The sequence below is a fragment of the Mobula birostris genome, chromosome 13, assembly GCF_030028105.1.
Source record: "Mobula birostris isolate sMobBir1 chromosome 13, sMobBir1.hap1, whole genome shotgun sequence".
In the NCBI taxonomy this organism is placed as follows: Eukaryota; Metazoa; Chordata; class Chondrichthyes; order Myliobatiformes; family Myliobatidae; genus Mobula; species Mobula birostris.
In genome coordinates, this window is record NC_092382.1 from 643,988 (window position 1) to 788,166 (window position 144,179).

Below are 144,179 nucleotides of genomic sequence, written 5' to 3' on the forward strand. Positions count from 1 at the left end.
GCTTCTCCCAAAACCAGTGTCTCATGCAATTTACTATCTTATCTTGTATGCTGAGTGACCGAACCTTCTTGACCCACTTCCCATATGAGACTTTGTCAAGTGCCTTGCTAAAGTCCATGTAGACAACATCCACTGCCTTGCCTTCATCCACTTTCCAGATAACTTCCTCGAGAGACTCTATTAGATTGGTTAGACATGACCTACCATGCACAAAGCCGTGCTGCCTATCCTTAATCTATCTATCCAAATACTTATATATCTGGTTTCTGCACGTAAGTTCCAATGACTTTCCCACTACTGATGTCAACCTCACTGATGTACAACTTCCTAGTTTATTTTTAGAGCCTTTCTTGAACAGCGGAACAACATTGGCTGTCCTCCAATCCTCCAGTACCACACCAGTCACTAAGGATTATTTAAATATCTGTGCTTGGGCCCCAAGAATTTCCGCACTTGTCTTCCGCAGGATCCTTGGGAACAATTTGTCAGGCCCTGGGGATTTATTCATGCTAATTTGCCTTCAGACAGCAAACACCTCCACCTCTGCAATCTGGACAGGGTCCATGAAGTTGATACCATTTTGCCTCACTTCTATCAACTCTGTGTCCATCTCCTGAGTAAACATGGATGCACAAATAATATTTAAAATCTCCCCCGTATATTTTGTCTCCGCATACAGATTACCATTCTGATCGTCCAGAGTGGGCATGTTTCTGTACTGAACTGGCCAAACGTGACTGGGAGGGGAAGCTGGTAGGAATGATGATGGAGCAGCAATGGCTGGAGTTTCTGGGAGCAATTTGGGAGCTGAGTGATCGATACATCCCAAAGAAGTGGAAGCATTAGAAAGGCAGGGGGACACAACCGTGGATGAAATGAGAAGCCAAAGCCAACATAAAAAGCAAAGAGAGGGCAAACAAAAGAGCAAAATCTATTGGGAAGCTTTTAGAAAGCAACAGAAGATGACTAAAAAAGATGTCAGATGAGTTCAGGGTGTGGAATTATGATATTGTAGTCACTAATGAGTCTTTGTAGCACCCAACAGTCTGAGGCATTTGGAGGAACAAAATATCTGGGGCCTCAATATCTCTTGAAAACCGAGGTTCCCTGCACCAGTTACCTTTCAACTTTTATTTTGGCAGGCACATACAAACTAGACACCCTCAAAATTTCACTTCTGAAGGCCTCCCACTTACCAAGTACTCCTTTGTCAGAAAACGCCTGCCCAAACCACACTTGCCAGATCCTGTTTGATACCATCAAAATTGACCTTTCTCCAATTTAGAATCTCAACCCGTGGTTCAGACCATTCTTTTTCCATATTTACTTTGAATCTCATGGCATTATGATCACTAATTTCTGTCACCAGCCCTGGATCATTTCCTAACAGCTTATTGCACACTTCTATGTTGGGAATTCTACGAACTGATTAAGGACACATTTGACAAATTCTACCCCATCTAGTCCTTTTACAGTATGGGAGTCCTAATCAATATATGGAAAGTTAAAATCATTCACCGAATCAACCTTTGTTTCTTGGCATGGTCTGCAATCTCTCTACAAATTTGTTCCTCTAAATCCCTCAGACTGTTGGGTGCAACCAAGTCCCAATAATGGCTACTATATCATAATTCCCTGTCCTGAGCTCATCTGACTATCCTACGATGCTCCTTGCATTGTGATATACACAGCTCAGCACATTCATCGCACCATGCTCAACCATTTGATTGCTGACTCTATCTGAGATCCGAACAACATCTGACTGGTGTCAAGAAAACAACCTCTCGCTCATTGTCACAAAGACAAAGGAGCTGATTGTGGATGACAGGAGGAATGGAGACAGGCTAACCCCTATTGACAACGGATCTGGGGTTGAGAGGGTGAACAGCTTTAAGTTTCTTGGCATAAACATCACCAAGGATCTCACATGGTCTGTACATACCGGCTGTGTTGTGAAAAAAGCACATCAGCATCCCTTTCACCTCAGATGGTTGAAGAAGTTTGGGATGGGGCGCCAAATCTTAAGAACTTTCTACAGGGACACAATTGAGAGCATCCTGACTGGCTGCATCACTGCCTGGTATGGGAACTGTACTTCCCTTAATCGCAGGAACCTGCAGAGAGTGGTGCAGACAGCCCAGCACATCTGTAGATGTGAACTTCCCACTATTCAGGACATTTACAGAGACAGGAGTGTAAAAAGGGCCCAAAGGATATTGGGGATGCAATTCACCACAACCACAAACTGTTCCTGCTGCTACCATCCAGGAAACGGTACCACAGCAAAAAGACCAACAGGCTCCGGGACATCATCTTCTATCTGGCCATCAGACTGATTAATTCATGCTGATACAATTGCATAACTATGTTATATTGACTGTCCTATGTACAAACTATTTATTATAATTTACTATAAATTACACATTGCACATTTAGATGGAGATGTAATGTAAAGATTTCTACTCCTCATGTATATGAAGGATGTATGTCATTAAGTCAATTCAATTCAATTCAGCCTCTCCACTATCTGTTCTGTCATTCTGGCTCCCATTCCCCCTACAACTTATTTTAACCACATCACCCCACTCCCCCAACTCTAGCACTAGCGAGCCTTATCACTAGGATATTGGTTCCCTCTTGTTCTGTTCCTCTAACTAACGAATCCCCTATCACCCGTTTGACTTTCCTCTGCCAGGTAATTCCTCCAAAATGTTTCTAAAGTGGTTCCACCTGTTGTTGTGTGGGATGGACAGAAGAGTACTCTGCGATGGCTATTTAACCTCATTCCCCTTCCTGACTCTCACCCAGTTTGCTGTGTCCTGCACCTTGGGTGTAACTCACCTCTCTTCATGTCATATCTATCACCCCCTTCAACTCCCAGCTGATCCAAAATTCATCCATTTCAAGTTCCAACTCCTTAAACTGCAGGGTTACAAGCTGCAGCTGGATGTACATCTTGTAGGTGAGGGCATCAGGGACACTGGAGGTCTCCCCACCTTCTCACCAATGTCCCCTCTAATTTGTAATGATGGGTGTGCACATAAATCTTGTACTGTACATTTTTTTACCCAGTGACAACATGTGCACTGTGAATTTTATATAGAGAGGTATTCCTTTCAACAGCTAGCAAATCACTGTCAGTAAGAACTTTGATCTCCTCTGGGTTTGATTGAGTTCATCTGCACTCTCTCACAACCTGTATAGTAGGCCTGTAGCAGGTAATGAAGGATTTTCTCTCCACAACTGTTCCACATTGTCCATATGTGTTTCTCTTGCTAAATGACGCTTAAAAAGGTCAGATTTCCAACTATCACTCCACTTCTTCCCACTTGCAAATTCTCCAGCAACTTTTGCATCACCACAATACACACAGGTAACACCAGTTTCTGTATTGTACATAAATATTTCCCCTGAACCCTCCCCCAGGTGACTGACGGTGGTGAACTCAGTGATGGCAATGCCAATGAATATGAAGGGAAGGGCAGTAGTCTGTCTCATTGGAGTCTGGCACATTTGTGATGTGAAAGCTACTTGTTGCCCTGGACAAAGGTGTTTGATATCATTATGTACCCAGAGAGAGTGGGACAAAACATGTTCTCACGGGTAGAAAGTCCAGAACAAGAGGGGGTAGAACAAGCAACAGACACAAAATGCTGGGGGAACTCAGCAGGCCAGGCAGCATCTATGGAAAAGAGTACTAATGCTGAGTTCCTCCAGCAATTTGTGTGTGTTGCTCGGATTTCCAGCATCTGCAGATTTTCTCTTGTTTGTGACTGGAGGCAGAACAAAGGTGATTTTCACAACAGCTGATGTAAAAGATTTTGTTCCCTTTCTCCGAGTTCCCGATCCTTGCATTTAGACAGCTGGAGCTCAGCTCTGTCTGAGAGACCCATCGGTTCCCATTCCCTCATCAGCCGGAAGCTCCCCGGGGCCCGTGTACGGATGGTGGGGCTGAGAGAGAGGGAAGAGAGCAGGACTGTCCCGGGATTGCGGGTCACGGAGTCCGGAGTCACAGCAACTACCCGAAGTCGGTGTTGGAAACGCCGCCCGGTGAGACCCCCAACCCGGAGATCCCTTCTCACCTCAACCGATCATCCGGGGCCTTTTGTGCCCCGCGCGCTGGTGAGCTCGAGCTTGGTCGGTTTAACGGCTGGGCTACTGATCACGTGACCAGCCCCTCCCCCACCGCTGTCAACAGAGGAGTCACGCGCTGTGCTATTCCCATTGGTACGAAGCGATATCAATCACTGCTTCCAACCAATAGCGGAGGCGGACCAGCCGAGAGGGCGTTACCCCCGCTGACACCGTCTCCCGAACTTTCCGTCACGGCGGGACAACCGTCAAAGTAAATGTCCGCTTTCTGATTTATTTCCATTTCCCTCCGAGGGAAGTTGGGGCGTTTGTGAAGCGTCTCCTGCGGCCGGAGTCTGATGTGTCGCTGAGAGGTAGGAGGAGACCGCTCGGCCCGTCGGTTTGATGCCGGTTCCCCGGGGAGGGAGAGGATGAAGACGGTGAGAGAGGGGGCGGACAGGATGTTTGTCCCGGTGGGGACAGGAGGGGCTCATCTGTGGAAATGTCTGAGCCCACGGTGGTGGCGATTCACCACATTGGGGGGCAAACACCGGCAGACTGTTGCCCTGCAAGCGGGGCCGATGGTCCGGGCAAAGTGACAATTATTTGTGTTTTGTTGAGACTGTACCGGGAATATGGTGTAAAATCCCGCTCCCCACACTAACACGGGTCACACAGACCAAAGAACAAACTGCCGGAGGAACTCAGTGGGTCGGGCAGCATCTGTGGAGGGAAATGGACCGTCAACATTTCGGGCCGAGACCCTCCCTCTGGACTGAGAGTGGACGGGAAATAGTCCGAGAAAAGAGGTGAGGGGTGGGGATGGGGCAAGAGCTGGGGAGTGAGAGGTGGATCCAGGTGAGGGGGAGGTGGGAAGGTGGAAATAGTGACGGGGGTGGGAGGTGAGTGGTTGGGGCAACACGGGGCTGCAGAAGATGGAAATTAATTCCATAGAGGATTAACAAAGAGGTTAGAGAGTATTTGTTATAGAGAGTGCAATGAAGATTCACCAGACTGATCCCTGGAGTGGTGGGGTCATCATATGAAGAAAGATCAAATGTGATAACCCTTTCATTCAGAGAATCGAGGACTGAGAGGTGAACACATTGAAATGCACAATATCATTACCGGCTGAACCAGGGTTCCCAGTCTCTGAAAAAGGGGGTGGACTGTCCGGGACTGAGATGAGGGGAAATGTCTCCACTCCGAGGGTGGTGAATGTCTATAAATCCCCACCACAGAGGCCGGTGAAGACTCGGTGATCGGAGGAATGTGAATAGAAACTAGTGTTAATAAACATAGAACTCTGTGACCCGGGGGGGGTGGAGAGGAAGCGACAGGGAAGATATGGAGGGAAAAATTAAAAATGTTGCTGAAATAATACGGGAAATAATGAAATAAAGTGGGAAACGCGTCGGGCAGCGTGTGAGGGGCGAGGAGACGTCACCGGGTCACGTGGGAGACCCTTCTCCCGTCACGTGATCCCGTTTTGCCGCAGAGATGCGGCAGCTGCAAACACGAGGAAATCTGCAGATGCTGGAAATTCAAGCAACACACATCACAGTCGCTGGTGAACACAGCAGGCCAGGCAGCATCTTTAGGAAGAGGTACAGTCGACGTTTCAGGCCGAGACCCTTCATCAGGACTAACTGAAAGAAGAGCTAATAAGAGATTTGAGAGGGAGAGGGAGAGGGAGAGGGAGAGGGAGAGGGAGAGGGAGGGGGGAGGGGGGAGATCCAAAATGATAGGAGAAGACAGGAGGGGGAGGGATGGAGCCAAGAGCTGGACGGGTGATAGGCAAAAGGGATATGAGAGGATCATGGGACAGGAGTCCCAGGGAGAAAGACGGGGGCGGGGGGACCCAGAGGATGGGCAAGGGGTATATTCAGAGGGACAGAGGGAGAAAAAGGAGAGTGAGAGAAAGAATGTGTATATAAATAAATAACGGATGGGGTACGAGGGGGAGGTGGGGCCTAGCGGAAGTTAGAGAAGTCGATGTTCATGCCATCAGGTTGGAGGCTGCCCAGACGGAATATTAGGTGTTGTTCCTAAGTGTGGCTTCGTCTTTACACTGGAGGAGGCGGTGGATAGACATGTCAGAATGGGATGTGGAAGTAAAATGTTTGGTCACTGGGAGATCCTACTTTCTCTGGCGGAGAGAGCCGCAGGTTTGGTTCCGAGGCCCCGCCCACCGCGCTGATGACGCGCAGACGACATCGCGCATGCTCAGTACGGGCAGGGCGGTGTTGTTTTCCGTCCTTTGTTGAAGTGAGTCGGCGGTGGGATCGGGATCCGGGTTCGGGATCCGGGAACGGATTATTCTCTGCGGGGCAACACCGACAATTTCCATTCGGTGAGTATTGAAGCCGGTCCCGAGCAGGGAGGTCTGATGTTGGGCAGTGAGACCCTTTAACTTTCCCGAACTCAAACAAGAGGAAAATCGGCAGATGCTGGCAATGCGAGCAACTTCCGCAAACTGCTGGAGGAACTCAGCAGGCCCGGCAGCACCCAGGAAAAGAGTACAGTCGCGTTACCGGCCGAAACCCTTCGGCAGGACAGGAGAATAAAAGGTGGGGGTGGGAAAGGGAGAGAGAAACACAAGGTGATCGGTGAAACCTGAAGCGGGAGGGGATGAACTTTCCCAAACTGGCGGCCTCGCCTCGCTTCCTTGACAGAATCTGCCGGGGTCGGTCCGGGTTGTGAGACCTTCACACCGAACCGTCTGAGATGAGCCGCCGTCCAGTCCCTGTTGTTCTGGTCCTGTTAGCATGGTGACGTAAAATATATTTCTATATTGTTACTGACAGAGAATCGTATAATTTGTTTTCCGTGTGTTATCAGAATGTGCTTACCTGTGATGTTCCCGTACTTGTGCACTTGTCAAATTCAACAGGACCTGAGAAAACTCAGTGAGATTTGATTAGTGACGATCATCCTGACAGCTCGGTTGGCCAAATGTAAAGAGACAGGACACTGTTAAATGCAAGATGCTGAACAGTGATGATAATCAGAGGGATCTTAGAGTCCACATTCATCTCTCCCTGAAAATGACTGCACAGATTGATCGAGTGGTTAAGAAGCCAAATGGCATGGTTGTCTTTATTAGTCGAGACATTTGAGTTCAAAAGTCTGGAAGTTGTGTTGCAGCTTTATAAAAACCTGAGGGTGGCCTCATCTTGGCACGGGAGGAGGCGATGGGTTGACACGTCGAAACAGGTAAAAAAGAGGGCATCTCCCTCGGTCCTGGAATGAAAAACCTCATCCTGAGAGCAGATGCGGCGGAGACAGAGGAATTGCGAGAAGGGGATGGCATTTTTGCAAGAGACAGGGTGAGAAGAGGAATAGTCCAGGTAGCTGTGAGAGTCCGGAGGCTGATAGTTGACATCAGTAGATAAGCTGTCTCCAGAGATAAGACAGAAAGATCAAGAAAGGGGAGGGTAGTGTCGGAAATGGACCATGTAAACTTGAGGTTAGGGTGAAAGTTGGAGGCAAAGTTAATGAAGTCAACAAGCTCAGCATGCGTGCAGGAAGCAGCGCCAATGCAGTCGTCAATGCAGCGAAGGACAAGTCGGGGACGGATACCAGTATAGGTTTGGAACATGGATTGTTCCACAAAGCCAACAAAAAGGCAGGCATAGCTGGGACCCATATGGGTGCCCATAGCTACACCTTTAGTTTGGAGCAAGTGGGAGGAGCCAAAGGAGAAATTATTAAGATTAAGGACTAATTCCGCTAGACAGAGCAGAGTGGCGGTAGAGGGGAACTGGTTGGGTCTGGAATACAAGCAGAAGCGGAGAGCTTTGAGACCTTCCTGGTGGGGGATGGAGGTATACAGGGACTGGACATCCATGGTGAAAATAAAGTGATGGGGGCCAGGGAACTTAAAATCATCAAAAAATTTCAGAATGTGAGAAGTGTCATGATCATAGGGAGCGATTGAACAAGGGAGGGATAAAACCGTATTGAGGTATGCAGAAATGAGTTCGGTGAGGCAGGAGCAAGCTGAGACAATGGGTCTACCTGGACAGGCAGGTTTGTGGATCTCGGGTAGGAGGTAGAAATGGGAAGTGCAGGGTGTAGGAACCATCACCAACTTTATCTGCTCAAGGGATCTCCCATCCACTGCTACCAACCTTATAGTTCCCACACTCCGCACTTCCCGTTTCTACCTCCCACCCAAGATCCTCAAACCTGCTTGTTCTTTTTTAAAGAAAGGGGCTTCACCTCCTCCACCATCAACTCTACTCTCAAATCAGCAATCCAGGCTGCCTTATATTTCCACACAACTACAGTGGAGAATCGGTTAATTACGCTTTAATTTAAATTTTGCACTCTTATTTAATTTAATACACACACACACACACACACACACACACACACACACACACACATCTATAAATTTACTTTTTTCGGCTATGATGAATTACATTATACTGCTGCCGTAAAGATCACACGTTCCAGGACATTGCCGGTGATATTAAACCAGATTCTGAAATTGTCAGGGGAGACCCTCCCACCGGTCACGTGATCACACATTACCGCAGATGTGCAGCAGTTGCGGGTGTGACGGGCCTGCGGTTTCTCACTGTGGACTGTCACTTTAAGAGCGCCTGAGTGAGGCGGGACTATGACGTCAGTCACAAGTTTTCGCAGTTTGTGCAGATTAAAATAGAGACAGAGAGAGAGAGAGAGAGAGAGAAAAAGAAAGAAAGAAAGAACAGGTACTTTCGCAGTCTGAGTAAGAGTTGGAACTAAGAACTGCCGGGGCAGGTTTGCTCCAGATGTGCGTGTCTCAAACTTCGTATAATCCATCGGAGTGGGTTCGGGGATGTCCTGTGGGACCACTCAAAGTTAACCCTTGCCTGGGTATATGATGTGGTCACCACTTGAAGACGACATTCCTGTGACAGGTCACTTTGGTGAGATATTTGAGTGGACTTTGGATCGATTCAACGGATAAGATCTTCGACGACGGCTCTTCCGTTTATCTGTGAAATTCGACGTGATCGCCTACTCTCTGCATTTGCCTGGGATTACAGATATCTCTCTCTCTCCCATTATTCACTTCGTGGACAACCGAACTTGCATATTTCACCCTCGTAAGACTCTAGCTTTGTTTCCAAGTTTGTTACCTTGGAAGCCACACACATATGTGCCTACGTAACACTGTTAACTTTTGTTTATCCTGCTTAAGTTAAGATATTATAAGTAGTTACTAATAAAGATAGTGGTTTTAACATCAAAACCAGACTCCATTTGTAATCTATTGCTGCTGGTTCGTCACACCGCTTTTTTTCCCAAGTCCCGCCCTCCGCTCTGCTTTACTGAGCCGAGGGAGGGATCGCTGACTGCGGGGTGAAGATATCAAGTTCACATCGGTGCGTATCGAGGCTGGTCCCAAGCGGGGAGGCCTGATGTTGGGCAGTCAGTGCCGTTAACTTCTCCGAATTGGCGGCCTCGCCCCGCTTCCTGGAGCAGAACCTGCCGGCGTCGGTCCGGGTTGTGAGACCTTCACAGCGAACCGTCCGAAATGAGCCTCCGCTCAGTCCCTGTTGTTCTCGTCCTGACGGGCGGGGGAGGAATGAGGCGGTGATGCAGGGACTAGACCCATCTTTCATCTTTCATTTTTCGCCCGTTCAGACAAGGCGGTGGCGTCCAGATTAGTCACCTCCTCCCACTGTGGGTGGGCATTTGTTTTTCAGCCCATTTTACCGTTATGACCTGCTGAAGTGCAGCCACTGTTTCCCGATGTATGACCCTATTTAAGGGAGATTTGAACCTCTTGCATTCATCTGTGCTTCTCAAAAAATTGTACACACACACACACACACACACACACACACACGTCCTTATTGTGGTTCACAGTTTTTCTCTGTTATTATGTATTACTTAGTATTGCTGCCGTAAAGACAACACATTTTTATGACACATGCCGGAGATATTGAACCTGATTCTAATATTGACATGAGAGACTCGCCAATCCCTTTTACCGCGGAGCTGCAGCATCTGCAGGTTTGTGTCCGCTCCCCCACCACCGCTCTCCGCCCACCACAGCGCTGGAGACGCGGAGCTCATACTGCGCATGCTCAGTCTCGATAGTCGGTGGTTTCCTTTCCGTTCAGCATTGATGCGGATCGTCGGCGGGGAGCCGGGGGAAGATTTACTGTCTGCGGGGGAAGCTCCCATCGGTGAGTATTGAGGCCGGTCCCGAGCGGGAAATCTGACGATGGGTAGTGAGTATCGTTAAGTCACACGGACAGGCGGTTTCGGTCCGGGTTGCTGGCCAAAACTTGCCGGGGTCGATCCTGATTGTGGGACCTTCACACCGAGCCGCCGGAGATGAGCCTCCGCTCAGCCCCTGTTGCTCTAGTCCTGGGAGCGGGATGAGGCGGGATGCTGGAACTACTCCCATCTGTGGAGTTGTACCCGGGGATCTTTATGTCCATCACCCGGCCCGGTAGCGGATCTAAACTTCACCTGCAGCGATGCCTGGGGTCGACAATTGTTTTACATAGTGTCAGTACACGGGAAGCGGCCATTCGGCCTGTCGTGCTTTTGCAGACAGAGAAGATTAATGGCAGTAACTCCACGTTCGAGGCATTTCCCCACGTGTATGAGCAGTTTTATCTTTCACCCATTGAGACCAGTAGTGAGATCCAGATCAGTGACGTCATCTCTTTCTGTCTGGGCATTTTGTTCTTGATTCCATTCCCCTGTTACGACTTGCCGATATTTCCGGGTATGTGACCATATTAATGTGAGAATTAAGCGTATTCCATTTATGTGTGTGTGTGTGTATATATATATTATCTGAATGGTGGCTGATTAGCAAAAGGAGAGGTGCAACGAGACCTGGGTGTCATTATACACCAGTCATTGAAAGTGGGCATGCAGGTACAGCAGGCGGTGAAAAAGGTGAATGGTGTACTGGCCTTTATAGCGAGAGGATTCGAATAGTGGGGCAGGGAGGTACTACTGCAGTTGTACAAGGCCTTGGTGAGACCACACCTGGAGTATTGTGTGCAGTTTTGGTCCCCTACTCTGAGGAAAGACTTCCTTGCCATAGAGGGAGTACAAAGAAGGTTCACCAGATTGATTCCTGGTATGACAGGACTTTCATATGATGAAAGACTGGTTCGCCTAGTCTTATAGTCGTTGGAATTTAGAAGATTGAGGGGGCATCTTATTGAAACGTATAAAATCCTACAGGGATTGGACAGGCGAGATGCAGGAAGATTGTTCCCGATGTTGGGGAAGTCCAGAACGAGGGGACACAGTTTGAGGATAAAGGGGAAGCCTTTTAGGACCGAGATTAGGAAAAACTTCTTCACACAGAGAGTGGTGAATCTGTGGAATTCTCTGCCACAGGAAACAGTTGAGGCCAGTTCATTGGCTATATTTAAGAGGGAGTTAGATGTGGCCCTTGTGGCTACGGGGATCAGGGGGTATGGAGGGAAGGCTGGTGCAGGGTTCTGAGTTGGATGATCAGCCATGATCGTACTGAATGGCGGTGCAGGCTCGAAGGGCCAAATGGCCTACTCCTGCACTTATTTTCTATGTTTCTATATTTCTATGTGGGTTCCTCAATAGTGTGTACACTTTAGTGAAAACTCTCTACAGATGTTCCAGAGGAAAAGCTCATTCTCTCTGATGTGTCCACACAATTAAAGTGGGGAATCGTTTATTATTGTCATGTACCGAGGTATAGTGAAAACCTGTCTTGTGAACCATCCATAGTAATCAATACATTACAACAGTGCATTGAGGTGATGGAAGGTAAAATAATAACTGAATGTAACAAATCATTATGGTTACAGAGAAAGTGCGGTGCAGGTAGACATATGGTCCAAGGTCACATGGAGTTAGATAGTGAGGTCGACAGTCCATCTTATTAAGCTGTGTCCTATCATACTGGGAACATTCAATTTGATATCACAGCAAAATGGAGGCCATCCTTCAGCCCAGTGGTATGTTTCTGTTTTCTTTTAATCTTCCACCGGATGGGTGGGGAGAGGTGAGAATGTCCAGGTTTGTGGAGAACTTTGATTATGTTTCCTGTTTTGCTGAGGCAACGGGGAATATAGAGACAGTTCATGGGGGGTGGGGGCGGCCTGTTTCTATGCTGTGCTCAGCTGTGTCCACAGTTCTCTGATGTTTCAACTTCTCATGGGCAGAGCAGCAGCCGTAGGAAGGTGGGAAGTATCCAGATCGGATACTTTCCGTGACTCATTGATAAAGTTTGGTCAAGGGCAAACGGTATATGCCAAATTTCTTATTGTTTGTTCTAGCTGTGTCATTTTAGGATACCTCACTGATCAGTATCAGCAAACTTTCTTCTGACCTATGTCATCGTTGTAAAGTGCTCTCTTTCACCTTTTACTTCATTTAATTTTCCAGGATTCGTTGTTGTTTTATTATTTTTTTCTTTTTTTGTGTGTTTTTGTTGTTGTTTTTTTTTCCTTTGTTAACAAGAACTACCAGAGGTCTAATTGAATACAGCACGAGGCAGGGTAAAAGCAGGCATTACAATTTTAGTTTCCCCGTTACAAAATGGCTGCAGTGTTAATCTTTGTAATAATGAAACTCACAGCATCTGATGTTGAGTTTGTTGTTTCCTTTTTCGGTTATTTTCGGTGAGCCACTTCCTCCGTTTCCAGGGTAACGGCCCGTCAGAGCTGCAGCAAGTGTTGTACTTTTTATCGCTCTGTGGTCACCGGCTCTCAGCGTAGAGACAGTGGCCTCAGGAGCAAATGTAACAGAGTGACAGTGGGAGGAAAGGATGCTGTGAGCATTGACTGTATGGGATGTATTACACCAGGGTCAGAATGAACTGAGAACTAACAAATGGTTTGGGGTGGGGTGGCATTTACTGTTTAGGGTGTTGTTGATATTTTACAATCAGTTACTATCTGTGCATTAAAACGAGGAGGGAGAGAATACTACAGTTGCAGGAAATTCAAAGTAAGGAGGAGAAAATACTGGAAACTCTCAGCAGATAGGCAGCATCTCGAACAGTCTCAGTTCTGAAACTGGGTCTTCCACCATTTGTCCTTTCAGAGATGTAGTCTGATGAACTGAGTTCCCAGCATTTTCTACTTTATAATTTTACATTTTGTTTCTGCTACACTGCAGGAAACATGGCAGCCAGCTGTACTGGGCGAGATCCCACGCAGCAAGAAGATTGAACTGGGATTAGCTGAGACACTGCCGCATATTACCGGCAGCAAAGAGCCCTGGGAGAGTTGGTGCTTGAGATACAATCTTGGGATGGGGGCTCTAGGAATATGGAACTGGTAGTGTTTGGGCTTCGGTCTACGTTGGTGCTTTTACAGATGTGGCTGGATGTTCCTCCTTCCGCAGTGAAGCAGACGTCTCCAGGGGCTGGATATTGGTAGCGTGAGTCTGTCAGTGTGAGATGTGGAAACACCCAATGTGATATGTGGAAAAGATGTGTGAGGCTCTCGGTGTGGGCTGTGACCCTCTGAGGTTGGATCCTGGAATACCACACGTTTTCACCCAGATAAAATGAATCAGGGGATCAGGTTGTCCGGGTTTATGAGATGTTGAGCGAGTATTTCTGTTCTGTGCTCAGATGTTTGGTTCTGAGGTTCTGAAGTTCTGAAGCAAAGCAGAGAATGAGTTCCCATTCCATCCCTCGCAGGGAGAGGCTGTGATTAATACGCTATTTTGTGTTTGCCCCAGTAGAAATAGACCGGGGTTTCAGAATTCAATTCACTTTTGGAAATTCCCCCTCACTGTCAACTGTCTATCTGCCAGTGGGAGTCAAAGGGAAACTCAAGATGCTGAAGATAGAACAGAACATGGAACAGTACATCACAGGAACAGGTGCATCGGCCACAATGGTGTGCCAAACCAGATAAAAAGTAAATCAAACCCCCCCCAAAAAAAATAATGACGCCTACGTACACAATGTCCATATCCTCTCAATCTTCCTCACACCCATGTGCCTACCTAAACATTTCTTAATAGCTTCCAATGTGTTGGCTTCCACCACCATAACAGACAATGCATTCCAGGCATCCACACCTCTCTGAGTAGAAAAACTTACCCTAACATTTCCTTTGCAACTACTCCCTCACACCTTCATTGCATGTCCTCTGGTATTAGACATTTCTAAACAGTGAAACAATACTCCCCATCTACTCTATCTATGTCTTTCATAATCTTATAAACCTCCATCCGATCTTCCCTCAGTCCCTACCACTCCATGGAGAACAACCCAAGATTTTCCACTAAAAACTGGATGATGTTTGAATCCATTCTGATGAAAGGTTAGGAAACCGAATTGCTAACTTTTTTCCTCTCCCCACAGCTGTTCCTTACCTGCTGAGCATTTCTAGTGATTCCAGTTTATCTGTATTACATTCACCCTGGAACATTTTGTGAGAGTTGACAGAAGAGTAAAGAAGGCACAGCTTTTCCCAGTACATTATCCTGGTACCAATTGTCCTGTTTTCCCCGGAAATGTATTCAGTACAGCTGTTGATAACAAGGTTCACAAGAATAATCTGAGGAATAAGCATTATGCATGTGGAGCATTTGATGGACCTGGGCCTGTGTTCAGTGGAGTTCAGAGGGATGGTGGTTGGGGTTTGGTGGTGGTGGGGGGGGTGGAAGTTAGGGCGGGGGTGATTATTTACACCAACTGAATAACAGCAAGTCTGGATGCAGTGGGAATGGAGAGGGTGTCTTGATTAGACGGAGAGTCTGGGATCTGAGAGTGCTGCCTCAGAATAAAGAAGCTTCACTTTAAAACTGAGGTGAGAGCAATTACTTCAGCCAAATGTTGGTTCATCTGTGGAATTTGATGTCACAGAGGGTGGTGGAGGCTATCGTTGGGTATATTCATGTTCTGGATTGCTAAATGGGTTGAGTATTATAGCAGGGAAGCAACAATACAGTGTTGGAAAAATAATCCTTCATGATTGATTATGGAGCAGACTAGAATGACCATTTTACCTAATTCTGCTATGTATTATGACTTGTACCATGACTGAATGATGACCTATCAAAAAAAAAGAGAAAATCTGCAGTTTCTGGAAATCCGAGTAATGGATGGCATGTTATCACCATTACACAGACCTGACTGTTACAAGGGCAGGATTGGTGTTTGATGCTCCAGGTTTTAGTTGTTTCATAATACATATGGGGGTGGGGGGTGAATGGGGGGGAATTCTCTGTACTAATTAGGGATGGTATCACAGCGACATACACAGAGGACATCAATGTGGGTGAAAGTCAGAAACGGAAAGGGGGCTATCATTCTGGGAGTATTCTATAGGCCTCCCCCAAAGCCACAGGGATAATGAGAGCAGATAACTTGGCAGCGTTGGGAAAGGTGCAAAAGCAACAAGGTTGTTATCATTGTTGACCTCAACTTTCCTGATGTTGATTCCACCTCCTTGCTCCAAAATGTGTCAATGAGGCAGAATGTGTTGTGTGTCCAGGAAGTATTCTTGACCTAGTATGTGTATGGGCTAACTCGAGGAGTTGCCACACTGTATCTAGTATGAGGCAATGATGCAGGTCAGATGACAGATGTCACGATGGGTGGCCCTTTTGAGATAGTAACCACAACACCCCAACTTTTATCATGGTCATGGACAAGGATAGTAGCAGACCCTACGAGACAGTATTTAATTAGTGGATGGATAGTTACAATGGTATTCGGAGCAACTTTGGGGTGTAAATTGGGAAAACATTTTCAAGGGGAAATACACAATGGAAATGTGAAGGTTGTTTTAGGAACACTTATATACGGTTCCACCCACAGTGAAAGAATGTTTATATAAACAAACTGTGGTCACAAGAGATGAGAACATTTAAGCAAGAGGGAAAAGGAAGCATTATTTAGGTTTAGGAAGCAACATCCAAGCAAGCCTCTAGGAAATTATAAGGTAGCCTGGAAGGAGCTTAAGTAATGACTTAGAGGTCGAAGGAACTTGAGGTGTCCTTGAGAAGCAGGATGAAGGAAAGCCCAAGGCGTTCTACATGTGGGAAAAGAAGAGGAGGATGAATAGATTGAGGGTAGGACTACACAGGAGCAAGGGAGGAAATGTGCCTGGAGGATGCGGTGATGCGGTGCTTAATGAATGCTTTGCTTCAGAGTTACCAATGAGATAGACAGTGATTGTGACGATAGCAGTTGGGATGTGTAGATGGAGTGAAGAGGCCAAGAGTGAAATGGGCCCGACACAGGAAATTGGGACCATCTCTGTGGGCACTGTGGTCAGCATTGTCTCATTGTGCTGAAGGGTCTGTGTCTGTGCTCTGTTGCTCTCTGACTCTGTCAATAGGATTCGCCAGATATCACTGGACTGACGTACAGACATGGTGTGGGAGTTGATGTTAACAGGGAATGTTTGTTCCCTAAGCAAACTGCTGCTCTGATACACAGGGTGGCGATACGGTCACATTTTGCAAAGAATCGTACTCTTTCTGACTCACTGTCTGCTTGTTGTATGTAATTCAGGGCATCACCAGCAGCTGGAACTGTCCTGAACCGCGACCAAAGTGTAAACAAGACGACGACAATCGTCAGTCAGAATCAGAATGGCTACAGGTACGTTCACTGGGATCTTTATCATTAAACTTCTGTCCTGTAGCTGCACTTCGAAGGTTCAATCGTTAGGCATTAATATCGAAATAGTAAAATGGATTCAGCAGTGGCTGGATGGGAGATGCCAGAGAGTGGTGGTGGATAACTGTGTGTCAGATTGGAGGACGGTGTGTAGCGGTGTGCCTCAGGGATTGGTAGTGGGTCAAGTGTTGTTTGTCATATATATTAATGGTCTAGATGATGGGGTGGTAAATTGGATTAGTAAGTATGCAAATAATACTAAGATAGGTGGCATTGTGGATAATGAAGTAGATTTTCAAAGCTTGCAGAGAGACTTAGGCCAGTTATAAGACTGGGCTGAAAGATGGCAGATGGAGTTTAATCCTGAAAAATGTGAGGTGCTACATTTTGGTAGGACTAATCAAAATAGGACATACATGGTAAATGGTAGGGCATTGCAGAATACAGTAGAACAGAGTGATCTAGGAATAATAGTGCATAGTTCCCTGAAGGTGGAATCTCATGTGGATAGGGTGGTGAAGAAAGCTTTTGGTTTGCTGGCCTTTATTAATCAGAGCATTGAGTATAGGAGTTTGGATGTAACGTTGAAATTGTATAAGGCATTGGTAAGGCCAAGTTTGGAGTATCGTGCACAGTTCTGGTCACCAAATTATAGGAAAGATGTCAATAAAGTTCAGAGAGTATAGAGGAGATTTACTAAAATGTTGCCTGGGTTTCATCTCCTAAGTTACAGAGAAAGGTTGAACAAGTTAGGTCTTTAGTCTTTGGAGCATAGGAGGTTGAGGGAGGACTTGATAGAGGTGTTTACAATTATGAGGGGGATTTATAGAGTTGATGTGGATAGGCTTTTTCCATTGAGAATGGAGGAGATTCAAACAAGAGGACATGAGTTGAGAGTTAAAGGGCAAAAGTTTAGGGGTAACATGAGGGGGAACTTCTTTACTCAGAGTGTGGTAGCTGTGTGGAACGAGCTTCCAGCAGAAGTGGTTGAGGTAGGTTCGATGTTGTCGTTTAAAACAAATTGGATAGATATACGGACAGGAAAGGAATGGAGGGTTATGGGCTGAGTGCAGGTTGGTGGGACTAGGTGAGAGTAAGAGTTCGGCATGGACTAGAAGGGCCGAGATGGCCTGTTTCCGTGCTGTAATTGTTACATGGTTACTAGTTCAGATGAAGAAACTTACACAGGTGCTAACAGGGCAGAGAAAAGTGTCATTGATCCCACTGGTAAAGTGGCTTTGTGTAATTGATCAGTCCAACAGTCCCAGTGCAGGGACCTGACACCAGTAATGGTCGAATGACTTCGTTCACCAGGCAAAGCTCCACCTGAGTGAAAGGAGCCGGAGACCCTGAATCAGTAGGTTGAGAGTGAAACACAAACAGGAATGTGACGGCGGTGTTGTTTGTTACGTAAAAGTCCAGGCTCAGGGCTTGTTGCACATCGGCCTGTTTAGAGGTGAAAGACATCTCCAACTTTTATTTATAAAATTCAGATGAGGGAAATTTTCCAAACTCTGAGGGAAAGTAGATGAGGGAAATTTTCCGAACTCTGTTTTCTGTAACCGAGCCGAGAACATTGCCAGCCTTGGAAATGGCTGAGGATCAGGAGACACTTCATTTTAGATAAACTTGTGGTCTGGTTTGGTGTATCACTGTCTGGTATGGAGGGGCTACTGCACAGGACCGAAAGAAGCTGCAGGAAGTTGTAAATCTGGTCAGCTCCACCTTGGGTATGAATCTACAAAGTACCCAGGACATCTTCAGGGAGCAGTGTCTTAGAAAGGCAGCGTCCATTATGCAGGACCTTCAGCACCCAGGGCATGCCATTTTCTCACCGTTACCATCAGAAAGCAGGTACAGAAGCTTGAAGGCACACACTCAGCGATTCAGGAACAGCTTCTTCCCCTCTACCATCCGATTCCTAAATGGACATTAAATCTCTGGACACTACCTTAGATTTTTTTAATATACAGTCTTTCTGTTTTTGCAAGTTTTTAAAAAATCTATTTAATATTCGTAATTGGTTTACTTGTTTATTTTTTTTTATTCAGTATTATTTTTTTCCCTGCTAGATTATGTATTGCATTGAGCTGCTGCTGCTAAATTAACAAATTTCACGTCACATGCCGGTCATAATAAACCTGATTCTGATTTTGTTTTAATATCCCAATCCATGTCTGGTCTGTGGCCAAATGGTGAAAGTGAGTTCTCAATATTTCCCTCTTGAGATGATCTGCTACCTGAATTTAAATTCCCAGTGCCTCTGATGGGAGACCCGGTATAACCAATGACCAACTGTCACTGTCTCCGGTGGGCATTGTGATTGTGCTCAACTCTGTGATTCCAGGTGGAATAAAACAGAGATTACAGCCTGGAAACGAATCCTTTTATTTGTGTTTACAGCCTCCTCTGACTGCGTGCAATTTATACTCATCACCCGCCACGTGAAAAAATGCCCCTTCAGTCCCTTTTAAATTTCTGCCCTCGAGTCTCAGACTCCCCTAACCTGGGAAACATATTATGACTATCCACCCTCTCTGCACCCCTGATTACTTTATGTACGTGTGTAAGGTCACCCTTCAAGCTCCCCTGATCCAGGGCAAACTGTCCCAGCCGAAACATATAACACAAAAACCAAGCAGCTCCATCCAGTAACATACTTGTCAATCTCCTCGACAGTCTTTCCAGCTGAATCACATCCATCCTATAGATCAGCAACCGCAAATGAACGCAAAGCTCTCTCGGTGAGACTTTAAGTTTAGCTACGAGAACTGCACGCCAAGACGCTCCCTTTGCCAATGACTTGTATAGTTGTTACATGACAATCATCCTCCAGGTGACGGGATGGGACCCAGGGGACCAGGCATCAAGGCAATGGTCAGTCTGTGACCCAGGGGACAAGACAATGTAAGACAAAGCAAACGGAGAACGTGTGATCTAGAGGATCGGACCATGAGTAATCCAGTGGATTGTTTGTGAGTGACACAGGTGACTGGACAGTTTGTGACCCAGGGAGATTTATGTTTATGAAAGATAATCCCAGTGATAATTCCCCGTATCACCTGATGCTGTTCCATTAATAACCGCTGGTTATCAGTGTGTTCAACTAATGCGTAGTCGGTGATCAGTATTACTGTGTCTATCCAGTTTTTTCCTGGGAGTGGATGTGTCCAGACACCGGCTTATCGGGACGGTCACCTAGCAGGAAGTGTGGTTCTCATTCACTAGCACAGTCCCACTCCAAATCTGGTCAGCCGGAGTCTCGGCTCCATTGCAGGCACCCATTGTGAATCCTTGCTCGAGTATAAATCACTCTAAACCTGCTATTCATCATTTACTTCAGGTGGGAAATTAAATCGGGTACGGAAAGTACTCCAGAGGTTTTTACCAGGCAACTCATTGAGGGAAGATGATCGGGACATGGGAAGCAAGGTACCAAAGCAGGGTCAGATTGAGAGCGACGTCCCAATGGAATGCGGTCCGGCCGCAGCGGAAGTGGAGCAAATTCAGCCCAGAGAGAGTGACGTCAGAGACACTGAGCAGAACCCTGGAACTGGTACAAGTGAGGCGACTGTCTGTCAGCCCAGAGACAGTGACGTCAGAGACACTGAGCAGGACCCTGGAACCGGTACAAGTGAGGTGACTGTCTGTCAGCCCAGAGACAGTGACGTCAGAGACACTGATCAGGACCCTGGAACTGGTACAAGTGAGGCGACTGTCTGTCAGCCCAGAAGCTCATTAAACACGGAATTGTCAAGTCCCCAACAGGGAGTGGGTGAGTGAAATATGAGGGTAATGTTTTCGCAGAATGTGGCAGGGAGGAGGGTAAATGTGATTCCTTGTTGGAGGGTTGGTCAGAGAGGGGAAATGTGTGGATGTGGTACATGTGGTGTAGGGGGGCACCCGTTACCGCACTACAGGAAATGTACTACCTGTTCTGATGATATCCAGGATGTGTATCGGAGGAAACGCAGCTATCCGGATAAGAGAGTATTTCCAGGATAACAGTTGTGGGAAACGTATTCACCAGGATGGAGAGAGTATCTCTGGGAAGCGACTATCATTGGCAGTCCCAACATTTATTGCCCATCTTAAACTGCGATGGGTGAGTGGGTGGGACGGTGGGAGAAACAGGTTTCTAGTAAATGTGGTCCTTCTGGTAACGTCATGTCTAGCGCATTGATGGTTCGGTTTTAGTCCAGTGTCAGAGATTAGGATAAAATCCATGTTTCCAGATGAAGGCAGGTGAACACTGAGGTTGTTGACATGACTGGTTTGTTGGGTTGGGTGAGAGCAGTGGAGACAGGTGATATTTGAGTTTGTGACTACATTCACTTTTTATATTTGCAGAGCCAGAGTTTACAATCTCTGACCTCCTGGCACAGGGGGAGGAATATCGACTGTACCAGCTGACAAAGTTCTACAGAGACAGACTTAAACAAGCGATTGAAGAAAAGGTTGAGAGACTCGGTTGGATGTTGACAAAGGAGGGACATTTCAGTAGAGAAGAAAATGAGGTGAGTGTGTTTAGTCTATTGTCACCGAACTGCTGGTATCAGAGGGAATATTGATTAATATTCATCTCCTGCACGTTCTAGGAGTTCTACGTGGCAATGGAGATGTTGATCTCTGATGGTCTCCAGCAGATCTGGTTTCAGCTGTTAAGGTGGGGAGCACTGGGAACTACAGGTTCAGTGTCACCTTTTCCTCTCACACCTGCTGTATTTATCAGTGTGATACACGAGCAGTGGCTGCATATCTGGGCTGTTGAACAGACATTCAGTCTAAAACTAATTTCACGTCTTATCGGGACCGTCAGTCAAATTCACCTCAGCTCATTAATCCAGGATGAATATTAAACTGTCAGATTGTAAATTGGGCCAACTGACTTCACTGTGGTACTTGAGGGAGGGAAACCTACTAACCACAGCTGGTCTAGTCTCCGTCTGAGTTCCTGAACAATGAGTGGCTGACATGTCATCGTCATAGGAAAGTACAGCACAGAAACAGGCTCTTTGGCCCATCTATTCCATGCTGGTCTACTGAAACTGCCTATTGTCACGTACCCCATGACAGGGATAAAGAAACCAACAGAAATGGAAACCACTTTGGAGTCTCGTATTGCTATACACTAATAATATTTATTAGTTACTACGCAATACAGTAATATCAAAGTAAATAAATCACACAGGTTAGCAATGATTATATATTAAAGTAAGTGTGGAATATATATGTATGAAAAACCAAGTTTCTTTAAGTCTAGGGGTAAAAAGATACGGTCTTACGATGTTGAGTAAAGTTCAGTTCAGTTCAGTTCGTGGTATTTAGTTGAGTAGTGATGGGGAGAGAGAGAGAGAGACAGAGTTGAGTCTTCAGGTGAGCTGATGCAGTCGATCTTCTCGTCGTCGTCCGAAATGCTTCACAAGTCACCGACTGTGACTTTAACCAGGGGGACCGGTCTTCTGTGGTGGAGCTATCACCCAGGCGAGGGTGGACACAGAGACAGCTCCCCACCAGTCAACCCCTTTTCCTTCAAACTGGAATAGCAATTTGGATCAATCCGCCTGATCGATCCTCCAAATCCCACTTTCTCTGCGGGCACAGCAATGCTCATTCAGTGTCCAGATCATGTGTCTGAGGTCTGTATCATCTGACCTCCCATTTATTTCACCAGGCTGAGCATCACCTGTCATTCAAAGAGTCCCCACCCTCCTCTGCAGTGCCTTGTCAAATGCTGGGCTAAAGTCCATTCAGACAACACCCACTTCCTTCCATTCATCAACTTTCCCGGTAACTTCCTGGTTCAACATTCAGATTGGTTAGACAGGAACCACCACGCACAAAGCTGATATCGCATGACACCAAAAATCAATAGGTTGTCCTGAAAGGGCATATATTTGGTAAGCTATTTTACATTATTAGCTAGCCTACCTTCATATTTCATATTCTCTCTACTTACGGCTTTTCGTTGCTTTCTGCTGGTTAGTAAAAGCCTCCCAGTCCTTCTGTTTTCCATTATGTTTTGCTATACTCTATACCCTCTCCTTTGCTTTTCTGCTGCATTGACTTCCTCGTCAGCCACGGTTGATCATCCTGCCTTTGGAATAATTCTTCATATTTGGGATTATCTACCTCTACCTGTGCCTTCTGAATCACTCCCAGAATCTTCATCTATTCCTAGTCATAGTCATAGTCATACTTTATTCCTGCTTGGTTGTTGCCTCTTCCAATTTATTTTTGCCCAGCTCCTCTCTCATTTCTCTGTAATTCATTTATTCCAGTGTAAAACTGATACATCTAACTTTTACCTTCTCCCTCTCAAACTGCAGTGTCAGTTCTGCTATTTTATGATCACTGCCTCTTAGGGGTTTATTTACCTTAAGCTTCCCAATCAAATCTGGTGCAATACACAACACTGAATCCAGATTTGCCTTTCCTATAGTGGACTCAACCATAGGCTTCTCTCAAAAGCCATCTCATAGGCATTCTATAAATTCCCTCACTTGGGATTCAACACCGACCTGATTTTCCAAAGCTACCTGCATATTGAAATTCCCCATGACTATTTTAACATTGAAATCTTTACATGCCTCTTCTCTCTCCCACTGGAATGTGTATCCCACATCCTGGTTACTGTTCCATCAGGGTCATTTTCTTTCCTACACAGTATCTTAACAACTACACCGTCCAATCTGCTATCACTTCTTTAGAAGCACATTTCATTTTTTATGACAACAGAGTCAACCCAACCCTTTCACCCACCTGCCTCTCCTTTCGATTAAATATTTATCCTTGGATGTGAGCACCCAAATATGATCTTTCAGCCACGATTCAGTGATGCCCACCATCCATTTTTTGCTCCCTCGCTCTCCCTCTCTTCCGTTCTTGTTGTCACATCTTTTTGATGTAATGTTACACATTGATGGATAAGTAAATTAATCACGTTGAATATACTGCAGGGTGTCAGTAGATCCTTATTCTTTCACAATATTGATTTAGAAGTTCCCTCAGCTAGAGTTTCTTTGTTAACGACTGAACCCAGGGAGGATCAGGCAACAGCCCAGTGACTGCATCATTTCTGAAGCTACTGGGACCATGAACAGATATTTTCCTGCACATTCTCCATGTCTGTCTGTATGTCTGCTTCACAGTAAATTTATTACTTTCCTTTTCTAGAAAGTCACTGAACTGACAGAGAAGGGAAACCGGACAGAGAGTTCCAGACTCTTCCTCAGTTTGGTGATGGGTAAAGGCTCCCGGGCCCGGAGGGCGATGTGGGAATCCTTTGTGACATGGAGGACTGAGTTACCGAAGTTGGACAGAATACTGAGGGAAATACAGGAGCTCGGTACGTTAAAAACATGCACTGAGCACAAAGGCACATTGAAATAAACATTTTAGTTATTTTAATTATTTTAGCTCTGTTTCCATGGATTCTTTTTATATTTAAACAGGTCCTGATCCACAGGAATACATGAACATCGCCCAAGGGTTATCTGAATTACCCACTCAACTGATAGGTGAGTGATGAAATGCTCAGTTCAAACCACATCTCAAGTGTTAGTCTGTGACTTGGCAAAACCTGGGAATCAAAATTCACCATTAGCCATTCGCTGATCTCTGGATTGAAGTAACAATTCAAAGTATTTCTCTTTGCAGCCTGAATATTCTACATTTTATTTTTCCATTAATCCATCTGTTGGTTCTGCTGAAGCCTTCACTCCAGGTCCTAACGCTCTGGGAATGCCCACACACCCCAGGCAGGCTCCTGATACACTATACGACCCAGTCCAGGTGACTCTTCTATCTTCAGACCTTTCATCTTCCAAGCCCCTTTTCCTTTGTAATAGCACAACACACAATTCTGTTCACTGGTGTTCATTACTTTTTGTAATTCCGCTAGTGACTTCTATAGAGTTTGTCTGGTATTTCCTTTTCACCCGTTACTGCAGCTACAACATCATTTTTCAGCGGTCCAATATCGAACCTCTCCTGTTTTTTTACTCTTTATATATCTGGGAAAGTTTAAAAAAAATACTTTGGTATCCTTTCTTATATTATTGACCATATGCTTGCATTTGCTGTACATTCATGTATATCTAACATAGTTGCCTTCAACATGACTCAGGTAGTAAATTCCAGGTACCAGAACTCTATGAAAAAAAAAACACTCACAATTGCTGTAAATTTCCCACATCTCATCTTAACCAAATGCCCTCTGATATTAGACACCAGTCTTATGTAAAAAAATAACAAACAAAATACAGGCTGTCGACCCAAATCTTATCTCTCAAACTTGTGTACCTCTGTCAGATCTCTATTCTAACTCCAGAGTAAACAAACCAAGTTTATCAAACCTCCACTTGTAGCACATGCCACCGAATCCAGGCAACACCCTGATAAACCTGTTCTGCACCCTCTCCAATCCTTCTAAAAGCTGGACAATCAGAAGTGAATACAATACTCCAGATGCACCCTAAAATCATAAGACTTAGGAGCAGAATTAAGCCAATCGGCTCAGTGATTTTGCTACGCAAATCCTCTCAACCCCATTATCCCGCCTTCTGTAAATGTTGACGCTCTTCCTAATCAGGAACATATCAACCTGCATTTTAACTATATCCAATGACGTGTCTTCCTCAGCAGTCTATGACAATAATTTCACAGATTCACCGCCCGCCAGCTAAGATGTTTCTCCCAGTGTGCATCCCCGCCAGCGAGGATAATTCCCCACAGTTCCCAAGCATATTAATTTTCTGTATGAGCCTCCCATGTGGGACCTTGTCAAAGACTCTACCAATATACAAGTAGACCTGTGACTACTGGTGTGCCACAGGGATCAGTGCTGGGTCCATTGTTATTTGTCATCTCTATCAATGATCTGGATGATAATGTCGTAAATTGGATCAGCAAATTTGCTGATGATACAAATATTGGAGGTGTAGTGGACAGTGAGAAAGGTTTTCAAGGCTTGCAGAGGGACTTGGACCAGCTGGAAAAATGGGCTGAAAAATGGCAGATGGAGTTTAATACAGACAAGTGTGAGGTATTGCACTTTGGAAGGACAAACCAAGATAGAACATACAGGGTAAATGGTAAGGCACTGAGGAGTGCAGTAGAACAGGTATCTGGGAATACAGATACAAAATTCTCTAAAAGTGGCGTCACAGGTAGATAGGGTCGTACAGAGAGCTTTTGGTATATTGGCCTTTATTAATCAAAGTATTGAATATAAGCTGAATTTTATGATGAGGTCGTATAAGGCATTGGTGAGGCCGAATCTCGAGCGTTGTGTTCAGTTTTGGTCAACAAATTACAGGAAGGATATTAATAAGGTCGAAAGAGTGCAGAGAAGGTTTACAAGGATGTTGCTGGGCCTTGAGAAACTCAGTTACAGAGAAAGGTTGAATAGGTTAGGACTTTATTCCCTGGAGCATAGAAGAATGAGGGGAGATTTGATTGAGGTATATAAAATTATGATGGGTATAGATAGAGTGAATGCAAGCAGGCTTTTTCCACCAAGGCAAGGAGAGAACAAAACCAGAGGAGATGGGTTAAGGGTGAGGGGGGAAACGTTTAAAGGGAAAATTAGTGGGGGCTTCTTCACACAGAGTGGCGGGAGTGTGGAATGAGCTGCCAGACGAGGTGGTAAATGCGGGTTCTTTTTTAACATTTAAGAATAAATTGGGCAGATTGCAGACAAGCGTGACGTGTTGCACTTTGGAAAGACCAAGCAGGGCCGGTCTTATACAGTTACCAGTAGGGCACTGAGGAGTGCGGTAGAGCAAAGTGATCTGGGAATACAGGTCCATAATCATTAAAAGCTTTGGATGGGATTTGCGTCTTGACAACTTGATTGAGTTCCTGCAGGATGTGACAAAGGTGATGGATGAAGTTACACATGGATGTTGTTTAGAAACCATAGAAACCATAAAAAAAACTACAGGCCAGAAACAGGTCTTTTGGCCCTTCTTGGCTCTGCTGAACCCCAAACCACCTCAAACATTCTCTCTTTCATACTGCCATGGGGCGGAAGATATAAAGACTGAAGGTGTGTACCACCAGCCTCAGGGACAGCTTCAATACTGCATTTATAAGACTACTGAATGGTCACCTACTATGTTATTATTGGCTCTTAATAATATTAAGACAATTATATAATTGTAGCATCGTGCATCCGGTAACTAATAACAACTCACTTAGATAACCACAATATACTCACAGGACAGCAGAAAAAATACCGTTCGGTTATGAACAACAGATAACAGATTATGTAATTCTATTTCAAAACCTGTGGAAAGCAGAAATCTTTCAGTGTAATATTGTCTATCAAAAAACATTTGATTCTCTCCCTCACATGGTTAAGAGAAGTTCCAAATAGATATAAAATTCATCCAATACTTGTGAAATTTCTACAACATCTGATGAATCATTGGCATAAAATAATCGTCCTATTAACAACCACAAAGGGACAACCACCATTATCAAAATTGAGGGATTTTCCAGAGCGACTCACTAAGGCCAGTATGGTTCTGTTTGGCTTTAAACCTGCTCATAATTTACTGAAACGGACAAAAATCAGGTATCAAATCAGGTAAAAATACGAATTATACGTTTGCACAGCTATACATTGATGATTTGAAATTACTTGCTCTTGCATCAGCAAAGCTAAAACAAATATTTCAAATAATGGAACTAACTTCTAAAGATATAAGCATGAACTTTAGACTAGAAAAGTACAGAACATGAAACATAAAGAAAGGTGCAATAGAGCCAGTAGAATATCAAACAGAGCATCAGGGGACAATACAACAGAATATGAAACATATACTTAGGATATCAATAAGCAAAGAAAATAGATAATCGTGTGATAAAGGAAAACCTTCCAACAAAATTTACTTCAAGGCTGAAGAAAATCTGAATTTACATCAAGGATCAAGAAAATCTGCCAAACAGAGCTGAACAGTAAAAATATAACAAAGGTAGTATACACTCACTATGCCCATATTGACGTATAATTTTGGTATAATATCCTGGTCTGAAACAGATCTGGAAAATATGCCAAGAAAAATAAGAACTTAAATGACAGTTTCTAGAAAACGCCATGTGCACTGGATCACACTTAGATTGATATGAATGAGGACAGTATGAGTACGATGAATAACAGATCTAAAAAAATGAGACAACAGCCAGATAAAAATTCTCAGAATCAGGGTTAATATCACAGACACATGTCGTGAAAACTGTTTTTCTGCACCAACAGCACAATTACAGTAAAGTGTGTGCGGTGAGCGTGTATATATGTGTACAATTGTAGAAATAGATTTGTATCAACGTGAATTAATCAGTCTGATGTCCTGGTGGAAGAAGTTGTCCCGGAGCCTGTTGGTCCTGGCTTTTATGCTGTGGTACCGTTTCCCGGATAGTAGCAGCTGGAACAGGTTGTGGTTGGTGAGACTTGGGTTCAGAATGATCCTTTGGGTCCTTTTTACCCCGTCTCTGAAAAGCCCTGAATAGTGGGAAGTTCACGTCTACAGATGCACTGGGCTGTCCGCACCGCTCTCTGCAGAGCCCTGCGATTGAGAGAAGTACAGTTCCCATTCCATGTAATGATGCAGCCAGTCAGGATGCTCTCAACTGTGCCCCTGTAGAAAATCGTCAGCATTTGGGGGCCCATACCAAACTTCCTCTACCATCTGAGGTGAAAGAGGTGCTGTTGTGCCTTTTTCACCACGCAGCCGGTGTGCACAGACCATGTGAGATCCTCAGTGACGTGAATGCCAAGGAAATTAAAGCTGTTCACCCTCTCAGCCCCAGATCCATTGATGTCAATAGAGGTTAGCCTGTCTCCATTCCTCTTGTTCTTGCGACATTGCGACCAGCTCCTTTGCTTTTGCGACATTGAGGGAGAAGTTGTTCTCCTGACACCACTGTGTCAGGGTGATGACTTCTATGTAGGCTACCTCGTTATTATTTGAGATTTGGCCAATCCATATAGTATCGTCAGCAAATTTAATTAGCAGATTGGAGCTGTGGGTGGCGACACAGTCATGTGTATACAGAGAGTAAAGGAGGGAGCTTAGGACACAGCCCTGAGGGGCACCTACATCGAGTGTCGGAGGGGCAGAGGTGAGGGAGCCCACTCTTACCGTCTGCTGGCAATCTGACAGGAATTCCACGATCAAGCTGCACAAGGCAGGGTCAAGGCCGAGGTCTCTGAGCTTCTTGTCAAGCCTGGAGGGAATGATGGTGTTGAATACTGAACTGTAGTCCGAGAACAGCATTCTCACATAAGCATCACTCTTCTCCAGATGTTTAGAGGCACTGGCTGTCCACTGTATCTATTCTTCTTAATAGCTTATACACCTCTATCATGTCTCTTCTCATCCTCCTCCTCTCCAAAGAGTAAAGCCCTAGCTCCATTAATCTCTGATCATAATCCATAATCTCTAAACCAGGCAGCATCCTGGTAAATCTCCTCTGTACCCTTTCCAATGCTTCCACATCCTTCCTATAGTGAAGCGACCAGAACTGGACACAGTACTCCAAGTGTGGCCTAACCAGAGTTTTATAGAGCTGTATCATTACATTGCGACTCTTAGACATTATCCCTCGACTTATGAAAGCCAACAACCCATAAGCCTATCTACCTGTGAGGCAACTTTCAGGGATCTGTGGACATGTACCCCAGATCCTTCTGCTCCTCCACACTACCAAGTATCCTGCCATTTACTTTGTATTCTGTCTTGGAGTTTGTCCTTCCAAAGTGTACCACCTCACACTTCTCCGGGTTGAACTCCATCTGCCACTTCTCAGCCCATTTATGCATCCTATCAATATCTCTCTGCAATCTTCGACAGTCCTCTACACTATCTACAACACCACCAACCTTTGTGTCATCTGTAAACTTGCCAACCCACCCTTCTACCCCCACCTCCAGGTCGTTAATAAAAATCATGAAAATTAGAGGTCCCAGAGCAGATCCTTGTGGGGCACCACTAATCACAACCCTCCAATCTGAATGCACTCCCTCCACCACCACCCTCTGCCTTCTGCAGGCAATCCAATTCTGAATCCACCTGGCCAAACTTCCCTGGATCCCATGCCTTCAGACTTTCTGAATAAGCCTACTGTGTGGAACCTTGTCAAATGCCTTACTAAAATCCATGTAGATCACATCCACTGCACTACCCTCATCTATGTGCCTGGTCACCTCCTCAAAGAACTCTATCAGGCTTGTTAGACACGATCTGCCCTTCACAAAGCCATGGTGACTGTCCCTGATCAGACCATGATTCTCTAAATGCCCATAAATACTATCTCTAAGAATCTTTTCCAACAGCTTTCCCACCACAGACGTAAGGCTCATTGGTCTATCATTACCCGGACTATCCCTACTACCTTTTTTGAACAAAGGCACAACATTCGCCTCCCTCCAGTCCTCTGATACCATTCCTGTGGACAACGAGGACATAAAGATCCTAGCCAGAGGCTCAGCAATCTCTTCCCCCACCTAATGGAGAAGCCTGCGGAATATTCTGTCTAGCCCAAGGGACTTATCCATCCTAATGTATTTTAACAACTCCAACTCCTCCTCTCCCTTAATATCAACATGCTCCAGAACATCAACCTAACTCATATTGTCCTCACCATCATCAAGTTCTCTCTCATTGGTGAAAACTGCAGAGAAGTATTCATTGAGCACCTCACTCACTTCCACAGCTTTCAGGCACATCTTCCCACCTTTATCTAAATGGACCTACCTTCACTCCTGTCATCCTTTTGTTCTTCACATAAGTGAAGAATACCCCAGAAGAGATCCCAATGATCCAAACCCCCTGCTCCCTGCACCAACTCCTCAGCCACGCATTCAACTGCCATCTCCTCCAATTCTTACCATCACTGTCACGTAGCACTGGCAGCAATCCTGAGAACGCCACCCTTGAGGTCCTGTTCTTCAGCCTTCTGCCTAGTTCCCGAAACTCACACTTCAGGACCTCATCCCTCTTCCTGCCTATGTTGTTGGTGCCAACATGTACCACGACTTCTGGTTGCTTTCCCTCTCATACCAGGATGTCGTGCACCCGGTCAGAGACATCCTGGACCCTGGCACCCGGGAGACTACAAACCATGCGGCTGTCCTTCTCACGTCCACAAAATCTCCTGTCTGCTCCCCTGACTATAGAGTCTCCAATGACGACAGCTCTCCTCTTCTCCGTCCCACCCTTCTGCACCACAGGGTCAGACTCAGTGCCAGAGACCCTGCCACCGTGGCTCACACCCGGTCGGTTGTCCCCACCAACAGTATCCAGAATGGTGAACATATTATTGAGGGAAATGGCCACAGGGGTGCTCTGCACTGCCTGTCTGCTCACCTTCACTTTCCCCCCTCTGACCGTCACCCAACGACCTGCTTCCGACAGCCTTGGTGTGACTACCTCCCTGAAGCTCTCATCTATGACTGCCTCATTCTCCCTTATGAATCGAAGGTCATCCAGCTGCTCTAGATTCCTTCCAGATCGCCAAGATCTTGACACACTGTGAGACCGCACAGACCCCTGATAGTGTCCTGAGACACTCTGAGACCCACGCACCCCTGACAACATCCTGTCACGCTGTCAGACCCCACACACCCCTGGCCGGCTCCTGACACACTGTGAGACCGGACACAAACCTGAGAGGGTCCTGACACACTGTGAGACCCGACACACCACTGGCAGGGTCCGGACACACTGTAAGACCCCACACAACCTGGACTCGGTCCTCACACACTGTGAGACCCCACACACTCCCAAAAGGGTCCAGACACATCGTGATACCTCAAACACCCCTGGCCGGCTCCTGACACACTGTGAGACCCCACACACCCCTGCCAGGGAACTGGCACACTGTGAGACCTTACACACCCCTGGCCGGCTCCTGACACACTGTATGAGACCCCACACACCCCTGACAGGGTCCTGACACACTGTGAGACCCAACACACCCCTGACAGGGTCCTGATGCACTGTGAGACCCTACACCCCTCTGACAGGGTGCTGACACACAGTGAGATCCCACACACACCTGACAGGGTCCTGACACATTGTGATACCTCAAACACCACTGACAGGGTCCTGACACACTGTGAGACACCACACATCCCTGAGGGAGACCTGGCACACTGTGAGACCCCACACACCCCTGACAGGGTCCTGATGCACTGTAAGACCCTTCACCCCTCTGACAGGGTGCTGACACACAGCGAGATCCCACACACTCCTGACATGGTCCTGACACACTGTGAGACGCAACATACCCCGGACAGGGTCCTATAGAAAATAGACAAGAGACAATAGGTGTAGGAGTAGGCCATTCGACCCTTCGAGCCTGAACCGCCATTCACTGTGATCATGACTGATCATCCACAATCAGTATCCAGTTCCTGCCTTATCCCCATAACCTTTGATTCCACTATCTTTAAGAGCTCTATCCATCTCTTTCTAAAAAACATCCAGAGACTTGGCCTCCACTGCCTTCTGGGGCAGAGCATTCAATATATCCACCACTCTCTGAGTGAAAAAGTTTTTCCTCAACTCCATTCTAAATGGCCTACCCTTTATTCTTAAACTGTGGCCTTTGGTTCCGGACTCACCCATCAGCGGGAACATGCTTCCTGCCTCCAGCATGTTCAATCCCTTAATAATCTTATATGTTTCAATAAGATCCCCTCTCAGGCTTCTAAATTCCAGAGTATACAAGCCCAGTCACTCCAATCTTTCGACATATGACAGTCCCGCCATCCCGGGAATTAACCTTGTGAACCTACGCTGCACTCCCTCAATAGCAAGAATGTCCTTACTCAAATTTGGAGACAAAAATTGCACACAGTACTCCAGGTGTGGTCTCACCAGGGCCCTGTAAAACTGCAGAAGGACCTTTTTGCTCTTGTACTCAATTCCCCTTGTTATGAAGGCCAGCATGCCATTAGCTTTCTTCGCTGCCTGCTGTACTTGCATGCTTACTTTCACACTGATGACACTCTGTGAGACCCCACACACCCCTTACAGGACCCTGATACACTGTGAGACCCCACACACCCCTTACAGGACCCTGACACACTGTGAGACCCCACACACCCCTGACAGGATCCTGACACACTGTGAGACCCCACATACCCCTGACAGGGTCCTAACACACTGTGAGACCCCACACACCCCTGACAGGGTCCAAGCACTCTGTGAGATCCCCACACCCTTGAAAGGATCTTGACACACGGTGAGACCTGACATACCCCTGACGGTGTCGTGACACACTGTGAGACCCCAAACACACCTGACAGGTTCCTGACAAACTGTGAGACCCCACACACCCGTGACAGGGTCCTGACACACTGTGAGACCCCACACTCCCCTGACAGGGTCAGGACAAGCTGTGACGCCCCACACACACCTGACAGGACACTGACACACTGTGAGACTCCACACACACCTGACAGGACACTGACACACTGTGAGACCCCACACACACCTGACAGGACACTGACACACTGTGAGACCCCACACACCCCTGACAGGGTACAGAAACACTGTGAGACCCCGAACACCCTGACAGGGTCCTGACAAACTGTGATACACACACACCGCTCACAGGGTCCTGGCACACTGTGAGACTCCACACACCCCTGACAATGTCCTGTCACATTGTCAGACCCCACACACTACTGACAGGGTTCTGACACACTGTGAGACCCCCCACACACCTGACAGGGTTCTGACACACTGTGAGACCCCCCACACACCTGACAGGGTTCTGACACACTGTGAGACGGCACGCACACCTGACAGGGTCCTGACACACTGGAAGACGCCACACGGACCTGACACACTGTGAGACACCACACACCCCTGACAGGACCTGACACACTGTGAGACCCTACACACACCTGACAGAGTGCTGACACACTGTGAGACCCTACACACCCCTGACAGGGTCCTGACACACTGTGGGATCCCACACACTCCTGACATGGTCCTGACACACTGTGAGACCCCACAGGCCCCAAAAGGGTCCTGACACACTGTGAGACGCCACACACCCCAAAAGGATCCTGACACATTGTGAGACCCCACAGGGACCTGACACACTGTGAGACCCCACACACCCCTGACAGCGTCCAGACACGCTGTGAGACCCCATACACCCCTGACAGGGTCCTGACACATTGTGAGACACCACACACCCCAAAAGGTTCCTGACACATTGTGATACCCCACACACCCAGGATAGGGTCCTGAGAGACTGTGAGATCCGACACACCCCTGAGAGGGTCCTAACACACTGTGAGACCCCACAGGCCCCAAAAGGGTCCTGACAGATTGTGAGACGGCATACACGCCTTACAGGGTTCTGAAGCACTGTGGGACCCCACACACTCCTGACAGCGCCCTGACCCACGGTGGACGCCACACACACACACCTGACAGGGTCCTGACACACATTGCGATCCCACACACCCCTGGCAGGGTCCTGATGCACTTTGCGATCCCACACAACCCTGGCAGGGTCCTGACGCACTGTGAGACCCCACAGGCCCCAAAAGGGTCCTGACACACTGTGAGACCCCACACACACCTGGCAGGGTCCAGACACACTGTGAGACCCCAAACAACCCAGGCAGGGTTCTGACACACTGTGAGACCCCACACACGCCTAACAGGGACCTGTCACACTGTGAGACCCCACAAACCACTGACAGGGTGCTGACACACTGTGAGACCACACACACCCCTGATAGGATCGTGACGCACCACACGACACCACACACACATGAAAGGGTCCTGACACACTGTGAGACCCCACACATCCCTGGAACGGTCCTGACACACTGAGACTGCACACACCCCTGACAGGGCCCTGACACACTGTCAGACCCTACACACCCCTGACAGGTTGCTGACACACAGCGAGACCCTACATACCCCTGACAGAGTCCGGACACACTGTGGGATCCCACACACTCCTGACATGGTCCTGACACACTGTGAGACCCCACAGGCCCCAAATGGGTCCTGACAAATTGTGAAACGGCACACACGCCTGACAGGGTTCAGAAACACTGTGGGACCCCACTCACACCTGAGGGGTCCTGACACACTGTGAGACCCCACACACCATGGATAGGGTCCTGACAGACTGTAAGATCCGACACACCCCTGAGAGAGTCCTGACACACTGTGAGACCCCACAGGCCCCAAAAGGGTCCTGACAGACTGTGAGACCGCACACACCAGACAGGGTCCGGACACACTGTGAGACCCCACAGGCCCCAAAAGGATCCTGACACACTGTAAGACCCCACACACTCCTGGCAGGGACTTGATGCACTGTGAGACGCCACACACTCCTGACAGCATCCTGACACACATTGCGATCCCACACACATCTGAGAGTGTTCTGACACACAGTGAGACCCCACACACCCACGACCAGATCCTGACACAGTGTGAAACCCCACAAACCACTCACCGTGTCCTGACACACTGTGAAACCCCACACAACCCTGGCAGGGTCCTAACACACTGTGAGACCCCACACACCACTGACAGCGTTCTGACACGCATTAAGATCCCACACACGCCTGAGAGGGTCCAGACACACCGTCAGACCTAACACACCCCTGGCAGCGTCCAGACACACTGTAAGACCTCATACACACCAAAAGGGTCCTGACACATTGTGAGACACCACAAACCCCAAAAGGTTCCTGACGCATTGTGAGATCCCACACACCTCAGGCAGGGTCCTGATACACATTGCGATCCCACACAACCCTAGCAGGGTCCTGACGCACTGTGAGACCCCACACACCCTGGATAGGGACCTGACACACTACGAGACCGCACACACCACTGACAGGGTCCAGACACAAATTGTGATCCCACACACATCTGAGAGGGTTCTGACACACTGTGAGACCCCACACACCCCCGACAGGATCCTGACACACTGTGAGACCTCAAACAACCATGACAGGGTCCTGACACACTGTGAGACCCCAAACAACCCAGGCAGGGTGCTGACACACTGTGAGACCCCACACACCACTAACAGGGACCTGTCACACTGTGAGACCCCACAAACCCCTGGAACGGTCCTGACACACTGTGAGACTGCACACACCCCTGACTGGGCCCTGACACACTGTCAGACCACTCACACCTCTGACGGTGACCTGACACACTGTGAGACCCCACACACCCCTGACAGGGTGCTGATACACAGCGAGACCCTACACAACCCTGACAGGGTCGGGACACACTGTGGGATCCCACACACTCCTGACATGGTCCTGACACACTGTGAGACCCCACAGGCCCCAAAAGGGTCCTGACACACTGTGAGATGCCACACACCCCAAAAGGATCCTGACACATTGTGAGACCCCACACACCCAGGATAGGGTCCTGAGAGACTGTGAGATCCGACACACCCCTGAGAGGGTCCTAACACACTGTGGGACCCCACAGGCCCCAAAAGGGTCCTGACACATTGTGAGATGCCACACATACCTGACAGGGTCCAGACACACTGTGAGACCCCGCACTCCCCTAACAGGGTCGTGACACTCTGTGAGACCCCACACAGTATTGACACGGTCCTGACACACTGTGAGACCCCACAGAGACCTGACGCACTGTGAGACTCCACACACACCAGACAGGGTCCGGATAACTGTGAGACCCCACACACCCTAGATAGTGTCCTGACAGACTGTGAGATCCGACACACCCCTGAGAGAGTCCTGACGCACTGTGAGACCGCACAGGACCCAAAAGGATCCTGACACACTGTAAGACCCCACACACCCCTGACAGGGACTTGACGCACTGTGAGACGCCACACACTCCTGACTGCGTCCTGACACACATTGCGATCCCACACACATCTGAGAGTGTTCTGACACACAGTGAGACCCCACACACCCACGACCAGATCCTGACACACTGTAAAACCCCGCAAACCACTCACGGTGTCCTGACACACTGTGAGACCCCACACACCACTGACTGGGTCCTGACACGCATTAAGATCCCACACATACCTGAGAGGGTCCAGACACACCGTGAGACCTAACACACCCCTGACAGCGACCTGACACACATTGCGATCCCACACACATTGAAAGGGTTCTGACATACTGTGAGACCCCATACACCCCTGGCAGCGTCCAGACACACTGCGAGACCCCACACACCCCAAAAGGGTCCTGACACATTGTGAGACCCCACACACCCCAGAATGTTCCTGACACATTGTGAGACCCCACACACCCAGGATAGGGTCCTGGGAGACTGTGAGATCCGACACACCCCTGAGAGGGTCCTAAAACACTGTGAAACCCCACAGGCCCCAAAAGGGTCCTGACACATTGTGAGACGGCACACACGCCTGACAGGGTTCAGAAACACTGTCGGACCCCACACACCCCTGACAGCGACCTGACCCACTGTGGACGCCACACACACCTGACAGGGTCCTGACACACATTGCGATCCCACACATCCCTGGCAGGGTCCTGACGCACTGTGAGACCCCACAGGCCCCAAAAGGGTCCTGACACACTGTGAGACCGCACACACCAGACAGGGTCCGGACACACTGTGAGACCCCACAGGCCCCAAAAGGATCCTGACACACTGTAAGACCCCACACACTCCTGGCAGGGACTTGACGCACTGTGAGACGCCACACACTCCTGACAGCATCCTGACACACATTGCGATCCCACACACATCTGAGAGTGTTCTGACACACAGTGAGACCCCACACACCCACGACCAGATCCTGACACAGTGTGAAACCCCACAAACCACTCACCGTGTCCTGACACACTGTGAAACCCCACACAACCCTGGAACGGTCCTGACACACTGTGAGACCCCACACACCCCTGACTGGGCCCTGACACACTGTCAGACCACTCACACCTCTGACGGTGACCTGACACACTGTGAGACCCCACACACCCCTGACAGGGTGCTGACACACAGCGAGACCCTACACACCCCTGACAGGGTCCGGACGCACTGTGGGATCCCACACACTCCTGACATGGTCCTGACACACTGTGAGACCCCACAGGCCCCAAAAGGGTCCTGACACACTGTGAGACGCCACACACCCCAAAAGGATCCTGACACATTGTGAGACCCCACACACCCAGGATAGGGTCCTGAGAGACTGTGAGATCCGACACACCCCTGAGAGGGTCCTAACACACTGTGGGACCCCACAGGCCCCAAAAGGGTCCTGACACATTGTGAGATGCCACACATACCTGACAGGGTCCAGACACACTGTGAGACCCCGCACTCCCCTAACAGGGTCGTGACACTCTGTGAGACCCCACACACTATTGACACGGTCCTGACACACTGTGAGACCCCGCACTCCCCGAACAGGGTCGTGACACTCTGTGAGACCCCACACACTATTGACACGGTCCTGACACACTGTGAGACCCCGCACTCCCCTAACAGGGTCGTGACACTCTGTGAGACCCCACACACTATTGACACGGTCCTGACACACTGTGAGACCCCACAGGGACCTGACAGGGACCTGACGCACTGTGAGACTCCACACACACCAGACAGGGTCCGGACAACTGTGAGACCCCACACACCCTAGATAGTGTCCTGACAGACTGTGAGATCCGACACACCCCTGAGAGAGTCCTGACGCACTGTGAGACCGCACAGGACCCAAAAGGATCCTGACACACTGTAAGACCCCACACACCCCTGACAGGGACTTGACGCACTGTGAGACGCCACACACTCCTGACAGCGTCCTGACACACATTGCGATCCCACACACATCTGAGAGTGTTCTGACACACAGTGAGACCCCACACACCCACGACCAGATCCTGACACACTGTAAGATCCCGCAAACCACTCACGGTGTCCTGACACACTGTGAAACCCCACACAACCCTGGCAGGGTCCTAACACACTGTGAGACCCCACACACCACTGACTGGGTCCTGACACGCATTAAGATCCCACACATACCTGAGAGGGTCCAGACACACCGTGAGACCTAACACACCCCTGACAGCGACCTGACACACATTGCGATCCCACACACATTGAAAGGGTTCTGACATACTGTGAGACCCCATACACCCCTGGCAGCGTCCAGACACACTGCGAAACCCCACACACCCCAAAAGGGTCCTGACACATTGTGAGACCCACACACCCCAGAATGTTCCTGACACATTGTGAGACCCCACACACCCAGGATAGGGTCCTGAGAGACTGTGCGATCCGACACACCCCTGAGAGGGTCCTAAAACACTGTGAAACCCCACAGGCCCCAAAAGGGTCCTGACACATTGTGAGACGGCACACATGCCTGACAGGGTTCAGAAACACTATCGGACCCCACACACCCCTGACAGCGACCTGACCCACTGTGGACGCCACACACACCTGACAGGGTCCTGACACACACTGCGATCCCACACATCCCTGGCAGGGTCCTGACGCACTGTGAGACCCCAAACAACCCAGGCAGGGTTCTGACACACTGTGAGACCCCACACACCCCTAACAGGGACCTGTCACACTGTGAGACCCCACAAACCAGTGACAGGGTCCTGACACACTGTGAGACCACACACACCCCTGATAGGATCGTGACGCACCACACGACACCACACACACATGAAAGGGTCCTGACACACTGTGAGACCCCACACACCCCTGGAACGGTCCTGACACACTGAGACTGCACACACCCCTGACAGGGCCCTGACACACTGTCAGACCCTACACACCCCTGACAGGGTGCTGACACACAGCGAGACCCTACATACCCCTGACAGGGTCCGGACACACTATGAGACCCCACAGGCCCCAAAAGGTTCCTGACACATTGTGAGACCTCACACACCCAGGATAGGGTCCTGAGAGACTGTGAGATCCGACACACCCTGAGAGGGTCCTAACACACTGTGAGACCCCACAGGTCCCAAAAGGGTCCTGACACATTGTGAGACGCCACACACACCTGACAGGGTCCAGACACACTGTGAGACCCCGCACTCCCCTAACAGGGTCCTGACACACTGTGAGACCCCACACACTATTGACACGGTCCTGACACACTGTGAGACCCCACAGGGACCTGATGCACTGTGAGACTCCACACACACCAAACAGGGTCCGGACACACTGTGAGACCCCACAGGCCCCAAAAGGGTCCTGACACACTGTAAGACCCCACACAACCCTGACAGGGACATGACGCACTGTGAGACGCCACACACTCCTGACAGCGTCCTGACACACATTGCGATCCCACACACATCTGAGAGTGTTCTGACACACAGTCAGACCCCACACACCCACGAGCAGATCCTGACAGACCGTGAAACCCCACAAACCACTCACGGTGTCCTGACACACTGTGAAACCCCACACAACCCTGGCAGGGTCTTAACACACTGTGAGAGCCCACACACCACTGACAGCGTCCTGACCCACTGTGGACGCCACACACACCTGACAGGGTCCTGACTCACACTGCGATCCCACATACCCCCCACACACCCCTGGCAGGGTTCTGACACACATTGCGATCCCACACACATCTGAGAGGGTTCTGACACACTGTGAGACCCCACACACCCCTGACAGGGTCCTAACACACTGTGAGACCCCACACACCCCTGCAAGGGTCCTAACACACTGTGAGACCCCACACACCCCTGACAGGGTCCTGACACACTGTGAGACCACACACACCCCTGACAGGATCGTGACACACCACACGACACCACACACACATGAAAGGGTCCTGACACACTGTGAGACCCCACACACCCCTGGAACGGTCCTGACACACTGTGAGACTGCACACTCCCCTGACTGGGCCCTGACACACTGTCAGACCCCACACATCCCTGACGGGGACCTGATGCACTGTGAGACCCGACACACCCCTGACAGGGTCCTGACCCACTGTGAGACCACACACACACCTGACAGCCAAGTTCCTGACACACTGTGAGACCCACACACCCTGGACAGGGTCCTGACAGACTGTGAGATCCGACACAGCCCTGAGAGGGCCCTGACACACTGTGAGACCCCACAGGCCCCAGAAGGGTCCTGACACACTGTGAGACCACACACTCCCCTGACAGGGTTCAGAAACGCTGTGAGACCCCACACACCCCAGAAGGGTCCTGACACACTGTGAGACCCCACACACCCCTGACAGGGACATGAGGCACTGTGAGACGCCACAAACCCCTGACAGGGTCCTGACACACATTGCGATCCCACACCCATCTGTGTCCAGACAACCAGTGAGACCCCACACACACCTGGCAGGGTCCAGGCACACTGTGAGACCCCACACAACCCAGGCAGGGTCCTGACACGTGAGACCCCACAAACCCCTGCCCGGCTCCTGACACACTGTGAGACCCCACACACCCCTGACAAGGTCCTGACACACTGTGAGACCACACACACCCCTGACAAAGCCCTGACACATTGTCAGACGCCACACACCTCTGACGGGGACCTGACACACAGCGAGACCCTACACACCCCTGACAGGGACCTGACACAGTGTGAGACCCCACACACCCCTGACAGGGACCTGACACAGTGTGAGACCCAAACAAACCCTTGACAGGTACCTGACACACTGTGAGACCCCACACACCCCTGACAGGGTCCTGACACACATTGCGATCCCACACACCTGTAACAGGACACTGACACACTGTGATACCCCACACACCCCTAACAGGACCCTGACACACTATGAGACGCCACACACCCCTGACAGGGTCCAAGCACTCTGTGAGATCCCCACACCCTTGAAAGGATCTTGACACACGGTGAGACCTGACATACCCCTGACAGTGTCGTGACACACTGTGAGACCCCAAACACACCTGACAGGTTCCTGACAAACTGTGAGACCCCACACACCCGTGACAGGGTCCTGACACACTGTGAGACCCCACACACCCCTGACAGGGTCCTGACACACTGTGAGACCCCACACACCCCTGACAGGGTCAGGACAAGCTGTGACGCCCCACACACACCTGACAGGACACTGACACACTGTGAGACTCCACACACACCTGACAGGACACTGACACACTGTGAGACCCCACACACACCTGACAGGGTCCAAGCACTCTGTGAGATCCCCACACCCTTGAAAGGATCTTGACACACGGTGAGACCTGACATACCCCTGACAGTGTCGTGACACACTGTGAGACCCCAAACACACCTGACAGGTTCCTGACAAACTGTGAGACCCCACACACCCGTGACAGGGTCCTGACACACTGTGAGACCCCACACACTCCTGACAGGGTCCTGACACACTGTGAGACCCCACACACCCCTGACAGGGTCAGGACAAGCTGTGACGCCCCACACACACCTGACAGGACACTGACACACTGTGAGACTCCACACACACCTGACAGGACACTGACACACTGTGAGACCCCACACACACCTGACAGGACACTGACACACTGTGAGACCCCACATACCCCTGACAGGGTCCTAACACACTGTGAGACCCCACACACTCCGGGCAGGGACTTGACGCACTGTGAGACGCCACACACTCCTGACAGCATCCTGACACACATTGCGATCCCACACACATCTGAGAGTGTTCTGACACACAGTGAGACCCCACACACCCACGACCAGATCCTGACACAGTGTGAAACCCCACAAACCACTCACGGTGTCCTGACACACTGTGAAACCCCACACAACCCTGGCAGGGTCCAAACACACTGTGAGAGCCCACACACCCCTGGAACGGTCCTGACACACTGTGAGACCCCACACACCCCTGACAGGGCCCTGACACACTGTCAGACCACTCACACCTCTGACGGTGACCTGACAAACTGTGAGACCCCACACACCCCTGACAGGGTGCTGACACACAGCGAGACCCTACACACCCCTGACAGGGTCCGGACACACTGTGGGATCCCACACACTCCTGACATGGTCCTGACACACTGTGAGACCCCACAGGCCCCAAAAGGGTCCTGACACACTGTGAGACGCCACACACCCCAAAAGGATCCTGACACATTGTGAGACCCCACACACCCAGGATAGGGTCCTGAGAGACTGTGAGATCCGACACACCCCTGAGAGGGTCCTAACACACTGTGGGACCCCACAGGCCCCAAAAGGGTCCTGACACATTGTGAGATGCCACACATACCTGACAGGGTCCAGACACACTGTGAGACCCCGCACTCCCCTAACAGGGTCGTGACACTCTGTGAGACCCCACACACTATTGACACGGTCCTGACACACTGTGAGACCCCACAGGGACCTGACAGGGACCTGACGCACTGTGAGACTCCACACACACCAGACAGGGTCCGGACAACTGTGAGACCCCACACACCCTAGATAGTGTCCTGACAGATTGTGAGATCCGACACACCCCTGAGAGAGTCCTGACGCACTGTGAGACCGCACAGGACCCAAAAGGATCCTGACACACTGTAAGACCCTACACACCCCTGACAGGGACTTGACGCACTGTGAGACGCCACACACTCCTGACAGCGTCCTGACACACATTGCGATCCCACACACATCTGAGAGTGTTCTGACACACAGTGAGACCCCACACACCCACGACCAGATCCTGACACACTGTAAAATCCGGCAAACCACTCACGGTGTCCTGACACACTGTGAAACCCCACACAACCCTGGCAGAGTCCTAACACACTGTGAGACCCCACACACCACTGACTGGGTCCTGACACGCATTAAGATCCCACACATACCTGAGAGGGTCCAGACACACCGTGAGACCTAACACACCCCTGACAGCGATCTGACACACATTGCGATCCCACACACATTGAAAGGGTTCTGACATACTGTGAGACCCCATACACCCCTGGCAGCGTCCAGACACACTGCGAGACCCCACACACCCCAAAAGGGTCCTGACACATTGTGAGACCCCACACACCCCAGAATGTTCCTGACACATTGTGAGACCCCACACACCCAGGATAGGGTCCTGAGAGACTGTGAGATCCGACACACTCCTGAGAGGGTCTTAAAACACTGTGAAACCCCACAGGCCCCAAAAGGGTCCTGACACATTGTGAGACGGCACACATGCCTGACAGGGTTCAGAAACACTGTCGGACCCCACACACCCCTGCCAGCGACCTGACCCACTGCGGATGCCACACACACCTGACAGGGTCCTGACACACACTGCGATCCCACACATCCCTGGCAGGGTCCTGACGCACTGTGAGACCCCAAACAACCCAGGCAGGGTTCTGACACACTGTGAGACCCCACACACCCGTAACAGGGACCTGTCACACTGTGAGACCCCACAAACCAGTGACAGGGTCCTGACACACTGTGAGACCACACACACCCCTGATAGGATCGTGACGCACCACACGACACCACACACACATGAAAGGGTCCTGACACACTGTGAGACCCCACACATCCCTGGAACGGTCCTGACACACTGAGACTGCACACACCCCTGACAGGGCCCTGACACACTGTCAGACCCTACACACCCCTGACAGGGTGCTGACACACAGCGAGACCCTACATACCCCTGACAGGGTCCGCACACACTGTGGGATCCCACACACTCCTGACATGGTCCTGACACACTGTGAGACCCCACAGGCCCCAAATGGGTCCTGACACATTGTGAAACGGCACACACGCCTGACAGGGTTCAGAAACACTGTGGGACCCCACTCACACCTGAGGGGTCCTGACACACTGTGAGACCCCACACACCCTGGATAGGGTCCTGATAGACTGTAAGATCCGACACACCACTGAGAGAGTCCTGACACACTGTGAGACACCACACAACCCTGACACAGTCCTGACACACTGTGAGACCCCAAACAACCCAGGCAGGGTGCTGACACACTGTGAGACCCCACACACCACTAACAGGGACCTGTCACACTGTGAGACCCCACAAACCACTGACAGGGTCCTGACACACTATGAGACCACACACACCCCCGATAGGATCGTAACACACGACACGACACCACACACATGAAAGGGTCCTGACAAACTGTGAGACCTCACACACCCCTTGTACGGTCCTGACACACTGTGAGACTGCACACACCCCTGGCACGGTCCTGACACACTGTGAGACTGCACACACCCCTGACAGGGCCCTGACACACTGTCAGACCCCATACACTTCTGACGGTGACCTGACACACAGCGAGACCCTACACATCCCTGACAGGGTCCGGACACACTGTGAGACCCCACAGGCCCCAAAAGGGTCCTGACACATTGTGAGACACCACACACCCCAAAAGGTTCCTGACACATTGTGAGACCTCACACACCCAGGATGGGGTCCTGAGAGACTGTGAGATCCGACACACCCTGAGAGGGTCCTAACACACTGTGAGACCACACAGGTCCCAAAAGGGTCCTGACACATTGTGAGACGCCACACACACCTGACAGGGTCCAGACACACTGTGAGACCCCGCACTCCCCTAACAGGGTCCTGACGCACTGTGAGACTCCACACACACCAGACAGGGTCCGGACACACTGTGAGACCCCACAGGCCCCAAAAGGGTCCTGACACACTGTAAGACCCCACACAACCCTGACAGGGACATGACGCACTGTGAGACGCCACACACTCCTGACAGCGTCCCGACACACATTGCGATCCCACACACATCTGAGAGTGTTCTGACACACAGTCAGACCCCACACACCCACGACCAGATCCTGACACACCGTGAAACCCCACAAACCACTCACGGTGTCCTGACACACTGTGAAACCCCACACAACCCTGGCAGGGTCCTAACACACTGTGAGAGCCCACACACCACTGACAGCGTCCTGATCCACTGTGGATGCCACACACACCTGACAGGGTCCTGACACACACTGCGATCCCACATACCCCTGGCAGGGTCATGACTCACTGTGAGACCCCACACACCCCTGGCAGGGTTCTGACACACATTGCGATCCCACACACATCTGAGAGGGTTCTGACACACTGTGAGACCCCACACACCCCTGACAGGGTCCTAACACACTGTGAGACCCCACACACCCCTGCCAGGGTCCTAACACACTGTGAGACCCCACACACCCCTGACAGGGTCCTGACACACTGTGAGACCACACACACCCCTGACAGGATCGTGACACACCACACGACACCACACACACATGAAAGGGTCCTGACACACTGTGAGACCCCACACACCCCTGGAACGGTCCTGACACACTGTGAGACTGCACACTCCCCTGATTGGGCCCTGACACACTGTCAGACCCCACACATCCCTGACGGGGACCTGACGCACTGTGAGACCCGACACACCCCTGACAGGGTCCTGATCCACTGTGAGACCACACACACACCTGACAGCCAAGTTCCTGACACACTGTGAGACCCACACACCCTGGGCAGGGTCCTGACAGACTGTGAGATCCGACACAGCCCTGAGAGGGCCCTGACACACTGTGAGACCCCACAGGCCCCAGAAGGGTCCTGACACACTGTGAGACCACACACTCCCCTGACGGGGTTCAGAAACGCTGTGAGACCCCACACACCCCAGAAGGGTCCTGACACACTGTGAGACCCCACACACCCCTGACAGGGACATGACGCACTGTGAGACGCCACAAACCCCTGACAGGGTCCTGACACACATTGCGATCCCACACCCATCTGTGTCCAGACAACCAGTGAGACCCCACACACACCTGGCAGGGTCCAGGCACACTGTGAGACCCCACACAACCCAGGCAGGGTCCTGACACATTGTGAGACCCCACAAACCCCTGCCCGGCTCCTGACACACTGTGAGACCCCACACACCCCTGACAAGGTCCTGTCACACTGTGAGACCCCACAAACCACTGACAGGGTCCTGACACACTGTGAGACCACACAGACCCCTGACAGTATCGTGACACACCACACGACACCACACACACATCAAAGGGTCCTGATACACTGTGAGACCACACACACCCCTGGCACGGTCCTGACACACTGTGAGGCCCCACAAACCACTGACAGGGTCCTGACACACTGTGAGACCACACACACCCCTGACAGCGACCTGACACACTGTGAGACGCCACAGACAACTGACAGGGTCCTGACACGCTGTGAGACGCCACGCACCCCTGACAAAGCCCTGACACATTGTCAGACGCCACACACCTCTGACGGGGACCTGACACACAGCGAGACCCTACACACCCCTGACAGGGACCTGACACAGTGTGAGACCCAAACAAACCCTTGACAGGTACCTGACACACTGTGAGACCCCACACATCCCTGACAGGGTCCTGACACACATTGCGATCCCACACACCTGTAACAGGACACTGACACACTGTGATACCCCACACACCCCTAACAGGACCCTGACACACTATGAGACGCCACACACCCCTGACAGGGTCCAAGCACTCTGTGAGATCCCCACACCCTTGAAAGGATCTTGACACACGGTGAGACCTGACATACCCCTGACAGTGTCGTGACACACTGTGAGACCCCAAACACACCTGACAGGTTCCTGTCAAACTGTGAGACCCCACACACCCGTGACAGGGTCCTGACGCACTGTGAGACCCCACACACCCCTGACAGGGTCAGGACAAGCTGTGACGCCCCACACACACCTGACAGGACACTGACACACTGTGAGACCCCACACACACCTGACAGGACACTGACACACTGTGAGACCCCACACACACCTGACAGGACACTGACGCACTGTGAGACCCCAGACACCCCTGACAGGGTACAGAAACACTGTGAGACCCCGAACACCCTGACAGGGTCCTGACAAACTGTAATACACACACACCGCTCACAGGGTCCTGGCACACTGTGAGACTCCACACACCCCTGACAATGTCCTGTCACATTGTCAGACCCCACACACTACTGACAGGGTTCTGACACACTGTGAGACCCCCCACACACCTGACAGGGTCCTGATACACTGTGAGACCCCCCACACACCTGACAGGGTCCTGATACACTGTGAGACACCACACACCCCAAAAGGTTCCTGACACATTGTGAGACCTCACACACCCAGGATAGGGTCCTGAGAGACTGTGAGATCCGACACACCCTGAGAGGGTCCTAACACACTGTGAGACCACACAGGTCCCAAAAGGGTCCTGACACATTGTGAGACGCCACACACACCTGACAGGGTCCAGACACACTGTGAGACCCCGCACTCCCCTAACAGGGTCCTGACACACTGTGAGACCCCACACACAATTGACACGGTTCTGACACACTGTGAGACCCCACAGGGACCTGACGCACTGTGAGACTCCACACACACCAGACAGGGTCCGGACACACTGTGAGACCCCACAGGCCCCAAAAGGGTCCTGACACACTGTAAGACCCCACACAACCCTGACAGGGACATGACGCACTGTGAGACGCCACACACTCCTGACAGCGTCCTGACACACATTGCGATCCCACACACATCTGAGAGTGTTCTGACACACAGTCAGACCCCACACACCCACGACCAGATCCTGACACACCGTGAAACCCCACAAACCACTCACGGTGTCCTGACACACTGTGAAACCCCACACAACCCTGGCAGGGTCCAAACACACTGTGAGAGCCCACACACCCCTGGAACGGTCCTGACACACTGTGAGACCCCACACACCCCTGACAGGGCCCTGACACACTGTCAGACCACTCACACCTCTGACGGTGACCTGACAAACTGTGAGACCCCACACACCCCTGACAGGGTGCTGACACACAGCGAGACCCTACACACCCCTGACAGGGTCCGGACACACTGTGAGACCACACACACCCCTGACGGGGACTTGACGCACTGTGAGACCCCACACACCCCTGACAGGGTCCTGACCCACTGTGAGACCACACACACACCTGACAGCCAGGTTCCTGACACACTGTGAGACCCACACACCCTGGACAGGGTCCTGACAGACTGTGAGATCCGACACAGCCCTGAGAGGGCCCTGACACACTGTGAGACCCCACAGGCCCCAGAAGGGTCCTGACACACTGTGAGACCACACACTCCCCTGACAGGGTTCAGAAACGCTGTGAGACCCCACACACCCCAGAAGGGTCCTGACACACTGTGAGACCCCACACACCCCTGACAGGGACATGACGCACTGTGAGACGCCACAAACCCCTGACAGGGTCCTGACACACATTGCGATCCCAGACCCATCTGTGTCCAGACAACCAGTGAGACCCCACACACACCTGGCAGGGTCCAGGCACACTGTGAGACCCCACACAGCCCAGGCAGGGTCCTGACACACTGTGAGACCACACAGACCCCTGACAGTATCGTGACACACCACACAACACCACACACACATCAAAAGGTCCTGATACACTGTGAGACCACACACACCCCTGGCACGGTCCTGATACACTGTGAGGCCCCACAAACCACTGACAGGGTCCTGACACACTGTGAGACCACACACACCCCTGACAGCGACCTGACACACTGTGAGACGCCACAGACAACTGACAGGGTCCTGACACGCTGTGAGACGCCACGCACCCCTGACAGGGTCCTGACACACATTGCGATCCCACACACCTGTAACAGGACAATGACACACTGTGATACCCCACACACCCCTAACAGGACACTGACACACTATGAGACGCCACACACCCCTAACAGGGTCCAAGCACTCTGTGAGATCCCCACACCCTTGAAAGGATCTTGACACACGGTGAGACCTGACATACTGCTGGCAGTGTCGTGACACACTGTGAGACCCCAAACACACCTGACAGGTTCCTGACAAACTGTGAGACCCCACATACCCGTGACAGGGTCCTGACACACTGTGAGACCCCACACACCCCTGACAGGATCAGGACAAGCTGTGACGCCCCACACACACCTGACAGGACACTGACACACTGTGAGACTCCACACACACCTGACAGGACACTGACACACTGTGAGACCCCACACACACCTGACAGGACACTGACACACTGTGAGACCCCACACACCCCTGGCAGGGTCCAAACACACTGTGAGAGCCCACACACCCCTGGAACGGTCCTGACACACTGTGAGACCCCACACACCGCTGACAGGGCCCTGACACACTGTCAGACCACTCACACCTCTGACGGTGACCTGACAAACTGTGAGACCCCACACACCCCTGACAGGGTGCTGACACACAGCGAGACCCTACACACCCCTGACAGGGTCCGGACACACTGTGAGACCACACACACCCCTGACGGGGACCTGACGCACTGTGAGACCCCACACACCCCTGACAGGGTCCTGACCCACTGTGAGACCACACACACACCTGACAGCCAGGTTCCTGACACACTGTGAGACCCACACACCCTGGACAGGGTCCTGACAGACTGTGAGATCCGACACAGCCCTGAGAGGGCCCTGACACACTGTGAGACCCCACAGGCCCCAGAAGGGTCCTGACACACTGTGAGACCACACACTCCCCTGACAGGGTTCAGAAACGCTGTGAGACCCCACACACCCCAGAAGGGTCCTGACACACTGTGAGACCCCACACACCCCTGACAGGGACATGACGCACTGTGAGACGCCACAAACCCCTGACAGGGTCCTGACACACATTGCGATCCCAGACCCATCTGTGTCCAGACAACCAGTGAGACCCCACACACACCTGGCAGGGTCCAGGCACACTGTGAGACCCCACACTCCTCTAACAGGGTCCTGTCACACTGTGAGACCCCACACACTATTGACACGGTCCTGACACACTGTGAGACCCCAAAGGGACCTGGCAGGGACCTGACGCACTGTGAGACTCCACACACACCAGACAGGGTCCAGACACACTGTGAGACCCCACAGGCCCCAAAAGGGTCCTGACACACTGTAAGACCCACACACCCCTGACAGGGACTTGACACACTGTGAGACGCCACAAACCCCTGACAGGGTCCTGACACACATTGCGATCCCAGACCCATCTGTGTCCAGACAACCAGTGAGACCCCACACACACCTGGCAGGGTCCAGGCACACTGTGAGACCCCACACAACCCAGGCAGGGTCCTGACACATTGTGAGACCCCACAAACCCCTGCCCGGCTCCTGACACACTGTGAGACCCCACACAACCCTCACACAGTCCTGACACACTGTGAGACCCCACAAACCACTAACAGGGTCCTGACACACTGTGAGACCACACAGACCCCTGACAGGGTCCTGACACACTGTGAGACCACACAGACCCCTGACAGTATCGTGACACACCACACAACACCACACACACATCAAAAGGTCCTGATACACTGTGAGACCACACACACCCCTGGCACGGTCCTGATACACTGTGAGGCCCCACAAACCACTGACAGGGTCCTGACACACTGTGAGACCACACACACCCCTGACAGCGACCTGACACACTGTGAGACGCCACAGACAACTGACAGGGTCCTGACACGCTGTGAGACGCCACGCACCCCTGACAGGGTCCTGACACACATTGCGATCCCACACACCTGTAACAGGACAATGACACACTGTGATACCCCACACACCCCTAACAGGACACTGACACACTATGAGACGCCACACACCCCTAACAGGGTCCAAGCACTCTGTGAGATCCCCACACCCTTGAAAGGATCTTGACACACGGTGAGACCTGACATACTGCTGGCAGTGTCGTGACACACTGTGAGACCCCAAACACACCTGACAGGTTCCTGACAAACTGTGAGACCCCACATACCCGTGACAGGGTCCTGACACACTGTGAGACCCCACACACCCCTGACAGGATCAGGACAAGCTGTGACGCCCCACACACACCTGACAGGACACTGACACACTGTGAGACTCCACACACACCTGACAGGACACTGACACACTGTGAGACCCCACACACACCTGACAGGACACTGACACACTGTGAGACCCCACACACCCCTGACAGGGTCCTGACACACTGTGAGACCCCACACACCCCTGACAGGGTCCTGACACACTGTGAGACCCCACACGCTATTGACACGGTCCTGACACACTGTGAGACCCCAAAGGGACCTGGCAGGGACCTGACGCACTGTGAGACTCCACACACACCAGACAGGGTCCAGACACACTGTGAGACCCCACAGGCCCCAAAAGGGTCCTGACACACTGTAAGACCCACACACCCCTGACAGGGACTTGACACACTGTGAGACGCCACAAACCCCTGACAGGGTCCTGACACACATTGCGATCCCAGACCCATCTGTGTCCAGACAACCAGTGAGACCCCACACACACCTGGCAGGGTCCAGGCACACTGTGAGACCCCACACAACCCAGGCAGGGTCCTGACACATTGTGAGACCCCACAAACCCCTGCCCGGCTCCTGACACACTGTGAGACCCCACACAACCCTGACAAGGTCCTGTCACACTGTGAGACCCCACACACCCCTGACAGGGTCCTGACACACTGTGAGACCCCACACACCCCTGACAGGATCCTGACACACTGTGAGACCCCACATACCCCTGACAGGGTCCTAACACACTGTGAGACCCCACACACCCCTGACAGGGTCCAAGCACTCTGTGAGATCCCCACACCCTTGAAAGGATCTTGACACACGTTGAGACCTGACATACCCCTGACAGTGTCGTGACACACTGTGAGACCCCAAACACACCTGACAGGTTCCTGACAAACTGTGAGACCCCACACACCCGTGACAGGGTCCTGACACACTGTGAGACCCCACACACCCCTGACAGGGTCAGGACAAGCTGTGACGCCCCACACACACCTGACAGGACACTGACACACTGTGAGACTCCACACACACCTGACAGGGCACTGACACACTGTGAGACCCCACACACACCTGACAGGACACTGACACACTGTGAGACCCCAGACACCCCTGACAGGGTACAGAAACACTGTGAGACCCCGAACACCCTGACAGGGTCCTGACAAACTGTGATACACACACACCGCTCACAGGGTCCTGGCACACTGTGAGACTCCACACACCCCTGACAATGTCCTGTCACACTGGAAGACGCCACACAGCCCTGACACGGACCTGACACACTGTGAGACACCACACACCCCTGACAGGACACTGACACACTGTGAGACCCTAGACACCCCTGACAGGGTACAGAAACACTGTGAGACCCCGAACACCCTGACAGGGTCCTGACAAACTGTGATACACACACACCGCTCACAGGGTCCTGGCACACTGTGAGACTCCACACACCCCTGACAATGTCCTGTCACATTGTCAGACCCCACACACTACTGACAGGGTTCTGACACACTGTGAGACCCCCCACACACCTGACAGGGTCCTGACACACTGTGAGACGGCACGCACACCTGACAGGGTCCTGACACACTGGAAGACGCCACACGGACCTGACACACTGTGAGACACCACACACCCCTGACAGGACCTGACACACTGTGAGACTCGACACACCCCTGACAGGGTCCTGACACACTGTGAGACCCTACACACCCCTGACAGGGTCCAAGCACTCTGTGAGATCCCCACACCCTTGAGAGGATCTTGACACACGGTGAGACCTGACATACCCCTGACAGTGTCGTGACACACTGTGAGACCCCAAACACACCTGACAGGTTCCTGACAAACTGTGAGACCCCAAACACCCGTGACAGGGTCCTGACACACTGTGAGACCCCACACACCACTAGCAGGGACCTGACAAACTGTGAGACCCCACACAAACCTGAGAGGACACGACACACTGTGAGACTCGACACACCCCTGACAGGGTCCTGACACACTGTGGACGCCACGCACACCTGACAGGGTCCTGACACACATTGCGATCCCACACACACCTGGCAGGGTCCTGATACAAATTGCGATCCCACACAACCCTAGCAGGTTCCTGACGCACTCTGAGACCCCACACACCCTGGATAGGGTCCTGACACACTACGAGACCACACACACCCCTGACAGGGTCCAGACACACATTGCGATCTCACACACATCTGAGAGGGTTCTGACACACTGTGAGACCCCACACACCCCCGACAGGATCCTGACACACTGTGAGACCTCAAACAACCATGACAGGACCCTGACACACTGTGAGACCCCACACACCACTAAAAGGGACCTGTCACACTGTGAGACCCCACAAACCACTGACAGGGTCCTGACACACTGTGAGACCACACACACCCCTGACAGGGTCCTAACACACTGTGAGACCCCACACACCCCTGCCAGGGTCCTAACACACTGTGAGACCCCACACACCCCTGACAGGGTCCTGACACACTGTGAGACCACACACACCCCTGACAGGATCGTGACACGCCACACGACACCACACACACATGAAAGGGTCCTGACACACTGTGAGACCCCACAGGCCCCAAAAGGGTCCTGACACACTGTGAGACTGCACACTCCCCTGACTGGGCCCTGACACACTGTCAGACCCCACACACCTCTGACGGTGACCTGACACACTGTGAGACCCTACACACCCATGACAGGGTCCGGACACACTGTGGGATCCCACACACTCCTGACATGGTCCTGACACACTGTGAGACCCCACAGACTCCAAAAGGGTCCTGACACACTGTGAGATGCCACACACCCCAAAAGGATCCTGACACATTGTGAGACCCCACACACCCAGGATAGGGTCCTGAGAGACTGTGAGATCCGACACACCCCTGAGAGGGTCCTAACACACTGTGAGACCCCACAGGCCCCAAAAGGGTCCTGTCACATTGTGAGACGGCACACACACCTGACAGGGTTCAGAAACACTGTGGGACCCCACTCACACCTGAGGGGTCCTGACACACTGTGAGACGCCACACACCCCTGACAGGGTCCTGACACACATTGCGATCCCAGACCCATCTGTGTCCAGACAACCAGTGAGACCCCACACACACCTGGCAGGGTCCAGGCACACTGTGAGACCCCACACAACCCAGGCAGGGTCCTGACACATTGTGAGACCCCACAGACCCCTGCCCGGCTCCTGACACACTGTGAGACCCCACACAACCCTGACACAGTCCTGACACACTGTGAGACCCCACACACCCCTGACAAGGTCCTGACACACTGTGAGATCCCACACACCCCTGACAAGGTCCTGACACATTGTGAGACCCCACAAACCACTGACAGGGTCCTGACACACTGTGAGACCACACACACCCCTGACAGTATCGTGACACACCACGCGACACCACGCACACATCAAAGGGTCCTGATACACTGTGAGACCCCACACACCCCTGGCACGGTCCTGACACACTGTGAGGCCCCACAAACCACTGGCAGGGTCCTGACACACTGTGAGACCACACACACCCCTGACAGGATCCTGACACACTGTGAGACGCCACAGACAACTGACAGGGTCATGACGCGCTGTGAGACGCCACGCACCCCTGACAAAGCCCTGACACATTGTCAGACGCCACACACCTCTGACGGGGACCTGACACACTGTGAGACCCCACACACCCCTGACAGGGTCCTGACACACATTGCGATCCCACACACCTGTAACAGGACACTGACACACTGTGATACCCCACACACCCCTAACAGGACCCTGACACACTGTGAGACCCCACACACCCCTAACAGGACCCTGACACAGTGTGAGACCCAAACAAACCTTTGACAGGTACCTGACACAGTGTGAGACGCCGCACAGCCCTGACAGGGTCGGGACACGCTGTGAGACCGTACGCACCCTGGATAGGGTCCTGACACACTGTGAGACCCGAGACACCCCAAAAGGGTCCTGACACACTGTGAGACCCCACACACCCCTGACAGGTTTATGACACAGTGTGAGACTCCACACACACCAGACAGGGTCCTGACACACTGTAAGACCCCACACACCCCTGACAGGGACGTGACGTACTGTGAGACGCCACACACTCCTGACAGCGTCCTGGCACACATTGCGATCCCACACACATCTGAGAGTGTTCTGACACACAGTGAGACCCCACACACCCACGACCAGATCCTGAAACACTGTGAAACCCCACAAACCACTCACGGTGTCCTGACATGCATTAAGATCCCACACACACCTGAGAGAGTCCAGACACACCGTGAGACCTAACACACCACTGACAGTGACCTGACCCACTGTGGACACCACACACACCTGACACGGTCCTGACACACATTGCGATCCCACACAACCCTAGCAGGGTCCTGACGGACTGTGAGACCCCACACACTCTGGATAGGTTCCTGACACACTGTGAGACCCCAAACAACCCAGGCAGGGTTCTGACACACTGTGAGACCCCACAGGCCCCTAACAGGGACCTGTCACACTGTGAGACCCCACAAACCACTGACAGGGTCCTGACATACTGTGACACCACACACACCCCTGATAGGATCGTGACACACCACACGACACCACACACACATGAAAGGGTCCTGACAAACTGTGAGACCCCACACATCCATGGAACGGTCCTGACACACTGTGAGACTGCACACACCCCTGACAGGGCCCTGACACACTGTCAGACCCCACACACCTCTGACGGGGACCTGACACACTGTGAGACCCTACACACCCGTGACAGGGTGCTGACACACAGCGAGACCCTACACACCCCTGACAGGGTCCGGACACACTGTGGGATCCCGCACACTCCTGACATGGTCCTGACACACTGTGAGACCCCACACCCCCCAAAAGGGTCCTTCACATTGTGAGACGGCACACACGCCTGACAGGGTTCAGAAACACTGTGGGACCCCACTCACACCTGAGGGGTCCTGACAGACTGTGAGATGCCACACACCCCTGACAGGGTCCTGACACACAGCGACACCCTACACACACATGACAGGGTCCGGACACTCTGTGGGATCCCACACACTCCTGACATGGTCCTGACACACTGTGAGACCCCACAGGCCCCAAAAGGGTCCTGACACATTGTGAGATGGCACACATGCCTGACAGGGTTCAGAAAAACTGTGGGACCCCACTCACACATGAGGGGTCCTGACACACTGTGAGACGCCACACACACCTGACAGGGTCCAGAGACACTGTGAGACCCCACACACCCCTAACAGGGTCCTGACACCCTGTGAGACCCCACACACTATTGACACGGTCCTGACACACTGTGAAACCCCATATACCTCTGACAAGGTCCTGTCATACTGTGAGACCCCACAAACCACTGACAGGGTCCTGACCCACTGTGAGACCACACACACCTCCGATAGGATCGTGACCCACCACACGACACCACACACATATGAAAGGGTCCTGACACGCTGTGAGACCCCACACACCCCTGGCACGGTCCTGACACACTGTGAGACCTCAAACAACCCTGGCAGGGTCCTGACACACTGTGAGACGCTACACACAACTGACAGGGTCCTGACACACATTGAGATCCCACACACACTTAGGAGTCTCCTGACACACTGTGAGACCGCCCCCCCCACCCCCGACAGGGTCCTCACACACTGTGAGACTCCACACACACCAGACAGGGTCTGGACACACTGTGAGACCCCACATACCCTAGATAGGTTCCTGACAGACTGTGAGAATAGACACACCCCTGAGAGGGTTCTGACACACTGTGAGACCCCACAGGCCCCAAAAGAGTCCTGACACACTGTAAGACCCCACACACACCTGACAGGGACTTGACACACTGTGAGACGCCACACACTCCTGACAGCGTCCTGACACACAATGCGATCCGACACACATCTGAGAGTGTTCTGACACACAGTGAGGCCCCACACACCCACGACCAGATTCTGACACACAATGAAACCCCACAAACCACTCACGGTGTCCTGACACACTGTGAAACCCCACACAACCCTGGCAGGGTCCTGACCCACTGTAAGACCCCACACACACCTGACAGGGACTTGACACACTGTGAGACGCCACACACTCCTGACAGCGTCCTGACACACAATGCGATCCGACACACATCTGAGAGTGTTCTGACACACAGTGAGGCCCCACACACCCACGACCAGATTCTGACACACAATGAAACCCCACAAACCACTCACGGTGTCCTGACACACTGTGAAACCCCACACAACCCTGGCAGGGTCCTGACCCACTGTAGACGCCACACACACCTGACAGGGTCCTGACACACACTGCGATCCCACATACCCCTGGCAGGGTCCTGACGCACTATGAGACCCCATACACCCCTGACAGGGTCCTGACACACTGTGAGACCCCACACACCTCAAAAGGTTCCTGACACATTGTGAGACACCACACACCCAGGATAGGGTCCTGACAGACTATGAGATCCGACACACCCCTGAGAGGGTCCAAACATACTGTGAGACCCCACAGGCCCCAAAAGGGTCCTGACACATTGTGAGACAGCACACATGCCTGACAGGGTTGAGAAACACTGTGGGACCCAACACACCCCAGAGGGGTCCTGACACATTGTGGACGCCACACACACCTGACAGGGTCCTGACGCACTGTGAGACGCCACACATCCCTGACAGGGACATGACGCACTGTGAGACCCCAGACATCCCTGGCACGGTCCTGACACATTGTGAGACCACACACACAACTGACAGACAGGTTCCTGACACACTGTGAGACCCACACACCCTGGATATGGTCCTGACAGACTGTGAGATCCAACACACTCCTGAGAGGGTCCTGACACTCTGTGAGATCCCACGTACCCCTGACAGGGCCCCGACACATTGTCAGACCCCACACACCTCTGACGGGGACCTGACACACTGTGAGATTCCACGCACCCCTCACAGTGTCCGGACACACTGTGGGACCCCACACACTCCTGACATGGTCCTGACACACTGTGAGACCCCACAGGCCCCAAAAGGGTCCTGACACATTGTGAGACGGCACACACGCCTGACAGGGTTCAGAAACACTGTGGGACCCCACTCACCCCAGAGGGGTCCTGACACACTGTGAGACACCACACACCCCAAAAGGGTCCTGACACACTGTGAGACCCCACAGGCCCCAAAAAGGTCCTGACACACTGTGAGACCGCACACACCCCTGACAGGGTTCAGAAACGCTGTGAGACCCCCCACACCCCAGAAGGGACATGACGCACTGTCAGACGCCACACACCCCTGACAGGGACATGACGCACTGTGAGACGCCACATAACCCTGACAGGGTCCTGACACACATTGTGATCCCACACACATCAGTGTCCAGACAACCAGTGAGACCCCACACACCCCGGCACAGCTCCTGACACACTGTGAGACCCCTCCCACCCCTGACAGGCTCCTGAAAACTGTGAGACCCCACACCACCCTGACACAGTCCTGACACACTGTGAGACCACACACACCCCTGACAGGCTCCTGAAAACTGTGAGACCCCACACAACCCTGACACAGTCCTGACACACTGTGAGACCACACACACCCCTCACAGGATCGTGACACACTACGCGACACCACACACACATGAAAGAGTCCGGACACACTGTGAGACCCCACACACCCCTGGCACGGTCCTGACACACTGTGAGACCCTACACACCCCTGACAGGGTGCTGATACACAGCGAGACCCTACACACCCCTGACAGGGTCCGGACACACTGTGAGACCCCACACACTCCTGACATGGTCCTGACAAACTGTGAGACCCCACATACCCCGGACAGGGTCCTATAGAAAATAGACAAGAGACATTAGATGCAGGAGTAGGCCATTCGACCCTTCGAGCCTGAACCGCCATTCACTGTGATCATGGCTGATCATCCACAATCAGAATCCAGTTCCTGCCTTATCACGTAACCTTTGATTCCACTATCTTTAAGAGCTCTATCCATCTCTTTCTAAAAAACATCCAGAGACTTGGCCCCCACTGCCTTCTGGGGCAGAGCATTCAATATATCCGCCACTCTCTGAGTGAAAAAGTTTTTCCTCAACTCCATTCTAAATGGCCTACCCCTTATTCTTAAACTGTGGCCTTTGGTTCCGGACTCACCCATCAGCGGGAACATGCTTCCTGCCTCCAGCATGTTCAATCCCTTAATAATCTTATATGTTTCAATAAGATCCCCTCTCAGGCTTCTAAATTCCAGAGTATACAAGCCCAGTCGCTCCAATCTTTCGACATATGACAGTCCCGCCATCCCGGGAGTTAACCTTGTGAACCTACGCTGCACTCCCTCAATAGCAAGAATGTCCTTCCTCAAATTTGGAGACCAAAACTGCACACAGTACTCCAGGTGTGGTCTCACCAGGGCCCTGTACAGCTGCAGAAGGACTTCTTTGCTCTAATACTCAATTCCCCTTGTTATGAAGGCCAGCATGCCATTAGCTTTCTTCACTGCCTGCTGTACTTGCATGCTTACTTTCACACTGATGACACTCTGTGAGACCCCACACACCCCTTACAGGACCCTGATACACTGTGAGACCCCACACACCCCTGACAGGACCCTGACACACTGTGAGACCCCACACACCCCTGACAGGGACCTGACGCACTGTGAGACCCGACACACCCCTGACAGGGTCCTGACCCACTGTGAGACCACACACACACCTGACAGCCAAGTTCCTGACACACTGTGAGACCCACACACCCTGGACAGGGTCCTGACAGACTGTGAGATCCGACACAGCCCTGAGAGGGCCCTGACACACTGTGAGACCCCACACACCCCTGACAGGGACATGACGCACTGTGAGACGCCACAAACCCCTGACAGGGTCCTGACACACATTGCGATCCCACACCCATCTGTGTCCAGACAACCAGTGAGACCCCACACACACCTGGCAGGGTCCAGGCACACTGTGAGACCCCACACAACCCAGGCAGGGTCCTGACACATTGTGAGACCCCACAAACCCCTGCCCGGCTCCTGACACACTGTGAGACCCCACACACCCCTGACAAGGTCCTGTCACACTGTGAGACCCCACAAACCACTGACAGGGTCCTGACACACTGTGAGACCACACAGACCCCTGACAGTATCGTGACACACCGCACGACACCACACACACATCAAAGGGTCCTGATACACTGTGAGACCACACACACCCCTGGCACGGTCCTGACACACTGTGAGGCCCCACAAACCACTGACAGGGTCCTGACACACTGTGAGACCCCACACACCCCTGACAAGGTCCTGTCACACTGTGAGACCCCACAAACCACTGACAGGGTCCTGTCACACTGTGAGACCCCACAAACCACTGACAGGGTCCTGACACACTGTGAGACCACACAGACCCCTGACAGTATCGTGACACACCGCACGACACCACACACACATCAAAGGGTCCTGATACACTGTGAGACCACACACACCCCTGGCACGGTCCTGACACACTGTGAGGCCCCACAAACCACTGACAGGGTCCTGACACACTGTGAGACCACACACACCCCTGACAGCGACCTGACACACTGTGAGACGCCACAGACAACTGACAGGGTCCTGACACGCTGTGAGACGCCACGCACCCCTGACAAAGCCCTGACACATTGTCAGACGCCACACACCTCTGACGGGGACCTGACACACAGCGAGACCCTACACACCCCTGACAGGGACCTGACACAGTGTGAGACCCAAACAAACCCTTGACAGGTACCTGACACACTGTGAGACCCCACACATCCCTGACAGGGTCCTGACACACATTGCGATCCCACACACCTGTAACAGGACACTGACACACTGTGATACCCCACACACCCCTAACAGGACCCTGACACACTATGAGACCCCACACACCCCTGACAGGGACCTGACACACTGTGAGACCCCACATACCCCTGACAGGGTCCTAACACACTGTGAGACCCCACACACCCCTGACAGGGTCCTGACACACTGTGCGACCCCACGCACCCTTGACAGGGCCCTGACACATTGTCAGACCCCACACACCTCTGACGGGGACCTGACACACTGTGAGACCCTACACACCCCTGACAGGGTGCTGATACACAGCGAGACCCTACACACCCCTGACAGGGTCCGGACACACTGTGAGACCCCACACACTCCTGACATGGTCCTGACAAACTGTGAGACCCCACATACCCCGGACAGGGTCCTATAGAAAATAGACAAGAGACATTAGATGCAGGAGTAGGCCATTCGACCCTTCGAGCCTGAACCGCCATTCACTGTGATCATGGCTGATCATCCACAATCAGAATCCAGTTCCTGCCTTATCACGTAACCTTTGATTCCACTATCTTTAAGAGCTCTATCCATCTCTTTCTAAAAAACATCCAGAGACTTGGCCTCCACTGCCTTCTGGGGCAGAGCATTCAATATATCCGCCACTCTCTGAGTGAAAAAGTTTTTCCTCAACTCCATTCTAAATGGCCTACCCCTTATTCTTAAACTGTGGCCTTTGGTTCCGGACTCACCCATCAGCGGGAACATGCTTCCTGCCTCCAGCATGTTCAATCCCTTAATAATCTTATATGTTTCAATAAGATCCCCTCTCAGGCTTCTAAATTCCAGAGTATACAGGCCCAGTCGCTCCAATCTTTCGACATATGACAGTCCCGCCATCCCGGGAATTAACCTTGTGAACCTACGCTGCACTCCCTCAATAGCAAGAATGTCCTTCCTCAAATTTGGAGACCAAAACTGCACACAGTACTCCAGGTGTGGTCTCACCAGGGCCCTGTACAGCTGCAGAAGGACTTCTTTGCTCTAATACTCAATTCCCCTTGTTATGAAGGCCAGCATGCCATTAGCTTTCTTCACTGCCTGCTGTACTTGCATGCTTACTTTCACACTGATGACACTCTGTGAGACCCCACACACCCCTTACAGGACCCTGATACACTGTGAGACCCCACACACCCCTGACAGGACCCTGACACACTGTGAGACCCCACACACCCCTGACAGGGACCTGACACACTGTGAGACCCCACACACCCCTGACAGGGTCCTGACACACTGTGAGACCCCACACACCCCTGACAGGGTCCTGACACACTGTGAGACCCCACACACCCCTGACAGGATCCTGACACACTGTGAGACCCCACATACCCCTGACAGGGTCCTAACACACTGTGAGACCCCACACACCCCTGACAGGGTCCAAGCACTCTGTGAGATCCCCACACCCTTGAAAGGATCTTGACACACGGTGAGACCTGACATACCCCTGACAGTGTCGTGACACACTGTGAGACCCCAAACACACCCGACAGGTTCCTGACAAACTGTGAGACCCCACACACCCGTGACAGGGTCCTGACACACTGTGAGACCCCACACACCCCTGACAGGGTCAGGACAAGCTGTGACGCCCCACACACACCTGACAGGACACTGACACACTGTGAGACTCCACACACACCTGACAGGACACTGACACACTGTGAGACCTCACACACACCTGACAGGACACTGACACACTGTGAGACCCCAGACACCCCTGACAGGGTACAGAAACACTGTGAGACCCCAAACACCCTGACAGGGTCCTGACAAACTGTGATACACACACACCGCTCACAGGGTCCTGGCACACTGTGAGACTCCACACACCCCTGACAATGCCCTGTCACATTGTCAGACCCCACACACTACTGACAGGGTTCTGACACACTGTGAGACCCCCCACACAACTGACAGGGTCCTGACACACATTGCGATCCCACACACACCTGGCAGGGTCCTGATACAAATTGCGATCCCACACAACCCTAGCAGGTTCCTGACGCACTCTGAGACCCCACACACCCTGGATAGGGTCCTGACACACTACGAGACCACACACACCCCTGACAGGGTCCAGACACACTTTGCGATCCCACACACATCTGACAGGGTTCTGACACACTGTGAGACGCCACACACCCCCGACAGGATCCTGACACACTGTGAGACCTCAAACAACCATGACAGGGTCCTGACACACTGTGAGACTGCACACTCCCCTGACTGGGCCCTGACACACTGTCAGACCCCACACAGCTCTGACGGTGACCTGACACACTGTGAGACCCTACACACACCTGACAGAGTGCTGACACACAGCGAGACCCTACACACCCCTGACAGGGTCTGGACACACTGTGGGATCCCACACACTCCTGACAGGGTCCGGACACACTGTGGGATCCCACACACTCCTGACAGGGTCCGGACACACTGTGGGATCCCACACACTCCTGACATGGTCCTGACACACTGTGAGACCCCACAGGCCCCAAAAGGGTCCTGACACACTGTGAGACGCCACACACCCCAAAAGGATCCTGACACATTGTGAGACCCCACACACCCAGGATAGGGTCCTGAGAGACTGTGAGATCCGACACACCCCTGGCAGGGCCCTGATGCACTTTGCGATCCCACACAACCCTGGCAGGGTCCTGACGCACTGTGAGACCCCACAGGCCCCAAAAGGGTCCTGACACACTGTGAGACCCCACACACACCTGGCAGGGTCCAGACACACTGTGAGACCCCAAACAACCCAGGCAGGGTTCTGACACACTGTGAGACCACACACACCCCTGACAGTATCGTGACACACCACACGACACCACACACACATCAAAGGGTCCTGATACACTGTGAGACCCCACACACCCCTGGCACGGTCCTGACACACTGTGAGACCCCACAAATCACTGACAGGGTCCTGACACACTGTGAGACCACACACACCCCTGACAGCGACCTGACACACTGTGAGACGCCACAGACAACTGACAGGGTCCTGACACGCTGTGAGACGCCACGCACCCCTGACAAAGCCCTGACACATTGTCAGACCCCACACACCTCTGACGGGGACCTGACACACAGCGAGACCCTGCACACCCCTGACAGGGACCTGACACAGTGTGAGACCCCACACACCCCTGACAGGGACCTGACACAGTGTGAGACCCAAACAAACCCTTGACAGGTACCTGACACACTGTGAGACCCCACACATCCCCTGACAGGGTCCTGACACACATTGCAATCCCACACACCTGTAACAGGACACTGACACACTGTGATACCCCACACACCCCTAACAGGACCCTGACACACTATGAGACGCCACACACCCCTAACAGGACCCTGACACACTGTGATACCCCACACACCCCTAACAGGACACTGACACACTGAGACCCCACACACCCCTAACAGGACCCTGACACAGTGTGAGACCCCACACACCCCTAACAGGACCCTGACACACTATGAGACGCCACACACCCCTAACAGGACCCTGACACACTGTGATACCCCACACACCCCTAACAGGACACTGACACACTGTGATACCCCACATACCCCTAACAGGACCCTGACACACTGTGAGACGCCACACACCCCTAACAGGACCCTGACACAGTGTGAGACCCAAACAAACCCTTGACAGGTACCTGACACAGTGTGAGACGCCGCACAGCCCTGACAGGGTCGGGACACGCTGTGAGACCGTACACACCCTGGATAGGGTCCTGACACACTGTGAGACCCGACACACCCCAAAAGGGTCCTGACACACTGTGAGACCCCACACACTCTGGATAGGTTCCTGACACACTGTGAGACCCCAAACAACCCAGGCAGGGTCCTGACACACTGTGAGACCCCACACACCCCTGACAGGTTTATGATACAGTGTGAGACTCCACACACACCAGACAGGGTCCTGACACACTGTAAGACCCCACACACCCCTGACAGGGACGTGACGTATTGTGAGACGCCACACACTCCTGACAGCGTCCTGGCACACATTGCGATCCCACACACATCTGAGAGTGTTCTGACACACAGTGAGACCCCACACACCCACGACCAGATCCTGACACACTGTGAAACCCCACAAACCACTCACGGTGTCCTGACATGCATTAAGATCCCACACACACCTGAGAGAGTCCAGACACACCATGAAACCTAACACACCCCTGACAGCGACCTGACCCACTGTGGACGCCACGCACACCTGACAGGGTCCTGACACACATTGCGATCCCACACACGCCTGGCAGAGTCCTGACACAAATTGCGATCCCACACAACCCTAGCAGGGTCCTGACGCACTCTGAGACCCCACACACCCTGGATAGGGTCCTGACACACTACGAGACCGCACACACACCTGACAGGGTCCTGACACACATTGTGACCCCACACACGCCTGGCAGAGTCCTGACACAAATTGCGATCCCACACAACCCTAGCAGGGTCCTGACGCACTGTGAGACCCCACACACCCTGGATAGGGTCCTGACACACTACGAGACCGCACACACACCTGACAGGGTCCTGACACATATTGCAATCCCACATACCCCTGGCAGGGTCCTGACGCACTGTGAGACCCCACACACTCTGGATAGGTTCCTGACACACTGTGAGACCCCAAACAACCCAGGCAGGGTTCTGACACACTGTGAGACCCCACAGGCCCCTAACAGGGACCTGTCACACTGTGAGACCCCACAAACCACTGACAGGGTCCTGACACACTGTGAGGCCCCACACACCCCTGATAGGATCGTGACACACCACACGACACCACACACACATGAAAGGGTTCTGACACACTGTGAGACCCCACACACCCCTGGAATGGTCCTGACACACTGTGAGACTGCACACACCCCTGACAGGGCCCTGACACACTGTCAGACCCCACACACCTCTGACGGTGACCTGACACACTGTGAGACCCTACACACCCCTGACAGGGTGCTGACACACAGCGAGACCCTACACACCCCTGACAGGGCCCTGACACACTGTGAGACCCCACACACCCCTGACAGGGTCCGGACACACTGTGGGATCCCGCACACTCCTGACATGGTCCTGACACACTGTGAGACCCCAAAGGCCCCAAAAGGGTCCTGACACATTGTGAAACGGCACACACGCCTGACAGGGTTCAGAAACACTGTGGGACCCCACTCACCCCTGAGGGGTCCTGACACACTGTGAGACCCTACACTCCCCTGACAGGGCCCTGACGCATTGTGAGACCCCACATACCCTAGATAGGTTCCTGACAGACTGTGAGAATAGACACACCCCTGAGAGGGTTCTGACACACTGTGAGACCCCACAGGCCCCAAAAGGGTCCTGACACATTGTGAGACAGCACACATGCCTGACAGGGTTGAGAAACACTGTGGGACCCAACACACCCCAGAGGGGTCCTGACACATTGTGGACGCCACACACACCTGACAGGGTCCTGACGCACTGTGAGACGCCACACATCCCTGACAGGGACATGACGCACTGTGAGACCCCACACATTCCTGGCACGGTCCTGACACACTGTGAGACCACACACACAACTGACAGACAGGTTCCTGACACACTGTGAGACCCCACACACCCTGGATAGGGTCCTGACACACTGTGAGACCGCACACACCCCTCACAGGTTCCTGACACACTGTGAGACACCACACACCCCTGACAGGGACCTGACACACTGTGAGACCCCACACACCACTGACAGGATCGTGACACACTGTGAGACCGCACACACCACTGACAGGGACCTGACACAGTGTGAGACGCCGCACACACCTGACAGAGTCGGGACACACTGTGAGACCCCACACACCCTGGATAGGGTCCTGACACACTGTGAGACCGCACACACCCCTCACAGGTTCCTGACACACTGTGAGACACCACACACCCCTGACAGGGACCTGACACACTGTGAGACCCCACACACCCTGGATAGGGTCCTGACACACTGTGAGACCGCACACACCCCTCACAGGTTCCTGACACACTGTGAGACCCCACACACCCGACAGGGACCTGACACACTGTGAGACACCACACACCCCTGGCAGCGACCTGACGCACTATGAAACGCCACACACCCCTGACAGGGTCCAGACACACATTGCGATCCCACATACATCTGAGAGGGTTCTGACACACTGTGAGACCCCCCGCAACAGCGTCCTGACCCACTGTGAGACCACCCACACCCACAACCAGATCCTGACACACTGTGAAACCCCACGAACCACGCACAGTATCCAGACACACAGTGAAACCCCACACAACCCTGCCAGGGGCCTGTCACAGTGTGAGACCCCACACACCACTGACAGGGCCCTGACACCCTGTGAGACCCCACACACTCCTGGCAGGGACCTGGCAAACTGTGAGACACCACACACCCCTGACAAATTCCTGACACACTACGAGACCCCACACACCCCTGACAGCAACCTGACACATTGTGAGATGCCACACACACGTGAGAGGGTCCTGACACAGATTGAGATCCCACACACATCTGAGAGGCTCCTGACACACTGTGAGACCACCCCTGACAGTTATCTGACAGACTGTGAGACCCCACACACCCCTGACAGGGTCCTGACACACTGTGAGACCCCACACACCCCTGACAGGGTCCTGACAAACTGTGAGACCCCAGACACTATTGACACAGTCCAGACACACTGTGAGACCCCACACACACCTGACAGGGTGCTGACACACAGTGCGATCCCACACACATCTGAGAGGGTTCAGACACACTGTGAGACCCCACAAACCACTCACAGTGTTCTGACACACTGTGAAACACCACACAACCCTGGCAGGGTCCTGACACACTGTGCGACCCCACACACCCCTGACAGGATCCTGACACACTGTGAGACCCCACACACCCCTGGCAGGGTCCTGACACACTGTGCGACCCCACACACCCCTGACAGGATCCTGACACACTGTGAGACCCCACACACCCCTGGCAGGGTCCTGACACACTGTGAGACCCCACACACCCCTGACAGGGTCCTGACATACTGTGAAACCCCACACACCCCTGGCACTGTCCAGTCAAACTGTAAAACCCCACACCCCCATGACAGCGTCCTGTCACACTGTGAGACTGCACACACCCCTGACAGGCTCAGGAAATGCTGTGAGATGCCACACACGCCTGAGAGGGCCCTGACACACTGTGAGACCTCACACAACCCGACAGGGCCCTGACACACTGTGAGACCTCACACAACCCGACAGGGTCCTGACACAGTGTGAGACCCCACACACTCTGACAGGGACCTGACACATTGTGAGATGCCACACACCCCTGACAGGGTCCTGACACACATTGATATCCCACACACTATTCACACGGTCCTGACACTCTGTGAGACCCCACACACACCTGAAAAGGTCCTGACACACTGTCACACCCCACACACCACTGACAGGGACCTGACACACTTTAAGACCACACACACAACTGACAGACAGGGTCCTGACACAGTGTGAGACCCCACACACCCCTAACAGGGTCCTAACACTCTGTGAGACCCCACACACTATTGACACGTTCCTGACACACTGTGAGACCACACACACCCCTGACAGGGACCTGACGCACTGTGAGACTCCACACTCACCTCTCAGGGTCCTGACAGACTGTGAGACCACACACACCCTGGATAGCGTCCTGACAGACTGTGAGATGCCACACACCCCTGACAGGGTCCTGACACACATTGCGATCCCACACACATCTGAGAGGGTTCTGACACAGTATGAGACCCCACAAACCACTCACAGTGTCCTGACACACTGTGAAACCCCACATAACCCTGACAGGGTCCTGGAACACTGTGAGTCCTAACACATCCCCGAGAGGGTGATGACACACTGTGAGTCCTAACACACCCCTAACAAGATCCTGATGCACTGTGAGACACCACACACCCCTGACAGTGTCCTGACACACTGTGAAACCCCACATAACCCTGACAGGGTCCTGGCACACTGTGAGTCCTAACACACCCCCGAGAGGGTGATGACACACTGTGAGACCCCAGACACCCCTAACAAGATCCTGATGCACTGTGAGACGCCACACGCATGACAGGGTCCGGACACACATTGAGATCCCACACACATCTGAGACAGTCATGATACACTGTGAGACCGCCCCACCCTCCCCGACAGTGTCCAGACAAACTGTGAGACCTCACACATCCCTGGCAGGGTCCAGACACACTGTGAGACCTCACACAACCTAGGTAGGGTCCTGACACACTGTAAGACCCCACACACCCCTGAGAGGGTCCTGACACACGGTGCGATCCCACACACCCCTGACAGGGTTCAGAAGCACTGTGAGACCCCACACACCCCAAAAGGATCCTGACACACTGTGAGATTCCCCCCCACCCCCAGAAAAGGGTCCCAACACACTGTGAGACCCCCAAACAAATCACTGGGTCCTGACACACAGTGAAACCCCACAAACCCGTGACAGCGTCCTGACAGACTGTGAGAACCCACACACCCCTGGTATGGTTCAAACACGCTGTGAGACCCCACACACAACTGACAGACAGTGTCCTGTTACACTGTGAGACCCCACACACTCCTGACAGGGACCTGACACACTGTGAGACCCCACACACACCTGAAAGGGCTCCTGACGCACTGTGAGACCCGACACACCCCAAAATGGTCCTGACACACTGTGAGATCCAACACACCCCTGACAGTGACCTGACGCACTGTGAGACGCCACACAGCCCTGACAGGGTCCTGACACACTGTGAGACCCCACACACCCCTGACAGGGTCCTGACATACTGTGAAACCCCACACACCCCTGGCACTGTCCAGTCAAACTGTAAGACCCCACACCCCCATGACAGGGTCCTGTCACACTGTGAGACCGCACACACCCCTGACAGGCTCAGGAAATGCTGTGAGATGCCACACACGCCTGAGAGGGCCCTGACACACTGTGAGACCTCACACAACCCGACAGGGTCCTGACACAGTGTGAGACCCCACACACTCTGACAGGGACCTGACACATTGTGAGACGCCACACACCCCTGACAGGGTCCTGACACACATTGATATCCCACACACTATTCACACGGTCCTGACACTCTGTGAGACCCCACACACACCTGAAAAGGTCCTGACACACTGTCACACCCCACACACCACTGACAGGGACCTGACACACTTTAAGACCACACACACAACTGACAGACAGGGTCCTGACACAGTGTGAGACCCCACACACCCCTAACAGGGTCCTAACACTCTGTGAGACCCCACACACTATTGACACGTTCCTGACACACTGTGAGACCCCACACACCCCTGACAGGGACCTGACGCACTGTGAGACTCCACACTCACCTCTCAGGGTCCTGACAGACTGTGAGACCACACACACCCTGGATAGCGTCCTGACAGACTGTGAGATGCCACACACCCCTGACAGGGTCCTGACACACATTGCGATCCCACACACATCTGAGAGGGTTCTGACACAGTATGAGACCCCACAAACCACTCACAGTGTCCTGACACACTGTGAAACCCCACATAACCCTGACAGGGTCCTGGCACACTGTGAGTCCTAACACATCCCCGAGAGGGTGATGACACACTGTGAGACCCCAGACACCCCTAACAAGATCCTGATGCACTGTGAGACGCCACACACCCCTGACAGGGTTCTGACACACGGTGAGATCCCACACACCCCTGACAGTGTTCAGACACACTGTGAGACACCACACACCCCTGACAGTGTCCTGACACACTGTGAAACCCCACATAACCCTGACAGGGTCCTGGCACACTGTGAGTCCTAACACACCCCCGAGAGGGTGATGACACACTGTGAGACCCCAGACACCCCTAACAAGATCCTGATGCACTGTGAGACGCCACACGCATGACAGGGTCCGGACACACATTGAGATCCCACACACATCTGAGACAGTCATGATACACTGTGAGACCGCCCCACCCTCCCCGACAGTGTCCAGACAAACTGTGAGACCTCACACATCCCTGGCAGGGTCCAGACACACTGTGAGACCTCACACAACCTAGGTAGGGTCCTGACACACTGTAAGACCCCACACACCCCTGAGAGGGTCCTGACACACGGTGCGATCCCACACACCCCTGACAGGGTTCAGAAGCACTGTGAGACCCCACACACCCCAAAAGGATCCTGACACACTGTGAGATTCCCCCCCACCCCCAGAAAAGGGTCCCAACACACTGTGAGACCCCCAAACAAATCACTGGGTCCTGACACACAGTGAAACCCCACAAACCCGTGACAGCGTCCTGACAGACTGTGAGAACCCACACACCCCTGGTATGGTTCAAACACGCTGTGAGACCCCACACACAACTGACAGACAGTGTCCTGTTACACTGTGAGACCCCACACACTCCTGACAGGGACCTGACACACTGTGAGACCCCACACACACCTGAAAGGGCTCCTGACGCACTGTGAGACCCGACACACCCCAAAATGGTCCTGACACACTGTGAGATCCAACACACCCCTGACAGTGACCTGACGCACTGTGAGACGCCACACAGCCCTGACAGGGTCCTGACACACATTGCGATCCCATACACACCTGAGAGGGTTCTGACTCACTGTTAGATCCCCCACAACAGCATCCTGACACACTGTGAGACCCCCCACAACCACCACAAGATCCTGACACACTGTGAAACCGCACAAACCACTCACAGTACCCTGACACACAGTGAAACCCCACACACCCCTGACAGGGACCTGACACACTGTGAGACCCCACACACCCGTGACAGGGTTCAGAAACACTGTGAGACCCCACACACCCCAGAGGGGTCCTGACACACTGTGAGACCACACACCCCTGACAAGGGCCTGACACACTGCGAGACCCCACACAACCCTGGCAGGGTCCTGACACACTGTGAGACCCCACACACCCCTGACAGGGTCCTGACACACTGTGAGACCCCACACACCCCTGACAGGGACCTGACACACTGTGAGACCCCACACAACCCTGGCAGGGTCCTGACACACTCTGAGACCCCCCACCCCCGGAAAAGGGTCCTGACACACTGTGAAACCCCGCAAACCAGTAACAGGGTCCTGACACACTGCAAAACCCCAGAAACCCGTGACAGCGTCCTGACAGACTGTGAGACCCCACACACCCCTGACAGGGTCCTGACACACTGTGAGACCGCACACACCCCTGATAGTGTCCCGACGCACGGTGAAACACTGACACATTGTGGGTCCTGACACACTATGATCCCTCAAACAACCCTGAGAGGGTCCTGACACACTCTGAGACCCCACACACCCCTGACAGGCTCTTGACACACTGTGCAACCCCACACACCCCTAACAGTGTCCTGACACACTGTAAGACCCCACACACCCCTGAGAGGGACCTGACACACTGTGAGACCCCACACACCCCTGAGAGGGACCTGACACACTGTGAGACCCCACAGGCCCCAAAAGGTTCCTGACACACTGTGAGACCCCAATTAATGCAATAGCTTTGTGCTAACTCTTGTGTATTTAAATACTGAGTTCTGAGTTGAGGCATCTAACAGTTTGTTCACTGTCTGTTCCCATGGAAGATGTTCAGCAGAAACACAAGGAGACTCTGCGGGCACAAACTGAAACACTGAGAGTGAACACGATCCTGATGAGGGAGAAGGTGAAGGTTTTCCAGCTGGTTGATCGATACGCTGAGCTCACGGTCATTTCTACTGTTCGAGATCGGAGACTGGTGGAACATGAGCTGCTGGCAAGAGGCAGAGACCACGAGGAGTGGAGAGAGGAACATCTCCGCGGAGAGCTGGAAAAAATCCCGATTGCTCATCTGTTTCAGAAAAGTCACTCACATAGTTTTCGGAACAAAATGAAAAGATTCTTCACACGATCAACTTCGGGACGTTCGGCAGCAGTAGCCGGAGTCCCGGGGATCGGGAAAACAACAATGGTACAGAAGATTGTTTATGACTGGGCCACAGGGAAACTATACCAACAATTCCATTTTGTCTTCTGTTTCAAATTCCGAGATTTAAACTCCATTAACTGCAGAATAAACCTGAGGGAACTGATTCTGGAGCAATATCCTTACTTTGGGAATTTACTGAGAAAGGTCTGGCGGAACCCAGAGGGATTGCTGTTTATTTTCGATGGTTTGGATGAATTCAAACACAGAATCGATTTTGCTGACAGTCGGAGAGACAGAGAACCCAAGCACCAGTGCCCAGATCCCGAGTGGTGGTGTGAAGTGTCTGACATTGTGTACAGTTTAATCCAGGGCAAGCTGCTCCCAGGGTGTTCAGTGCTGGTGACGACCCGCCCCACTGCGTTACATTTACTGGAAAAGGCGAAGATCAGTATCTGGGCTGAAATCCTGGGATTTGTTGGTGAGGAACGGAAGCAATATTTCATCAGGCATTTTGAAGATCAGACAGTGGCAGCAGCTGTTTTCAAACACGTGGAGGAGAACGAGATCCTGTACACCATGAGCTACAACCCCTCCTGCTGCTGGATCCTCGCTCTGGCACTGGGCCCCTTCTTCACACAAAGAGTCAGGGACCCACAGCGAGTTCCCAAGACCATCACCCAACTGTATTCCTACTATATTTACAACATCCTGAAAAACCATGGCCGTGAGATTGAGAACCCCCGTGATGTGTTACTCAGGGTTGGTCAGATGGCCTTCAGAGGAGTGTCCGATAAGAAGATTGTGTTTACAGATGGAGATTTGATCAACTACAATCTGCAGCCTTCCCAGTTCCTGTCCGGGTTCCTGATGGAGCTTTTGGAGAGAGAGGATTCTGCCCGGAGCGTGGTGTACACATTCCCACACCTCACCATCCAAGAGTTTGTAGCTGCAGTCGCACAATTCCTGACGCGACATCCCGAGGATATCCTGAAATTCCTCACTGAAGCCCACAGCATGACAGATGGGCGATTTGAGATATTTCTCCGTTTTGTTGCTGGTCTCTCCAACCCAATGACAGCTCGGGGCCTGGAGGAGTTTCTGGGTCCATTTCCTCATCAAACAACCTGCCGGGTGATTGACTGGGTGAAGGAGGAGGTTAAACGCCAGAGTGGAAACACGGGGAGTGAATCTGGTAAAAGGAGTCTCCTGAACACATTGCACTACCTGTTTGAGTCTCAGAATCGTGGACTGGCTCAGGCCGCACTGGGATCTGTGGAAACACTTTCATTCAGTGGATTGACACTGACCCCGATTGACTGCGCGGTCCTGTCTCATGTCATCGGACTCTGTGATACAATAAAACACCTCAACCTGGAGATCTGCCACATTCAGTGTGAAGGAATCCAGCGGCTGGGACCCGGGCTGCACAAGTGCCAGGAGTTGGGGTAACTTGATTTATCTCTCACTCTGAACTGTGAAACTCTTCCATTGTGTTGTTTCAATGTAAAGGGATTTGGGTAAAAGTGTGATAAATACGATTGTGAAGAATTGTGACAAATGCCATCACCCTTCGTCCTGTGGGATCTCTCTTCCCCATCCACCTGCCTCCTTCATCCCTGCCCCTCCCGACCCTCTCACATCAGGAACACGTTTCTGACCATCGGGGAATGGGACAGAATATGTGGAGTTTACAGGGTCACACCGACAGACTAAACTACTGACATTCGGTGAATACCCTGGAGCTGGGCAGTGAGGGACATTGACAGTGACGGGAACTCCGATCAGTGATTTACTGAAGAGTTTAATGTTTCCTGAAATATCCGAGTGAGAGAAATTCCCTCAGACCCACAGTTTGAATCACTTTGTTCATCAATTTGTCTGTTTGTGTTTAGACTGAGTGATAATAAACTGGGAGATTCAGGAGTGAAACTGGTGTCTGAGGCTCTGAGGAACCCGGAGTGTAAAATACAGAAACTGTGGTAAGTACCAGACTGTGGGAGATTGTGTTTACAGTCACTGGGTGTCTGACACTGAACATTAATGTGATCAGTAATTGTGTTACTGATAAACACTGGGGATTTGTACCGTCTCCTGTCTCTCTGTGTCCTTCACCCTCACTCTCTCTCATCTCCAGGCTGGACAATGTCGGTCTCACAGATTCTGGTGCCGAGGATCTCGTCTCCGCTCTCAGTACAAACCCATCACTGACGGGGCTGGAGCTGGGATTAAACTCGCTCACAGACCGATCTGTCCCCGCTCTCCGCCGCCTCATACTGACCCTCCCGAGTCTGGAGCGGATCCTGTGAGTGTTTGTGTTAATGTTCAATGTGATAAAATATCAGCGGATCCGCGGGTTTTCTGGTGATATTTGTCTGTGAGTGTTGTCCCCTGTTACTGACACTGTTGTGTGATCTGTTTATTTCATCTTTATTCTCCCATCTGTTTCAGGCTGTTTAACAATCGGTTCAGTGAGACCGGGGAGAAGGAACTGAGATCTCTGCAGGAACCCAGACCCGGACTGACCGTGTCCGTGTGAACATCTGAATGTGTGAACATCCCCGCCCGCGGGATGCCGACAGTTTAGCCGATTCCCCGCCCTCCCCTTTAACCCCCCCCCCACTTCCCCTTACCTTTAATGGCCACGCGCCAGGTTTAATTCCCAACCGTTTTTAACGGAACTAGCTTTAGGCTCGCGCTGTGTGTCGTTCGCTGTTCTCCCGTGGTGACGTATTTCGGCCTCCTGTCCAGCGGCGCTGCTTCTGCCGGATGTGCGGGTTCGGGACCCCGGGGAATGACACAGACAGGAAGAGCCCGGGGGCCGGTGCTCAGTCTGGGACACCGGTGTCCCGGGGTGGGATTATCCCGGGAGTACGTAATGCTGGCTGGCCTGCTGCGTTCACGGGCAACTTTTACGTTTCATGCCGGGGAATTACACAGACAGGAAGGGCCCGATGATGGCGGGGTTTTTCTGAGACACCGGCGTGGATAACTTCACTCACATCATCTCTGAACTGATTCCACAACCTACGGACTCACTTTCAAATAATTTACAACTCGTGTCAGTATTATTTAATATTTTATTTGCACAAATTTCCCTTCCTTTGCACGTTGCTTGTTGGTTACTCTTTGTTTTTGTATAGTTTTTCATAAATTCTGCTATATTGATTTATTGTCCTGTAAATGACTGCAATAAAATGAATCTCGGGGTAGTATATGGTGACAAATAAGAACTTTGATAATAAACAACACGCATCAAAGTTGCTGGCGAACGCAGCAGGCCAGGCAGCATCTCTAGGAAGAGGTACAGTCGAGACCCTTCGTCAGGACTAACTGAAGGAAGAGTGAGTAAGAGATTTGAAAGTTGGAGGGGGAGGGGGAGATCCAAAATGATAGGAGAAGACAGGAGGGGGAGGGATGGAGCCAAGAGCTGGACAGGTGATTGACAAAAGGGCATGAGAGGATCATGGGACAGGAGGTCCAGGGAGAAGGAAAAGGGTGAGGAGGGGGAACCCAGAGGATGGGCAAGGGGACAAAAAGGGGAAATAATAAATAAAGTCCCATCACACACTCGTGGGGTCAGACACAGCATGAAACTCCCTCTACACCATCCCATCACACACTCCCGGGGTCAGACACAGCGTGAAGCTCCCACCACACCGTCCCATCACACACTCCCGGGGTCAGACACAGCGTGAATCTCCCACCACACCGTCCCATCACACACTCCCGGGGTCAGACACAGCGTGAAGCTCCCTCCACGCCGTTCCATCACACAATCCCAGTGACTCCCTTGTCCATTCGTCCCCCCCACATCCCTTCCCACCTATCTCCCACCCAGCACTAATCCTTGTAAGCGGAACAAGTGCTACACATGCCCTAACACTTCCTCCCTCACCACCATTCAGGGCCCCAGACAGTCCTTCCAGGTGAGGCGAGACTTCACCTGTGAGTTGGCTGGGGTGATATACTGCGTCCGGTGCTCCCGATGTGGCCTTCTATATATTGGCGAGACCCGACGCAGACTGGGAGACCGCTTTGCTGAACAACTAAGCCCTGTCCACCAGAGAAAGCAGGATCTCCCAGTGGCCACACATTTTAATTCCACGTCCCATTCCCATTCTGACATGTCTTTCCACGGCCTCCTCTACTGTAAAGATGAAGCCACACTCAGATTGGAGGAACAACACCTTATATTCCGTCTGGGTAGCCTCCAACCTGATGGCATGAACATTGACTTCTCTAACTTCAGTTAATGCCCCACCTCTGCTTTGTACCCCATCCCTTATTTATTATTTATTATCATTATTATTTTTCCCCATTTTTTCTCTCCCTTTTTTCTCCCTCTGTCCCTCTCACTATAGTGGGTTCACCTCCCCTTTCTTTTTCCCTAGGCCTCCTGTCCCATGACCCCCCCCCCCTTCTCCAACTCTGTATACCGTTTGCCAATTAACTGTCCAGCTCTTGGCCCCATTCCTCCCCCTCCCCCTCCCACTTTCCAATCTCTGACTATCTCTTCTTTAAATTAGTCCTGACGAAGGGTCTCAACCCGAAACGTCGACTGTACCTCTTCCTAGAGATGCTGCCTGGCCTGCTGTGTTCACCAGAATTTTTGTGTGTGTTCCTTGGTTAATGTGGCCGCCAGGGATGGAGTGAGACACTGACTTACAATGGTCACAGTCGCACACAGAATCTATGGCGAAGGAACATGCGGTGCCCGTGGATACAATCCCGGGATCGAGTGTCTTATTGATTATAATAACAGTATTTTAATTTGTGTTTTATATAGTCTTGGGTATTTCATGTATGTTTTAATTCTAATAATTTTGTCATTGAATAAACTAATGTATATATCTCAGATATTCACACATACACATATACATGTGGGTTTTGGGGAGGAGGGGTGAGGGGTTTGGGAGGAAGAGGAGTGACGGGACGAGGAGTGGACTGATGAGACGGTGACCGTGGCGAAGTCATTGACTCAATAGGGGACGAAAAGGGGAGGCGAAAGTTCCTGTCACAAACTGGTGGTGACGTGGATAAGATAGAGTCGGGGTGAGGAGGAGTGAAACGACAGGAAGGGAGCGGGAGTGATCTGACCAGGAAGGAGGGAAAGTAATGGGACGAGGTGGGAGGGGATCTGATGGGACGGGAAGGGAGGGGAAGTTGCAGGACCAGGAAAGAGGGGTCTGAAAGGAGAGGGTGGGCAGGAACAGGATGGGGCGTGTGGGGGAAGGGTGGGTGATTTCGATCCTTCGCAAATAAGACGGACGGCAAGAAGGAGAGCGCGGACAGGGGAAGTGGGGAGCGAGAGGTCGAGACGCGATCTGGGCTGATGGGACGGAGAGTTGAGTGTCTGAACGGAGGGAGAGGGGAGAGACTCACTCAACGAGAGAGGGAAGGGATCGGGTGAGGGAGCGAAATTTCCCATCGGACAACGTTCACCACCCAGAATGTGTTGGATGGCAGGAGAAAGGACAAGGGACGGAGAGGGGAGGGTGTCAGGAGTGATGGGGTGAGTAGTGGAGAGACTCACAGGGTAACTGAAAGAGAGGGCGATGAGGAGTTGAGATTGAATAAACAGGGAGGGAAGTGAGTGGGAGGTGAGGAAAAGGGTGTGACTATTTCTACGATGCTGGGAGAGCGGTTTCAATGATAACCATCACAAAATGGCCACCAGCCAGGGTGAGACGGGCGGTGATAGAGGGGACAGAGAGCGGAGTGTGTCAGGAGTGACCGGATGCCGCGGGTGGGACAGGGCGACTCGTAACAAGGGAGCTTGAACTGGGGGGTTCCCACGGGGAGGAATGTGACCACGGGAATGTTACCCACCAACCCCCACCCCCAACTCCGTCTCCAAAATCCGGCCTTGATTTTCCTTTCAGGCCGCTCGGCCCGAATCCTTTGGGCTGTCCCGTGGAGCGGGGAACGTGTCGTTACTGGGGCCCGTCAGAGGCCGGGGTGGGCGCCGGTTCGCTGGAGAAGATGGAGGCGAGGTCCGGCGGTGCGAGCTGGTTAGCATGGATCACCATCATTCTCTGTGGGTGGGGGAGAGGGAGGGATCAGATTGAGGAGGGGACGGGAGAAAGAGAAGGTGAGGAGAGGAGACGGGATCCACTACCCACTCCCACAGCCTCTCTCTCCCTCCGTCCCTCTCTCCACCCCCTCTGTCCCTCCATCTCTTCCCCCCACCTCTCTCTCCCCCTCCCTATCCTCCTCTCCCCACCCCTTTCATTCCCTTTCTGCCCCCATCTCTCTCTCTTGCTCCCTCCCATCTCTCCCCACCCTCTTTCCATCTCCCCCCATCTCTCCCACCCATGTCCCATCCCCCGCCGCCCACACCCCCCCGGTGCACAGGAAGATCCCACTCACCACCGGAGGCCGCACGGCGCAGCACTCGAGGTTCCTGCAGTTGACGATGGCCGTGAGGACGGACATCACCAGGGAGACCAGGCAGTTCACCAGCAAAATCACCGTCACCCCGCTCACAGACCTCTGCCAGAGGGAGAGAGGGAGACATGGGGTGAGAGAGGGAGAGAGAAGGGCTCGGGCCGGGGAAGAGAGAGGCAGAAGAGGGGGGAGAGAGGGTAGGGTCGGGAGCGGGAGTTTGGGGTAGGCGGAGGTGGGAGACCCAGCTGGGGAGGAAGAGACTGGGGGGCGATGGGTGAGGAAGAGAGGGGGTGGGTGGGAGAGAGATGGGGAGAAAGAGGAGAGGTGGCACAGAACAGTTGATAAAGGGAGAGTCAGACGGGGGGGAGAGAGTGGTGGAAGTCAGAGGGTAGAGAGAGGTGGGAGGGAAATGTGAGAGGCTGGAGATGAGAGAGGTCGGACAGGGAGGGAGAGAAAGGTGGAGAACAGAGGGGGGAGAGACGGAGAGGGGATGAGGGACAGAGAGGGGTGAACGAGGCAGAGGGGAGAGAGGGGGTGAGAGACGGAAAGGGGGAAAGGGGGGTGAAAGACAAAGTTGAGCAGAGAGGAGAGATAGAGTGTGGGAGAGTTGAGAGTGTGAGAGAGAAGAGGGGTAGTTCCGAGGGAGGGGTGAGAGGGGAAGAGATAGTGAGGGGGGGAGTGAAGAGGGAGAGATGGCCGGTAAGAAGGAGGAGGGGGAGTGTTGTTTGGGAATGGGGTAGAGTCGGTGGAGAGGGAAGGAGCGCGTTGGGTGGGGAGAGAGGGGGAGTGTAGGAGAGGGAGATGTGTTTACAAGTGTTGGGGGGGAGTGCAGAAAAATCTCTGGTAACTCCTGTCTCAGGAATGTAGCTTTCTCTTCACGGAACACACCAGGTTTTGGGTGACGGTTCCCTGAAAGGGGGGAGACGGAGAGGGGGTGACAGGGGTGACAGGTTTTGGGTGACGGAGAGGGCTTGACAGTGGTGATGGAACACACCAGGTTTCGGGTGACGGTTCCCTGAAAGTGGGGTGACGGGGAGACGGGGCGGTGAAGGCGATGCTCGGCATCCCCGCCATCGCCGGATCGGACACCGGGAACAGGAGACCTGAGATCCCGGGGATTTACAGGGATGTCGCCGGGACTGGAGGGACTGAGTTACGGAGAGAGGTCGGGCGGTTGGGAATTTATTCCCGGGAGTGTCGGGGTGACCTGACAGGGGTGTGTAAAACCACCAGGGGCACAGACAGGGTGAATGAACACAGACATTTCCCCAGGGTCGGGGAATCGAGAACCAGAGGGCGCAGGTTTTAGAGATTTAATAGGGGACCCCGAGGGGAAACCTTTTCACCTAGAGGGTGGCCCGTCTGTGGAAGGAGCTGCCGGGGGAAGTGGCGGAGGGAGCTGCCGGGGGAGGGGGACGCTACAACCGAGGGGAGGGAGGGTTCTGAGGGAGCTTGGCGTGGAGAGAGGGAGCGCTACCGGGAGGGAGGGAAGCGTCGCGGGAGAGGGGAAGGCCGAGTAGAGATCTCCGGGGGTTGAGTGGGGCTGCGGGCTGGTTCGCCAGTGTGTTGAGTGTGCGGGGGGGGGGGGGTACGGAACACTCACCATCCGGCACCCGGTGTAGCAGTACCCGATGCAGGGGAAGACCCGGACGTTCAGCGAGTACAGGATGACGGCGGGAGTGCAGGCGAGAGCGCAGATCTCATTCGCGACCAGGCAGGCGATGGTCTGTCGCAGAGAGAGAGAGAGAGTGTGTGTGTGTGTGAGAGAGAGAGAGAGAGAGAGAGAGAGAGAGAGAGAGAGAGAGAGAGAGAGAGAGAGAGAGAGAGAGAGAGAGAGAGAGAGAGAGAGAGAGGGGGGGGAGTGTGATAGGGGGAACAGAGAGAGAGAGATAGACTGAGAACAGACAGAGAGAAGGGGGGTGGGGAGGGACAGTGATGGGACAGACAGAGATAACGGACGGGGGGGATGGACGGAGAGAGAGAGACTGGAAAGGAGGAGAGCGGCGTGAAGAAGGCAGGAAGTCGAAAGGAAGAACGGATAGGAACAAGGGAGAGAGAGAGAGAGAGAAATTGGAAGGGAGAGGGGCAGAAAGGTGAAAATGCAGAGGGGTGACAGAGTGTGAATGAAGGGAGGAGGGACAGATAGGGATGGAATGAGAGGGGGAGAGAGAGAGGGGGGAGAGAGGGGGAAGGAAGACAGGGGGATGGGAGAGAGGGGGAGGGGGATGGGATGGGAGGGAGGGAAAGGGGGGAGGGAGAGAGGGGGATGGGATGAGAGCGGGAGGGAGAGAGGAGAAGGGCGAGAGGGGGAGGGAGAGAGTGGGGAGGGAGCGAGGGGAATGGGATGAGAGGGGGAGGGAGGAGGAGGAAGAGACGGGGTGGGATGAAGGGGATGAGAGGGGGGAGGGAGAGAGGGGGAGGGAGAGAGGGGGAGGGAGAGTGGGGGTGGGATGAGAGGGAGGAGGGAGAGAGGGGGATGGGATGAGGGGGAGGGAGAGAGGGGGATGGGATGAGAGGGGTAGGGAAAGAGGGGGAGGGGAGAGAGGAGGCAGGAGAGAGAGGGAGGGGCGGAAAAGGAGAAGGGGGGAGACAGAGCGAGAGAGAGGGAGAACGTGGAAAGGGAGAAGTAGAGGGAGACAGAGTAAGGAGACAGAGACCGAGAGGACGGCAGACAGTGAGAATGTAGAGGGGCGAGTGAGAGAGAGAACGTGGAAGCAGAGAGAGGAGCGAGAGAGAGAGGAACAGAGAGAGGGAGAGGAGTTGGAAAGGAAGGGGGTGAGATAGAGAGAGAGGGGGGAGCGAGAGAGGTGGAATGGGAGAAGGGAGAGCCAGGGAGGGGAAGAAAGAAAATAGAGAGGGAGGGGGGCTGGAGACAGAGAGAGAGAGAGAAAGAGCGAGGAGATTAACAGAGAGAGGGAGAGTGGAAAGGCAGAGGGGCGAGTGCGATCAGGGGGGAGAAAGTGAAAAGGGAGAGAGGGAGGGGGAAACAAAGGAAAGGAGAGGGAGGCGGAAAGGGCGGAGGAGAGACGGGTGGAGAGAGAACTGGAAAGGGAGAGGGGCGAGTGACGGAGACGAGGACGAAGGGGGAAAAGTTGAAAAGGATAGCAGCGAATGAAAAGGAGGGGGGGACAGAGAGTGGAAAGGGAGATTGGGGTTGGTCGTCCCAGGGATGGAAAGAGATAGGGGAGAGACAGGGGAAGTGAAAATGGAGGCGAGACGGGGAGACCCAGAGGGGGAGAGAGAGAGAGGGAGCGTGAGAGGGCCAAGAGAGAAAAGAGAAGAGCGGACAGAGGCAGAGGGAGAGGGTGTAGAGGAGGGATGAAGAAAAGGGGGAGAGATGGAGATCAGGGAAAAGGGGAGGGGGAAGAGAGAGAGGGAACAGTCGGAGAGAGAGGGGGGAAGAGGAGGAACAGAAATGTGAGAGATTGCGGGTGAGAGACACGGTGATGGGGGATAAAGAGAGGGGGAAGGAGAGAGGGGGAGGGAGGGAGAGAGAGAACGAACACGAAAGGGAACCGTGTGCGGTAAAGCTCCCGGTGTGTGGGGGTACCCGGAGACTGGGAACCGTAAACCCACCGTGGATTTGTTCGGCGACCGGCGAACGGCCGTGATCAGCATCCCGGCCACTGTGGACTGAATAAACAGGGGTCAGACTCACAACTCCGACTCCCTCCCTACCTGCCCTCCTGCCCTCCTCGCCGCTCTCCCTACCCTTTCCCTCAGCCCTCCCTCCTGCCCCTCCTGGGTTCCGGCCCGAAACGTCAAACCGACCTTTTCCCACGGATGCTGCCCGACCTGCTGAGTTCCTCCGGCGCGTTGTGACTCCTGCCCTCCTCGCCGCCTCTCCCTACCCTTTCCCTCAGCCTCTCCACCTCCCCCCTCCGCCCCCTCCTCCTCGCAGACCCGCCTCTGCCCAAGGGGGTGGGGGGAGCCCCCACTCACGATGACTCCGGTCCACCAGGGGGCGCCCACCAGCATGGCGTAGCCCAGCCGCCAGCGGGCGGTGAACAGGATGAGGAGGCCGAGCAGAGCGCTGGAGACCCCCGAGGCCATCTGTCCGAACTGCGGGGCAGAGAGAGACAGAGCGGAGGGAGAGGGGAGTGGAGAGGGTGGGTGGGGGGGTGTTGAGAGGAGCGCAAGGGGAGAGCGGGCAGAGGTGAGGGAGGGGAGGAGAGGAGTGAGGAGAAGCGGGTAAGGGGGGTGTGGGTGAGAGGGAAAGGGTGGGGAGCGGGGACAGAGAGAGACAGAGGGTTAGAGGGGGTGAGAGAGTAAAAAGAGTGCAGGTCATTCGGGTACAAAGCAGTGCCGAATAAACTAGTTTTCAAATGGATAACACAACTCACCCCTTGTGTCCACAAGATGGCCACAGTCATCAATTTTTCATCCATTCAGGACAGGGGGACTCGGGGTACGAGGGTGGGAGACGCACCGTGAACGGCGGGGAGTGTTGAGGGAGGGGGGACCTCGGCGTACGTGGGGGGGACACGCACCGTGAACGGTGGGGAGTGTCGAAGGAAAGGGGGACTCGAGGTACGAGGGTGGGGCACGAACTGTGAACGTTGGGGAGTGTCGAGGGACAGGGGGACTCGCCGTACGAGGGTGGGACACGCACCGTGAACGGTGGGGAGTGTGGAGGGACAGGGGGACTCGAGGTACGAGGGTGGGGCACGAACTGTGAACGCTGGGGAGTGTCGAGGGACGGGGGGACTCGAGGTACGAGGGTGGGACACGCACCGTGAACGGCGGGGAGTGTCGAGGACAGGGGGACTCGCCGTACGAGGGTGGGACACGCACCGTGAACGGTGGGGAGTGTGGAGGGACAGGGGGACTCGAAGTACGAGGGTGGGACACGCACCGTGAACGGTGGAGAGTGTCGAGGACAGGGGGACCTCGGGGTACGAGGGTGGGGCACGAACTGTGAACGCTGGGGAGTGTCGAGGGACGGGGGAACTCGAGGTACGAGGGTGGGACACGCACCGTGAACGGCGGGGAGTGTCGAGGACAGGGGGACCTCGGCGTACGAGGGTAGGACACGCACCGGGAGCTGTGGGGAGTGTCGAGGGACAGGGGGACTCGAGGTACGAGGGTCGGACACGCACCGTGAACGGTGGGGAGTGTCGAGGACAGGGGGACTCGAGGTACGAGGGTGGGACACACACCGTGAACGGTGGGGAGTGTCGAGGGACGGGGGGACCTCGGCGTACGAGGGTAGGACACGCACCGTGAACGGTGGGGAGTGTCGAGGACAGGGGGACCTCGGGGTACGAGGGTGGGGCACGCACCGGGAGCTGTGGGGAGTGTCGAAGGACAGGGGGACTCGCCGTACGAGGGTGGGACACGCACCTTGAACGGTGGGGAGTGTCGAGGGACAGGGGGACTCGAGGTACGAGGGTCGGACACGCACCGTGAACTGTGGGGTGCCCCTTCCCTCCCCCGCCCCCCCCGCCCCCCCCCCCCCGCAATAACGACCCGACCCCGCGGCGGATCCCTGGGCCACCCACCGCCAGGTTTCTCAACTTCCTCCTGGTCGCCTCCATCTCTGCCTCGGCCGCCTCTCCCTCGAGGCCGGGGATCAGGTAGGTCCCCGGCGGGAGCTGCGCGTTGGTGGAGGCCGGCGGAAACCCCGGGATCTGGCACAGCGGCTCGGTCACCAGGAACGGCGTGTCCGCCTTCGCCGGGATCGGGGTCATGGAGAGAGGCTGGGGGGGGGGGGGGGGCGGGGGAACAGGGTCTTTGACCGGGATCGGGGTCCTGGAGAGAGGCTGGGGGGGGGGGGGAAACAGGGTCTTTGACCGGGGTACTGTCCATCAAACCCGTCCTCAGTCCATCTTACATTCCCCTCCCCGTGTCGCAGACCGTCCAGCGCAGAAGAGCACAGCACGGGAACCGGCCGTTCGGCCCCACAATGTCGTGCTGTACAAGCTGAAACTCAAATCAAAAGCAACCAAACACCAATTCCGCCCCCCCCCATCTTCCTCATATCCATGTGCCCCTCCGAACGGCTCTTAAAAAGCCTCGAATGTATTTGCCTCGACCGCCAGACCGGGCATCCACTGGTCTCTGAGTGAAAGACTTACCCCTCACATCCCCCTTGAACCTACCCCGTCTCACCGTCAACGCCTGCCCCCCTGGTATGAGACATGTCAACCCTGGGGAAACAGATACTCCCCTGTCCACTCTATCTACGCCTCTCATAATCCTGTAAACCGCTCTCAGATCTCCCCTCACTCCAAAGAAAACAGCCCAGGTTTGTCCAGCCTCTGGTGAGAGCTCTGCCCTCCAAACCAGGCAGCATCCTGGTGAATCTCTTCTGCCCCCCCGCACTCTCCGAAGCCTCGACGTCCTTCCTGTAGAGGGGTGACCAGAACTGTCCGCAATACTCCAGGTGTGGCCTGACCAGAGTTTGATAAATTGCAGCAGAACCCGCTGACTTTTGAACTCAGTATATCAAACAGAAGCATCCCGTAAGGCAGCCTCCTGAACCACCTTGTCGACCTGTGCGGTCGCTTTCAAGCAGTGATGAACCTGGGTCGCAGATCTCTCTGCTCAGCGACACTGCTAACGACCTTGCCATTAACAGCGGACTTTAAGACGAAAAAACTTTGTCTCCTCCAATATCTCTCGCATTTTGCCCCACTCGACCCTCCCTGAATACACGCTAATATCTCCCCAGCAGCGAATCCCACAGATTCACCAGCAACATAAATTCCTCCTTATCTCTGCTTTAAATGGACGCCCATCTATTCTGAGGCTGTGTCGTCTGGTCTTAAACTTTCCCACTACAGGAAACATCCTCTCCACATCCACTCTATCTGTGTCCTCTGGTCTGAGACTCCCCCACTACAGGAAACATCCTCTCCACATCCACTCTATCTGTGTCCTCTGGTCCGAGACTCCCCCACTACAGGAAACATCCTCTCCACATCCACTCTATCTGTGTCCTCTGGTCCGAGGCTCCCCCACTATAGGAAACATCCTCTCTACATCCACTCTATCTGTGTCCTCTGGTCTGAGCCTCCCCCACTACAGGAAACATCCTCTCCACATCCACTCTATCTGTGTCCTCTGGTCCTAGACTCCCCCACCATAGGAAACATCCTCTCTACATCCACTCTATCTGTGTCCTCTGGTCCGAGACTCCCCCACTACAGGAAACATCCTCTCCACATCCACTCTATCTGTGTCCTCTGGTCCTCGACTCCCCCACTACAGAAGACATACTCTCCACATCCACTGTATCTGTGTCCTCTGGTCCGAGGCTCCCCCACTATGGGAAACATCCTCTCTACATCCACTCTGTCTCGAACTTTCAATATTCGATAGGTTTCAATGAAATTCCTCCCCCCACCCCCCACGCCACCACCAACCCATTCTTCTAACCAGCGAGTTCAGGCCCGGAGCCACCAATCGCTCCCCATACGTTAACCCTTTATGTCCCTGCATTATTCTCGTGAACCTCCTCTGGGCCCTCTCCAATTGCCAGCGCACATCCTTTGTCAAATGTTTAGAATACTGCAAGTGCGGTCAAAGCAATGGCGTCCATCCTCAGCATTCCCACTCTGATGCGTCAGTGCATGGCCTCCTCTCCTGCCTCGATGGGGGCCTCACTCAGTTTGCAAGAGCAACACCTTATATTCCATTTGGGTAGCAACCAACCGAATGGCATCAGCATCGATTCCCCTGCCGCATAATTGCCTACTTCCTCGCCTTCACCAGTCCCCTTTCCTGTTGCCCTCCCCACCTCACACCTCTTCTCCTTGCCTGCACATTACCTCTCCCTGGTGCTCCGCCCGCTTTCCCTTTTTCCGTGCTCTTCTGTCCTCCCCAATCAGATCCCTCCCCCCCTCTCCAGCCCTGTATCTCTTTCACCAATCAGATCCCCCCTTCTCTCGTCCTTCACCTCGTTCACCAATCAGATCCCCCTTTTCCAGCCCTCTATCTCTTTCACCAATCAGATCCCCACTTCTCCAGCCCTTTATCGTTTTCACCAGTCAGATCCCCCCTTCTCCAGTCCTTTACCCCGTTCACCAATCAGATACCCCCTTTTCCAGCCCTGTATCTCTTTCACCAATCAGATCCCCCCTTCTCTCGTCCTTCACCTCGTTCACCAATCAGATCCCCCTTTTCCAGCCCTCTATCTCTTTCACCAATCAGATCCCCACTTCTCCAGCCCTTTATCGTTTTCACCAGTCAGATCCCCCCTTCTCCAGTCCTTTACCCCGTTCACCAATCAGATACCCCCTTTTCCAGCCCTGTATCTCTTTCACCAATCAGATCCCCCCTTCTCTCGTCATTCACCTCGTCCACCAATCAGATCCCTCCCCCTCTCCAGCCCTGTATCTCTTTCACCAATCAGATCCCTTCCTCTCCAGCCCTGTATCTCTTTCACCAATCAGATTCCCCCTTAACCATCTCCTTCATCTCTTTCACCAATCAGATTCCCCCTTCTCCAGTCCTTTACCTCTTTCACCAATGAACCATGCTCTTGACTTCAGCCTCTCCCGGGTTCACCAATCACCTGCCACCTTGTCTTCCTTCCTCAACTCCCCTCCCCCCACCTTCTAACTCTGAATGCTCCCCTCCCCGCTCAAACCTGATGAAGGGTCTCGCTCCACCCCCCGAGTCATCGACTATTCGCTCTCTTCCACGGATGCTGCCTGGCTTGCTGAGGTCCTCCAGCATTTTCTGTGTGTGCGTGTTTCTTTAGACTTACAACTTCAGCAGGTTTTCACGTGTCCGTGATCTCACCCTTGCTTTAAGCTCTAGTGCTCTGGAAATGAACATTCACACCGCCTTTGCCTTCATCGCCACCGACTCAACCCCTGAGAGTTAAGCTTTTGGGGGATCCCTCACCTCCGACTTTTCCCCCTCCACTGGGAGAGGAACGAGGGGCTATTTTTAACCCACTCGAACAGCAACGGGGCGAGTTCATCGCTCAGCGTTCAGCACCGTCGTTCCCACAATCCTGATTGAGAAGTTGCAGAACCTGGGCCTCTGTACCTCCCTCTGCAATTGGATCCTCGACCTCCTAACCCGAAGACCACAGTCTGTGCGGATCGGTGATCACATCTCCTCCTCGCTGGCGCACCTCAGGGGTGTGTGCTTAACCCTCTGCTCTACTCTCTGTATTCACATGACTGTGTGACCAGGCATAGCGCAAATACCATCTATAAATTTGCTGACGACACAACCATCGTTGGTAGAATCTCAGATGGTGACGAGAGGGTGTACAGGAGTGAGATATGCCACCTAGTGGAGTTGTGCCGCAGCAACAACCTGGCACTCAGCGTCAGTAAGACGAAAGAGCTGATTGTGGACTTCAGGAAGGGTAAGACGAAGGAACACGCACTAAACCTCATAGAGGGACCAGAAGTAGAGAGAGTGAGCAGCTTCAAGTTCCTGGGTATCAAGATCTCTGAAGATCTAACCTGGTCCCAACATTTCGATGTCGTTATAAAGAAGGCAAGACAGAGACTGTACTTCATTAGGAGTTTGAAGAGATTTGGCATGTCAACAAATACACTCAAAAACTTCTACAGTTGCACCGTGGAGAGCATTCTGACAGGCTGCATCACTGTCTGGTGTGGAGGGGCTACTGCACAGGACCGAAAGAAGCTGCAGAAGGTTGTAAATCTAGTCGGCTCCATCTTGGGCACCAGCCTACAAAGTACCCAGGACATCTTCAGGGAGCTGAAGCTGATGAAGCTGAAGGTCAACGAAGCTGTCGTAGAGCGTGCATCAAGCTTCAAATTCCTCGGTGTCCACATTTCCCAGGAGCTCACCCGGTCCCTGAACTCCTCCATCCTGATCAAGACGGCGCAACAGTGCCTTTATTTCCTGCGGAGCATGAAGAAAGCTCACCCCTGTCCCAGGATACTGACGGACATTTACCGCTGTACCATTGAGAGCATATTCACCAACTGCATCTCAGTGTGGTACGGCAATTGTCCCGTATCGGACCGCAAAGCACTCCAGCGTGTGGTGAAAACTGCCCAGCGGATTATTGGCAGCCAATTGCCCACCATTGCGAACATCTACCATAAACGCTGCCTGGGCAGGGCGAAAAGCATTATCAGGGATGCATCTCACCCTAACCAAGGAGTTTTTACTCCCATCCCATCCGGTAGGCGCTACAAGAGCCTCCGCTCCCACACCAGCAGGCACAGGAGGAGCTTCTTCCCTGAGGCTGTGACACTGCTGAACCTCTCGTCACAGCGCAAAGCAGTATTGCATCCGTATTGTACTGTCTCAGTGCTTTTATATTTGTGTGCTGTAGCACTCTTTTATTAGCAGTAATTTCGTAAATATTCTTTGCATTTCTGGTCAGATGCTAAATGTATTTCAATGGCTTTGAATCTGTACTCGGCACAATGACAATAAAGTTGAATCTAATCTAACCACCCGATCAACCTGTGCAGTCTCTTCCAGGGAGGGATAAACTTGGATTCTAAGATCCCTCTGATCATCGACACTGTTCAGCATCTTGCACTTAACAGTGTCGTGTCTCTGGACAGCGTACAGCCTCGGCAACTTGAGGAGCCCACAGCCGACAGGGCTGCGTGGCGCCCCCTGGCCAGAAAAGCTGCTTCTAACTTTGAGAATGAGGAAATCAGCGCCTTGAGCAGCGCGAAACCGATGCCACAGAGCGGTGTGTGCACCCGTTCCATGTCCAAACTGCAACCGCATGTGTGCCTCGGCTGCACAATGATTAGTCTTCCTCGCAGCCCGACAGACAGCCACCATGTCTCTTTACATTCGAACTACCCAGCTGCCAAGATGATCATCACTGCTCAAATTATATTGGCTACTCACCGGTCCTCCAGGACCTCGCCTGTGACTAGGGTGGACAGGAGATATTGGACAAGGACTCAGCAATCTTTTCATTTGCCTCTTCAATAAACTGGCGTGTATCCCCATCAGGCCCTGGGGAATTATCGACCTTAATGCTACTTAAGAGACCCAACACTAACTCCTGCTTTAGTTTGAAATGCCCAGACTTATCGATCCTCTGGGTACTGATCTCCCCATCTTGCACGTTCTTCTCTTTGGTAAATAATGATGTAAAGTACTCATTAAAGACCTCATCCATATCGTTCTATCCTGGAAAATGTCCCTCCTGCTTAACCCTTGAGTGGCTCACCCTCTCCCTAGTTATCCTCTTGGTCCTGGTGTATGTATAGACGAGACCTGGATGTCATTATAGACCAGTCATTGAAAGTGGGCATGCAGGTACAGCAGGCGGCGAAAAAGGCGAATGGTATGCTGGCATTTATAGCGAGAGGATTCGAGTACAGGAGCAGGGAGGTACTACTGCAGTTGTACAAGGCCTTGGTGAGACCACACCTGGAGTATTGTGTGCAGTTTTGGTCCCCTAATCTGAGGAAAGACATCCTTGCCATAGAGGGAGTACAAAGAAGGTTCACCAGATTCATTCCTGGGATGGCAGGACTTTCATATGAAGAAATACTGGATGAACTGGACTTGTACTCGTTGGAATTTAGAAGATTGAGGGGGGATCTGATTGAAACGTATAAAATCCTAAAGGAATTGGACAGGCTAGATGCAGGAAGATTGTTCCCGATGTTGGGGAAGTCCAGAACGAGGGGCCACAGTTTGAGGATAGAGGGGAAGCCTTTTAGGACTGAGATTAGGAAAAACTTCTTCACACAGAGAGTGGTGAATCTGTGGAATTCTCTGCCACAGGAAACAGTTGAGGCCAGTTCATTGGCTATATTTAAGAGGGAGTTAGATATGGCCCTTGTGGCTACGGGGTCAGGGGGTATGGAGGGAAGGCTGGGGCGGTGATCTGAGTTGGATGATCAGCCATGATCATAATAAATGGCGGTGCAGGCTCGAAGGGCCGAATGGCCTACTCCTGCACCTATTTTCTATATTTCTATGTTTCTATGTCTCAGGGCTTTCGTCACCCCTACCTGCCAAGGACTCCGGCCTTTTGTAATTCCCTTCCTGAGTTTCTTTCTGGTTTCTTTATAATCCTCCAGTGGTCTTGTATTCGAGCTTTACAAATTTCACCTTTTCCTTCTTGACTAAATTCACGCCATCCCTCAACATCCACGGTTCTCTTAGCTTGTGATCGTGTCGGTCCTTCTGACTGGAACATACCTGTCCTATACCCGATGCAGTTAGTCTTTAAACACGATGTGCACTTTTCCAAAAAAAAGGCCATTCCCAATCATCTCTCCCTAGTTCCTCTGCAATGCTCTCGGCATTTGTGCTGCTCCAGTTTAAATCTCTCCCACAAGATGCATGCCCACGCTTATCAATAGCTACCTTCAAACATAAGAAGTTGTGCTGACTGTCATCTAGCTGCTCAGTCACTGAAAGGACGCTCACCCTGCCAGACGCATTCCCCAACACCTGATGCGGTACAGCTCCTCCTTTTGAATTAGCAAACCCTCCTGGGTGCGCCTAACAAATTCCATCCCATCTGAGCAACTTGCAGTGAGAAGTTTCCAGTTTACATTGGGCAAATTGAATTCGATAGGCACTCGCTGTGCTGTATGCCTCTGATCATCTTGCACATCTCTGTCAAGACAGGTCTCATCCTCTGCTCCAAAGAGAAAAGCCGTTGCTCGGTCAACCCAACCTCATAATACACGCTCTCTAATCCGGACAGCATTCCGGCAAACCTCCTCTGCACCCTCTCTAAACCTTCCACGTTCTTCCTAGAATGAAGCATTCGGAATTGAATACAATATTCCAAGTGTGATCTAACCAGGAATTTTAGGGTTACAACATTATTTCGCCTCTTAGTCCCCTGACTAATGAAGGCCCGTACACCTAATGCCTTCTTAACCACCCTGTCAACTTGAGTGGAAACATTGAAGGATTTATGACGTGGACCCTATTATTCTCCTGTCCCAAAATATTGATAACAGTTCTGCAATTGGCCCTGTATTCTACCTTCAAATTTCTTCTGTCATCAGCGATAAGGAGAGCATGGCCTATTTGCTGTGTGCTGTTGGTAATGTGTTTTGCACCTTGGTCCCGGAGGAACGCTGTTTCGTTTGGCTATATTCATGTATGGATAAATAATAATTAAACTTGAAATGTTTGAACTTCTGCATCCTGTCAATGTCGTCTTGTCACCTAGAACAACTTTCTACACTATCCAAAACTCCACCCACCACCATAACATCTGTAAACTTACTGACTCTACTCTTCCACTTCCTAATTCTAATCATTGACAAAAATCACAAAAAGCAGGGGATCCCAGAACTAGAGTCCACACTCTCAAAACTGAATGGTGATCTTTCAGAACAGAAATAAGGAAGATTTTTTTTTAAAACCCAGAGAGTAATGAATCTGTGCCGGTAATGGAATGGGGGAGCAGAATTGATGGGCTGAAGGGCCTAATTCTGATCCCGTGTCTTATGGTCTTACTAAATCCTCGCATGTTCTAGGCTCAGTTAGATCTCCGGGGTGCTGAGTGTGAATTCCACCCGTTCTCCCTGTGACGGCAGTATTTCGGCTGGACGTGCCGTTTCCCCTCCGCCACCCAAAGCAAACGGCTTTGTAGGTCAATTAGTCGATCAGAATTTACGCTGGAGTGTGGGATTCGTTGTCGAAAAGTGTGTGACGCTGACCAGAGAGGGAAAATGGTGAAAACATAAAATAAAAGGTAGGATATGTTTAATAATCGGTAGGAGTTGGAGGTGGTTGGCTGCTGGTGCTGTAGAATCAATCTTCGTGCCGTGTCTCTCCTGGGCTGTAAATTAATTTTACTCTTCCCGCTGCCGCGATCTCCGATGACCGCCAATTCTGTACTGTCAAGATGGACAACATTGTGATCGCCTCTGAGAAGAACTTAGATAATTTGATCATTAATTATTTGAATAATTGACGTGAGTGGATATTTCGCTGTGCTGATGAACTGCTCTCTGAACTTCGACTGAGTCACCCCATAAACGAAAGTGTTTGTGCAACAACTTAATATCATCAGCATGCCTCCGGTGTGTTGAAAAATGTATTCCGAATCGTTGTAATTATTCTGATCCAGTCCGGCAATGGTGTAATACAGGAATTCGGTAACATTCACCGACCACAGGATGATGAAGCTGCCGGAGATGGTGAGAAGTAAGATCACAGACCTCCTCCTGCTCTCCATCTCCGGGTCACTGCGGTTCTCCGCCTTGCTCTGACCCCTCAGCCCCTTACGGACGCGACTAGTCACCAAAATGTGTCTGACTGTCAGAGCGTTGAACAAGAGTATTAACACGAACGAGAGTAATGGAGTCAGGACGGCAGAAAGCCAATTATGTCCCACCCACCCGGGATCCGTATAGGTGCTCGGCTTTCGGGTACAGTCCCAGGGTATATTGTCAATAACTTTTACAGGATGGAATACAAATAAATAGGGCACATTTTTAAAACAGAACAGAACGCCGGTTGTTGTGATCACCACAGCCGCAGTTTTCTCGGTGCAATACTCAGATTTCCGCTTCTGGCAACAGATGGGGACAAACCGATCAAACGTAAAAGTGACAGTGAACCAGACAGAACAGCCAGTGGCTGCCTGTCCCAGAGCAGAGATCGCACTGCACATGGGAGTGATGTCCAGGAAAGTCCCGGGGAAGTAATAATAACTTATGCGCCACAGTATGACCTCAAAGATGATTGTTAGTAGATCCACCGTTGCCATGGCCACCAGGTAGCGTGTTGTGCGGGTGGAGAGGCTGCACTGACAGCCAGACAGGATCGCAATCGCCACTAAATTCGCTGCGGGGAACAGACAAAAAGGATAGGGGATTACTGTCTTGCCATTCCGTGGGTCAGAGTGCAGAGATAAGCTGGAAACTGGGAGCAATCAAACTTTGCAGGCAACTCATTTCTAGAGGTTTAAGGGACGTAAAGCGGGTGTCACAGGTGCGTCAAACGAGTGCATGCTGGGAGAAAGGCTGCCGTACTCGGCACTGGGAGCAGGGTTTCGGAAGGAAGCATCGACAACTAACTGATCTCCGGGGGCTCTTTGGAGAAATCAATATAAATCTCCCGACATCCGGTTTTCGACTGATGTGTAAAGACAGTACACTGCAAGTTTCTCAGCGACGGTGATTGCTGCGTGTCAGTCACCTACAGTCTGTCAGTCTCCCTACACAGCGAAGCCCCGCTCCGTCCGGCTGTGTCCATTTACAAATTGCAATGTGAATGTGTTTCTATCGTTGACATGTCTTCGTCTACACGTAAACTCCCCGTTTGTCAGCCGCCCACAGGGGCTCCGCTTCGTTCGCTTCTTTTAAATAAGTTCTTGTCCGGGGTCTCTGCACACAATGTCAAGGAATCCGATCAGAAAGTACTAGTTTTCCCTTTTAAGGATCCTGCCCCACCCGCTGAACTTTTTAAATTATTTTGCACGTCAGTGCTTGAGTCATTAATGACAACGTCCGTATTTCAAAACATCTGCCTCTTTAGCGGTTGTTCCAAATTACGGCTTACTGTTCGAAAGAGGATGATTGCATTAACCTTTCCCCGTCTGACCCCTAACGGCCACCGTTTCACTTTATGGATAACAGGACGTGGAAACAAAGCCTGGGACAGTAAAACGCACACATACACCAATCTGTATCTTCGAAACTCCCGATGCTTTGAAGTCTAACTCACAGGTGACGTCACCGCTCTCCCCTCAATCTCACTGGAGATTCGCTTCCTGCGTTCCTTTCAAAATTGAAAATAAAAACTCTTGAACACGACATGATACCTTTAAATTTCAGGCATGTTGCGCTGCCGATGAGGAATAACACCAAGTAGCCAGTAAAGTAGCGCGTTGGATGATCAGAGTTAACTTTGACAGCGTTTTTGCGTTGACAAATGTAAGCTGCCTGCCACGAGTCCACAAATTGAATTGATTTTCCCGATCTTCCACTCTCCATCTATTTCAACTGCCGGTTTATTTTCAGCCGAGGCCCCGGGTTAAACTGCAAAGGAACTTCTGAACGAACACGGAGTTTTGTCACAATGTCTGCACCGCACTCACTGATACACCGGTATCACAACGCTGTCGGTATCTGAACGAGTCCAAAGCGCACACAGAACTGCATATATTAGTTCGCCGATATTCTTACCAGGAACACCAATAGCGTCAACGATCATGAAATACATTTTTTTTTTCACGCGGTAAATGTTTCAAGCATGCTGTGTGATCCAGCCTGTCTTCCAGCTGCCCGCGATCTCGCTGAAGAAACTCTGAGCTGATGAATCTCCACGCTCATTCATTTATACTCGCTCCAGCGCACTGAATATTCAATACTACACAAGGCTGACGTGTCCTCCAATGGCGGGTCAACAAATAAACATGATGTCAGTCTTCCGAAAGCTGTGGTAAAAATAACCATGATGTCATTGAAGTCCCATTTGTGATGAGGTATGGATAGCTTGAAACGAAATTACAAAATCGCAAAGACGAAGAAATGGCGAATGGACGAGTCGGTGACTATTGTTGTGAAACACTCTCCGACTCACCTCGCGGTTTCATGATTTGTTACTGTTGACCTTATCCATTCCTCGGATCCAGAGACTGTGGGGTTGGCTCTGCTTCACTCTGGGAACGGTCTCGGTTATAGATCTTGCAAGAGAAATATAAAAACGAATATTTTGTGTGTACGCCACTGGAATATCATGAAGAGCCTTAAACTATCACCTCCAGGCTTACGAAGATATTGAACTCATGCAAAGTGCCACACGCTCAAAATGCTGGAGGAACTCTGGCTGGGACCTTTCTTCAGAGTACTTAACACTTCGCTGAGATCCTCAACTCCATCAGCGAAAAGTAGAATTCCCAAGTGGCCAACCATTTCAATTCATTTCCCCACTCCCGATCCGACATGTTGAGATGAAACACCTCTCACGCTGGGGGAAGAACACCTTATATGCCTCGAAGTTAACCTCCAGTCTTATCACATCAACATGGATGTCTCCAACATGGCATTTCCCACTCCGCTCTCCCTCTTCTTCATTTCCCACTCCGCTCTCCCCCGTCTTCATTTCCCACTCCGCTCTCCCTCGTCTTCATTTTCCACTCCGCTCTCTCCCGTCTTCATTTCCCACTCCGCTCTCCCCCGTCTTCATTTCCCCTCTCTGGACTCTTACACTTCTTGTCAACTGCCTGACGCCTCACCAGATGCATCTCCGCCTTCTCTTGTTCCGATGATCCACTCTCCTCTCCTGTCAGATTCCTTCTTCTCCAGCTCTGCATTTTCGACGTATCACGTCCCTGCCACTTATTTCGTCCCCCTTCCGCACCCATCTGCCTTCACCTATTGTATTACCTTCCAGATATTCCAGCTTGCCCTCGGCCCAACCTTCTTATTCTGCCATCTTCCCGCTTCCACTCGAGACCCGCTGAAGGGGAACGGCCCGAAATCTCGACTCCCTGTTCATTTCCAGCGGTGCTGCCTGATCTGCTGAGTTCCTCCGTGTGCATGAAATGGATGCAGCCGCCCGTATGGTAAACCAGCTCCCATCAAAGTTCGCGCCGGTATGAATCACAGTAATTCAATCATCGTACACACGACCCTCGGGTTGGTGCAAATGCTTAAATCGACAGAGCATCTGCATTCATTGCATTTGTACCAGCAGTGACAATTGTTTTGCAGATGCACCAAATTGGTAGCGTTGTTGACAGTGAGGTAGGTAGCTGTATTTACAAATTTGGCAACCTGAACTGCATTTTCATTGTAAATATAACACATCATTTTCAATTCAGTTTTTTGACATTTTTTCCTGACCTGGTGCTTCGATGTAGCGAATAGTCTGAACTGAATAGCACACAAGAAGAGCATTTCACTGCGTCTAGATACTCATTACAGGAATAAGCCAATAGGTCGTTGGTTATGGGTTTAAATTGATCAGTGTGTCAGATAGTTATCGAAGGGCAGTCAGGAATCAATACTGAGGTGCGTGCTGATTACCGCCCATGGGTGAGTAGGCCTGGATATTCACAAAGAGTGACGGGTTTCTCGCGAGAGTTGATGTAGCGAAAAACAAGGGAATGGAAGTTCAAAGATCACTAAATGTATGAAAGCGGATTGATAATGTGATGATCGATACGTTCCGAATACCTGACTTCACTGAGGGGAAAGGTGTTGATGCAGTAATATACAATATTGATCTGATTAGAATATCGTAATCTTTCTGTCCCCTATAATTGAAGAATGTCATTACAGTGGAGACGCTGCAGACCGGTGGCCGAGAATCGAACAATTCAGATATCTGCAGAGAAGGAAGAGGTGCTTCACACGGATGTTTTAAAAAAAATATTAGCGGCATACATGTGTTCAGTAGTGGTAACCATTTCTCCGTATCAGATGCATCTAATAAGATAGGGCATAGGTTTAGTGGAAATGTAAGATTTTGCATGCTGTAGCGTAACATGATGACTTTCTTCGATTCCTTCTGCTGTAAGTAATTGAAGCAATTTAGTAGTAAACTTGCTGACTTTAAGCCTCGTGAACTCTCAACTTCAGAATGATATATCCACTGAATTAGAAATGAAAGTTCTTGCGCTCTGACTGCGGCATACTACCCTGCCCGTCCTTGTGGTTCATTCTGAGCTTCCTGCTTCATCACAGTTTAATGTTTAATCCGCTGGCATTCGGACACCTTCTTGCGACCTTCTCCAGCCCCAACGTGAGGCAGAACAAAAATGAGCAGAGCGGAATCCCGTCTTCCGACTGGACGCTTCCGAATGATCGTGTGTGAAGCAGAATGTTTCTTTCTTTCACCGGCTGAACCGCCCACTCGTCGTTTCCATGGTGATGTCCATATTCCTTTTCTGCCCCAGTACATAAAACCCAGTCTTTCACGCTCCACAATGACTGAATAAATCTCCACGCTCTAATTTATCTTTCATCGCCCCGTAATCTCCACGTTGCAAATTGACACGCTTACACTTTTGACTCAGTTCCGAGGGTGAATATTAACTGGTTTCTCTTTCAACGGTGTCTGTTTCACTGGATGATTTCTACTAGTCTGAGTTTCAGTGTCAGATCCTGGAGGAATATCTGTCACGTTACTCACCCCAGATAAAACAGTGCCAAATGTCTACGGCAAAACAGGCCGATCTGAGGAAAGGGATAAATCCTATCCTCATGTTTGAGACGTGGTATAGTGGCACGTGAATCACATCTAAAAAAAAACGTACGTGAATTCTTCGCGGATGAAATGCATCTGGTTGAAAGCGGTCGTGAAAGTTCCTGTGTGGTGTGACGAAAGAGGGTTACAAAAAGTACACATAGACTAAGATGTTAACTGTCCTGTGCTGGCACCAGTGGGATCAGCAGTTGATCTGCCACCTGTCTTCAGGAGAAAGAGAGATAAGGAAGACAATGGAGCAGCATTTGGAAATGTTAATGAAGAGACGAGAAAGTTTAACGGAAGGAGACACCAGTCTGGGTATTTGTCAAGATCGGCTCCGTTTGAACCCTGAAGTGTTTGAAGTGTGATGGACAGGCGATACCCCAGCAGGGGGATAAAAAGGGACAGGTTCGCTAAGGCGACACACACGACACCACGAGGTAACGAGACCCTGGAAGCGGTGCGCCTCCCGCAAGTCGGTGGGAGTCTTTTGGAAGGCTGGTCGCGGGACCAAGCCATAGACGCACAGGGTGGAAAGGTACGATCGGCAGGAACCTGGTGTGTGCCCGCCCTTGCCTGGGTGCCAGGTTCACCGCAGAGAAACGATCGTAGCTGGAAACGGAGGGGTCACGGTCGGTGACCTCAGAAGACATTACAAAGGGCTCGCCCGAAAGCTAAATGCGAGAAATATCGAAGGTCTGTTTGGAAGCCGATTTGAATATTCATTCGCCTTCGCTCTCTCTCTCTCCTCCCTCCCCCCCGCCCTCCCCGCGTCCAATGGCACGACAGTGATTACTGTGAACTGAACTGAACTCAATTGAACTGAACTTTGCGTCACTTTGAAACTGGTCATTTACCCCTAGACTGCGATAGAGCTTGATTGATCCTATTATCCTAGATCTGTGTACATGTGTGTTTATTCATTGCTAACCTCTTGCATTTATATCCTTAATATTAGAGAACTGTGTTGCTTATTTCTTTAATAAAACTTTCTTAGTTCCAGTAATCCAGACTCCAACTGAGTGGTCCATTTCTGCTGGTCTGGCAACCCAGTTACGGGGTACGTAACAGTGGACACTCACCAGGTTTCCCGTACCCTTCACAAGCAGTCAAAGAATACGAACGTTAACACCCGGGAAAAGGAGACTGTGCTGGCCATGTCTTACTCGTCATCCTATTCTAATCCCGCAGTTTATGACTCGGGGTCACCCACTCCTGCGCTGGTTGCTCTGCAGAGAGTTGTCGCTGCTGTCGCTGAAATCCTCTAGTCCGATCTTTTCCCTTTTTCAGATCAGTCTTCTCAGCTTCAGTTTTGCTAAATCAAACGTTCTGGCTCTTTGCCCCAGACGTGTGATTCAGGTCATTTCCCCACTCAGAGTGCTTTAACCTAGTCCAACCAGGTTAGCCAAACACTGGGCTCAGACCGGCAGGCCACAGTCTGTTCAGTCTACAAGCCTATTATTCTGATTTTTTCCTTGTCTGAAAATGGTCTCAACTTTATCAGACGATCAGCAATAACTAAAACCAACAAAATTGTGCCCAACTGGAGTGCTCTGATTAAGCAATTTCTGAATAAGAACCGCCATTCCTGCGACTTCATGGCAAGAACATTTTTTTTCTTTGTCCAGGTCCACTGTCTATCTGTCTATCGATTCGCCTGTCAGTCTGTCTATGCGCTGCCTACTCCTTTCTTTGTCTGTCTCTCTGTCTCTCTGTTCATTTGCTGCTGTGCCAGATACTGCCACTTTGATCAAGTGGATTTCACAAGGAGATGGACGATGAAAAATCTTTATGGAGACGGAAATGTTTCTTTTCTCAGTGTTACCGGACGGATGCGCTGTGACGTGGGAATGACGTCAGTTTGCCATTCTATTGTCACTTCAAGGGCATTTGCAAAGGCCGGCGGTGGTTCAGTATCGAAATCGCCGGCGAGTCGGCAGAGTGCAATCTCTCTCTGATCCTCCCAGTTTTAACTGCATTGGTGATATATTGTTTGTTGGACATAGCATGCAAACAGAAAGTGAAGCTTAACGTGAATTGCCTGAGAAAATGAAGGACAGAGACTGGAAATCATTTCAAACGAAAATACAAATTCTCAGCCCTAATTTGGCGCTGTGGACATACAACGGAATAACGTAAAGAAAAAGAATGGTTCAAGAGAAGATGTAGATTAACGTCAAACACTCCGCGGTTCACAAGCAGGGAAAAGCTCCTCTGTCATTGGAAGAGGTGCAGTCGACGTTTCAGGCCGAGACCCTTCGTCAGGACTAACTGAAGGAAGAGTGAGTAAGCAACTAGGAAGAGGTGCAGTCGTCGACGTTTCAGGCCGAGACCCTTCATTAGGACTAACAGGAGGAAGAGTGAGTAAGGCCTGCTGCGTTCACCAGCAACTTTGACGTGTGTTGCTTGAATTTACAGCATCTGCAGAATTCCTGTTGTTTACTCCTCTGTCATTGTCCAGACTGAACATCGAGGTTCTGGCACTCGAGCTCCCCGGAATATGGTTAGATGCCGCTGTCCCTTTAAGACTCAGACTGCCAGTTATTGCCCACCACATTCAAACATGGAAAGTCTATGCCTAAAAGTCTCGTGCTGAGCACTCAGTGTTCAATCGTAAGAGTTTAATTTCAATTACTTCTGCCTGTGATTTTTTTTTTGATTGGGTTTGTGGCATCTTGTTTATTTCGAGTCTTTGTCTAAGTAAATTCTAGACCTTCCTCTGCATTTCTGTTCACCGTCATCTACAGCCCTCTCGATACATCCACAAGATCATATGTTAGCCAATCACGAGGTCCCTGTGACGTTTGAACTAGCAATGGTACAAAACTGACCAGGAAATTGGGGCTTTTGAATGGACCCCAACCAACAACCTGATTGTGGGCGCGAACGAGCCAATCTTCACTGATCCCACGCACGTCTTGTGCACTTTGGAGGAAAATAAATCTCCCATTGGAAGCACGGATTATCGTATGCCGAGAATTCTGCACAGTGAAAGCCCTGAGGCCAAGATCTACTGGGATCGCTGAACCTATGTGGTCGCACTTTCACACGCTGCGACACCCCGTCTGCATCTGTAATAATACTGATTATACTCGTTAAAACACACGCACACCCACACACACACACACGCATAAACACACACACACACACACACACACACACACACATAACATGCACGTTAGCTGAAGCTTTTCAATTTTTGATCTTGAATTACTTGTATACATTCAGCAACACTTGCGTACAGATTTATCAATCACAGGCACTATTTTGTTTTATAGAATTCGAAGGTAATGGACGAGGACTTAACGCACTGACCCGCCAAGATTCACTTTCAACTGGATAAGGTCAACACATTCAGTTGTGCTTCCCCAATGCACCTCCACGGAGAGTAAATAAACATCCTCTTGTCTGAAAATAAATAGCGATAATATCTCACAGTTACTGACTTCGTGTAGCGTGAATGCAATGGAAGACAAAGTGATGTTTGCTGTAGTCTTGCCTGAATATCATAGTACTTACTGCCCTGAGGCCGGTTGTGAGACAGTTTGGCCAGTGAATCCCCTAAAATCTGCAGTGTCCCCTCTGTAATTTCTTGGCACTGAGTTGAAGCAGGGCAGCAAATTACACAGCATGCACACAGACTGGGTTCGGTTTGGGACAGTCGTCTCCATCTCGCGGGTTCGGCGGGCCGGAATGTGACTTCCCTGGACTTAGTCAGCCACATAATGTTGCACAATTGTGAATAGAATACATGAGTTCTGCAGTGCTTACCATTTTTTTTCCCCGTAACGGCTTTATCCTAATGTGCAGGGCCAGTGCAAGGCTAACTGTAACTGTATGCAATGTCGTATTTCTTTTTCATTTGATTTTTGTGCAAATGTCCTGAGATCCTGGTTCGCCCTATCATTATCGAAATGGATGTGGCAATGACGGGAGCGGGAATATGGTGAAATAAACATATAAAACAATCTGCCAGATTGGTTTAATGATCGGTAGGAGGTGGAGTTCGTGAGTTGCGGGTTCCCGTGCTGTGTCTCTCGGGCTCTAAACCACGTCCTCTGTTGACCGCCATTTCTGCAGTGTCAAGATGGAGAACACTGCGTTGGTCTCTGAGAACTTAGATAATTCCAATATGAATTAATTGAATAATTGACACTAGTGGATATTTCGCTGCGTTGACGAACTGCTCTCTGAATTTGGACTGAGTTACCCCATAAATAAAAGTGTTTGTGCAGCAAGTTAATATCATCAGCTTGTATCCGGTGTGTTGAAAAATGTATTGAGAGTCATTGTACTTAGTTTGATCCAATCCGGCAATGACGCTATAAAGGAATTCGGCAACATTCACGGACCACAGGATGATGAAGCTGCCGGAGCTGGTGAGAAGTAAGATCACAGACCTCCTCCTGCTCTCCATCTCCGGGTCACTGCGGTTCTCCGCCTTGCTCTGACCTCTCAGCCCCTTACGGACGCGACTGGTCACTAGGATGTGTTTGACTGTCAGAGCGTTGAGCATTAGTATAAATACGAACGGGAGCAATGGCGTTAGAACTGTCGAAAGCCACCTATATCCCAGCCACCCAGGACCTGTATAGTAATCCGACTTTGTAATACAGTCCCAGGGTACATTGTCAATCACTTTCACAGGAAAATATACAAAGGCGTTGGGCACATTTTTAAAACCAAGCAAAACACCGATTGTTGTCAGAATCACAGCCGCAGTTTTCCCGGTGCAATACTTTGCTTTCTGCTTCTGGCAACAGATGGCGACAAACCGATCAAATGTAAAAGTGACAGTGAACCAGACAGAACAGTCAGTGGCTGTCTGTCCCAGGGCAGAGATCACACTGCATACGGGGGTGATGTCCAGGAAAGTCCCAGGGAAGTAATAATAACTGACCCGCCACAATATCACCGCAAAGACGATGGTCATTAGATCCGCCGTTGCCATGGCCACCAGGTAGTGAGTGGTGCAGGTAGAGAGACCGCACTTTCCCCGGAACAGGATCACAATCGCCACAACATTCACTGCGGGAATAGCAAAAGGAATGAGTGAATTATTATCTCGCCAGTCCATGGTTCTCAGTGTAGAGATTAGCTGTAAATTGAGAACATTAACACTTTCCAGACAACTGGCTTCTGGAACTTTCTAAGGTGTAATGCGGGGTTGGCAGAAGCCTCACACACGTGCACTCTGGTGAAAAGGGTGCAGTACTCGAGGAGGAGCAGAATTTGGGAAGGAGGCTCTGTCAACTGATCGCTCAGGGTGCTTTGCGGGTATCAATTTCCAACACCCACCAATAGGTTTTCGACTGATTTCTAAAGCTTGGTCGCTCGGCAACTTGCTCAGCGATTCTGATTGCCACGATACCGTCACCTGAGTTCTGGCATTCTCCGCATGCGCAAAACCCCGCTCCCACACCGCTGCCTATTTACAAATTTCCCAGCAAAGTTCATTCTCCCGTTGTATTATCTTCCTATCCTCCTCGACTTCTGTTTGTCACCCGCCCACTGTGGCCTCCCTTGGCTAGCTACTTATAAGTTCGGTAGCCACTCTTGCGAGTGTTCCTTCACGTTGTTTTCAAGGAATCTGAAGAGAAAGTTCAATTTTCGCTTTTAAAGGTTTTGCCTGAATCGCTGAACGTTTCAAATATGTTACTAGTTAGTGTTTAATCCATCCAATTTCCAAAGGAGAAAACACAATATGTACATCAAAGCATGTGCATCTGTTAGGGTTTGCTCCAAATTACTGCAGCGTTATTCTAAATATTTTGATGTTTGTTCTTTCAGATCGGAGAATTGCATGAAACTTATCCCGTCTGAACTCTAACTGACACCAGCAGGGCTCTCTCTTAATTCCCTCTTCATTTCTCTGATAATGGGACGTGGAAAAATTCCTGGTTCACTATATCGCGTGCAGACCCTAATTTGAATCGTGGAAACTCCCGATGGTTCGGAGTCTAAGTCAGAGGTGATAGCTACCGTGCTCTCCTGAATCTCACCGGGGATTCGCTTCTCAAGTTCCCTTCAAACTTGCAGTAATTTCTTAAAACACAAAGCAATACCTTTAAATGTGTATTTAACGCATGTTGCGCTATTGATTCGGGATAACACAAAGCAGCCGGTGAAGGTGCCGAGCGCACCGGATTATCGGAGGTTATTTTAACAACAGCTTTGCAATGATAATCCAAAACTGCTTGTCATGATTCAGCAAAATGTAGCCTTTTCCCCGATATCCCACTCTATATCAGTTTCAGCTGCCGGTTTATTTTCAGCGGAGGCCACAGCTGAAACTTCAAGGGAACTTCTGAACGAACACAAAGTTTTTGTCACAACGTCTGCAGCGCACTCACTGATACACCCGCGATCATGTCGGGAAAGGAACAAGTCCAAAGACCGCGCACACAGAACTGCAAATATTAGTTCGCCTATGTTCTTACCAGGAACACCAATAACGGCAATGACCATGTACCATATCTTTCTCACACTGTAAAATGTTTCAAGCATTCTGTGAAAGATTCAGCCTGACTCCCAGCTGCCCGCGATCTCGCTGAAGAAACTCTGAGCTGATGAATCTCCACGCTCATTCATTTCTACTCGCTCCAGCACGCTGAATATTCAATACTACACAAGGCTGACGTGTCTTCCAACAGCCGGTGTAAAAAATAAACATGATGTCAGTCAAGTAAAGTCCCAATTGTGATGAGGTGTGACTAGCTTGATGGGAAATTGCAACATCGCAAAGACGGAGAAATGACGATTTGAAAAGTCAGTGAATGTTGTTGTGAAACATTGCAGGGCCACCTCTCGGTTTATTGATTATTATTGCTGAACCGGCTGCCATCAAGGCCTCGTAGCAGTATGAAGCAAAGTAATTCCATCACCGTGCACAGGACCCTCGAATGGGCGCAAGTACTTAAACGGGCCGAGCATCTGCGTTCATTACATTTATACCAACACAGACAATTGCTTCGCGGATGAACAAAATTGGGAGCGTTGTTGACGGTGGGGTAGACAGCGATATTTACATATTTCACCATCTGAACTGCACTTCCACTGTAGATAAAACACAATATCGCATATTCCGCTTTTTTTTTCTTGTCGTGTTACATCGATGTGCTTATGTATTGAATGGTCTGGACTGATTGGCTTTAAGATCCTTTGACTGTCTGTACACTCGGTGCAGTAATCAGCTCACAGGCCGTCGGTTATGGGCTGAAATTGATCAGTTTGACAGATGGTCAGCAAAGGGCAGATTGGGGTCAATATTGCGGTACAGTACGTGTTGGTTTCCTTCCATTGATGAGTAGGGCACGGATATTCACGAAGAGTGACGGGGTTCTCGAGTGTGATGATGTGGAGACGGACAAGGAAATGGAAGTCCAAGCATCAGCGAAAGCAGCGCTACGGATTGATAATGTGGTGTTCGGTACATACCGAATACCCGCGTTCACTGACGGGAAAGGTCATGATACAATAATATCTAATATTGGCCTGATTGATGTATCGTAACCTTTCTGTTCTCCGTAAGTAAAGTGTGTGCTGCGGTGGAGACGATGCAAAAGCATTTCACCAGAAAGTTGCCCAACGTGGAATATTTTAGATATCAGCGGTGAATCTTTCATTCTCTCCTTGATGCGGAGGAGGAACAGATGCTTCATTCATAGTTTAATAATTATTAGAAACCTGCATGTGTTCACTAGTTATAACCATTTCTCCATATCATGGAAATCTCATACGAAGAACATAGGATTATTTGATGTGTACATTGTGGCATAAATTAGCGTGAGGTGTTATCTTTATCAGAATCAGAATCAGAATCCTTTATTATCGCCAAGTATGTGGACACATACAGGGAATTTGATGTCGGTTACCCTGAGCTCTCGCTGTACAGAATCAAAAAGCAAACAAAACAATAGTGCAAATAATCGTGAACTGTATACAATGAGGTATACCTGTGTATGTGCAGGTGGAATTGATTTATAATAGACTAAAATTCAATTGTTCACAAGACTGATGGCATATGGAAAGAAACTGAGCGGTCATCAGAAGGAAGGAGTTGGAACAGGTGATGTCCAGGGTGTGACGGGTCTACAATGATGCTGCTTGCTCGCTCCCTGACTCTAGATGCATATAAGTCCTGGATCGAGGGCAGCTTCACACCAATAATCCTTTCCGCAGCCCTGACGGTTCTTTGGAGTCTATTCTTGTCTTGTTTGGTAGCTGATCCAAACCAGACAGTGATGGATGAACAGAGAACAGATTGGATTATTCCTGAATAGAATTGAATCAGCAGCTTTATTCGTTTGATGTCGATGTAAGTAATTGACGCTGCGATTTAGACGCGTACCTGCCGACCTAGGCTACTGCACTTTCAGTGGTGACATTGACGTCTCCACTAAATCAGAGAGAGAAAAAAACAAAACAACCGAGTTTGGGTGCTCGTTCTGCAGAATTCGGGCACACGGTCGGCCTGACTGATCCTGAGCGGTTGCCCATCACAATTTACTGCTTAATACACTGACATTCGGATATTTTACTCTGACTTTTCCACGGCCATAGTTCGGCAAAACAGGGAAGGGAGGACGGACATCCCATCTTCCAACCGGACACCTGAAATAAGCTGTGTTCCTTTGTCTTACATCGTCTAAACTGACCTCTCGTTGTTGCTATGATGATGCCCGTGTCAGTTTCTCGCTCTGATACGACGGAACCCTAAAGAACGGCTAGGATTTCACGCTTCGGAGAGAACGAATAAAGCTCCGTGTTTAACCTTTTTTTTTTCTTTCACCACCACGCAATCTTCAAGTTGGAAATAGTCACGTTAATAATCTTGACCCATTTCCGAGGGTGAGTGACAGCTAGATTTTCTTTCCACGCAGACTGTTTCACTGGATAAGTCCTGTTGGTCTATGTTTCTGTTTTAGACTTTGGGACATGTAGACATAGTCATACTCATAGTCATAGTCATACTTTATTGATCCCGGGGGAAATTGGTTTTCGTTACAGTTGCACCATAAATAATTAAATAGTAATAAAACCATAAACAGTTAAATAGCGATATGTAAATTATGCCAGGAAATAAGTCCAGGACCAGCCTATTGGCTCAGGGTGTCTGACCCTCCAAGGGAGGAGTTGTAAAGTTTGATGGCCACAGGCAGGAATGACTTCCTATGACGCTCTGTGTTGCATCTCGGTGGAATGAGTCTCTGGCTGAATGTACTCCTGTGCCCAACCAGTACATTATGTAGTGGATGGGAGACATTGACCAAGATGGCATGCAACCTGGACAGCATCCTCTTTTCAGACACCACCGTCAGAGAGTCCAGTTCCATCCCCACAACATCACTGGCCTTACGAATCAGTTTGTTGATTCTGTTGGTGTCTGCTACCCTCAGCCTGCTGCCCCAGCACACAACAGCAAACATGATAGCACTGGCCACCACAGACTCGTAGAATATTCTCAGCATCGTCCGGCAGATGTTAAAGGACCTCAGTCTCCTCAGGAAATAGAGACGGCTCTGACCCTTCTTGTAGACAGCCTCAGTGTTCTTTGACCAGTCCCGTTTATTGTGAATTCGTATCCCCAGGTATTTGTAATCCTCCACCATGTCCACACTGACCCCCTGGATGGAAACAGGGGTCACCAGTACCTTAGCTCTTCTCAGGTCTACCACCAGCTTCTTAGTCTTTTTCACATTAAGCTGCAGATAATTCTTCTCACACCATGTGACAAAGTTTCCTACCGTAGCCCAGTACTCAGCCTCATCTCCCCCGCTGATGCATCCAACTATGGCAGAGTCACCAGAAAACTTCTGAAGATGACAAGACTCTGTGCAGTGGTTGAAGTCCGAGGTGTAAATGGTGAAGAGAAAGGGAGACAAGACGGTCCCCTGTGGAGCCCCAGTGCTGCTGATCACTTTGTCGGACAGACAGTGTTGCAAGCACACGTACTGTGGTCTGCCAGTCAGGTAATCAAGAACCCATGACGCCAGGAAAGCATCCACCTGCATCGCTGTCAGCTTCTCCCCCAGCAGAGCAGGGCGGATGGTGTTGAAAGGACTGGAGAAGTCAAAAAACATGACCCTTACAGTGCTTGCTGTCATGCGACTCACGCTGGGGGAAAAATAATGGATCATAAAGTATCAAATGACCACCTGAACAAAACAAACATCTACTTTAGGATGCTTTTCGTCGACTATAGCTCGGCATTTAATACCATCATTCGCACTAACCTGATTGAGAAGTTGCAGAACCTGGGCCTCTGTACCTCGCTCTGCAATTGGATCTTCGACTTCCTAACCGTAAGACCACAGTCTGTGAGGATTGGTGATAACATGTCCTCTTCGCTGACGATCAACACTGGACACTCGGGGGGTGTGCTTAGCCCACTGCTCTGCTCTTTATATACACATGACTGTATGGCTAGGCATAGCTCAAATATCATCTATAAATTTGCTGACGATACCACAATTGTTGATAGAATCTCAGGGTGTGACGAGCGGGCGTACAGGAGTGAGATATGCCAACATGAGGAATGGTGCCGCAGCACAGCCCGGCACTCAACGTCGGTAAGACGAAAGAGCTCGTTGAAGACGGAACACATACAAATCCTCACAGAGGGATCAGAAGTGGTGAGAGTGAGCAGTTTCAAGTTCCTGGGTACCAAGATCTCTGAGATCTAACCTGGTCCCAACATATCGATGTAGTTATGAAGAAGGCAAGACAGCGGCTGTAGTTTAGTAGGAGTTTGGACAGACTTTGCATGTCAACAAATACACTCAAAAACTTCTATAGCTGTACCGTGGAGAGCATTCTGACAGGCTGCATCAATGTCTGGTATGGAAGGGCTACGGCAGAGGACCGAAAGAAGCTGCAAAGAGTTGTAAATCTAGTCCGCTCCATCTTGGGTACTAACCTGCAAAGTACCCAGGGCATCTTTAGGGAGCGGTGTCTCAGAAAGTCACCATTATTAAGGACCTCCAGCACCCAGGGCATGTCCTTTTCTCACAGTTACCATCAGGTCGGAGGTACAGACGCCTGAAGGCACCCACTCAGCGATTCAGGAACAGCTTCGTCCGCACTGCCATCCGTTTCCTAAATGGACATTGAATCTTTGGACAATACCTCATTTCTGTTTTTCTGTTTCTGCACATTTTTATCTATTCAATACGTATATGTATACCATAATTGATTTACTTATTAAGTATTGTGTATTTATTTATCATTGTTTTTTCTCTTTGCTAGATTATGTCCTGCATTAAACTGCTGCTGCTAAGTTCACATCACATGCCGGTGATAATAAAGCTGATTCTGATTTTGATGTGTGTGGCCAAAACAGGCCAATCCATGGAAGTGAACAAAGTAGAGGTATTTGTTGATGTGGTGGTCTGATATCCGCGTCACTTCTCAAACACGTGCAGGATTAAATATCCCATGCTTGAGTTGGCCGCGAAATGCGTGTAGACTAAATATCTGCTAGATTCCTCTCACTCTCCAAAAACATTAAAAAAGGAAAGGTAACACACCGGGAAAAGTGGCCTACGCTGGCCAGATGTTTCACTTGATCCCGATGCACGTTTCTGACTTGAGGTCATCACTTCTCCGATTGTTGGTCCCCACAGAGTTGCCTGTACTCCTGAAACCCTCTATTGCTAGCCTTTTCCTTATCATATCAATCTCTTATGTTTTGAATGCTATGACGCAGGCGCATCTGACTGACGTTTGTCAGCTTCTCACTGGATCTGACACAAAGCTGCAAACAGTGTTGTTTTGTGGTTCTTTCCCACAGATGTGATCCGGGCAATTTACTTTGTCCTTTCCACCTAGACTGGTTCAAACCAGATCAACCAGGGTAGCCAGACAGCTGGCCCAGGTGACCAGATCACAGACTGTTCCTTCCGGAAGCCTGTCATTTAACAATGCAAGCAGCGGCTTATATGAACATGGTCTCAGGTTCAGAAGGTCGTCAGCACAAATAATAAAACAAAGGTTCAGTTGCTCTAATTAATTCTTCACTGAGCAAGAAATAGTTCACCAAATGGCGGCTGCAAGAGCAGCCTCACAAAATGGAAGATTCAATTCTGGCAACTACCTGCCAAGATCAAAGACTGTTTCTTTCTTTATTTCCATTGCTCTTGCAGGGTGTAGCTGCTACTGGACAACATCCCTATCTGTCTACCCGTCCATCCGTATATCTGTGTGTCTGTCTATCCGTCTGTCTGTTTCCCACCATCTGATATGTTATATATTGTGACTTTGATGGAATGGATTACACAATGAGATGAAGAACGAGAAGCAGTTTTGGAGACAGAAAAGCTTCGCCCGCAATCCAACTGGATAGATATGTTTTGACATGGGTACGATGTCAGTCTACCAATCAGAGGTTATTTCAAGGCCATTTGCAATGGCCGAATGGATTTCATAATCCATTAACTGGCGAGTCGACAGAGTGCAACTACTCAGCTGCTGTCGCAATTGGAGGCTGCATTGATGACGTATTCACAAGTGGACATAGAGTGCAAAACGTCAGTGAAGGTTCACGAGCAATGGCTGAGTACAGTGAGTGGACAATCAACTCAAATGAACATAATCAAGTTGAAAACTGTCACTGACAGACAATGGGAGAATATAACAAAAGAATATTTCCAGACAGGATGAAGATTAACATAGTATCCTGCACTCCACAATCTGGAAGGACTTCACAAAGATCATCAGGCTCCTACGTCCCCGTGACGTTCGTCTGAAAACTGATGCAATATTTAACAAGGAAGAAGACGATGTTTAGACCATAAGACCATAAGACAAAGGAGCAGAAGTCGGCTATTCGGCCCATCGAGTCTGCTCCGCCATTTTATCATGAGCTGATCCATTCTCCTATTTAGTCCCACTCCCCCGCCTTCTCACCATAACCTTTGATGCCCTGGCTACTCAGATACCTATCAATCTCTGACTTAAATACACCCAATGAATTGGCCTCCTCTGTTGCCCGTGGCAACAAATTCCATAGATTCACTACCCCCTGGCAAAAAAAAAAAAAAATCTTCGCATCTCTGTTCTGAATGGGTGCCCTTCAATCCTTAAGTCATGCCCTCTCGTACTAGACTCCCCCATCATGGGAAACAACTTTGCCACATCAATTCTGTCCATGCCTTTCAACATTCGAAATGTTTCTATGAGGTCTCCCCTCACTCTTTTAAACTCCAAGGAATACAGTCCAACAGCGGACAAACGATCCTCATATGTTAACCCTCTCATTCGCGGAATTATTCTAGTGAATCCTCTCTGTACTCTCTCCAACGTCAGCACATCCTTTCTTAAATAAGGAGACCAAAACTGCCCACAGTACTCCAAGTGAGGTCTCACCAGCGCCTTATAGAGCCTCAACATCACATCCCTGCTCCTATACTCTATTCCTCTAGAAATGAATGCCAACATTGCATTCGCCTTCTTCACCACCAGCTCAACCTGGAGTTTAACCTTACGGGTATCCTGTACGAGGACTCCCAAGTCCGTTGCACCTCAGAACTTTGAATTCTCTCCCTATTTAAATAATAGTCTGCCCGTTTATTTTTTTCTGCCAAAGTGCATAACCATACACTTTCCAACATTGTACTTCATTTGCCACTTCTCTGCCCATTCTTCCAATCTATCCAAGTCTCTCTGCAGACTCTCCTTTTCCTCAGCACTACCGGCCCCTCCACCTATCTTCGTATCGTCAGCAAACTTAGCTACAAAGCCATCTATTCCATAATCCAAATCGTTGATGTACAATGTAAAAAGAAGCGGCCCCAACACTGATCCCTGTGGAACACCACTGGTAACCGGCAGCCAACCAGAATAGGATCCCTTTATTCCCACTCTCTGTTTCCTGCCAATTAGCCAACGCTCTATCCACGTATGTAACTTTCCTGTAATTCCATGGGCTCTTATCTTGTTAAGTAGCCTCATGTGTGGCACCTTGTCAAAGGCCCTCTGAAAATCCAAATATGCAACATCCACTGCATCTCCCTTGTCTAGCCTACTGGTAATTTCCTCAAAAAATTGTAATAGGTTTGTCAGGCAGGATTTTCCTTTAAGGAAATCATGCTGAGTTCTGCCTATCTTGTCATATGCCTCCAGGTACTCTGTAACCTCATCCTTGACAATCGACTCCAAGAACTTCCCAACCACCGATGTCAAGCTAACAGGTCTATAATTTCCTTTTTGATTCCTTGCCCCCTTCTTAAATAGCGGAGTGAGATTTGCAATCTTCCAGCCCTCCGGAACCATGCCAGAATCTATCGACTTTTGAAAGATCATTGTTAATGCCTCCGCAATCTCCGCTGCTAAGTATGTGCGGAACAGCGGATGTGTTCAAGCTCACCTGTCAATCACACTTCCTTCTGCTCTTGCAGTGCACCGCTCCGTGACTATTGTGTTACTCTACCGATGAGTGGCCCTCGCCTTATCGGAGAGAGTCCCATCACTCTGATTCTATTATGGAACTCGTACTAATGTGCGGCTCTCGGTTGACTAAAGCAAGTAATACCTCTGCCTTCAAATCCATTCTCCCAAAGTGAACCATTTCGTACGTTTCGGGTTGAACTCCATCTGTAACTGCTCAGCGCTGCTCTGCGTCCTGTCACTGTCCTGTTGTAATCTGTGACAAACTTCTATACTATCCATAATTCCACCAACCTCCACATCATTGTAAATACAATAATACACCCTCCACTTCCTCAGCCAAATCATTCATAAAAACACAAAAAGCGGGGGTCTCAAACTACTCACTGCAGGATTCCACTGGTCACCGACATCCAGGGAGAAAACGCTCCATCCACAACTACAGTCTGGCTTCTGTGGGCGTCAGTCCTGAATCCACCGGCCAGCTCTCCCTGGATACCAAGCCTCTGACGCTATGCACGGTCCTACCATGGTTAACGGTAGCAAATGCCTTATTAAAATCTATTTATACCAGATCAACTTTTCTACTTTAACCAATGTGCTTTGCCACGTCCTCACAGAATTGAACTAGGCAGTGAGCCATGACCTGCCCCTCCCAAAGCCATTCTGACTCTCCCAAATCTTGTTCTTCAAAACCTCGCAAATTCGGTTTCTAAGAATGTTCTCCAGTAATTTGCCCATGACTGAAGTAGGACTCGCTAGGCTATAATTTACAAGGGTATCCTTATTCCCTTTCCTGAGCAAAGGAATCATATTTCCATTTCCGATCCCCTGATACTGCATGTGCGGCAGTGATGACGCAAAGATAATCGCCAAGGGCGCAGCAATCTCTCCCTCCGCTTCCCCCAGTAACCTGGGGTTTCTCGCAACTTCACAAGAGGACTTATCTCTCCGAATGATTCTCAGAAGTTCCTGAACATCCTCTGTTTTAACCTCGTCCTGTTGCCGCACATAAGCCCTGTTAACGCTTCCTCACGAACGCCAGGAACTCTCACTGGTGAAAATTGAAGTAAACTCCTCATTAAGGACTTGTCCCACCTCCACCAACTCCAGCCGTATGTTTCATCTCTATCCCTGACCTGTCCTACTCTCACTCTAGTCATCCTCTTCTTCACATTCATCTAGAATGTCGTCGGGTTTTCCTTAATCCTCCTGTAGGCCTTCTGTAGAGGTTTCTTGTTCTGCTAATTCCATTCTTCAATTCGCCCCTGGCTGCCTTGTAACTCTACAGCCGTGTCCGATCCTAACTTTATAAACCTGGGCGCGAGGAAATCTGCAGATGCTGGAATTTCAAGCAACACACACAAAAATTGCTGGTGAACGCAGCAGGCCAGGCAACATCTATAGGAAGAGGTACTGACGAAGGGTCTCGGCCCGAAACGTCGACTGTACCTCTTCCTACAGATGCTGCCTGGCCTGCTGCATTCCCCGGCAATTTTTGTGTGTGTTTCTAAACCTGGTCAGCTTTTTCTCCCCCTGTTGATTAGATGATCTACATCTCTTACCAAACTATTCACCTATCCTGCACCCTATGTAGGTGCTGCCTAAAACACTTTCTCATTTCCGTTATGCATTTTCCAGAGCACACCCGTTCCCTGTTTTAGCTCGGATATTTCCGCCTAATAGGATCATAATTACATTTAGCCAATTAATGTCTTTGGAGACTGACACGGGGGTGTGGGGAGAGACCAGGACAGTGTGATTAGTTCAGGGACTGACATGGGTTCGTAGAGAGAGATCGCGGTGAAGTGAATCGTTTGGGGACTGACACGGGGGTGTGGGGAGAGAGCGGGGCAGAGGGATTAGTTTAAGGACTGACACAATGCTGTGGGGAATAAGCTGGGACAACAGGGCAGTGGGGTTAGTTTGGGGTGACACGAGGCTGGGGAGACATAGCGAGATGGTGGCATTATTTTGGTACCGGCACGAGTCTCTGGGATTAGTGTGTGTCCCCGTTTACGAAAGGCAGGTGCCAGTGCAGAGTGACGTACACTAAAATACGATTTTTTTTCTCTATTTTTCACAAGTGTTAGGTTTGTGTTGTTCCATAAATAGTTAAAATGACAAATCGAGATCACTCACCCCATCCCTCCATCCAGTAGCTCCCCCTACCGGCCGAACTTCGCATTCCCATGCTCTCACTCCACCCTTCCTTTGACCTCCAGGCTACGGAATCACCGAGCCCAGGAGCACCGCCAAACCCACGAGTGCCGGGACTTCTGATCACACACCTACCGGGCCGGCTCTCCCCCATGGATCACGGGATTGAGGTAAATCTTCAACCTTCTCTCAGCTTCTCACAGCCTCTTCGGCCTCAGGACCTATCGACCGGAAACGCCTCGCAAGCGAGGCCCGTCTGCGCACACACTCGGGACGCCCCTGCGCCCTCAGCACCCTTATAGCCTGGGACAGAGGCAGGAGATCGGGGGCGTTTTGTGTCCGGATGAGGGTCGGCACAGGCGAATCACCGTAGTGAATAGGAGGGAGAAGGGAGCGGGAGGATGGAGGGGGAATCCGGCTACCTCACGGTACAAGGACAGCGACACAGGCCGGATTCTCCCTACCCACTTCCAGTCCGGCCCGGCTCTGGGCTGCATGCGCTTCGGCTGCGACTCTAAATCCGACTGCAGACTGGAAAGAGTGCTGCCTGTATCCTGTCTGCGTCCTCCCCGGGGTACTCCGTCTCTCGCCGGCAGGCAGGCACCGTCCCGTTCGGGAAGGACAAGGGGCGCCACAGAGGGCAGGGAAGGCGATTTCCGCGGTTGGCCGGAGAGGAGGAGAGAGTGAAGGATAGGTCGGAGGACGGGATGCAGGTGGGGGTGTTCAGGAGAGAAAGAGTTGGTGGTCGCGAAGATGGAGATCGCGAAAAGGGGTGGAGAGTGTGATCAATGTGACAGGGAGGGAGTGGTCAGACCGAGGCGGAAAGGGCTGGATGGATGTTTTAGAGTGATTTTTCAATGGAAGCTGTAAAATCCTAAAATGGCGTGCTGGTATGAAAACTCTCTAATGACTCACGGTACATAAGCCTTTTCTCTGACTCACAATGCCCTATCTTCCCTCATCCCAGTCTCTCACTCAGCCCCCAGTCTCTCTATCTCCCTCCTCCAGTCTCTTGCTCTGCCGGCTCCTTCTAACATCTAGTCTCTCGCCTCATCTCCACCAGGCTTTCTCCTAGTCTCTATCACCTCCCAGTCAGTCACCTGCGTCCCTCTCCAGACCTGAGGTCTCTCTCCAACTGTCTCAACAACCCCCGACAAATCACTCCCTCCGGCCTCCCTCTCGTGTTCTATCGATATTCTCTCTCCCCGTCTCACTCTCTCTCCAGTCCGCCTTTCCTACGCGTCTCTCTCTCTCTCTCTCTCTCTCTCTCTCTCTCTCTCTCTCTCTCTCTCTCTCTCTCTCTCTCTCTCTCTCTCTCTCTCTCTCTCTCTCTCTCTCTCTCTCTTTCTTCTCTCCCCCTCCCCCCACACTTTTCCTCTGGCTGCCTCTACCGTCCCACCATCCGTCGCTTTTGACATCTGATCTCTCCCCTTCCAGTGCCTTTCCCACCCCAATTTCCTTCCACCCTCCGATCTTTCAAACCATCAGTCCTGCAGGTCTCTCTCCTCAGCCCGATCTCTGTCCCCGTTCAAGTCCACCGTCTCTCTCCCCTGCTCTTTCTCTCAATCCACAGTCTCTCTCTGCGTCTCACTCTCCCTCCCTACTTTCACTCTCCTCAGCATCCCGGACCCTCTGTTCCCCAATTCCTTCTTTCTCCCAGTCTCCTCGTTGAGTCTCCACCTCTCTCTCTCTTGCTGTTCTCTGTACGTTCAGCCCCTCCCGTTTCTTCCTACAGTGCCCCCGTCTCTTTCGCCTCCAGCTCTCTCTCTTCTTCCACATCTTATCTTCCCCGACCCTTTCTGTCCCTCGTTTTTCTCTCACGCCTTCTGCCCTGGCTCTTGTGCTCCCCAGTGTCGCTCCCCTCGTCTCTCCCGTTCCGAGTTCTCTTTCCCCAAGTCTCTTCCTGCCCAGTTTGTCTGAATCCGCAGTCATTCCCTCTACCCCTAAGTCTCTCTCTCTCTCTCTCTCTCTCTCTGACCCCTCAGTCTCTCCCTCTCTCTCACCCCCCAGTCTCTCTCTCTCGCTCTCTCACCCCAGGATCTCTGTGTCCCTCACGCCACTGGCACTCCTATGTCGTCTTTCTCCTCCAATCTCTTTCTCCCCAGTCTATGTCTCCCCAAAATTTCTCTCTCCACAATTTCTCTCCCCGCTGTCTTATCTCCTAGTATTTCATGTCCCCCACTGTCTCTCTACATTCTACCTCATTCTGCCTACTCTCTCTCTCTCTCTCTCTCTCTCAGCATCTCCCGGAACCCACAATGTCTATCATCCGACTCTATCTATCCCCGCAACCTTTCTCGGCTAGTGTCTCTCTCTGCCCAGTCTCTCTACCCGGTCTCCCTCTCTCCTAGTCTCTCTATCCACCAGACCAACGCTGCCTACTCTCTCTACGTCAGTCTCCCTATACCCAGTCTTTCTCACTTTCGTCTCTCTGCCCTGTGTCTCTCTACCCAGTCTTTCTCACTTCCCTGTCTTTCTCTCTCTCCCACAGTTTCTCTCGCATCCTATTCTCCCTCTGCCTATCTCGACTGTCTCTCTCCCCCGCTTTCTCTCTACCCCGCTTTCTCTCCCCATTTACCTCATCGTTCTTCTGTGCCCCAGACTATAACCTCCAGTGTGTCTCTCCATCCGTCTTTCTCTAATCCCTAGTTTCTTCGCCATCTCACTAGTCTCTTTTTTCGCACAGTCACTTCTACTGACTCTCTCTTTTCAGCTCATTCTCTCTCTTTCTCACTCATTCCCAACCCCTACCTATTCCCAGCCATCTCTCTGTCCTCCAGACTCTCTATACTCCAGTCTCTTTCTCCCCTCAATTTCCATCCCAGGTTTCAAGCTCTCTTGCTTCTCTCCCTGTCCCAGTCTCTCTCCTCATCCTGGTCTCTCCTCAACCCAAGTTCCATCCCCACTCCGAACTCTCTTCTCAAGCCAAATCTTCATCCACACCTAACATCTCTACCCACCCCAATCTCTTTTCTCACTATGGCCACGATCTGCATTTAAGCTCCCTCTTAATCTCCTCATGCTGTCTCCCCCCCCTCCCCCACCCCCACTCCCCAACATACTCTCTCTCGTCGCCACACCCAGCCCCGGTCTCACTCTCTTCAGCACTCCAGTCACCCAGTCAGTTTCTTCCTGACGTTCTCCATCCTCAGTCTCTCCCGCTCTCCAGTCCCTCTCTCCCGCTGCTCCCAGGAACTCTCTACCTGGCCACTCCGTCTCTCCTACACTCTCTCTCCGTGACGTATCCACTCCCAGTATCTCTCTCCTCGTGTCTCTCCCTTCGGCTCTCTTTCTCAGTCTCCTTTCCCACTAGCATCTCCACCCCGTTCGTCATACTCTTTCCAAAGTCTCTCTGTCGCCCGTGTCTGTGCTGCCAGGCTCTCTCATATCCCCCACTATGTCTGCGTCGGTCTCTCTCTCACTGCAGACTCCTTTTCGCCTCCGAATCTGTCCATTCCTCAGTTTCTCTCTCCATAGCCCCAGTCTCTCTCTCCCTTGTCTCACCAACTCATCGGTCCTTCTCCCCAGTCTCTCTCTCCCTCGTCCCACCGATTCATTGGCCCCTCTCCCTAGTCTTTCTCGCTCTCTGCGCGTCATTGCTGCTCTGCTGAAATGCCTGCCAGCAGCTCCTTCCAGTTCACTTTGGCCAGCTCCTCTCTCATACCACTGTAATTTCCCTTACTCCACTGAAAGACTGCTACATCAGACTTTACTTTCCACTATGAAATTTCAAGTTGAACTCAATCATATTGGGTCTGGAATATGCACATATATATTTGTCTCGTTGTGTTTTGTAAATGCGAGGACTGGGCCTCAAAGCCACGGATTCGCCTGGTAGGAATCGGTCGTCTCGGTGACAGTCTGCAGATGATATCGGTGGACTGGGGAGTCCAATGTTAAACTGCATCTATCCTGCGTCGTTGTGTGTTTTACTGATATTCTATATGGGTTTGGGACTCTCATTACGTGATAATGATCTTGTGTGTGCTTACTGTGAGTGAGTGTTGGTAACGTCTGCTCGCACCTTGACCCCGTGGCAAAGCTGTCTCTTTTGGCTGTATTCATGAGTATTAATATACGGATAAATGACAATTAGACTTAAATTGAACTGAATTGAATTGAGAAGTCTGTGAGGGATCAAAGGATCTTGCAACAGTTTAGTTCAATCTGATTACTTACGCAGGCAGAACCAAGTGGCAAGCATCATTCACCAAAGTCTTGCTTTAAAAGACAAACTCATAAAGGATGCTATACTATAAATGCAATCCTCATTCAGTTTGAGAGCCCGGGTGTATATTGATATGACAACAGATCCATTATTTCATATTCATAATAACCGTCCCGATAGAATGTCACAAGACAAACAAAAAAAAAACACAACTTCCTTAATGGATCCATTCCAAACATACTCAACATTCCGAAATCCAGAAGTGAAATCAGCAGAACTATGCTGACGTAAAGGAGAAAGTTGATAGACTATGGTATGAACAGCGTATACATTGTACCGACAGTAATATCTACAAAATCAATGCACAATAGTGACGGCAATATTTATGTAAAAGTCCAAAACGCACCAGTACTAAACCCCACTAGAATAATCGGAAAGCTTTTGCCAATTGAGAAGTCATTAAAAGTTATTACCGTTTTTTTGTTACCCACCCCTCCCCGCCAGGCACCCTGGGAAATGAGGAAGAAACGTGCTTTTCTCACAAAGTAATTCCAGTCATCTTTAGAAATAGACTTTTTGCAGATGATAATTGGACCTAGTGCAGGCATTCCCTGGGCAGGTGCACACATCGGGAAATTGATACAAACTCACTCATTGGATACAGGTAAGCACGAATGTTGAACTTTAAATATCTGTAAATGTGAGCGTTGTCTGCTCGTAGCGTGTTAAGGGACGTGCCGATCCGATGCCGGATGCAATCAGTTAAATCTCACCGCGGTGTTGTCTACTGACTGCGAGCACGGAGCAGTCCCGAGCTGATCCTCGGTGCGCTCAGTGTGAATGGCACCCGGTCTCCTTTGACGGCAGTATTTCCGTTCGGTGCTCCGTTTCCTCACCGTCAACGACAAGCCGTTGAGGAGAGCGGGATTTGTTATCGATTGACGTGTGGCGGTAACGGCAGCGGAAATATAGTTAAAAATACAAAAAAAAGGTAGTTTGAGTTTAATAATTGGTAGGAGGTGGAAGTCGCAGGCTGCAGTTGCCGAAGTGTCTGTTCCGGATCTGGGTCTCGATCGGGCTCTCAACCACTCTCGCAGCTGCCGCTCTCTCCGCTGACCGCCAGTTCCGTAGTGTCAAGACGAAAAAAAGAACTACGAGCTTCGATCTGTTGTTTATTAATTAGTTGAATAATTGACGAGAACGGATATTTCGCTGTGCTGATGAACTGCTCTCTGAACCTGGACTGAGTTACCCCATAAATAAACGTGTTTGTGCAGCAACTTAATATTATCAGCATGTATCCAGTGTGTTGAAATATATATTTCGAATCGTTGTAACTATTCTGAACCAATCCAGCAATGGTGTAATAAAGGAATTCGGCAACTTTTACTGACCACAGGATGATGAAGCTTCCGGAGATGGTGAGGAGACAGATCACAGACCTCCTCTTGCTCTCCATCTCCGGGTCACTGCGGTTCTCCGCCTTGCTCTAACCCCTCAGCCCCTTACGGACGCGACTGGTCACCAAAATGTGTCTGACTGTCAGAGCGTTGAACAGCAGTATTAACACGAACGGGAGTAATGGCGCTAGAACGGTAGAAAGCCGGCTACATCCCACCCACCTGCGATCCGTATAGTAACTCGATTTACGAATGCAGCCCCAGGGTATATTATCAATTACTTTCATTGGTCGATACATAAAGAAGTAGGGCACATTTTTAAAACAGAAAAGAACGCCGGTTGTTGACAAAGCTACAGCCGCAGTTTTCCCGGTGCAATATTTTGCTTTGAGCTTCTGGCAACAGATGTCGGCAAACCGATCAAACGTAAAGGTGACAGTGAACCAGACAGAACAGTCTGTGGCAGCCCTTAAGGGGACATAGTTCACACTGCATACGGCGGTGATGTCCAGAAACGTCCCGGGCAAGTAATAATTAAAGACCTGCCCCAATATAACCTGAAAGATGATGGTCAGTAGATCCGCCGTTGCCATGGCCACCAGGTAGCGAGTGGTGCAGGTGGAGAGGCCGCACTTTCCCCGGGACAGGATCACAATCGCCACTAAATTCACTGGAGAAACAGCAGAAATAATGAGCGAATTACTATCCCGCCGCCACACGCGTCTCAGCGCAAGAGAAATGCACAGGTGTAAAGTGGGACTCGTAGATGCCTCGTACAATTACATGCTGGGTGAATGGTAACAGTACTCGGTCCAGGAAGAGGAGCAGGGTTTGGGAAGGAGGCATTGTCAACGAATCGGGGAATATTCTTTAGTTAGGAGAAATCATTACAAATCTCCAACCATCAAGTTTTTGACATCTATGAAGCTTGGATACATCGGAAATTTCTGATCGACGATGTTTGCTGCGTTGCTTTCACATACATTCTGGAATCACCCCATGCAGCGAAGCCCCGTTCCCTCCACCTCTGTCTCCCGTTCACATGTCTTCTCCTCCTCCCCAACTCCCGTTTGCCATCCGCGTACAGCGACCTCTGTTGCTTCGCTTCTTTAAAATTCTGCAACTACGCTTGACTGCGGTCGATTGCAATCAGGAAGTTCTAATTCCCGATTTGAAATGATTTTCATGTATTTTGAACGCTAGTGTTTAAACCATCCAGTTTCCATAGGAAAGCCAATGTATATTTTTCAAAATATTTGCTCTTTGAGGGGTTGCTCCAGAATTACTGCAGCATTATTGTAAATGCCGCAAGGCTTATCGTTCCAGAGCGGAGTATCGTATTTACCTTATCCCGTCCGACTCCAACAGACACTGCTGGGTTGGCTCTTAACTCCCTCTTCACTACACGTATCGTAGGACATGGAAACAAACTCTGGTGCACTAAAACGCAAACAGACCCTTGTTTGAATTTTGGAATTTCACGATGGCTGGGAGTCTAACTCACAAGTGATGCCTACCGTTCTCCGCTGAATCTCGCCGGCGACCCGCTTCCGCGATCCCGTCCAACTTGAAGCAAGTTTTTGAAAACGCAGCGCAATAGGATTACTCTGAATGTGAAGCACGTTACGCTATTGATTCAGAGTATCACCATGTAGCCCGTAAAGATACCGAGCGCGCTGGATTATCGGAGTTTACTTTGACAGAGGCTTTGCATTGATAAATCACAAATGTCGGTCATGAATCTGCAAAATGGATCTACCTATTCTATCTTCCGCTCTACAGCCGTTTCAACTGCCGGTTTATTCTCAGCCGAGTTCACGGATTGAACACAGAGTTCGTTACAATGTCCGCATCGCACTCACTGATACACCGGTATCACAACGCTGTCGGTAACTGAAAGAGTCCAACGACCGCGCACACAGGACAGCAAATATTAGTTCGCCTTTGTTCTTACCAGGAACACCAATAACGGCAATGATCAAGAAGTATATCTTTCTCACACGGAAAAATGTTTCAAGCATATTGTGTGACAATCAGCCTGTCTTCCAGCTGCCCGGGATCTCGCTGAAGAAACTCTGAGCTGATGAATCTCCACGCTCATTCATTTATACTCGCTCCAGCACACTGAATATTCAATACTACACAAGGCTGACGTGTCTTCCAACAGCTGGGATAAAAATAATCATGATGTCATTCAAGTAAATTCCCAATTGTGATGAGGTATGGATAGCTTGACAAGGAATTGCAAAATCTCAAAGACGATTCATAGTCGGTGAATGTTACCGCGAGAAACGCTCAGACTCACCTCTCAGATTCATGATTGTTATTGTTGACCGTGTCATTCCTTGTCTCCAAGGACACAGACATCAGAGACCAATGTTGTATTGTCATTGGCTGCTCTGTTTCACCCTGAGAATTGTTTCGGTGATAAATCTTACAATAAAATTATATAAAACAGATTAAGTTGTTTGCACGTCCGTGTAATATAGTGAAGGGTCTCAAGCTAATATCGCATCCAGGCTTACGAAGATAGTCAACCCACCAAACCGTTCATCGAATGAATTGCAACACATACAAAATACTGGATGAAGTTAACAGGTCAGGCAGCGTCTGTGGCAATATATGAACAGTCGTCACTCTGGCTGACTGTCGGCACATCAGCTCCAACGACAAAGTATTCCAGTAGCCAGCCGTTTCCATTTCTATCCCCATTGCCGGGCTGACAGGTCTATAACCTCCTCTTCTGCCACGATATGACCAATCTCTCATTGGAGGAGTAACACGTTTTATTCCGTCAGAATAGCCTCCTGTCTTATGGCATGGACATGGATATCTCCATCTTCCAGTATTTCCGTCTCTCCCTTCCCTCTCCTGCAATTCTCCACTCTGTACTCTTACTCTCCTCCTCGTCTGTCTTTCCTCTCCCCCGGATGCCTCTCCTCCGCTTTCTCCCATGGTCCGCTGTCCTCTCCTGTCAGATTTATTCTTCTCACGCACTTTGCCTTTTCCGCCAATTACCTCCCAACCCCTTACTTCCTCACGCTACTCCAATCACCTGACTTCACCTATCACCTTCCGGCTTGTCCTCCTCCCGCTTCCCCAAACATTCTTTTTCTGGCACTTTCCTCCTTTTTTTCTTTATCCAGCTTTGTTCTAGGTTCGCACCAGCAACCTCAACTGCTTATTCATCTCCTGACCGGCTGTGTTCCTCCAGCTCTGGTGCAGCCCGTCACATGTCCGCGCCGGTATGAAGCAAAGTAATTCAATCACCGCACACATGACCCTCGTAATGGCGAAAATGCTTAAACCGGCAGAGCATCGGCATTCATTACGTTTGCACCAACAATGACAATTGTTTTGCAGATGAAAAGCGATGGTAGCGTTGTTGATACTGAGGTAGGTAGACGGATTTACATATTTGACGAACCGACCAGCACTTCCATTGGGAATACTACACAGTATTCTATATTCTGTGGCTTGTTTCTGACGAAGTGCTTATTTATTAAGTGGTCTGAACTGAGTGGCACACAATAAAAGACTTCCACTGTGAGTAGATACTCGTTGCAGTAATAAATCAATGGGCTGTGGGCTATGGGACAAATTTCATTAGATGGATACTGAACGACAGATCGGGATCAATATTGAGGTATGTGGTGATTATCGTCCATGGGAGAGTAGTGCTAGGATATTCACAGAGAGTGACGGGGTTCTTGTGAGTGCTGATTCAGAATCAGAATCAGAATGAGAATCAGAATCGGGTTTATTATCACCGGCAGGTGACGTGAAATTTGTTAACTTAGCAGCAGCTGTTCAATGTAATACATAATATAGCAGAGGGAAAAAACAAATAATAACAAAAAAAAGTAAATGAACAGGTAAATCAGTTGCGTATATTGAATAGATTCTAAACAACGTGCAAAAACAGAAATACTGTATATTAAAAAAACACTGAGGTATTGTCCAAAGATTGTCCATTTAGGAATTGGATGGCAGAGGGGGAAAAGCTGTTGCTGAATCGACGAATGTGTGCCTTCAGGCTCCTGTACCTTCTCCCTAATGGTAACGGTGAGAAAAGGGTACGCCCTGAGTGTAGGAGGTCCGTAATATTGGACGCTGCCTTTCTGAGACGGACAAGGTAATGGAATTTCAAACATCAATGACGGTAGTGATGCGGATTGATAATGTGACTTCACTGACGGGAAAGGTCATGGTGCAGTAGGGTATAATATATACTATTGCATGATTAGCATATGGTAATTTTCTGCTCCCCGTCGGTCAAGGATGTGATTGCAGTGGAGCTGATGCAGAGGTGTGTCGCCAGGAAAATGGAGCTATTCAGATAGCAGTGTCCATATAACCCCAATTCTCATCCACAGTCCCTGTTCACTCATCCAACCAGCCGGCTTGAATCAGTTGCTCCGAGCTTTCACCCTCCCTGCCTAAAGATGACCCTGTTGCATGTTGTACTTAGTTTCTGTTCTCCCTTGCTTCGTGGCCCTTCGTGGCTCGTTATGATGCGGTTTCTGATTAATCTTATCGATCAGTGCTGAATCCTCTCCGCTGTTCTGCTTTACGCCAAAACTCCTCTTCATTTCCTGACAGGATGAGAGAAACATCGATTGACCTAAAAGTATCGTTGCCTAAAAGAAATCGTCCGCCGACGTGAACACACGATCAGAAGCAGCAGGAAACCGATAACTACAGTCCACCGCTCTCAGCGAAGTCTCCGCTCGATGTATCAGCTCCGCGTTCGTCAGCGTTCATCCTCTGAACCGAGGATTCTGCTGCCCGAAAGCTTTGACGGATCTCTAACCCGATGCTGCAATTTCCCGTCCCAGAGCGGCTTACACTTCGAGCTCCCATTTCTCTATATTCAATACGCCGTGTCAAGGTCGTCTTCCTTGTCCACCGCTTGGATGCACGAGCTCTGACCTGGGCTACCGCTTATGAAGACAGCATTTGCAATACATATGAGAATTTCACCGCTGACATGCGCTGCGTCTTCGAAACTTCCGAGATGTGCAGAGGAGGAAGCAGATCTGATACCTCACCTGCGACATGGATTGTGCCGTGCAGTCCAGGAGCCTCGCCCCGGGGTTCGGCTAGAATGGCGGAAGAGCCGCTTGTCCATTCCCATCACAGCCTCTCGGAGCAATTGAAATATGATCTGTTTGCCTGGGAGCTGCCCAATGAACTGCGAAACCTCATCAATCGGACTCTCCGTATTGACAGCGATCTTACGGAGCAAGCCTCATCACCAATGGCTCCAGGACCCACGTTGTTAGGGAGAGATTCTTTAACACCCCCAAGAGTCCGAGCGTTGGTGGAGGAAACAAAAACCTGCGTAGCTAATATTGTGGAGCCGACCACCACCGCATCAAATATCAACCGAGTCGGCTCTTCCCAGCTCCTCATTCCATTACCAGAGCCCGTCTCACTCCTTCTGTCCTTGCCCACAGTCCGTCGGCTCTACAGGCGAAGAAGTCTCTGCTGGATACCGGTGCAGCAGATTACTTTCTGGATCGGACTGTGTGTGTGCAGATTGGACGCCCAACCGAATCTGTCCCTCACGCCATCGACATCGCGGCCATTGACGAACCGTCCTTGGGATCTGAGACAGCCCGGGCGCCCACACAGCTTGTTCACCACGATTCATTCAATTCCTCACCCAGCACTCCTTTCACCTTGTGTTACTCTTGGATCCCCACTCAAGACCCTCACTTTGCCCGTGGAGTTGGAGACCCACCTGCCGGAATCCCGGCCTGCAACATCAGTTGACTCCACCCAATAAATCCGTGGAAGCGGAGTGGACCCTGGCCGTCACCAATCCTGCACAGGACTATCACAACTTAGCCATTGCTTTCGGTAACAGAGAAGCAAACGCCCTGTCACCTCACAGACATGACCTCCTTCTGGACATCTCCCATTCCCGCGGCACTCTGTTCTCCCTCACACCTTCGCTGACTGAAACTATCGATGATGGCATGGCCGAAGCGGTAAAGCGCGGCTTCATCTGCCCAGCCGATTGTCCGAACGGTGCAGTATCTTCGTCTCTGCAGTGACAACGGTGGACTCACCAGGATCACCGTAACGATACACAAACCTATGCCCCCATGGACAGCAAATTCACACACACACCGTGTGGTCCAGATCTGCAGAAATCCGATCAACATCCCCCAGGTGGTGGTGTGAAGGGCTGTGTATAGGGGTGGAGTTGGTGGGGGGTGGTGCTGCTGGGGGCTGGTGAATATGGAACACAGCGTTCATAACATCCACTGGGCACAAGGTGATGCACTTCCGACTTTCCAACATTCTAGCCTTTTTCCACGCCTTCATTAATGATTCACTCCGCGATATGCTGCGCAGCTATGATTCCATCTATATCGACAACGTTGTCATCTACTCCAATAACAGAAAGGATAAAGTCATTCAGGTATGTTCAGTTCTACAGCTTCTCCTCTAAAAACCCCTTGTTCGACTAGAAAACCATCTTTTGTGTGAGATGGTGCAGGTGGAACACAGAGACGTGTTGCGGCAGCTGACAGAACTTGTAAATACACATCTGAACCAATCTCACGACAGACGGTAGCCGCAAATTCCCTTCAGTTAACACACTGTACTTCTCAACCATCTTAATGAACTAGCGATTTCACGATTTTCTGAATGATTTGGTTCGTTTAACTGTGAGCCTTGCTGGTACCACACCTTTAAGCTATCCAAGTCCGTCGCCATAAGCCTAAGGGGGGCTGGGGGGTTATGACTGTAACCCAGGAAGAAAAGCAAAGGAATGAAGCTCCTCTAACCTGCATCTTCTCAACAAATGTACTGACCGACGAACACGATTAAACTACCTTATAGATAGATCGTTGTGTCGGAGAGAAATGAGAATTTGCTGCATTTCCCGCTTAACGAAGACACGGCTTACTCAAGACCCGCCGTTTCCGTCGGTAAGACTGAAGGTTTCTCGATACACAGTATGGAATGGACTGCTGATTCGGAGAAGAACAAAGGTCAGGGTTTGTGGTTCAGTACAAACTCTTTGAGTTGCTAAGACGCAGCTGTCTTGTCGCACTCGTGTTTCCCAAAGCTGATACATTTGATGACCAATTACCAAGAGAGTTCTTCTTGCTGTTCCAGTTTACATGCGGACAAATGTCTGCCTCAGGCAAGCACTCGAGGTATTGAATGATATCATCAGCAAACAAGAAGCAGCGGAGCACGAACCTTTCAAATCATTCGTTCGCTTCAATCAGTCTTTAAAATTATTGTCGCCGACTTCAATCAGACTTGTTTGAATAAATTATCCTGCCAATTATCTCCAAAATGTAACCTGCAACTCCAAGGGTCACAACAGATCCAGGTATTGCTATACCACGATTAGCGATACCAACTGTTCCTGGACCACACTTCGGGAAATCTGATCACTTGGCTGTACATCTCCTCCCTGCGTTCAGGAATAAGGAAATCAGAAAGGCTCCGGTGATTAGACAACAGAAGCGTGGCCCCGGGCGGTACACGAACAGCTGTAGGATTGGTTCGAGTCGGTGAACTTGGCCGTGTTTAAGGCGTCATCAAAGGATCGGAATGATCATCACCGTGGTTGTCACGGACTTTATAAAAACAGTCGTAGACGAGTGTGTCCCCACCAAGTCATTCATATTCTTCCCCAGTCAGAACCATAAGATCCGCAAGCTGCTGCGGGCCAAACCTGAATCACTGACAGATGCTCGGCAGTATGGCAGGGCTTGAATGCGATCACTTCCTGCAAAGTGAAGCCAAGCGACATAGATGAAAACAAGGCATTGCTTCCAGATGATCCTAATGCCTTCTAGACAGGCCCTCTGGCCGTCAAGACATGCAGGAACCTTCAAGAACACTCACAGCCCCCGATGAACCTGTCACTGCTGACATGACAGAATCATTCAGGAAGATGAACCAACGGTAAGCATCCGGCCCAGATTGAGTACCTGGGCGAATACGAATGGCGTGTGTTGAGCAACTGTCTGGACTTTTCATCGATATCTTTAATCTCTCGCATAGGCAGTCTGAGGAACATACCTGCTTCAAGCAGGCTTTAATTATACTTGTGCCTCGGAGAAGCCCTTTCCGACCATTGAACACATCCGCACGGAGCACTGTCGCAGGAAAGCAGCATCTACCATCAGTGACCCACACCATCAAGGCCTTTCTCTCTTCCTGCTGCCTCTGTATGGAAAAAGGTATAGGAGCTTCAGAGCCTCCTGCAGCAGGTTCTTACCCCTCAACCATTAGGCCCTTGAACTAGTGGGGATTATTTCAGCCAACTTCCCTCACCCCATCTCCGATCTGTTCCCAGAGGCTGTGGACTGACTTTCAAGAACTCTGTACCTGCTTTTCTTCATATGTATTGCTTATTTATTATTTATTCTTATGTTTTCAAAGTTCAGAACCTGTGGTACATGGGCATAGCCAAGCACACTCGTTTCTCAAATGTTAGGAACCTCCGGACTATTCTAGTGTTGCTTAGTTTAGAAGCTTTCTGAATACCTACACAGATATTGTTGTGTAGCCCTAATTGTTTAGTGCTAGCGTGCAGGGTCTTTTGGTGTGAAACCACTTGTGGGTATTTCTATTGGGACAGAATTTGTCCTGTTCTTGCCCATAGTCTTTCAATTTCTCCTTTTAATTCGACATGTCTCCGGTGTTTTTCACTTATTGATTTCTGAATGTTATATGCTTTTAGAATGGCTATATCTGTTAAGTACGTTGTTCCTGCGTGTTTATGCAGTAATATTGCATCTGGACGATTATTATGGATTCTGCTCTCTACAATCGGTCGTGGTATAATGAGTAGGACTCTGACACTAAAAGTGGAACAGATTGTGTTTATAGTAAGGCATGGTGTCTTTTAATGAGTTTATATTTTAAACCAGCATTTTGGTGAATGATGTTTTTAATTTGATTTTGCCTGTGTATGTCATCAGATTGAGTTAAACTGCTCCAGAGTCATGGAGTATGTTCAACTGTTTCTAGTTTCTTTTGGAATTTCCGGCATTTACCTTGAATTTTTTGGTATTTTGTTATGTATTTTCAATAATATTCTACATCTACATCTACATCTCAGAGCCAGAATTTCGACGCTTCCATGTCGACGTCTAGACATTGATTATGTTTACTGGGTTCATTGTTTATGAAATTCAGAAAATGAATCTCAGTCCTGTACGTACAATGAAACCCGGTTATAACGCGATCGTTTGGCGTTTGGATTTTAGACCTGCTTCTTCTTCAACTTTGCAAAGCGACGCTCGTAACTTTTCTTCGTGAGATTTCCAGCCACGGAGTGTTGGTTCAGGCCTCGTGCATCTTGAGTATGACTTTCAGTCTTGATCGCGTCAAGTGCGTGAAGCTTATCTTTCACAGAAAAAGGTTTTCTTTTTCTAGCAGTTTGTTTCTGCTAGAAAAAGGTCCAGTGACTCACACAAACTGCTGGTGGAACGCAGCAGGCCAGGCAGCATCTGGTCGAGACCCTTCGTCAGGAGTACCGGAAAAAAGAGATAGTAAGGGATTTGAAAATTGGGGAGGGGGAAGGACAGACCGAAAATGATAGAAGACAGGAGGGTGAGGGAAGAAGCCAAGAGCCGGGAAGTTGATTGGCAAAAGGGATACAAGGATGGAGAAGGGGGACTGTGGATTGACATGGACATGTATTGACATGGAGTCCAATGACACATCGTGTTATATCCGAATTCGCGTTAAATCGGGGCGTGCAAAATCGGGGTTTCACTGTATACGGTGACATATAGCTGCTTTGATAATAAATTTACACATCTACTTCAAAGTGACCATTCTGGTTTAAATTTCTCCGAGAAGACCAATTGGTTGCTTACTCCAGAACGATATCCTCCCTATGAAGTGCGGTGATGTTCTCCATTCTCTATCGTACAAACCTTTCCCTCACAAAATGAACTCTTTATCAGCGCATTCGTAGCCTGGAAGCTGGAGATGACAATCAACCCATGCATCGGTCATATGTCTATATGCAAGTTTCCATAATAATTACTATTCACAGCCACCTGCACACATCAAATGATTTGTTGTTCCAACTATCTCAGTGATGAAGAAAATTACGTTAGTAGTTTTAGTAAGGTCAGTAAGTGGAAGAATGTTTACGAAGGACGATTGCTTGATATCGCTTTGCTTAACAATACACTCTATAAAGCACGTTCTCGTTAAAAATGAACTTTGTAATTGAAACGAGATGATAATAAATACATTTTCCGGTCACGTTAGACGAAGTGACTAACTAGGAGGTCGCAGTAACTTATATTGTTTTAGACGCGGGACTCTCCATGGACCTGTGTCGTAGTAGAAAACGGAATCCATGGAGGTACCTGTCTGGCAGTGAAGCACGTTCTCATTACATTTAGATTCTTTAAACAAAAACATTGATTTGATGCGCGAAATTGCAGTTAAATAAGCAAAACATCTTCAAGTACAACAATTAAAGCAGAAATCGATTCCATTTCACCTACCAGGTATTTGTGTGCCTGTGTGTGTGTGTGTGTGTGTGTGTGTGTGTGTGTGTGTGTGTGTGTGTGTGTGTCTGTGTGTGTCTGTGTGTGTCTGTGTGTGTGTGTGTGTGTGTGTGTGTGTGTGTGTGTGTGTCTGTGTGTGTGTGAGAGAGAGAGAGTGTTTGTGAGTATGCGCGAGTATTAACGACAAAAAAATAATGCAATTGCAAATGGAGACGAGGTGTCGCGGCGTTAAAAAATGCGACCACATAGTTTCAATGGTCATATTAGATAATGATCTCTGTCTTTCCCCATGTATCATGTTCGACGTGCCACAGTCTGTGTTACCCAATTGCGTTGCACTTTTCTCCAAAATTCAAAAGATATGCGGGGGATCAGTCAAGGTTCGTTCGTTCTCGTCCACAAATCAGCTTGTTGGTCGAATTCCATTCAAAAGTCCTTCACTTCCTGATCAAGTGTTGTTTCATTTGCAGGATGAACGTCACAAGGATCTTGTGATTGGGTAACATATGCAAGCCTGATAATCTTGTGGATGTAGCGAAAAAACTATGGATGGTGGTGGCGCGAAATGCAGAGTAAGGTGGAGAATGAACTCAGACTCGCAATCCAGATAAACAAGACGACCAAACGCAACCGAAAGGCGAAATAACAAACTGTACTACTAACGCTGGAACTCTTACGATTAAGCACTGAGTGCTCAGCCTGTCTTCCTGTCCTCTGCCTGCCTGCTCCTCTGTCTATCTGTCTAAGTGTCTCCCGCTCGGCATTTGGGCCATATCTGAACTTGGAGACGCAGTTCCTTGGTCTTATTGATATTTAGTGGGAGGTGGATGACACCACTCAGTCAGGATTTCAATCTCCTTCCTGTCCGGTGATTCATCACTCAATTTGATACAGATCACGCCGGTGGTGTCATCGGCAAACTTGAATATGGTGTTGGAGCTGTGCTTAGCCACACAGTCATAATTGTAAAGCGAGTAGAGAAGGGGGCTAATTACACATTGCCGCTGCTGTGCTGATGGAGATTGTGGAGGTGATGATTTTGCAAATCGGTGCTGACTATGTTATATAAGTGAGGACATTAATGATCGATTTGCACAAGCAGGTATTGAGGCCCAGATCCTGGTGTTACTGATCGTTGAGAAGAGGATAATAGTGTTAAATTCCGAGCTGCATTCGGTAAACGGCCTCATGATGTAAGCCTCTTTGGTGTCCAGATGTTCCAGGGTTGCATGAAGAGAGAAGGAGATGGCATCTGCTGTAGACCTGTTGCTGCGGCAGACGAACTGGAGCGGATACATAGTCATTCAAACAAGAGCTGACATGTTTCAGCACCAGTCTCTCAAAATTATTTTTATTGTGGAAGTAAGTGCTACTGGACGATAATATTTTGACACGTTACCGTGTTCTTCTTCGGCACTGGTATAATTAAAGCCTGCTTAAAGCAGTTGGGTACCACACACCGCGCAGAGAGAGGTTGAAGATTTCCGTAAATGCAACAGCCAGACCTTTTTTCGGAAAAGGTCATCAGTACTCGGCCAAGGTCTTCGTCCGAAACGGATGCTTACCTTGTATTCACTTGCTTGAGAACAGCCTCCTCGTCATTTTCGGATACTGAGACCAAAGGAGCATCGGGAGACAAGGGTGTGCGCGACGGTTTCTTCCTGTTCTGGTGATCGAAGCGATTAGAGAACGGACAGCGGCATCTACCCACACTGCGGGGAACTGGAGTGCCGGAACCCGAATGCTAGTCGCTGATCAGTTGGGACAATCAGAGTGGAGCTCTTCCCTGTAAATGGACTGCAGGGTTCTTGGTGTTAATCTTCATCTTCCTTTGAATCATTCTGTTTACGTTATTCCGTTGTATGTCCAGACAACACATTGGGGCTGAGAACTTATATTTTCATCTGAGTTGATTGTCCATCACTGTGATTCATTTTCTCAGCCAGTTGGCATGAACCTTCACTTACTTTTGCCACTCTATATCCACCAAACCATATATCATCAATGCAGTTACACCTGGGACACCAAGTGAGAGATTGCACACTGCCGAATCGCTGGCTGATGGATCATGAAATTCAGTCCGACTTTGTAAATGCCTTGAAGCGGCAATGGACTGGTGAACTGACGTTATTCCCACAGCACAGCATTTCCATCTTGTGGACATCGATCCAGTAAGATTGAGAAAAGAGGCATTTCCATCTCCATAGCAGTCAATCAAAGTCCATCTCCTTGCGATCAAAGCTGCAATTTCTGGTGCAGCAACAGATGAACAAAATACGGTTAGACAGGTCGAGAGAGGAGCAATCGGGCAGGGAACAAGAAGAGGGAGATACAGGTAGATAGACAGACGGATAGATAGATAGATATAGATATAGATACTGTAAATAGATGGATGAATAGACATACAGACAGATGCGTTCTCCAGAAAGAACTGTAATCTGCAGATCAGTAAGCAGGAGCGAGGCAAAGGCAGTGGAACTAGGCAATGGGGGGAAAAAAACACAAATATTTATGTCGCTCAGTGAAGACTTAATCAGAGCTATTACAGGTGGACACATTGAGTTTTGTTTAGTCATATTATCCTTATAGTTTTCTCATTGCTTCTGTTCTGCTAAACCAGAGACTATTTTCAGATGAGAAGAAAAAAATAAGAAACAAACTAGCCGAAGGAACAGCATGTGACCTGGTGGTCTGAGCCAAGTGTTTGGCTAACCTGGTTGGTCTCCTTTAAAACAGATTGACAGGAGAAAAATTAATTACTTGGATCAGAAGCGTGGGGGGAAAGCCCTACAGATAGAGTCAACGAAAATTAATCTTAACAGATTTACCTGATAAGGAAATGAATGCAAATATTTAATTTCAGGAGTACCAGTAGCAACAACTCTGAGAATAGCAACCGTCGTAGAAGATGATGACCCCAGGTCGGAAACACGAAGATTTCGTCAGGATCAAGAGGGACGCCTTGTCTGTGTAAAACTATTTTCCCGGTTATTCCCTTCCCTATTCTATGACTGTTCGTGGAGTGTAAGGAACACGCAGTCGGTGTACACATAGGTGATTTCTCTGCCGCTTTTCACAATGTGCATTTCATCCTGGAGGAAATCTCGCACAGTTTTAGATGTCATTCACCTGCCACTACACCCCGTCAAGCAATGCCTCCACATTACTCGCTGCCATAGATTGGCTTGCTCTGACCATAGACATTTGGCAAATTATGACCCATTATCTTTTCCAGCGTGAATCGCGAAACAGATGTTGTTTCAAGGTCTGAAACAGAAACATAGACTGGTAGAACTTATCCATTGGAAATGTCTCCGTAGTAAGCAAAACTAGTTAACACTCACCTTTGGAAATGGGTCAAGCGTGTAAATGTGCCAAGTTCCAACATGAAGATTGCAGGGCGGTGAGCAATTAATTAGAACACGGAGCGGTTCTTTAGGATTTTATCTTGCCGGGGCAAGAGGGGGACCTGGACATCACCATAGAAACAATCAGAGGGGAGTTCTGCCAGCGGAAGAAAACAAAGTACAGCGCATTCCCGATCGTCGCAATGTGTCCATTTGGAAGATGAGCTGCCGATCCTGGAATGTAAGTGCTGCCTCGTGATGGCAGTGGAGAGAGTTGGAGACAGAGACAAAACGTTTGTGTATCAGTGGATTAAGTAATATAGTGCAAATAAACAGGGAACAGACCAAGTACACACAGCTGCTCTCTTTTTTTTTCTTGTGTAGGGGAGACATCACTGTGACCACTGTAAGTACAGTAGCCTAGGTCGGTACAGATACATTGAAGTTGCTGTGTCATTTCCTCACATCAGAATGAAATCAGGAAAGTCAACAACTTACGCTAACTTAGCATAAACTTCCACTTCCGCTGAACCTGTTCCCTTCATATTCGATGCATCTGATATAGAGAATGTTTACTACTACTGAACACATGAATGTCGCTAATAATTCTCTATGAAACACCTGTTCCTCCTCCGTTTTAAGAAGAGTCTGATCCCTGAATATCTGAAATGTTCCGCTTTCTGCAGCTTCCTGGCGAAATCCCTCTGCATCGGCTCCCCTGCTATCACACCCTTCACTGAAGAAACATTAATGTTCTAATCAGACCAATATTATATATTATGATTGCTATCGTCACTGAAGGCAGGTTTTCGGAATGTACTGAACACCACATTATCAAACCGTATGCCTATTTTCACTGATGTTTGAACTTCCATTTCTTTGTCCGTCTCTACATCAGCACTCTTGAGAACCCCATCACTCTTTGAGAATATCCCAGCCCTACTCACCCATGGGACTTAATCACCACGTATCACCACCCCTTATCAGCCCTTCGATGACCATCTGACAAATTTATACATTTTTTCTGTGACGGGGTCCTGAGTTACCCCTATCAACTGTGCTTTTGAAAAGAGAGAGAATGAGGTGCCATACACCAGACACCTTGTTAAAAAGACAGAGAAAGAAAGGGAAAGAGAGAGAGAGAGAGAGAGAGAGAGAGAGAGAGAGAGAGAGAGACGGACGAAGACCGCTCACAGTTTACTTATACTTTCTACAAGGACATTGCCTGCTTGTACGTTCTTACGGAGAGGGAAGAGAGGAGCTGTTTGAGAGACAGTTGGTATTCAGCGCAGTGAGATAAATAGATGGTCAGATGATAGACCTACGGGCACATGGTTTTGGACACTGAATGAACTTTGTTGTGCCCACAGAAAGGGAGAGTTTTGGAGGATGGATCAGGCGGATCGATCAGTTGTTCTTGCAGTATGGAAAGGGTGTGACCGGTGGGCAGTTATTCGTGTGTCCAATCCTCACCTGGGTTGACAATTTAACCACAGAAGAACGGTCCCCTTTGTTGTGGTCACGGTCGTTGACTTCTAAAGAATTTCGGAGGACAACGGGAAGATCAACGGCATCAGCTCACCTGAAGATTCAAATCTCTCCCTCTCTTTCTCTCCAGCAGTACTCAGCACAATACCAGGAACTGAACTGAACTTTACTCATCATCTTAAGACTACTTGTTTACCCCAAGAGCTGAAGAAGCTTGGTTTTCATATATTTCCACACACACACACACACATACACACACACACACACACACACACACACACCAAACACACACACACACACACACACACACACACACACACACACACACACACACACACAACAAACACACACACACACATTCATTGCTAATCTGTTTGATATACCTGCATTTAAATTACTGTATTGCGTAGTTATTAATAAATAGTATTAGTTAATAGCAATACTGGACTCCAAAGTGTTTTCTATTTCTTCTGGTTCTTTAACCCGTCACGGGGTACGTGACATTACCCACGGGGTATGTAACACCTCCCTCCAAAAAAAAAAGTTGGTCTGTCACGTGACACTACCCATAACCAACGACCCACTACCTTATTAATTCAACAATTATACAGACACAGCGAGCGCCCTTCTTATGTGCTATTCAACTCAGATCATTCAATACACAGGTACATAGAGGTAGCACGTCACGAAATACGAATATACAATGTCGTATTATCTTTATAGTGAAAGTGCGATTCAAAATGTCAAATAAGTTAATATGCCTAAGTACAGTGGCTTGTGAACCCTGTAGAACTTTCTCTCTTTCTACATAAATATGGCCGAAAATGTGATCAGATCTTCACACAGGTCCCTAACTAGATAAAGAGAACCCAATTAAATAAATAACACAAAAAGGCATTAGACTTATACAATTATTTATTGAGGCAAATGATCCAATATTAATGCATTTGTTGGGAAATCATGTGAACCTTTGCTTTCAGTAACACGTGTGACCCCCTTGCACAGCAGTACCTTCCAACAAACGTTCCCGGCAGCAATTGCTCATTCCAAAAAATTGACCTGGAGGAAATTTAACTGATATCTCCTTACAAAGTGGCTTCAGCTGTGGGGCGTTGCTAGGTTTCCTTGCAAGGACTACTTGCTTCATGTCCATCCACAGCATTTCTACCGATTAAGTTCCGAACTTTGACTCCGCCATTAAAAAAAAAAATTTTCTTCTTTTTAAAACTTTCCATTTTTGAATTACTCTCATCTTTCGGATCAATGCTTGCTGCATTACTCAACTTCTATTAAGCCTCAGGTGAAGCATTGCTACCTGAACATTCCTCTGAAAAATGTTTTGACACGTACAAGTCGCATGAGGAGCTCCGCAGACCAGGTAGCATATATGGAAATGAATAACTAAATAGTCGATGCTTCGGGCCGAGACGCTCCTCAGAGCTGGAGAGGAAAGGGTTAGCTGCTTCCACAACAGCAATTATGAAACCGAGAGTTCAGCCTGAGAGGGTTTCACAACTATATTCACTGACTGCTCCGTTATGTCGTGTCGTCATTGAGATTTTGCAATTTCGTGTCAAGCTATTCCTACATCATCGCAATTGGGATTTCACTTGAATTACATTATTTTTATTTTTATCCCAGCTGTTGGAGACACGTCAGCCTTGTGTAGTATTGAATATTCAGTGTGCTGGAGCGAGTATAAATGAACGGCCGTGGAGATTCATCAGCTCAGAGTTTCTTCAGCGAGATCGCGAGCAGCTGGAAGACAGGCTGAATCTCACACAGCATGCTTGAAACATTTTACCTTGTGAGGAAGATATGTCACATGATCATTGCCGTTATTGGTGTTCCTGGTGAGAACATAGGCGAATTAACTTTTGCAGTTCTGTGTGTACAGTCTTTGGACTCGTTCATTTACCGACAGCGTTGTCATGCCGCTGTGAATGTAAACCCCCTAATCCAGCGCGCTCGGTAGCTTTATGCGCTACCTGGTATTATTCCATATCAATAGTGCAACCTGCTTTAAATTCAAATGTAAAGACATTGCTTTGTGCTTTCTGAAATCGCTGTAACTGTGAAGGAAACGCGGGAAGCGGCTCGCCAGTGAGATTCAGGGGAGAGAGGTAGACAGCACTTATGACTTAGACTCCAAACTATCGGGAGTTTCCAACATTTAAATTAGGGTCTATGCGCGATTTAGTGCACTAGGGATTGTTTCCATGAACTGTTCCGTGAAGCGATTGGAGTTAGGAGCCAATACAGCGATTTCCGTCAGGGGCTCTGGAGCAATAAGCTTCGCATTTAGAAAAACACTGCAGTGATTTGGAGTGACATCTAAGACAGGAAGATGAAGTGTTTCCACAGATCCCAGTGTGGTCTGAGCCAGTCCACGATTCCTTGGTTAATGTGGCCGCCAGGGATGGAGTGAGACACTGACTTACAATGGTCACAGTCGCACACAGAATCTATGGCGAAGGAACATGCAGTGCCCGTGGATACAATCCCGGGATCGAGTGTCTTATTGATTATAATAACAGTATTTTAATTTGTGTTTTATATAGTCTTGGGTATTTCATGTATGTTTTAATTCTAATAATTTTGTCATTGAATAAACTAATGTATATATCTCAGATATTCACACATACACATATACATGTGGGTTTTGGGGAGGAGGGGTGAGGGGTTTGGGAGGAAGAGGAGTGACGGGACGAGGAGTGGACTGATGAGACGGTGACCGTGGCGAAGTCATTGACTCAATAGGGGACGAAAAGGGGAGGCGAAAGTTCCTGTCACAAACTGGTGGTGACGTGGATAAGATAGAGTCGGGGTGAGGAGGAGTGAAACGACAGGAAGGGAGCGGGAGTGATCTGACCAGGAAGGAAGGAAAGTAATGGGACGAGGTGGGAGGGGATCTGATGGGACGGGAAGGGAGGGGAAGTTGCAGGACCAGGAAAGAGGGGTCTGAAAGGAGAGGGTGGGCAGGAACAGGATGGGGCGTGTGGGGGAAGGGTGGGTGATTTCGATCCTTCGCAAATAAGACGGACGGCAAGAAGGGGGGTGTGGACAGGGGAAATGGGGAGCGAGGGGTCGAGACGCGATCTGGGCTGATGGGACGGAGAGTTGAGTGTCTGAACGGAGGGAGAGGGGAGAGACTCACTCAACGAGAGAGGGAAGGGATCGGGTGAGGGAGCGAAATTTCCCATCGGACAACGTTCACCACCCAGAATGTGTTGGATGGCAGGAGAAAGGACAAGGGACGGAGAGGGGAGGGTGTCAGGAGTGATGGGGTGAGTAGTGGAGAGACTCACAGGGTAACTGAAAGAGAGGGCGATGAGGAGTTGAGATTGAATAAACAGGGAGGGAAGTGAGTGGGAGATGAGGAAAAGGGTGTGACTATTTCTACGATGCTGGGAGAGCGGTTTCAATGATAACCATCACAAAATGGCCACCAGCCAGGGTGAGACGGGCGGTGATAGAGGGGACAGAGAGCGAAGTGTGTCAGGAGTGACCGGATGCCGCGGGTGGGACAGGGCGACTCGTAACAAGGGAGCTTGAACTGGGGGGTTCCCACGGGGAGGAATGTGACCACGGGAATGTTACCCACCAACCCCCACCCCCAACTCCGTCTCCAAAATCTGGCCTTGATTTTCCTTTCAGGCCGCTCGGCCCGAATCCTTTGGGCTGTCCCGTGGAGCGGGGAACGTGTCGTTACTGGGGCCCGTCAGAGGCCGGGGTGGGCGCCGGTTCGCTGGAGAAGATGGAGGCGAGGTCCGGCGGTGCGAGCTGGTTAGCATGGATCACCATCATTCTCTGTGGGTGGGGGAGAGGGAGGGATCAGATTGAGGAGGGGACGGGAGAAAGAGAAGGTGAGGAGAGGAGACGGGATCCACTACCCACTCCCACAGCCTCTCTCTCCCTCCGTCCCTCTCTCCACCCCCTCTGTCCCTCCATCTCTTCCCCCCACCTCTCTCTCCCCCTCCCTATCCTCCTCTCCCCACCCCTTTCATTCCCTTTCTGCCCCCATCTCTCTCTCTTGCTCCCTCCCATCTCTCCCCACCCTCTTTCCATCTCCCCCCATCTCTCCCACCCATGTCCCATCCCCCGCCGCCCACACCCCCCCCGGTGCACAGGAATATCCCACTCACCACCGGAGGCCGCACGGCGCAGCACTCGAGGTTCCTGCAGTTGACGATGGCCGTGAGGACGGACATCACCAGGGAGACCAGGCAGTTCACCAGCAAAATCACCGTCACCCCGCTCACAGACCTCTGCCAGAGGGAGAGAGGGAGACATGGGGTGAGAGAGGGAGAGAGAAGGGCTCGGGCCGGGGAAGAGAGAGGCAGAAGAGGGGGGAGAGAGGGTAGGGTCGGGAGCGGGAGTTTGGGGTTGGCGGAGGTGGGAGACCCAGCTGGGGAGGAAGAGACTGGGGGGCGATGGGTGAGGAAGAGAGGGGGTGGGTGGGAGAGAGATGGGGAGAAAGAGGAGAGGTGGCACAGAACAGTTGATAAAGGGAGAGTCAGACGGGGGGGAGAGAGTGGTGGAAGTCAGAGGGTAGAGAGAGGTGGGAGGGAAATGTGAGAGGCTGGAGATGAGAGAGGTCGGACAGGGAGGGAGAGAAAGGTGGAGAACAGAGGGGGGAGAGACGGAGAGGGGATGAGGGACAGAGAGGGGTGAACGAGGCAGAGGGGAGAGAGGGGGTGAGAGACGGAAAGGGGGAAAGGGGGGGTGAAAGACAAAGTTGAGCAGAGAGGAGAGATAGAGTGTGGGAGAGTTGAGAGTGTGAGAGAGAAGAGGGGTAGTTCCGAGGGAGGGGTGAGAGGGGAAGAGATAGTGAGGGGGGGAGTGAAGAGGGAGAGATGGCCGGTAAGAAGGAGGAGGGGGAGTGTTGTTTGGGAATGGGGTAGAGTCGGTGGAGAGGGAAGGAGCGCGTTGGGTGGGGAGAGAGGGGGAGTGTAGGAGAGGGAGATGTGTTTACAAGTGTTGGGGGGGAGTGCAGAAAAATCTCTGGTAACTCCTGTCTCAGGAATGTAGCTTTCTCTTCACGGAACACACCAGGTTTTGGGTGACGGTTCCCTGAAAGGGGGGAGACGGAGAGGGGGTGACAGGGGTGACAGGTTTTGGGTGACGGAGAGGGCTTGACAGTGGTGATGGAACACACCAGGTTTCGGGTGACGGTTCCCTGAAAGTGGGGTGACGGGGAGACGGGGCGGTGAAGGCGATGCTCGGCATCCCCGCCATCGCCGGATCGGACACCGGGAACAGGAGACCTGAGATCCCGGGGATTTACAGGGATGTCGCCGGGACTGGAGGGACTGAGTTACGGAGAGAGGTCGGGCGGTTGGGAATTTATTCCCGGGAGTGTCGGGGTGACCTGACAGGGGTGTGTAAAACCACCAGGGGCACAGACAGGGTGAATGAACACAGACATTTCCCCAGGGTCGGGGAATCGAGAACCAGAGGGCGCAGGTTTTAGAGATTTAATAGGGGACCCCGAGGGGAAACCTTTTCACCTAGAGGGTGGCCCGTCTGTGGAAGGAGCTGCCGGGGGAAGTGGCGGAGGGAGCTGCCGGGGGAGGGGGACGCTACAACCGAGGGGAGGGAGGGTTCTGAGGGAGCTTGGCGTGGAGAGAGGGAGCGCTACCGGGAGGGAGGGAAGCGTCGCGGGAGAGGGGAAGGCCGAGTAGAGATCTCCGGGGGTTGAGTGGGGCTGCGGGCTGGTTCGCCAGTGTGTTGAGTGTGCGGGGGGGGGGGGGGGGTACGGAACACTCACCATCCGGCACCCGGTGTAGCAGTACCCGATGCAGGGGAAGACCCGGACGTTCAGCGAGTACAGGATGACGGCGGGAGTGCAGGCGAGAGCGCAGATCTCATTCGCGACCAGGCAGGCGATGGTCTGTCGCAGAGAGAGAGAGAGAGTGTGTGTGTGAGAGAGAGAGAGAGAGAGAGAGAGAGAGAGAGAGAGAGAGAGAGAGAGAGAGAGAGAGAGAGAGAGAGGGGGAGTGTGATAGGGGGAACAGAGAGAGAGAGATAGACTGAGAACAGACAGAGAGAAGGGGGGTGGGGAGGGACAGTGATGGGACAGACAGAGATAACGGACGGGGGGGGATGGACGGAGAGAGAGAGACTGGAAAGGAGGAGAGCGGCGTGAAGAAGGCAGGAAGTCGAAAGGAAGAACGGATAGGAACAAGGGAGAGAGAGAGAGAGAGAAATTGGAAGGGAGAGGGGCAGAAAGGTGAAAATGCAGAGGGGTGACAGAGTGTGAATGAAGGGAGGAGGGACAGATAGGGATGGAATGAGAGGGGGAGAGAGAGAGGGGGGAGAGAGGGGGAAGGAAGACAGGGGGATGGGAGAGAGGGGGAGGGGGATGGGATGGGAGGGAGGGAAAGGGGGGAGGGAGAGAGGGGGATGGGATGAGAGCGGGAGGGAGAGAGGAGAAGGGCGAGAGGGGGAGGGAGAGAGTGGGGAGGGAGCGAGGGGAATGGGATGAGAGGGGGAGGGAGGAGGAGGAAGAGACGGGGTGGGATGAAGGGGATGAGAGGGGGGAGGGAGAGAGGGGGGAGGGAGAGTGGGGGTGGGATGAGAGGGAGGAGGGAGAGAGGGGGATGGGATGAGGGGGAGGGAGAGAGGGGGATGGGATGAAAGGGGTAGGGAAAGAGGGGGAGGGGAGAGAGGAGGCAGGAGAGAGAGGGAGGGGCGGAAAAGGAGAAGGGGGGAGACAGAGCGAGAGAGAGGGAGAACGTGGAAAGGGAGAAGTAGAGGGAGACAGAGTAAGGAGACAGAGACCGAGAGGACGGCAGACAGTGAGAATGTAGAGGGGCGAGTGAGAGAGAGAACGTGGAAGCAGAGAGAGGAGCGAGAGAGAGAGGAACAGAGAGAGGGAGAGGAGTTGGAAAGGAAGGGGGTGAGATAGAGAGAGAGGGGGGAGCGAGAGAGGTGGAATGGGAGAAGGGAGAGCCAGGGAGGGGAAGAAAGAAAATAGAGAGGGAGGGGGGCTGGAGACAGAGAGAGAGAGAGAGAAAGAGCGAGGAGATTAACAGAGAGAGGGAGAGTGGAAAGGCAGAGGGGCGAGTGCGATCAGGGGGGAGAAAGTGAAAAGGGAGAGAGGGAGGGGGAAACAAAGGAAAGGAGAGGGAGGCGGAAAGGGCGGAGGAGAGACGGGTGGAGAGAGAACTGGAAAGGGAGAGGGGCGAGTGACGGAGACGAGGACGAAGGGGGAAAAGTTGAAAAGGATAGCAGCGAATGAGAAGGAGGGGGGGACAGAGAGTGGAAAGGGAGATTGGGATTGGTCGTCCCAGGGATGGAAAGAGATAGGGGAGAGACAGGGGAAGTGAAAATGGAGGCGAGACGGGGAGACCCAGAGGGGGAGAGAGAGAGAGGGAGCGTGAGAGGGCCAAGAGAGAAAAGAGAAGAGCGGACAGAGGCAGAGGGAGAGGGTGTAGAGGAGGGATGAAGAAAAGGGGGAGAGATGGAGATCAGGGAAAAGGGGAGGGGGAAGAGAGAGAGGGAACAGTCGGAGAGAGAGGGGGGAAGAGGAGG

General features: G+C 50.7%; 3 protein-coding genes and 1 pseudogene across 6 annotated transcripts; 1 reads left to right on the forward strand and 3 right to left on the reverse strand.

Moving 5' to 3' along the window:
* The first annotated feature begins 6,315 nt into the window (after positions 1-6,315).
* Positions 6,316-77,034, forward strand: LOC140208192 (NACHT, LRR and PYD domains-containing protein 3-like). Of its 4 annotated transcripts, none has more exons than XM_072276691.1 (10): positions 6,316-6,424; positions 16,565-16,654; positions 20,016-20,447; positions 21,023-21,189; positions 23,849-24,020; positions 24,127-24,192; positions 73,380-75,147; positions 75,595-75,681; positions 75,837-76,004; positions 76,151-77,034. In XM_072276691.1, exons 2-10 carry the CDS (start codon positions 16,645-16,647, stop codon positions 76,236-76,238), a joined length of 2,958 nt encoding a protein of 985 aa, XP_072132792.1. In that variant the 5' UTR covers positions 6,316-6,424; positions 16,565-16,644; the 3' UTR covers positions 76,239-77,034. The 4 variants fall into 4 exon arrangements, with proteins under 4 accessions (XP_072132792.1, XP_072132794.1, XP_072132793.1 ...); XM_072276693.1 differs by lacking the exon at positions 6,316-6,424 and adding an exon at positions 6,445-9,449; XM_072276692.1 differs by lacking the exon at positions 6,316-6,424 and adding an exon at positions 10,171-10,259.
* Positions 77,035-93,800: 16,766 nt separating this feature from the next.
* On the reverse strand, positions 93,801-94,751 carry LOC140207447 (neuropeptides capa receptor-like). Its single transcript, XM_072275969.1, has one exon. The coding sequence runs from the start codon at positions 94,749-94,751 to the stop codon at positions 93,918-93,920; it is 834 nt and encodes a 277-aa protein (XP_072132070.1). The 3' UTR covers positions 93,801-93,917.
* An 8,547-nt stretch (positions 94,752-103,298) lies between these two features.
* Positions 103,299-105,693, reverse strand: LOC140207448 (probable G-protein coupled receptor 139). The gene is made up of 2 exons (XM_072275970.1): positions 105,622-105,693; positions 103,299-104,209 (listed from the first exon to the last, which is right to left on the reverse strand). The coding sequence occupies exons 1-2, from the start codon at positions 105,686-105,688 to the stop codon at positions 103,299-103,301; spliced, it is 978 nt and encodes a 325-aa protein (XP_072132071.1). The 5' UTR covers positions 105,689-105,693.
* A 15,282-nt stretch (positions 105,694-120,975) lies between these two features.
* Positions 120,976-121,887, reverse strand: LOC140207422 (probable G-protein coupled receptor 139; annotated as a pseudogene).
* Positions 121,888-144,179: the final 22,292 nt, after the last annotated feature.

What these genes read in the sequence shown, in the direction of transcription:
- LOC140207447 (XM_072275969.1), bottom strand. Translation starts at nt 94,751, where the DNA reads ATGGCAACGGTGGATCTACTAACAATCATCTTTGAGGTCATACTGTGG.
- LOC140207448 (XM_072275970.1), bottom strand. Translation starts at nt 105,688, where the DNA reads ATGCTTGAAACATTTTACAGTGTGAGAAAGATATGGTACATGGTCATT. An exon ending in TGCCGTTATTGGTGTTCCTG is followed by an intron (nt 104,210 to 105,621) that starts GTAAGAACATAG and finishes CTATTCCCGCAG; the next exon opens with TGAATGTTGTGGCGATTGTG.
- LOC140208192 (XM_072276691.1), top strand. An exon ending in ATTACCCACTCAACTGATAG is followed by an intron (nt 24,193 to 73,379) that starts GTGAGTGATGAA and finishes TTCCCATGGAAG; the next exon opens with ATGTTCAGCAGAAACACAAG. An exon ending in TGTAAAATACAGAAACTGTG is followed by an intron (nt 75,682 to 75,836) that starts GTAAGTACCAGA and finishes TCTCATCTCCAG; the next exon opens with GCTGGACAATGTCGGTCTCA.